Source organism: Danio aesculapii, chromosome 20 (genome assembly GCF_903798145.1).
Source record: "Danio aesculapii chromosome 20, fDanAes4.1, whole genome shotgun sequence".
Lineage (NCBI taxonomy): Eukaryota > Metazoa > Chordata > Actinopteri > Cypriniformes > Danionidae > Danio > Danio aesculapii.
Window position 1 is genome coordinate 11,092,241 of NC_079454.1, and position 144,179 is coordinate 11,236,419.

The window sequence follows — 144,179 nt, forward strand, 5'->3', positions numbered from 1 at the left end:
AAGCAAGACCTCGCGATGACGCATGATAATGTGTGCAGGTGCTATAGTGCTGTCCTCATTCTTAGGGCTACATTTTAAAGCCCTTCCCCTTCACCCTCGGTTCTAAGGGCCATGGGGAAGGGGTAGGGGTACAAAAATAGAATTGAGATTGGGCCAAAGTAGGAAGTAATTGACAAGGGGCAGAAAATTATTAGAAAATGCACACCTGAGGCGGTGATATGAACGCAGTGTGAAGCAGAGGGTGTGTATTATTTTCTAATAATTCAACAAACAGGAGTCAATTATTCCACAGTTACCGAAGCTTATTGGAAAGATCTTTGTAATTTGGTTATGCTGTAGGCCTTTTGGATAACATTCTGTTAGTTAAATATTCTGCTTAGTGTTATGGAACTAATAAACTGGAAACCTGGAAGTCTTGGATTTATTTTAGCTAAAATAAAAATATCCACTGAGAGCGAATCTCCAGCTAAAGATTCAATGATTCAAATAATCTCTTCAGATCAAGACTACAGTTAACAATTCACTTGTTCAAATAATTTGGTTAGAGCGAGCCTCCAGTTTGATTATCTCCATTAGGAACTCCAAAGTCAGTTCCTGAAGGGTCACACCTCTCCACAGTTTAGCTTCAAACTTAATAAAGCTGTGGTCACACTAGACCTTTTTTTGTGGACCTTTAGGAACACCCCTGAACAGGTAGTTTGAGTTAACGATTCACTAATTCAAATGATCCTGTCAGAGCAGGTCTTCAGTTAATGACTCTCTAGGTTAAATGACTTAACAAGAGCAAGTCTCCCCAGGTAAGTAAGTAATCTTAACAGATTACTGATTCAAATGATCTGGTCAGAGCAAATCTCCATTTAACAACATACTGGTTCAAGAGATCCTGTCAGAGCAAGCCTTCAGTTAATGACTCATTAGGTTAAATCCGGGGTGTCAAACTCCGCTGCCCTGCACAGTTTAGTTCCAACCCTGCTCCAACACACTTACCTGTAGTTTTCAAACAAGCCCAAAGGACTTAATTAGTTGGATTGTATTTAATCAGGGTTGGAACTAAAATGTGCAGAGCTGTGGCCCTCCAGGAGCTGAGTTTGACATCTGTGGGTTAAATGATTAAGTAAGGGCAAGTCCCCCTAGATTACTGATTCAAATTATTTGGTCAGAGCTAGTTTCTTGTTAACAGTTTACTAATTCAAATGATCTGGTCAGAGCAAATCTCCATTTAACAACGTCCTGGTTCAAATAAATCTGTTAGAGCAAAAAATAGATTGTAGGGCCAGCAATCTCAGCAGGGAGCAACAGATTTTCCTCTCTCCAGACTCTTCCTCCAGCTCCTCCAAGGGGATCCCAAGGCACTTCCATGCAAGCATGGACATATTCTCAACAGTGTGTTCTAGGTATTCCAAACGGCCTCCTCCTGGTCGGATATGGCTGAAACTCATAGGTAGTCATTCAATAGGTGTCTAAACATATGTCCAAGCCGCCTAAACTGGCTTTTCTTCATGTGGAGGAGCAGTGACTACTAAGGAAGAGTGAAGCATTTCAGCCATTTGCATCCGAAAGCTTGTTCTTTCGGTTATGAAAGACAAAAACCCTTATGGGGACAACAAAATTGAGGACCGTTATATTGTCTAAATTATTCCCCATATTACCTGACCAGGCTCAGCCTGAAGGAGCAACATAGAACCATCCTGTGGTAGCCATAAGGGACCAGTGCAATGCGAATTGGGCAGTGGTCAAAGGCTAGGGTCACAGCAACTGAATCTTTGGGCTCATCCCTATGCTCCAATTTTGTTAAAGGGTTTTGAAGGGATTGGGGCATAGGGAGAAGCCCTTCTTAATGGAATGCAGTGTGTGACACCAAACAAACAAATTCCCTGTGTAAAGGATCATGGGGGATCAAAGTGTCTATCAGTTGCACCCTCCTTTTTTTTTTCCAAAGGGGAATTCAAAGAGGCTAGTTTTGAGAAATTTGGTTTGGAACGACACATCAATATGGTGGATGTGATTGTTTGAACCCTGAAGTGCTCTTTGGAGGGTTATGTATTGCATTTAAATAAATGTTGAATTTCTTAGTCACTAATTCAAATGATCCAGTCAGATCAAGCTAACGATTCACTGATTCAAATGATTCAGTAAGAGCAAGTTTCCATAATGATTTACTGTATTGACAAGTTTAAAGTGAGCTAAGAAAAGGAGATCCTCCGAGCTTGAGTGTGCACAACTGACAGCAGGAAAGCTACAAATGGTGAATTTTAGGATTTACTTTTATGAATAAAAGTCATATTTAGGTCACGGCTGTCACTTAACTAAGTCTGCTATTATAGTATAAACTGTTTAAGCCACCAATATAAAATGCTTGAATGCTGTCATGCCACCTTTTGGTTATTTCTGTCTGAAACACACAACGCAATACATTTGATTGCTTACCATAACTCTTATGATGCTAACACACATTGTCCTCTTTGAGCTCTGTGTGTGTGTGTGTGTGTGTGTGTGTGTTTTTTTTTTTGTTCATTTTGATATGTTATATTAGCAGGGTTTACACGGGGTCTTAAAGTATTAAAAGTTGATAAATCACAATGAGAAAATTAAGGCCCTTAAAGGGTATTAAAAAGTCCTAATCAGGTTTTTACGAGGTCTTATATTTCGTTCAAGCGTTGTCCAAAGTGTTTGACTCCAAAGAAGCATAAATATATTTGTTTTCCTCCTAATATTAACAACGGCATGCTCGATCCACACAATTGGTTCAGCCCGGGGCGCATCCAGCCATGCTCCTCCGTCAGGGTGATGTCACGCAATTTGTGATTAAATGTGGAAAGGTGATGTAACGATCTCCACATGTACCGAAAACATAAAGCGAAACAGACGCAAAATGGGAAAATGTATGTTTGTGTACTCCTGGTTGGCGAGAGACGAGTTCAAACAAGTTTTGTTGTCAGTGAAAACAACTGCGCAATTTATTATTTCAAGCTTTGTTTCTTCCAAACTTATCTGACTTTTTTTGTATGGTTGTGCTCCATAAATTTAACTTCAACTGTTTATTAACAACTGTTTATCAAGTTAAAGGTTTGACAACGCAATCTTATGGCAATTCGAAACTTTGATTTAGTGGCTAATTCGTATGAATTTGTACGATCTAATTCGTACAATTTAGTATGATTTGCTCATCACCCAATGACGGTTGGGGTTAGGGGTGGGGTTAGATGTACGCCTCCTTTTTAAAATGGTACATTTTCATACGACTGAACTTGTACGAATTAGACACTAAAGTGACAAAAGGTAAAATACTTACGTTTCCTCGAGAGATCAGTATGGGTTTGATAGATTAGAACTTGAAGTGGCGATGAGGTCTAAAAATATTCTGAGAAGGTCTTTAAAAAGTCTTAAAAAGAAATTACCTTTAGGATTCCTGCATATACCCTGATTAGAGTGGATGAAAAACAAATTCACAAAAATTGTCAAAATATAAAATTGTCAAATACAGAAATCCACTGCAAATAGAGAGAAGCATCCATGGCTTGGAAAAGCATCATGGGGGCAAATGGTTGGTTAGAGAATTGTGTGTAGTTGTCTGTTTTGAAAACTGTGTTTTATGCAATTAAAAACTGACTTTAAGGCTGAGAAATAGCTTGTAGTTTTGGAGATCTGGAGTAAAGCTCTGGAAATTGTGTGACATGAAAAGATTTTGTGTAAGCAGTTGGAAAAAATATACATAAATTAAATCCAAGTTTATTTGCAAAGCAAAAAATTGTCGTTCCAAAGCAGCTTTACGAAAGGTTCACATTATTTCATGAAAATCACAGAGTTATGGTGTTAGTGTTATGTATAGGACAGTATATATCAACCCAGGCTCATTATAAAAACGTAGCCCTATATACATTTCTGAAGAGTGCCAAATACATCCCAGGAGGTACTTTTTTTGCGAATCCAATCAAATCGAAGGCCACTGTGTGCGCTTTTTGAGATCTCAAATTTCTCTCGAGTGCCATTTGTGCCTGCTCTTCTCACATAAATCCACCAGAGGTCGCTTTCGACTGATTGACCAACTGACCGATCCCCACACCTACCTCATTCCCTAAACCCAACCAATAGTGTTTTGAAAAGCAATCCAGAAAAAGAAAAGCCACCTGATTTTTTTTTTACTCCACATTTTCAGATTTTACCACATTCTCACCCTGTTATTTACTTTTTTATTTTATTTTTTGGCTTTTGTTTTTGTCTTACCTACTTTCCGGAACCGTTCTTTGCCAGACTCAATTCCTGTCATCGTGGTCAACTCCTCTTGCATCTCAAATCTGTCAACATATGTTGTGAGCCACTTTACAAACAGGTAACTGTGGGAAAGCCGTCCATACGTAGGTAAGTGGTCAGCTACTAGTGCGAAAAGAAACGGCATTATACCTAGCCCTAGTGTTCGTAAAGATGAAATGCAGCCATGCATACTTCTGGCTACATAATTCTTGATCTCCAGAAATGTGTAAATAGGGCTATGTTTTCAGAATGAACCTATGTTGGTGTATTAACCTGCAGTTATATAGTAAAACAATCCAATAATACAATGGAGACCTCAACTAAATTTGTCTGGGGACCCCAAACTTTTGAGGTCTTTGCTATTTGCAAGTCCTTTTCTAGATTTTGAACATCTTGCGACCATTGGAGGATGAGAGAGCTCAAGTTCATTCAAAAATATCTTAAACTGCATTCTGAAGAAGAACAAAGGTCTCAGAAAATTGGAATGACATGAGGGTGAGTAATTAATACCAGTAATAATTAATACCATTTTTGAGTGAGCTAATTCTTTATATTAGAATGTGCAAAGTGTTATAAACTACTCAGAAAAACTTCAAAAGCTAAATTATCTTGAATCAATCAAATAGCTTAAGTGTCTTTGTTTCACTTCAGTTGGACAGATTCATCAGAGAGCTGTTGCCTTAGGGAACAGTGCATGTCCTGTCACTGAATGACTCTCCCAGATCCCTTGACGTCCCGCGGCAAGCCTGACCCCTCCGCCTCATAACTCCCGCTTTGTTGAGCGGGACACGACCCCATGACCCGCCGCTGCTCCTCCAGTCGACTCTCTCAGGCTCATTTTCAGAGTCCGCCTGCCCTCCGAATTCCTGTATGAGGCTGAAACATGAGACTGACCCGCTGAGCTCATCGGCAGGCGTGGACTCACAAAATAACTGCGAAAACCAGGAGAGAGAGTGGAATGTAGAAACAAAAGACAGGTTAGTCGGCTCTCGAGGGGTTAAGTTTCACTCAGCCAAAACATAACGAAACACAAAGGTGCGTTGTGTTTATACGAGCCTCATTCTCAGGACAGACGGCGTGCATCTCAGCGGGAGCTTCATCTTTTTTTCTGACTTCAGGAGTTTCGTTCTACCCTGCTGGAGTCAGTGGAGAAAACATACGTAATTCCAGAAGGCTCCCGGTGCCCTTGTGACCCCCTGTGACCCAAGTAAAAAGTAAGTGGCTTTTCTTTAAATGTCTAAAAGTGGATTGACATTTTTTTTGATAGGTGTGGTAGTTTATCTTTTGCATTGGAAACTTTATCAGAACTAATTGCGGCAATTACAAAATATGTCAGACGGATGAAAAGTCAGCATGGAAATGGTTTTGACAGGAGTGGGTAATTCAGAGCGAGCTGGCGCTGTGAATGTGGACAGGCTTCTGAAAGTTTAATTCATTGTGGTATAATTGGATATACTTTTATGAATTATTTAGCCATCTTCGTGTCTTTTTTTTTCCAGAACATTGACTGTTGTATACCGTATCGCTTTCTACTAGTTGACACTTGTTTGTACATCACAGACAGATATGCGGACCTGCTTGAGTATAGATGCAAGGGGAAAAAAACCTGAAATTAAACACAATTATCAGAGTTAAATTTGACAGAAGTGTCTTTTTTTAACAAAAACATTATAATTAACAAAAGTGCAAGTATTTGTATGAATAAAAGATAGATGACAACAGGGAACGAGTTAAAACAAACTATTATGATGGCTTTCTCTCTGTTGCTGAATTTATATGATGAGTCATATGCTATTTGAAACCGTAGCAAAAATAGTGTAGTTTGAAATCAAGGTTATTGCTTGATATGATAAGTCAGACTGCAGGGATCTACATCTGTGTTCCTACAAGCTAATGTAGCTAATTACTAAAAAGTAAGTTTTTATAACAGTTGTATAAGCTGTTATACACAACATTAACTTCTGAACTCGATTTTGGTAACAATATCAATACATTTAACTTGTTTTAAGTGCTTCTTATTAATTAATCTATTGAGTATGGAGTTGCATCAATTTTACCCTTAAATATCAAATAAACCCATTCCATAGAACTTTTTTTTGTTTGTTTTGTTTTTACCGCTAGATATATTTATACCATATTCATATCTTTTAACAGATTAAATCTAAATCTTCGATTTTAACAGATTTGGAAAGATTCTAAACAATTTGACAACATAAAAATGGCTAATTAAATAAAATTAAAAGGTTACAAACATTTAATAATGAATTTCATCCTGATTCATTCTTGAGCGTAAGAGGGATAATACACTGTAAAACTCAAAAAGTTAAGGTAACTCAGCTCATTTGAGGAAAGCAACAAACCATTTAAGTTCAAAAACTAATCCTAATGAGTACAGTGTACTTAATCCACTTGGGTAAATGGAGAAATTTGAGCACAGTAAAACCCAATAAATGAAGAGAACTCAAACAAATTGAGTACTGTAAAACCCAATAAGTAAAGGCAACTCAAACTGTTTGAGGAAACCGATTGCAACAAACTATTTGAGTTAAAAAAAAACTAATCTATATGAGTACTGTGAACTTACTCCATTTAAGTTGAAGTAATAAGGTATTTAAATAACTCATTACCTTCAACACTGAGTTCAAAACTATTTTCAAATGAGTAGATTTAACTTTCAGTAGATTTAAGAGTTAACTACACTCATTTGAATAAAGTTGACTGTTGGGTTTTACAGTGTATTAATATTTGGCATTCTGAGCTAATTTTACTGTAGATTATTTTTGATTTCTTGAATTATATTTTTAATAAAGAAGGAAAGGAAAAAAAAGAAAGAAATTTGTATATGATTTTGATCTTATATTGGATACAGTCATAGTGGAAATTGTCGAACATTTATGTCACACTTATAAATGTATTCATAATTAATTCCATCTAAAACACAATGCCAAACCAGACACATGCAAAATGTCAATGTCTTTTAATTATCTGATTAAGGTTTTGGTAACACTTTATTTTGATGGTCCATTTGAGTATTAGTAGACTGTCTGCTTAATATCTGTTGATACTGCTCCATCAAGAGACTTTTAACTGACTATAAGAAACTTTGCAAGTACATGTCAACTGACACTAACCCTAACCTCAATCTAACAGTCTACTTAAAATGAGAATTAGTTGGCATTTAGATGCAATGAAACTTAAATTCAACAAACGTACCATCAAAATAAAGTGTGACTAGCTTTTCTTCTTGAGTTCACACGGGTTTACCTCAAGTGGTGATCATCACATTCACTACATGGTTTACTAGTGTTTTACAACCACACAATTTCACAATACTTAATCTTTATTCTAAACTAACCAGCACACATTTTATCATTTAAAAGCTTTGCATTGTCTTTTTTTATATATCAGTTCATACTATTTGGTAGTTATTAACTCTAACTCTCATTTTAGTAGAAAATAGCATTGAATAAATATGCTTACTCTCAGCGTTTTAGCCTAGTTTCATAATAATAATGACCCATATCCTTTTTTCCTTAAAAATACACACATATACATGTATCTCACATATTATTGTGGTATACAGTTTGTGCTAAACACAGTGGCGTCATACTTTAGTCATATGTACAAAGCTGAAGGCAAAATCACAAGCAAAATTGTAACTTTTTTTTTTTTTTTCAAATATTCCCTAAGTGCTGTTTAATGAAGAGGGTATTTTTTGGTCACACTATTGTGATGGTCCGTTTGTTGAATTCAAGTTACATTACATCTACATCCAGGGTTTGTGTAAGTTGACATGTACTTGCAAATTTTCGTATAGTCAGTTAAATGTCTGTTGAAGGAGCAGTATCAACAGATAAGCAGAGAGTCTACTAATACTCAAATGGACCATCAAAATAAAGTCTTACCCTATTATTTAAAAACAGTTTGTTTCTGGTAAATAAATGTATGTGATATGATGACAGTACGTAATAGGTCACTAGTTCTTTTCATTAAAGTGATATTTAAAGGCCTAATACGGTTAATTAGGTTAGTCAGCTTAATACGGGAAGGAATTTGATAATGGTTATTATGTAACCAATCAGCAAAAAAAAATAAGTTATTTCTTATTTCTTCTTTTTATTTCTTTATTAGGAAAAATAAGAAAAACTAATAAAACAAATTGCCTAACAAACAAGATGTAGGCATTCTGATTGTATATCAAATTTCCATTCATGTGGATTACATACTTTAACATAGCTGAACTAATAAACATTATGTGATTGATATTTGTTAGATTAACATAAATAAAAGAAATAAGAACACAATTTTGGTAATAATATCAATACATTTAATGTGCTGAGAATGGAGTTGTCAATTTTTCCCCTGAATATCAGGTAAACCAATTCCATAGAACTTATATATAACAATTTATATATATATATATATTCATTCATTTTCTTTTCAGCTTAGTCCCTTTATTAATCTGGGGTTGCCACAGCGGAATGAACTGCCAACTTATCCAGCACATGTTTTATGCAGCGGATGCCCTTCCAGCCGCAACCCATCTCTGGGAAACATCTATACACACTCATTCACAATCATACACTACGGACAATTTAGCCTTCCCAATTCACCTGTAGCGCATGTCTTTGGACTGTAGGGGAAATCGGAACACCCAGAGGAAACCCACGCAAACGCAGGGATAACGTGCAAACTCCACACAGAAACGCCAACTGACCGAACCGAGTGTGAGGCGACACACACCCACATATATATAATTTATATTTTGATTTCTATATCATATAACTTATGATATATTTACACCATAATCATATATTTTAACAGATTAAATCTAATAAAGACTTCTAAAGACTCATAACTAAAGACAACATACATTAAATAAATACTGACAAATAAAATAAAATAAAACAAACTTCATCGTGATTCATTTATTGAGTGTAAGAAGGCTAATATACAATTGATTTTAAAAACATTACATAAAATAAAACTAAAAGACAAAAAAATATATAGGAAATAGTGTGGCCACTGAAAAATCAATGAATGTGACCACACGCGGTGCTGCAGTGTTGCGCGGTACCACACAAAAACGTCTAACACATGAAAGACATGACCAGCAGGGGGCAGTTATGTAACATAATGAGCATACTGAACTGATATTGACCTGACTGAACTTCCGATTCAGTCGCCTATGGGAGAAATGACTAGGAATAATAATCGCCAGAAAATGGTCAAACTACTTGCTCTACAAACAAGTATTTGCATGACTATACAGACAAAGCAGAATAATATAATAAGAAAATAACAGTTTGCAACATCAAGCAGCAGAACAAGCTGTTTTTAACATCTTAAAATGAATGAAAGTGAATGAGACCGCAAGTCTTGAGCCAAAAAGATTCAAATGGCTGCACCCGCTCGTACGCGAAGAATAGGGTGAATAGCAGCGCACACAGGGAGAAGTGCAAAGGAAATTAAATAGGCTAAGCATGATTGTCTCATGAAAAGTTTTTTTCAATAATAGATTGTTCACTGAAAACGAATTTTTCAAAATGTTGTGGATCAACTAAAAATCACGATCTAAAAATGTAGCTCTGACTACTTGTCCAACTTGAATGCAACTTGAATGCTGCTATGGGGGTTTGAATGTTATTTCATTAGAAGCATAATAATAATTACTTTAATAAAAATATGATAAAAACAATTTTCACCTCGAGCAAATTAACTCCTGCAACTTTATTTTTCATAATTTTGTTTCAGTTCAGTTTTTCTGTATGTGTACATACACTCGGTGTATGTACACATACATTTGTACACGGTGGTACAAATAATGTTCCTTAAGGAACAGTTTTGTACCTTTTGTAAAAGTTGTGCCTTATATTGTACAGAAAATACCTCTTATGATGCTGTTCTGTACCTTTTATGGTACAATTGAAATTAAATTAATTGAATTGGTCTCAAAAAATGTACGTAAGCGTGGACACCTCTTACTTTATTACCATATCTGTGAAAATAAATATTACTCAAAAGGCAAAGTGATTTTATGAACAATTTCTATATTAAAACATGAATCATCATTTAAAAGCATATGCTTAAAGAACATTTATTATTAAGTTCTATAATACAAAGCAACTAGTAAAACAAAACTATAGGGTTGTAAACTAAACATTTAAGGCATTTTAATAAACATTTGGTAAGCATTTTCTGATGAATACATTTTCATTATTGATATCCACACCTTTTGGATTTCCACTACGCATGTGAGCTGGCAAAATTCCTGCATATGCAAAGTGTTCATGCAGACATTTTAGTATTGTAAAACTGATCAAACACTGTGAATATCTCCTTACAATAATTTTGCATAATTATATTTCTATTTAATTTTAATGTAATTAATTTAAATTAAATTCACTCTTAAATGATTACTAAGGTATTGAGTGAAAATTGGAGAGAAAAAAAATATTGTACATGGAATGTAGCTCTGTAAAATATTTGTGGAAAGTGTTGTGAAATGTTTAGCAAAAATAGAGTGTTTTTTATGTTAGAGGTGAATTTACACAAAAAGAAACTTAAAAAAAACATTGTTTAAAAATGCATTTGATGTTTTATATTTACTGAAAATAAATTGACACATTGTGGATACAGCAAAATGCCTTTAGTTCGTGAAGGAACACATTTGACACTGTTAAGGTACAAAGTGTTTTGTCACTGTAGTGGTACCTTCATGGATCGAATTTGATGAAGGCGCAATATTGTATCTGCAGGTACATTTTTGTTTCCCATGGTACAAATCATGTCCTTAAAGGTACAAACTACAATGGTACAAATTTGTTTCTTTGTTTTAAGGTACAATTCTGTTTTATAAAAAAGGTACTGTACCAGTGACAAGGGTTTGTACCTTCTTTGGTACAATTGAACCATTTTTTTTTTTCTGAGAGTTTATGTCTTTGTGTGTATGTTATATTTTACTTCATCACAATTGTCACAATAAAACACATGAACAGACAATGAAAATCACAAACTTTTATATATTTTAACCAGTGTAGTCCTAAAAAAAAAGGTGCTGTACTATCACCCACCCAACCGCCCATGCTGTTTTATAATTTTACCTGAACGTTTCAGCGAGACATCATTCAGTTAACTTCGAAAAACCCACTAAATTTTCTCACAGCTGCTGGGGTCATCAGAGGGCGGGGAATGGCACAAAATATAAACAAAAATGCACCAATTTCAACAAATTAGGATGAGAGTTAAAAAAATTTGGTATACAGTTAAAGGAGAAGTCTAATCAGCAAAACAAGTGAGTATACCGAGGGTATATGCAATTATTAATCCTCAGAAGTCGTAATACCCAAACAGCTATTGGAAAAAAGTAGGCATACTGAGTATACGTGCGTATAGCCCTGACTACACCCCTGATTTTAACCATAACTTATGTGTCCAAATACTTGTTTGAGCCCCAATGCGTTAGTTATGAGTATTTCTTTCTGTACACTATACATTATGATCAATAAGTCTAGACAACATGAGTTATGTTAATTTGACTTTTTAAAAAGTTGACACATGGCTAACCTATTCTAAGTAGTATGAGCAGTTTTGGTCAGTTTAATGTTATGCAAGTTTTCTTGTACGCTTAATTTGATTCAACTTACAATTCTAGACCACCAATATTTATGATATGATTTAAGCAGGTCAGTTTCAGCATTACAGCATGTGATATGACATTTCAGCAGTGAAGGCACAGTTCATGAATCAGAGGTTTTGTGAAGCAAGAACTGGACTCAAAAAAAAAAAAAAGCAAAAGTGCAGAGGCCGATGCCTTTTTGCAAAATGCCAGCACAAGCGCTCGACTGTTCTGAAGTCGCACCAGAAATAGCTTCTATTTCGTCCGAGTCCCCCTTCCCTTCAAATACAGCCTTCAGATCTGGAGATGACTGCTAGAAAAGAAAAAACAAACACGGCGGAGAGAGGGCTAATGTAATTAAGCTAAAGCGTGGGGTACGGCATTCATTTAATTAAGTCAGCTATGCTTGTTCCTCAACCACCATCAATCATTACAACTGACAGGTCATGCGGCGCTTGGTTTGTTATTCCTCTTAATGCTGAACTATCACAAAAAATGAGTCGTGTTTAACAATATGGAGCGTTTTGGCTGCGTTCTGTGGCGGTGAACGGGCACAGCTGTGTTTTTGAAAAGATGAAAGATTGTGATAAACACGAGAGGTGAATTTGCATATTCCGAATGATTACTGTAACACCACAGGAGAGAGATTAAAAACAAACTATCATTCATTACTGTTAAACTACAGAAAGTGTTTCTTTTCTTGTTACTCCAATCAAAATAATATAAAAAAGGGCATTCATATATATTACAGACTAAATTAATCATGGAAGGAGTTACATAAATACAACTCATGGCTTTTTTGTAGAAGATTAATTGTGACCTTGAAGGCGTTTCAATTTATATAATAACTTAAAACAAATTAAATTACTCCCATCATATGCTGATTGATCAAAAACAGTTCATGTTATATACTAATATTTGCTCTCAGTAATTGTGGTCTGTTGAGGAATGTTGTAACAGCATTGTAATATCATTGTAATAGCATTTTAATAACTGGTAGACTGCAAAGACAGCTGGCAAAAAATAAATATATTTTACAAAACATACTACGTCAGAGACAAAATTAAAATATTTTAAATCACTTATGTTTATTAACTGACCTAAATTAAATAGCATTTATTATTATTATTATTATTAATATTTGGAGGAGAAGAATGCCAACTAGTGAATCATTTTGTAGAATATGTGTGTTTGGCTGAATAAATCATTTGTATCATTAATAATACACATATAAGTACATAAATAAGTACGTACACACACAAATGAGCACACACACACAAATAAGAAAGTGCACACACAAGTAAGACAATAAGTACACACACAAATAAGTACACACAAAGAAGAAAGTAAATAAATACACACCAAAATAAGTACACACACAAATAAGTACGCACACAAATAAATACACACCATAATAAGTACACACACAAATAAGTACGCACACAAATAAATACACACAAATAAGTACACACACACACACACAAGTTCACACACAAATAAATGCACACACACGTACACACACAAATAAGTACATACATGAATAAGTACACACAAAAAAGTACACCCAAATAAGTACACACATATATAAGTACACACACAAATAAGTACACTCACAAATAAGAAAGTACACACAAATAAATAAATACACACCCAAATAAGTACACACATATATAAGTACACACACGAATAAGTACACACAAATAAATACACACACAAGTACATACACAAATAAGTACACTCACAAATAAGAAAGTACACACAAATAAATAAATACACACAAATAAGTACACAAGCAATTAAGTACACACACACACAAATAAGTACACACAAAAATAAGCACACAAACATATAAGTATGTAGGCATGCAAATAAGTATGTACATCCACAAATAAGTACACACAAAAATAAGTCCACACAAATAAGTAAGCACAAAAATAAGTATACACACACAAATAAATAAACACACACCCACAATTTAGTAAACACACACACACACACACATACAAATAAGTACACACAAAAATAAGTACACACACATACAAATAAGTACACACAAATAAGTACACACAAAAATAAGTACACACACATACAAATAAGTACACATAATTAAGTAAATAAACACACACACAAATAAGTAAATAAATAAAACACGCACACACAAATGGGTAAATACACACACACGCGTACACACACACACACACACACACACATAAGTAAATAAATAAACCCACACACACAAGTGAGTAAATACATAAACAAATACTCTGCTTAAGTGAGGTCTGTAGTAATAATGTGGTAGTAACACTGTATTAACTCCTGCACTGCAATGACTAAACTTACTATATTGGTGTAATTTTATGCAACTTGTACTTGCATTGTATACTTAGTCTCTCCACAGTGACAAACCCATATAAATAGCAAAAATAAAGAGGATTATTCCTGCATGAGAAACGTCATCAGAAGAGGGTTGGGGCATCAGTTTATCACTTTTATCCCTCAACATTCTTCTTAAGAACTGACTTTTCTTCTAAAATCTTGACAAGGTATTTGTTTCCTACTAGTCAGCAGGCATTGAGGAACATATGGGCCGAGTAAAACATTATAGAAGATTCTGGCACAACAACATAAATTGTCTTCCGTTTCAATCCCATGCTCAGTCTTAGCCTCGAACAATTGCTCTTTTCTCTCCCGTTCTTATTTATATCCCCTTTATTGCGTTCTGTATATCTCTTTTCCGGTCGCTCTGCCTTTAGAAAGAACGCCAAGGAGCCACTACATATAAAACGATGTCTGTTAGATCTGATGTGTATATTATGACATTCTGGATGAGTTCCAACTCAAGTCCCACGTCTGCGGCCCTCACCTGTGCACTTGGGGTTTCAATTGAACAGGCCAAATTACAATACCACACTCAGCTTTTGACCTGGAGCCACTCGAGTCCATGGGCAAGCCGATCCCTCACCCGCCCCCTGTGCCCTATGGAGCATTCGGGAAGGGAGAACTGGCAAGCTGCCCCGAATGGAGGGTTGGGATGTGGGCCACTGCTGTTCTTGGCAGCCTGTGTTCATGCTGACCAGCGGGAGAGTTGCTGAAAGCAGACAGACTTTCGTCCCAGACACAATGAAAAAAGCCTTTCTTTTAAGGCTTGCAAGTTCCGAGGAAGATTCAGGGTGAAGAGTGGGCATCTCTCCCACTTTTCACCTTCTAATTTTACACTGAAAAAAAAAAGTCAAACTTACAGTACGTTTACAGTAATCTGGAACCTAGGTTGTTTCTGGAGTGTACGATCACACTGGTGTGATTATTTAATATTGCACACTTAAAATAGCACATATTCAGTGCACTACACCCATTTGTAAATGTACATATTCACTGCACATATACATTTGTACATGTATGATATACATGTCTACATATCTACTTATAATACCTTTTTATAGCAAATAACAACCTGTATATTATGCTCATATCTATTTACATATTCCTGATTATTAATAGCAACCTGTACAGTATGTTCATCTACTTGTAAATCTCTGACTATAGTTGACACAACTTGTATAATATGTTCATAGCACTTTCATCTGTACATATTACCCATAGTTTTCTATAACTGCACATAACTTATACCTACAGTTGAAGTCAGAACTATAGATTTTTTTTTCTATTATAAATATTTTACAAATGATGCTTAACAGAGCAAGGAAATGTTCACAATATGTCATTATTATTATTATTATTATTATTATTAACATTTTCCAGAGAAAGTCTTATTTGTTTTATTTTGGCTAGAAAAAAAGTAGCTTTAAATAAAAAAAAACAATTTAAGGTCAAAATTATTAGTTCCTTTAAGATAATATTTTTTTTTTTCGATTGTCTACAGAATAAACCATCAATATACAATAACTTGCCTAATTACCCTAACAAGTTAACGCAATTAACCTAGAAAAGCCTTTAAATGTCACTTTAAGCTGAATACTACACTCTCAGAAAAAAGGCACACAGTGGTACAAATAATGTTCCTTAAGGAACAGTTTTGTACCTTTGTAAAAGTTGTAATTTAACTTTTGTATAATTATATTTATATTTTGAAGCAAAGTAAATTAACTTTTAACTGATTACAAAAGTTTTGTGTGGAAATTGGAGGAATAAAAAAGTTTTAAATTGTACATGGGAGAATGTATTTCTGTAACATTTTGTTAAATGTTAAAAGTGAAATTTATCTATCTATTAGCAAAAAATAGATACTTTGATTTATGTTTTTTATTCTTTATTGTAAATGGAAAAAGTGCATTTACACACACACAAAAAAAAACGTTTTTTAAACCATTGTTTAAAAATGTATTTGATGTCTTATATTTACTGAAAATAAATTGACGCATTGTCAAAAAAATAAATAAACAGGGGGGTAATAATTCTGACTTCAACTGTATATCCTGCACTTACTGCCATTGAACGCCTGGTTAGACCTAAACTGCAAACCGTTTACTTGTACTTGTACAAGTAGACGTGTAATGACAATAAAGCTAAATCTAATCTAATTGGACCATTCTGTGTGTTGTAATCAGCCGCTAAAATCACCAATAATGTTTATTTAAGGCTGAATCATATTTAAGACTGTGTCATATTAACACACATAAGTACATATATATATATATTAGGGGTGTAACGGTTCACAAAAATCATGGTTCGGTTCGATACGACACGGTTCAGTATGTTTTCGATACAGCAAATAAAGAAAAAAGCCAGAGGATTTCTCTGATTTTATTTTTTTAATGTATTAAAACTAACATCATAAAAGTATGATCTTGTTTTTTTTTCTTTTACTTTAAACGGTGATAGAGCTATACTACCGGGGTTTCTCTGTTTAGCAGCAAATAAAACAAATCCTTCTTTATACTCAAAATAATTAAGTTTTTAAATGGAACTCACTTTCAATCTATTTTAAGTTTTTTTTTTTTCTTTCAAAAAGATGAGTGTCCACCTTTTCTTCAGACAGCACAGATCTGCTTGATTTGACTGTCACCTGCCATTTTAGTGGATCTGAAAGCAGGAATTATCTAACTGAAATGGGTTTATGAAGGAATAATGTAACGGGGCTCTATTACATTTAACATTTTCTTAAAACCCGAAATTTCCACTACTGATACAGATCTCTCATATGCACAGCTATAAATGTACCGATCGCCTCACTGATTTGTTTTGCCCTGTTCGAATCTATAGGAATTGGCTGTCTGAATGCTGTTCCAGTTCCAGTTACTGATTCCGTGATGTCAGTGTAAATGAGTTGATATGCGCAAATATTACCGCTACAATAGCTTACTGTCATAGCAGATGTTGTTTTTTTCCACCACTCTTGGTGGCGGTGATGGTGACGTATCTGAAGAGCTGTGGAGGCGTGTGCATGCGATGTACCTGAGCGGGGGTGAGTTGTGCCCAACGTACCTGAAGAGCTGGGAGGGATGCGGTGGAGAGGGGTGTGCGACGTATTCAAGGACCGAGGGGGAGACGCGCGATTTACGGAAGATTATCATTTGTTTGCGGGCATTCGGCCGTCTCACAAAACTTTCGGGAGACTTGGGATATCTGGGATTACATTAACATTATTAGCCATTTTGCAAGCTAGTGTAGCGCATGTCTGACTGGAGTAGTGTTTGGAGGTGGGCGGGTGTGGTGATATGTGAACAGGTTATTGAGATTGGCTGTTTTGTGTCCAAGGTTGCTGGGGCAACGGGGGCGGAGCCAGCACGAGCAGGCTGACACAGAAGGCAGCAAGATTGCTAATGAGTGCATGCTTTAATAAAGTGATATTCTGAGTTCAAAAGCGATGCTCTACTGTTTAACATGACAGCGGGGAAGGCAGCATGTTGTCTGCCACGTCATTTGGGATGTTGAGCATTGTTGCACTAAAAACATGATAATTTGTACTTATTCTCTTTTATCTTTTTAGATGTTAGTCTGAATTGAATCATTCGGTTTGTAATGTGTACCGAACCAAAAGTCTCGTACCAAATGGTTCAATACGAATACGCGTATACACTTATTGTTACACCCTTAATATATATATATTTTTATATTTTTGGTTTTGTTCCCCCCTCTAGTGGGAACGGGCGCAGCGGCTAAAAAAATGGGGCAAGTCTGGCAGCGGGTCAACAAATGCTGAATATAAGCGGGAGAGGTCGGGTTCGGGCTAAAACCTGGCAGGAGCGGCATTCAAAATTTAGTCCTGCGCAGATCTCTAGCTGCCACTGACATTTGTTTCTTTTGTTTCATTCAATAATTATAAACTGATTTTGTTCAACCCATTGAATAGCAATAGCATAGTTTAGCACACGAATTAGCACAACTAATTCAAATCAGTGCTGCTTTAGCATGTTCTTAATTATCTCGAGAAAATGCATTCAGTGAAATAAATCTAACTCCAACTGTAATGTGCAAGACATTTATACATTTGATTTGATGAGAGAGACCATGTTCATCCCTGTGATACAGTAATACTGTTTGCTTAGTATTATCATCATCTCCATATGTTTTATTTGATGTGTGCATTCTATTTCTATCAACTCATATTAATAGACAAACGAAAGAAAGGATAAAAAGAAGAAAAAAAGTCAACTCTGATGCAGCCAAAGGGAGAATAAAGATTTTTTTTAAGCTAATAAACTAATATACTTACATTCCAGTCCATACTTTGAAAACATAAAGAAATTGAAACATAAATAAATCAGAAAAACATGTTAATTTAAATACAGGTCATAAAAAAAATAAGTACGTTTAAAATCTGTTCTAAAACACATTTGATTGCTTATTAAAGTCATTTTTTGTGCCACTTTTATGCCATTTTTTTGATACTTCTGTCCCTGCCCCACATGAGGTCTGTTTATCCCACTTTTATGCCACTTTACTGGACATTTAATGGACATTATCAGCATTTTTATTGTTATCATTATACATTTTTTAAAGTTTAAAAGGGAATTATTGTCTCGTCAATTTATTTTATTCACTAAATAAAATTATGAAAATCACTGTAAATTATTCATTCATTTTCCTTTGACTTCAGAGGTTGCCACAGCAGAATAAAGCGCCAACTATGTATTCCGGCATATGTTTTATGCAGTGAATGACCTTCCAGCTGCAAGTACTGGGAAACACTCACACGCTTTCGCATTCACACACACACACTCATACACTACGGCCAATTTAGTTAATTCTATTCACCTATAGCCCATGTATTTGGACTGTGGGGGAAACCGAAGCACTCAGAAGAAACCCACGCCAACACGGGGAGCACATACAAACTTCACACAGAAATGCCAACTGGCCCAGCTGAAACTCGAACCAGCGACCTTCTTGCTGCGAGGTGACAGTGCCAACCACTGAACCACCGTGTCACCCCTTCACTGTAAATCAATGAAGGCATTTTTTGGTTATTTTCAAGTTAAAATCGTATCCATTTCCATATTGCGGACACTTCATTTGCTCCATTATTTTTTTTCTTTCTTTCTTTCAACAACTGCTTCACAGCAAGGTTTTGAGGTGTAACAACACACCACACGTTTCTCCTGGAAAAGAAAAGAAAAAACGTAGCAGCTGTCAGAATAACAACCTCATCAAAGCATACGCTGTGTCAAAGGAGGGCTGTTAATATATTTTTGTTGTTAGTCAAATCCAAGAGCAATAAGCAAAGGCAAGGGAAGATCTAGCGATATTGTTTTGATGGAGGCTGAAGGAAAAGACAACCACACACCCGAGATGTTGTTCTCACATGGGCATATGGAGGACATTAAGGATTTTTTTGTATTTTTTTTTTTTTTTTTTTTTTGTGTAGATTGACATTGAAACCCTCGTGAAACACGAGTCAAGATGACAGCAGCTTTAGGCCAAGGTCTGTCTTCCCACACATTGCTTCTGATACACTTTATTTGTCTATCACCTAATAAAACACATGCACGCAGCTCTACGAGACCACATGTTGACCAGAATTGGCCAATATGAAACTTTAGTATGGTTTGAGTTCATAAAATCATCCGATTGAACCAAAACCCACTGGTACCAGTGGAGATATACTGTTGAAGAAAACCACATGGAAACTGAGTTAGACCCCTGGACTGTCCGAAGGTTTTTTTTTTCCTCATCGGTTGTGCATATTGGAGTTTTATGTTACATCTAATGTTGTTAGTGTTCACTGAATTACTTCAGTGATGTTGTTTGGTAGTTGAATGATACTAAGAATTATCAGTATAGTTTTTTGTTGTTGTTGTTAATCTTGTGGAAAATTATTAATGATGCTTTTTGGTTATTGTGTGAATTCTCTCATCACCACCTGATCTTGGTGAGGATTTTGTGTGTGTATTATAAAGGTAATGAAAATGAGTTATTACATTAGTACAGCATCTGTTTTTATTTTATTTTATTTTAAATATATAATATAAATTATATTTTTTCCTCAATTTCTACAATTTCAACACATTTCTAAACATAATAGTTTAAATAACTCATTTCTAATCACTGATTTATTTTATCTTTGCCATGATGACAGTAAATAATATTTAACTAGATATTTTTCAAGACACTTCAAACACAGCCTAAAGTGACATTTAAAGGCTTAACTAGGTTAATTAGGTTAACTAGAAAAGTTAGGGCAATTAGGCAATTTATTGTATAATGATGGTTTGCTCTGTAGACTATCGTGAAAAAAATAGCGTAAAGGGACTAATAATATTGTCCTTAAAATGGTTTTAAAAAATTCAAAACCCAGTTTAGAGCATCATTATGGGCATTTTACGTTATAACTAACGTGGTTCAAATGATGGATCTGCGACAAAGAAACTACGGGTTTTGGGAAACACTCGTCACTACATCGTTCTTTTTACAAAGGATGCATCGTACTATGCATTTACGTCGCAGTTACGTCGTTATTTGGTAAATGCACCCCAGTACAGCACTTCAGAGTAACACTGCTAGCGATCAGAGATTAATGTCAATTTGGCGAGCTGAACGCATTCTGTACTATACAGGAGACACGGCACGGAGATTGATTGACAGTGGTCTACAGCCAGTCAGGACGCAGATGCTCAAATCAGGACACAGAACACAATGCTCTGTAGAAAAAAAAGCATGTCAAAGTGCAGGAAAGAAACCGGCCGTGAACTGCGTTATAGCTAGGGACCAGTGGTATATATCAAGGATAATATCCTTCATGGAGTAGTCGTTCAATTTCTCCTTGTTTTTGATGTGTGGAAAGACTTATCAGTTTACAATCACATCTCTAGTGCCAAAAATGATTCCTCAAATTTGTACATAGAACAAAAATTATTGGTGTTTTTAAAGAAAATACTATTCCAAGCTGTCTATCACCTAATAAAACACATACGTGCAGCTCTACGAGAGCATGTGTTGGCCAGAATTTAGAAACTACGTATGTTTTGAGTTCATAAAATCATTTAATAGAACCAGAACCCACTTGTTTGGTACCGGCGGAGATGCAGAAGAAAACCACACGGAGATTGAATTACCCCTTCGGACCGTCACGTCCACCCTGTGTGCCCTGGTCTTGGGTTGAAGCTGTATTAGATTTAGTCTAGGTTTCCATTTGTGGTGCAGACGGCCCTTTTTTTTTCCAGCTTTATCCAGTTATGTCTGGGTTCAGCTCAGCATGACGAGGTGCCGTGGGTCTCAAATACACATCACTGATGCCACCTGCAGTTTGAACAGAACCCGCTGTCAGAACCTGCTCCACACCACCAACGGACACTAATTGGAAACAAATTCAGGTTTAAGCTCAGGCAGTTAACACTGCTTTGCAGGAACGTTCACACTGTGCTGACAGTCAAAAGTGTTGTTGCTTTGTTTTGTTATCCTGTTCTGTTGTTGTTAGTCTCACATGTGTCAGAGAAGGGGATGTCTAATGGTAGATTGGCTTAGTCAGTGGTCTTCAAAGTTGTCAGGTCAAGTACCATGGCTGATCAAATCAGAAAAAAGTCCCGTCATTGTGTTTTTAGCATTAAATGAGCTGCCAGTCACTGTCTGAGCTGACAGAGTTCAAGGACAGCCTGTGGGAATTGTAGTATTTTCCATATTAGTCACTTTATAATGTTTTTTTAGGAGGTGTGTGTCAATTTTGTAAATGAAGCAATGATTATTAGTATACATATATATTTTTTATAGTATGTTTTTGACCACGCTTGAGTTCAGAATTATTTTATTTCTCCAAATGGTAATGTTTAAATCTCTTGTTACTTCAGTTAGTGAGAAATATCCAATTGAAGTTGACAGACGATTAATGTACTATTGGTTGTATCCTAAATATTTTCCAGAAATTAATGAGAAAATGATAAATGGCATGCCTTCCAGAATGTCAAACCAGAGAAAGTTACATTCAGTGCTTTAAAGATTGTAATACTTTTTTAAAACTGGTGTAACAGAGTTGACCAGAAATTAGGGTCAGACACAATATGTGTGTGTATTATTTTTTTTATTATTATTATTAATGAAATTACAGATAACACAAATATTAGATGTTTAATGCAAATGTTTATTTAATTTAGTAGCATAAACACACCCACAAAAAAAAATAGACATGCTTTTTCTATCACTGCTTTAAAGATTCTTAAATACAACTGAGGTCAGAATTATTAGCCCCCTTAAATTATTAGCCTCCCTGTTTATTTTTTCCCCCAATTTCTGTTTAACAGAGAGATTTTTCAACACAATCATTTCTCAAGACACTTCTATACTAAAAGGGACATTTAAAGGCTTAACTAGGTTAACTAGGCAGGTTAGGGTAACTTTAGGGTAACTAGGCAAGTTATTGTATAATGATGGTTTGGTCTGTAGACTATCAAAAACAATATATAGCTTAAAGGGGCTAATCATTTTGACCTTAAAATGGTTTTTTAAAAACTGTTTTTATTCTAGCCGAAATAAAACAAATAAGACTTTCTCGAGAAGAAAAAATAATATCAGACATACTGTGAAAATGTCCTTGCTTTGTTAAACATCATTGGAGAAATATTTTAAAAAAAGAAAAAAAAAACTCAAAGGGGGGGCTAATAATTTAATAACTTCGATACAGGCACTTTTTTTACAGAAATGACAAATAAAGCAGATTGTATTTTTCATGCAAATGTGTATTTATCTTAGTAAACACACAAACAAGATGAACATAACACATGATTTTTTCTATCAGTGCTTTAAAGATTGTTATACCTTTTAATAGCTGATGTCACAGAGTTGACCAGAATTGAGGGACAGACACATTTGTAATTTTATTAATAAAAATCACATATTATTACAAAAAAAAATTTCATGCTATTTTTTATTTAACCTAGTTGCGTAAACACACACGCACACACACACACAAAAATTACATGCTTTTTCTATTTGTGCTTTAAATATTGTTTTACATTTGTATAACCGTTGTAACAGAGTTGACAAGAATTTAGGGATATACACAACATAGATTATAAAACGAGATTAGATTATTTTATGCAAATGTTTATTTAACTTAGTAAACACACGAACAAAAAGAAAATTTGGTATGACCTAGCAGTGCTGTTAAGTTAATTAAACCTTTCTATAACCAATGTGACAGAATTAACCAGAACTTAAGGACTGACACAAAGTGTATTTTTTTTATTTTTGAAATTACAAATAATACATAGGTTAGATGTTTCAAACAAATATTTGTACAAACTTAGTAGAGTAAACCTAATTATTTGATGATAATTGAAGCCGATTGTATGATTCTTAGGGCAGAGACAATAAAAAAAAAGTATAGTGGGAGATAATATAAAAAAGTTAATATTTTCAAGACAAAACATTTCTAAATACACAAGCATTATTTATTGAGATAATTTGATATCATTTGTGTTATTATTTAAACTTCTTTGATTTATTATTATTTTTATTATTTTAGAAATATAATCATCATATTTTTATCTATTTCTCAGTGAATATAGGCAATGTAATTTGGTGCATTTAAACAAAACAGATTTGCTAAACAGATAGGTTTGCTAAAATATTATTTTAATCACCAAACATGTTTAGAAACTGAAAGATAATACAAATAAATTCAAGCAAAATATTGCAAAAAAAATTACAAAACTACAAAATTTCAATAAAATGTTATATATTTTTTTGATTCTCTTTATTTTTTTTTCCTCTTTTTTTATTGTATGTAATTTTTTTTATAACAAACAAATTTGGCTGTACTAGTTTTTGGACCATTATCGTAAGTTCTTTTGTTCGAAGCTCCAGATTTGGCTTCGGTACTGACTAATCCGTTTGAAAAATGAACTACAATTTGCAATGATCTTTTATGTGAAGCTGCTTTGACACATATCTACATAGTAAAAGTGCTATCCTATTAAAGGTGAATTGAATTGAATTGATAATTGATTAATTGATTTAATTGAATTAATCCAATGTATATGCAAACAAATAATATAGCTTTCTATTAAAAATATGAATTTAAAAGATAGTACTTATACAGTATATGCTGAGCACTGCATATACTGTAAGAAATACTGGGTTCCACACAATCAATTTGTGTTGGGACAACATGAAGTACATGGGTTAACTTATAATTTTTTACAAATTTAGATGGATTGAACATAAATCAATTAAGTTGATTTATGCTTGATGATTTATCCCCCCCCCCCCCCCCCCCCCACACACACAAACACACACACACAGAAAAATTGTGGGGTTTTTTTCAGCTCATTTTAAATGAGTAAATAAAATGGTAAATAAAATTCTTTTTGAGTGTATGAGAAATATCACTTGCAATGTACGACAATATTAAAGCTGCATTACAATATCACTTCGAAAATATAAATAAAATATTTAAATGTATTTTTATAACACTCAAAAGCTGAAAAAAATCAAGAATGCTTATTTAGTGCCACTCGCATAGCTTTAGTCTTACTTGTCTAAAGTTCAAGAATCACATCGTCTACCACCTGTAGTGCGGATCGCTCCGCAGTTTGACATCTCTGGGCTGTTATTAAGCATATTTGGTTGTTGATGTGCCAAGATCACTATCCTCTACGGTGTGGTCTCTCATTTTTCTCCTGGGTTTGTTTGCTCGAGAACGAATCGTGCTGGGATGAAGCGTTGTGGCAGCATTTGTTCAGCTGGGCCGCGGAGAGATCATATAGCGTTGGCTGAGATCCTCCTCGGGATGGCATGAGCTCCTTTCTGGGTGCGTTCTTCAATTTCAGACCCTCAGCACATCGCCTAGCAATTGTTTCCTATTGCAATCTATTGTGGCAAAAAAAAAAAAAGAAAGATTCCATGAGCAGAGAGTCGGTTTGTTTTGGCGCTCTGTGATGCCGTTCAGTTTCAGACGGTGTGGAAACAGTTCAATCTCGTATTCAGTGTCGCAGTCAATCCTAAAAAGCTGTTACCACTTCTTCTCTTTTTTTTTTCTTCTTTTTTTACCCAAACATATCAGGATGACAACGGCAAAGAGCCCATCTTTTGTCTCTTGGGCATATAGGCTTACCAACACCATATTACTACAAGCTGCTTCAAAGCGCAGCACTGTTGCGGCGACCTAGGATGACATTGTTCTGTTAAACTGATTGTCCTGCATGTGGAAATGCTTGGATATCAGAGTTACATATAGTTTAGAGGAATGTTTTCCTGCTGTGCTTAGTATTCACAATGTGCTTTGTTTAACCCTTAAATGTGTAGCTTGGGTCTTTAGCATATTAGAACATCAGTTTTCACCACATTGACTTTGTAAAGTGAAACATCAGCGTTCTTAGCAAACTTGTAAACAATAACCAACCTAAAATGAAATGAAATAACACCAGTTCTGTCTGGTTCTCGAATCTGATTGGCTGATAGCCGTGCAATTATTTAGCAATAACAGCACTCATACAGTCTCTTCACTCATGTGTATTACTCCACCCACATAGAGTGATAGCAGATCAATAAGCTCACTACAGTTCGACAGTGTGTCACCTTCGAATTATAATGTTCTATCTGACATTTTTTTGTCAAAATTGAGTTATTCACATATTCTTATTAAATGACGACTTACTTACATTATGGGATGTTTTTTTTATATACAAGTTGTTAACATTTTAAGACTTTTTATTTAAAAAAAATGTTGCACACATACTATTTGCTATATGGAATGCAAAAACTTTGAAGCTCAATATCTCAAAATCATTCAGAACGCAGATAGAACCTTATAATTCCAAGGAGATGAAAAATTGCTGCTGTTGGACAACATAATGTATTTTTGAGGCTTTTTTTAGTTAGGAATGTAGTTATTTAAGGATCGTGCCTATTTTGTGTTCATTCATTCATTTTCTTTTCGGCTCAGTCCCTTTATTAATCCGGGGTTGCTTCAGCGGAATGAACCGCCAACTTATCCAGCACATGTTTTACACAGTGGATGCCCTTCCAGCCGTAACCCATCTCTGGGAAGCATCCATACACACTCATTCACACTCATACACTACGGACAATTTAGCCTACCCAATTCACCTGTACCGCATGTCTTTGCACTGTGAGGGAAACCGGAGAAACTGGAGGAAAGCCACGCGAACGCATGGAGAACATGCAAACTCCACACAGAAATGCCAACTGACCCAGCCGAGGCTCGAACCAGTGACCTTCTTGCTGTAAGGCGACAGCACTATCTACTGCACCACTGCGTCGCCTATTGTTTTTGCCTATTTTATATATTTAAAATTTTGGAGATTCTGTATCGGCGGCCATTAGCCCGTCGTATTGAGCAAAGCAAAGAAGGCTGACGTTCTGCCACAAGATGGCTACAGAGACCGCATAAGTCCTTAGTGGAAGAAAAACTCAGCGTAAATTTTTAAGTAGAGCTGATCAAATCATTATAAAAGATGTAAGTGACATTCTAAGTCAATCTCTCTTTTGTATGTTGTAGTGCTGTATTTGTAGCATAGTATTTTGGTATGTTTGCTTTGCTTTGGCTTTTCTGGGGTTAATTATAGTGATCTCCCGGTTGCAACAGAGAAATACTGGGAAATTTCTGTAGACTGATGGCATTTCATGCCGTTATTCCTTATAGTCTTAAAATGTGAGCAAAATAACCTGTTTTGTCATCACTTGAGATATTACGCTGGAGAATCATTGAAATACTAGCTCTAAAGTGACATTGGTGAAGTAGCAACACTTTCTGTTGTTCTGATCATCAGCTGCAGATGTGGATGAATGGCGGAAGAAGACTCCGTATTTGATTTTCTTATTTATATACATGATTATGTTGTCGAACTGTTGTATAAATGCAATATCACACAAGTAGCAGTGACATCAGCTGTATATCATCACTGGTGTGACACCAAGGCACCCGGCCTGCGGCTTTGAGCCAACGCACACCTCCCATCAGTGACGATATACAGCCATATATGGCAGAATGAACCACCAACTTTTACAGTATTTCCAACACAATCACACGGCAATTCGTAACTTTTTGATATAGTGGCTAATTCGTACGATCTAATTCATACAATTTAGTACGATTTTCTCATCCCCCAATGACGGTTGGGTTTAGGTGCCACGCCTCCTTTTTAAAATCGTACAATTTCGTACGACTGAACTTGTACGAATTCGTACGAATTAGCCACTGAACTGACAAAACATAAAATACTTACGTTTTCTCGTGAGATCAGGCTGGTATTTCAGAATATGTTTTATGCAGTGGATGCCCTACTAGCTGCAATCCAGTACTGGGAAACACCCATAAACTCTCGCATTCACATACACTCAAACACTATGGCCAATTTAGTTGATCCAATTCACTTATAGTGTATTTATCTAAGGCATAACCGGAGCACCCGGAGGAAACCCACGCAAACACAGGAACAACATGCAAACTCCACAGAGAAATGTTAAGTGGCCCAGCCTGGACTTGAACCAGTGACCTTCTTGCTGTGAGGTGACAATTTTATCATACAATCTACTTTTCTTTTTTTTTTTTCTTTTTCTATTAAACATATTGTTTACATAACTTAATACCTTAATAACCTTAAATAATAACTTTAATTATGTGACGTAAAAATGATTCAATTAACCTTCTTTTAATGCACAATTAACATCTAATTAAAAAAAATTATGTTTTTTCACATAGGAAAAAATTATAATCAAATATTTACAAAATTATGCACAACTACCAATTGGAGCATTATGCACTAAGAAGGTACCTCGCCATGAAGTAGAAAACGAATATAGTTTGTGACACAGTGCTTTTTTAGCATCAGTTTTCATGGTGACTCCAAATTTTTTCTTATTCTGAGTTGACTGAACTGGAAGCGACATACTGTACCTCGAGTACACAGGGTCTAAGTCCAGATTTCAGGGTTTAACAGATGGTAATTTGACTGTGCTTCCTGGAATACCCCAAATATGCTGATAACAATCAAATATTTAATTTTGAAGATTTTGGAAATTACACTTTTGAGAATAGAAACGCTGCATGTAGTGTATGGGGCAATGAGCTCTAATTAAGACAGCGGCGGTGAAATCAGCTGTTCATATTGTACACTTCCAAGTTTTGAAAGATAATCTTAATAATATTAGATTAATAATATACTATAATAATTTAAGAAAATAATATAATAATCGAAGCAGTTATTTGCAACATCTGTGCAATACTTAGCTCTAAAATAATAGTATATTTAGATCATAATCTAATCATGACCTGATCATTAACATCTAATAAACTTTTTAAAAAATAGTTTGAAGAGGTTTCTAAAACTGACATCTTCTCTTTGCATTCAAACACCCTTGAGAAGTTTTAGTTTTAGTCTTGACAAATAAGCTAGCACTGCTTCTTTATATGAAATCCGCATATCAAGTCTGCTTTTCTCCCATTCCTTCCTGTAAACAGTAGGCTTCAATTATGTGATTGGTTAGAAAAGCCAGGGTCATTGTGACATGATGGAGTCTGGCTGTTTTTTGCTCCAGACCTTTAGACCAACTGCCGATAACACAGACGGCATGACAAATTATAACTGCGAGGGTCAAGCTTTCTCCTCTTACACACACATAATGCTAAGTCAGTAATATGAAAACGAATCCTGCTCCCGAAGAAAACTGCAAGACAGCTCTTGTGCAATATAAGAATAAATGATCATTCTAAATGAAATATATTTAAATTCAAAGTATTACAAGTTTATGTATATGTTAATTAATTAATTAATTGCATAGTTTCTTTTCATTTTATTTATTTATTTATTTTTGTTTATTAATTTATTAGTTTGCTTGTTTGTTTATTATGTGTTATTTATTCATTACATTTTTATTAATTTTATTTATTATTTATATTATCATATGTTTATTTATTAGTTTGAGTTTGATTTATTATTATTATTATTATTATTATTATTATTATTATTATTATTAATAACAATTTATTATTATTATTATTATTATTATTATTATTATTATTATTATTATTATTATTAATAATAATAATGTATTCATTTATTTTATTTGTTTATACATTTTTTTGTTTATTAGTTTATTTTTTAGTTTATTGTTTGTTATTATGTGTGTTATATTTATTTATTTATTTATTTACTTATTATTTCATTTGTTTATTTATTAGTTTAGTAGTTTGTTTATTATTATTATTATTATTATTATTATTGCTGTGTTTTCTTTATTTGTTTATATTTGTTTATGAATTTATTCGTTTGCTTGTCTGTTTATTGTGTTATTATTAATTAATTGATTTCTTAATTTCATAATTTTTGTTATTTTTTTATATTTATTTATTATTTATTTTATCATCTGTTTATTTATTAGTTTATTAGTTTGATTATTTATTTATTTATTTATTTATTGATGTATTTATTTCAGTTTCCCTAACCAAAAATACACTCTCTTTTGCATATTCATAATTCATATGCAGTAATGTCAGTAGTTTTTGGCTTTGTTCAGACTTCTGGGAGAAAACAGAAACCAAAAAAGACAAAAGTTGTTGCAAAGCTCCCGGCTTGTGCAATTATACAGTATAAACAGACCAACAACAGATTTGACATGTAGATCAACATAACCGGATGTGTTCTTAAAATATACTATAATCACACACTCCAGTTCAAAGAAAAGATGCGAATGTGTGTTTTTGCTCATCTGTGTGGAAATGATGTCTAGTAACATAGCAACACGACAGACAAAGACAGAGTTTAGCAGCAAATTAAGCCACACATTTGCATTTTGGACTCTGAAAAGCAAGGCGCTTGACATTTTCCTTGAAATGAAGCAAACATTGCTGCACTACATGTTCTGTATCCCATTAAAAATATTAAATCTTGTATGTGTATGGAAGTGCCTTTTTGAAAAAATAAGCATCTGCCTCTTGTGTTTTCTCTCTCTTTTTTATTCGTGTGCAAATGTTTATGGACAATACAGATAAATGGTCATGAATTGCAAAAACAAAACAGTCATGAATTGCAATTGACCCTTCGCTAAGCCCTGCCCTCCTTAGTTACTGTTGCTACGCCTGTCAAGCTTTCGTGCTTGGCACGGTTTTTACAATGTGTATGCGTCTGTGTCAGACATTGCCAGGGATATAATGTAATTTTTGGCGAACAGGTGAGATATCCGAGAACGCCAGAAAAAAAAGCAGTGCAAAATGCATTACAGGGGTATATTCAAAACATATTAGGCAACTGATCAGAAAATAATTCAATCAAAATTGAAGCTAGCTTAGCCTAGCCACCTCATACGCTGACCATTCAACAGCTTAGCTAATGCTCAGCAGGAGAAGTGAAGTTAAAAAATAATCTAATAATAACAAATTAAAGCATGATTTCTCTATTTTTAGCGAAAAAGCCTGATAGACTAATTGTTGTGCAATGAAATATAGCATCACTAACCGACGAGGAAACACACATGGACCGAGCTTTTACATAGTTCATTCATAGAAAGAGCAGCCAGAAAGGGGAAATTGATGGATTTGTGCTAAATATTATAGCATCATTCACACGTAACAATGTACAGTAAGTTACCTATTACTGTCAGTATGTTTGTGTGCTCTTTCTAAAAAACAGCTGCTGGTAAAGTATATTGATCCCAAGTGCTCAGTTTGTGATCACATCTCTGTTTTGTTCTGTTGATTTGTAATTTCAAATATTGGTAGCTTGAAACAGATGGAAATATGAAGTTAGCAACAGATTTGCAGATTCGTATTTTCCAGGTCAATAACTCATTATGACTTATTCGTTATTAGTATGACTAACGTTACTATAGCAAAGGCTTAAACGGAGCATTGCTCATAATATTGAGCAAAAAAAAAAGACAGCTGTGAAACATTACCTGCTTTGTATTTTTGTAGGAAACTCAGTTTAGATCTGTTTAGGGTAAGAGGTGTGTGAAATATTGCCATCGGTCTATCATTAATGTTTCAGGAATATCAAAACAAAACCAACTTATCTCCCCTCACACAACTTGATCTACAGTACGCTGGCTTGGGTTTCTGGTTTTGAAAAGGGAAAAAATTCCACCATCCCGTCCAAACTTTTAGGATACCGGGTGTCAGATTTGCACAATCCATATGCACAACGCTTTGGCTTGTTTCCCTCGCTGGAAAGCTTGACAGACCCCTGCACGTAGCTATGGTTGCTAAGCCACGATTGGTGGGTGGCGGTTTTTGGGTGTGGCTTAGCGAAGGGTCAATTGTTTGTGTAATTCTTAAAATACAGTCATTAAGCAGATGCTTTTGTCCAAAGTGACTTACAATTGAGGAGACATTCAGTGATTCAACAAGAGGAGGGAATACACACAAGAAGTGCTATATTATGAAGTGCTATATTTATATTATGTGATATAAGTCTGAAAGTTAAAAATTCTGTATAAACTATATATACTATATATACTGTATATATATATATATATATATATATATATATATATATATATATATATATATATATATATATATATATTTTTTTTTTTTTTTTTTTTTTTTTTTTTTTTTTAATATAAATATTTATTTATTTTTTTTATTTAAATTTTTTTTTCATAGATATCAATAAGGAGAAATTTAGCATCAAATTAAATTTAATAACAATATATATAACCTTAAAAAATAAATGAATACATATTTATACCAGCCAAAATAATACAAACAAATATTATAGGAAATATTGTGAAAATGTTGCTGCTGTATTAAACCTTTTACCTGAAAAATGCTTGAAAATTTTATTTATAAATATTAATACATTTTTTAAAAAGTGAAATAAATAAATACATATTCATAGGAGGGCTTTACAAAAATAAGCTGTAATCACAATATTTAGATAGTATAATATCATTAGACAATAGTAATATTTTAAACCAGCGCAGATCTTGTTCATTTTCTTTCTTTCTTTCTTTCTTCATATATTTTTCCCCTCCTTCCGAGAGGGGTCTGGCTGCAGATTTGGTGCAGTGCAATCTGAGCTGCATGCAATGCTTTTTAATGGGGTCACCTAACCTCATTCCTTACCCTACCCGTCACAGTGATGTCACTAGCTCCATTGAGTGCATTGTGTCTGACATTGCATCGCTGAGAGATGCAATCACAGCTTGTATCATAAAGGCTGCATCCAGATACTATTGGTCCTTCCTTCTTTTTTTCTTAGCATAGTCTCATTCTGTGGTGATCATGAATTATGTAGCCAGAGGTACATATGGCTGCATTTCGACTTTAAAATGGACACTACAGGGCATATGATGTCGAAAAGGGTGTTCCTTTTTGCTCTTTCCAGCTGATCACTTATCTTCATATGGACGGCATTCCTGCTATTACCAGTTTGTCCAGTAGCTCGCCATTTACGTCGATGGACTTGATAGCAGAGATGAGTTAACCACGATGACGGAGTTTGAGTCCGGCAAAAACGGTTCCAGTAAGTGGGTAAGACAAAAACATAATCCAAAAAAATAAATGAATAAACAAGTAAAAACCCGGGCGAGAATGTGGTAAAATCTGAAAACATGGTAAACCCTGTTGGTTAGGTTTAGAAAAATGGATGGGTGGGTCACCCTGTGCTCTTGAAAACATTATTGGTTGGGTATAGGGAAGGATGAGGGTGGGTCAGTCGATCGGTCAGTCAGTCATTCAGTCATACAGTGACTTCTGGTGGATTTACATGAGAACAGTGAACAGGCGCCAATGGCACTCGTGAGAGTGCCACACTCGCACATAGTGGCCTCTGGTAGATTCACAAAGACAATAACTACAATAAAATTGTACCTCCTGGGACATACTTGGCACACTTTGGAAATGTAAATAGGGGTACGTTTTCAGAATGAGCCTGGTTTGTTTTTGTTTTTTTTTCTTATTTGTTATTTTGCTGTAAAAAAAAATACAAAATACTGTGACTGTATTGTGTATCCGTTTTCTCAGAAGTCTTAAGAACATCCAAAACACTTAAGAACATTCAAACATCTACAGTTAACTGTACTGTAAACTGTACAAAAAAAAAAAAAAAGCTTCCATCTGAATGACCTGAGGCTAAAAACACCTACACAAACACACAAACCGGGCTTGTGTATATTGAGCCTCTTGGCTGAAAAACACCCAAAAGCTGCAGGAAATAAAAAGATGGGGGAGGACATGAAATAGTAAAGGAAAAGTTTTGAAGGGACGGGCCAAAAATCGAGCCGCTCTGAGGGAATATCTCAGAGCTAATGTTTGCTAGGGAACACCGCTAGAAGAACTAATGTTTTTGTGCATGTCGTGAACTGGCCTTTTATAGCTCCGGTCTCTGCGCTGCCATCTTACTCATTAAATAAAGTGAAAAGAAAAGCTATGATAAAAAAAAAAAAAATATATATATATATATATATATATATATATATATATATATATATATATATATATATATATATATATATATATATATATATATATATTCATTTTTTTATCAAAGAGATTGAAGAAACCTAAAAAAAAAGGATGACTATACTATAGCTTTAAAAAATAAATAAATAAAAACGAGACCAGTTTTACGTCCAATCCCAATTCTAGTTTTGTACCCCTGCCCCTTCAAGTGTGAAGAGTATAGAATAAAAGAACATAGAATATATAGAATAATAACTTTTTACAATAGACATCCAATTAGATCCACTTATTTGGTAAACAAAGTAATACTAAAAGACAGATTTATTACTTAATAAAGAAAGAATATTACTGTGCAAACTGTATTGTAAATAAATCATATTAACATGTTCATATTAGTAAATGATAATAATACTGAAATAAAATAATAAAAAACTGAATAAATACAAATTTAAACATATTTGCAAAAGTAAATAAATAAACTCAATGATGGTTTTAAAATCAATGGAAATCTGCGGATTTCTGCATGTGCAGATTCCGTGTGTGCCTAGTTATAACATTGCTATTGTCTGAAAACATGGTATGTTTGTTGTAATTTTATGCAGTATAAGACATGTCATTAATAGTTACAAAATAAAAGCAAAATGATATGATGAAATATAATCCCTCAATATATTTTTTATTTTAATGTGATCTGAAAATATGGTTTATTCCAGCTAATATTGATTTTCAAAGGTTAAATAAATAAATAAATAATCTTGTCATATATTATAATAACTTTTTTTTGTTTAGGGGCAAAAACAACAACAACAATAATAATAATAATAATAATAATAATAATAATAATAATAATAATAATAATAATAATAATAATAATAATAATAATAATAATAATAATATTACTATAAGAAGAAGAAGATCTATCTATCTATCTATCTATCTATCTATCTATCTATCTACCTCTTCACTTACTTTCACTTACTTACAGAAAAGCAAGTTTTTCCTTTCTCTTTCTCTCAACAAGTGTTGTGTATACAGTTCTGTTAATACTCACAACAAACACATTTCATTTCTCTGTTCCAAGCAAACCATATCTTGTGTTCTATTACAACAACTAATACATTCATCTTTCAGCTCAAACGCACCGCAAAGATACCGCATTTTGCCCCCTGGGCCTGAATTAGTGCAATCTCACTCCGCCGTGAAGTATATCATGAGATTTACGATTTCCCGTCACACGCTTTTTCAAATGAAAGGATCTCAGCCTATTCAGAAGAAATATGCCGCGCAAGGCCTCAAATTGTGGCTGTTTTGCTGCCAATTCACCCACATATGTATAAACGCGCTCTAATTCATTTCAGGTTTATCCCTGCGTCTGCATTGTGCCTTAGTAACGCAACTGAAACAAACTGTTTCAAATGCTTATCAAATGTTTAAGCTGGGTTTTAAGGGCTTTGTTTGAAGGCGAGTGGGTGTTTGAGTGTCTGACAGACAGTGGGATTAACAGTCAAACACATCTCTGCTTTACTGAAGCTGAAGTCAAGGTGATTCAGTTAATTAGCAAACAGACACACACTTGTGTTGATTTCACAACAATTGAAGAAACATAATCTGAAGATTGAATGACCAATGTTTAGAGTAACATTAGCGAGAATTAAGCTTCTCTTTTGTGTTTGTGCAGTGTGGAATTGCAGTGGCATTTGCCAAATGTTGTTTGTTGGCTTTTCAATGTATATTCACTGTAACAACAATTTGAAAGATTGCCTTAAAGGGATGGTTCACCCAAATAAAATTGAAGTTATGTCATCATTTACTCATCCTTTATATCTCTCAAACCTTAGTTTCTTTCTTCTATTAAACCCTAGATAATGTTTTGAAGAAAGGTGAAAACCTGGAACCATTGACTTCCATAGTATTTGTTTATACTCCAATGTACTGTAAGTCAGTGGTTTGAAACTATACAAGTGTATGTAAATAGTAAATACATTTTAATTTGTGGGTGAATTATTCCTTTAAGTTGAATCAGATTATTCTTACAACTCATTTAAACATTACATTGTACATAACAAAAAAAAAGAGCTGATTCATTGATAACTTATTTTAATAAGTCAAGTTAACGTCAAGACATGTTGCCATAAGTTCTTGTCATATATATATTTATGCCATTTATATGGACACACCTTAATAAACTTATTGGGAATTTCACAATAAAAAACAATGGTGTGCTTGGTTTTATTCTTTCATGAGTTATTTACAAGCCCCCTCACATATACTAATGTGCCACAAACAACCACTCCCATTTTACTAAGATCTATCCATATAAATGTCCCACCCTGTGTATATACATGTATATATATATCTGTGTAATTTATATTTGATTATTAAAAATTCAAGATCCACAATTCATGTCTTTGTACTTATTAACAATAGAACTGTTAAATATATTTCATATTTTATTTGCACCTCTACCTTTATTCCGTTAGCAAAGTTTAGGTTTTAAAAAACACATTTTAAATATAATGATTTCAAAATTGTAATAAATGCTAAATTATTATTATTATTATTATAGTTATTTATTTATTCATTTTGTTTTCGGCTTAGTCCCTTTATTAATCCAGGGTCGCCACAGTGGAATGAACCGCCAACTTATCCACCACATGTTTATGCAGCGGATGCCCTCCCAGCCGCAACCCATCTCTGGGAAACATCCATACACACTCACTCACAATCATACACTACGGACAATTTAGCTTACCCAATTTTCCAGGTCTTTGGACTGTGGGGGAAACCGGAGCGCCTGGAGGAAAAGCCACATGAAAGCAGGGGGAACATGCAAACTCCACACAGAAATGCCAACTTACCGAGCCGAGGCTCAAACCAGCGACCTTCTTGCTGTGAGGCGACAACACTACCTACTGCGCCACTGCGTTGCCCCTTATTTATTTATTTTGTCTTTATATATAATTTTATTTATTTATTAAGTAATGCAAGGTGAAAAAACTGACCACAAATGTTGAATAGATAGTATAGGTATGTGCTGTACACAGCTTATTTTTTTATTATTAATCATGATTAATCATATTATTTTTTGCAATTATTTATGACCAATGCAACATCCAATAATGAATTCTAAAGCAGTGTTGTGCTCTTTTATTTTAAAAGTTGAGGTATATGGAAAAGGTGTAATACCACTTTAAACACTTGAGGTTTTTTTTTCTTTTTTTTTTTATAAAGCAGTATTCCCTTTACTCATTAACAGTTAAATTATCTTCTAAATCTTAACTTTAATGTAATTAAATACAATTTAAAACCTAATCTAAAAGTGGCTCTTAGTTGCTGTGTTCACGCCACACTGAATATAGGCAAATTCCAGGTGGGGTGGGGCAAACGAACGGAAACAAATGGAACGTGTTTGCCACAAATACATGGATTTCACCTCAATTGCGTTTTGCGTGATCATGCAAATTTGCTTTAAGGGTGTGTGTCCACCGAAGCGTTTTTGTGCTGCAGAAACATGAGCTGATTTTATTTATTTTTAAAATTATTTATTTATTTATTTATTTATTTTTGTTTTGTTTTCTGTTTTTGTCAAAGGAAGCACCACTTTTTAAAAAGCTTTCACCGTTGGAGAAGCTAAGCATTGAAAAAATTAAATAAATGATTAATCATATTTTTAAAAAAATCAATGAACACTTATCCTAAGTGAAAACCTTCCCTTGAGTAAACTACAGTGAGTGAATTTGATCTGACGAAATGTTCAAATTACAAATGTTCTCATTGGTTGAAACGTGGGATGACAACCATCCTAAACTAATGCTGATCAACATCCCAACATACTGTGACTCATTGTCTGTGTTTGCATTCAGAACCAGGGAACAATAGACTTAAACTTTAATTAAAACTGATAAAATTATTGTTAGAATATTTAATAATGCGTTAACAAGATGATAACACTTAAACTTACCCAATATGACTACTACTACTACCAGGGGCGTAGCGTACATTTTAAAAGTGGGGGGACGGCTGTATGAGCTCATATATTCATATAATTATTAATCACCTGTTTCTAAATGGTCTGTCTCTAAAAGTGAGGGGGACAGATACCCCCGTCCCCACGCCCCTGACTACTACTACTACTACTACTACTACTACTACTAATAATAATAATAATAATAATAATAATTTTGTTTGTGTTGTTGTTGTTTAATGCCTTGTCATTTGTCTAAAAAATAAAAATAGATCTAATGTTTTAGATCTGCAGCAAAACTCTTTGACCCAAGTAAAACATGATGTAGCATTTGATTAAATCTCTAACAGAGTATCCCATCACAGTTGCCACAGTCAAAATACACAAAACCCAGAATTTATTGTAATCCACAGATCACACCAGAGGAAGTGTAAAATGTAACACTAACCGCTGAACTATCGGAACAATCTGGTCAGCTCATAATGAGGAACAGATAGGCTGGAAATGTGTGGCTCTCGCTGATATTGTGCTATTAAAGCAATTATCAAGCGTCCGCTGGAGCGAGTCCTGCTCTGGCCGTCAGTGTGGTCCAGCAGGTCACCTCTGCTCGGTGACGAATGGAGCAATCGGCCTTTCTGCTGCATGAGTGGAAGTGCTGAGCTGTGCTGCGCAAACAACAAAAACGCCTGCACTGACAACACCAAAAGGACATAATTGCTGGAAAGCTGAGATGAGTTACCTGAAACTGCCCTGCTTGTCATTAACATTAGAACTGTCGGATTTATATAACTCATGGACAAAGTGGTCCTTCTGACTGTTTAGACTAATTAGGGTGTACTGAATGTCAGTTTTTGCCAGGTCGTATTTACATTTGAAACTTTCTTCGAGGCAAAAATGATTAGCTCTCCTGTGACATTTGTATTATTTTTCAAATATTTCCCATGCATGTGCTGTTTGACGGAGATAAGATGTTTTTTCCAACACATTTTTAAGCTTAATAGTTTTAATAACTAATTTATTTGTCTAAGAAAGATGACAGTATATATTTTAGTTTTTTTGCAAGATACTAGTATTCAGTGCCATTTAAAGGCTTAACTATGCTAACTAGGTAATTTAGGTTAGTCAAGTCATTGAATAAAAGTAGGGAAAAAGTGGTTAAAGTATTAAAAGAAATAGAACATTGACCTTATTTTTTGATATAAAAACTGTGTTTATTCCAGCCAAACTAAAATAATATATTGTTATATTAATATACAAAAAAATATATATTTATTCCCGAAAAAATCTATCATACATGTCTAACATGATTGAAAGAAGACACCCAATAAATCATTCATTCAGTCTAACTAACAAATTAATTTATTTGTTAACCCTCTACTGCACAGTGCCACTATATGGCAACATGATACTTATGTTATTTTACCTGCCACTGTTTCTTTAAGACCAACATTATTATTATTATTATTATTATTATTATTATTATTATTATTACTATTGTTGGAAAGAGAAGACCTTAGAGTAGCCAGTGATGTGCTTTGGATAAGTCACATGACATGCTGTGTTTTTCTGTAGCATGATTTCTGACAGACTAGCATTTATTGTGAGTAGTTGCTGAATGCAAATGTAAACGTCAATAAAACCAAAGGATCATATTATGTCAGATCCACAAAAAAATCTGAAACATCACCTCCAGTAAGTTATGATTACATATTCACAACTCAAATTAGTTTTAATCAAATTCGTTTTTTCTAAATCAATCAAATGTGTGTGTTGCCAAATGACAACACTGTGCAATAGTGGAACATGCAATAATGCAATGGGTTGGCTAGCTAGCAAGGTCAGCTGTGAACTTTTAAGTTGTAACAATAACAACATGAAAGCTAGTAATATAATGTTGATTAGTTGTATGTTAATGGGATTTGAATTATGGATAAAATCTAGTTTTAATGGAAATACTACTTTTGAATAGATATAAATTCAGAGAACAGCATATTAGAGAGCACCACCATGTTCTATGGTAAGTGAAAGAAGAAAAGGACAGAACTGGCTCTTCCTGCAGATGAAAGTGAGGATGAGATGGGTTTTACTGACCATGAGAATGATGCAGACTGGACATTTGATAGAGAGAGTTCAAGTAAGTTAGCTCAGAAGCAAATAAGACAGGTGTAGTATAGTATACAGTATAATATATAAATATTGTTAGCTAGTAGCTACATTATTCTGATGCATCTGTGTATATTAGACTTGTTATTTATTTGTTATAATATTTACCGGAGAAAATATTTATATTTACTGTATGTTATATACATGATAATACAATATTAGGTTTGTTTTTAATAATATTCAGCAAAAAAGAATGGAATAAATGAAAGCTGTTGGAATGAGTTGTTGGAAAGCATGTATAAGGTGTTATTTATAAGTTCTGTGTTAAAGCTGATAATACTGCAACACCAATTAAATAATTTCAAACAACAAAATTATGAATTAAGGAAAAATGCTTTTTTTATATATAGATTTATCATAATGCATGCGGTAGAGGGTTAAATGATTATTATTATTATTATTATTATTATTATTATATGTACGTAGATAATAATAAAAATAATAATAGACAGACAGACACCAGTCAAAAATTTCCCAATTTCTTTGGATTTACAATTTGTACAGTCACTTTGCATTATAATAGGTAAAATGTTCTTATTTTTCAGAGTCACTGTAACACAGTGGGTAGCATGATTGCCTCACAGCAAGGTCTCTGGTTCAAGCCCCAGCTGTGTCAGTTGTATGTATGGGTGTTTCCCATACATACAACTGGGTTGCGGCTGGAAGGGGATCTGCGGTGTAAAAATATGCTTGATAAGTTGGTGGTTCATTCCACTGTGATAACCCCTAATTAATAAAGGGACTAAGCCGAAAAGAAAATGAATGAAAATGTTCTTCTTCTTCTTCTACTTATATATATTATTATAACTTCTATTACATATATATATATATATATATATATATATCTTTTAGAAGGTTTGTGGCTTGCTTTTTGTCTGGTTATGGAGGAAGCAAAGTTTTTATTTATTTATTGATATATATATATATATATATATATATATATATATATATATATATATATATATATATATATATATATATATATATATATATATATATATATACAGTTGAGGTCAGAATTATTAGCCCCCTTTTTATTTATTTTTTTTATTTTTTTAATATTACCCAAATGATGTTTAACAGATCAAGGGAATTTTCACAGTATGTCTGATAATATTTTTTTTTCTCTGGAGAAAGTCTTATTTGTTTTAGAATAAAAGCAGTTTTAAATTTTTTACAAATTATTTTAAGGTCAAAATTATTAGCACCTTTAAGCTATTTTTTTTGACAGTCTACAGAACAAACCATCGTTATACAATAACTTGCCTAATTACCTTAACCTGCCTAGTTAACCTAATTAACCTAGTTAAGCCTTTAAATGTCACTTTAAGCTGTATAGAAGTGTCTTGAAAAATATCTAGTCAAATGTCATTTACTGTCATCATGGCAAAGAGAAAATAAATCAGTTATTAGAAATGAGTTATTAAAACTATTATGATTAGAAATTTGTTTAGAAAACAGAAAAATGTTAATAGAAAAATCTTCTCTCCGTTAAACAGAAATTGGGAAAAAAATAAACAAGGGGGCTAATAATCTGACTTCAACTGTTTATATATATATATATATATATGTATACACATACACATACACACACACACACACACACACACACACACACACACACACACATATATATATATATATATATATATATATATATATATATATATATATATATATATATATATATATATATATATATATATATATATTCAACAGGATTTAGCGTAAGAGATTAGACAGTTAAGAATACAGTGAACTGCTTTTTCCTCAACAAAGATAAACCCGAGATAAACAACTAAAGGTGAGGAACTGGTGATCGGGATTTGACTGGTCACTTTTTCATCTTTCACACCAGAGCAATAAAAAGAGAAATGAGTTTCATGGCTGTTGGAGGTAAAGCACTGCGTTTAGAGGCTGTGCTGGTGTCAGTGGTTCTGTTTGGCCTGCAGGGCTTAGAGTGTGAGAGTTTGTGTGTCTGCGTACGGGACGAATAAAGAGCCCCATTGATAAGAACAAGTTCTTCTTGTTAAGCTGTCAGTAGAGCTGGACTCAAGCCAGAGCAGACAGTCTCACTTCAGGCATGTTCTCACATTGAGAGCAGTTAAGGAAACTTTACACCAGCGTCCTGGTGGCCTAATATTACCTGAAGAGTGTCCGCATTATCCCAGCGTGTCAGCGTGACACTTGAAGGACAGGGTTTAATGGACCAGAAGAGCAAATTATTGAAGAAAGTGAATATAAGCAAAAACAAATACAAATCATTTTATTTTTTATTACCCAAACTACATTATAATAAAAGAGTAATAAATATTATAATACATTGTTGTTATAATAATTTTTTAAATCCTCCTAAATGCTAAAGTTACATAAAGTGTATACATACAGTGGGTACAGAAAGTATTTAGACCCCCTAAAATTATTTAAGTCATTTTTTTTCCTCATTGATGTACAATGATCCTCTCCAGTTCTGTCCGGTTGGATGGTAAACGATGGTTGACAGCCATTTTAGGTCTTTCCAGACATGTTCAATTGGGTTTAACTCAAGACTTCGGCTGGGCCATTTAAGAACAGTCACAGAGTTGTTGTGAAGCCACTCCGTTATTTTAGCTGTGTGCTTAGGGTCATTGTCTTGTTGGAAGGTAAACCTTCAGCCCAGTTTGAGGTCTCAAGCACTCTGGAAAAGGTTTTCATCCAGGATATCCCTCTACTTGGCTGCATTCATCTTTCACTCAAATGCAACCAGTCGTCCTGCCTCTACAGTTGAAAAATACCCACAGAGCATGACCACATCAGACCAGAGAACCAGATTCTTCACCTTCTTGAAGTCCTTCAGGTCTTTTTAGCAAACTCCATGTGGGCTTTCATATGTCGGGCCACTCTTCCATAAAGCTTCAACTGGTGGAGGGCTGCAGTGATGGTTGACTTTCTACAACTTTCTCCCATCTCCCGACTGCATCTCTGGAGCTCAGCCACAGTGAACTTAGAGTTCTTCTTTACCTCTCTCACCAAGACTCTTCTCCCCTGATAGCTCAGTTTGGCTGGGCGACCAGCTCTAGGAAGGGTTCTGGTCGTTCGAAACATCTTCCATTTTAAGGATTATGGAAGCCACTGTGCTCTTAGCAACCTTAAGTGCAGCGGAACTTTTTGTAACCTTGGCCAGATCTGTGCCTTGCCACAATTCTGTCTTTGAGCTCTTCAGGCAGTTCCTTTGACCTCATAATTCTCATTTACTCTGACATGCATTGTGAGCTGTAAGGTCTTATATAGACAGGTGTCTATACCTCATCAAGTCCATCCAGTATAATCAAACACAGCTAGACTAAAATGTAGGTGTAGACCCATCTCAAGGATGATCAGAAGAAATGGACAGCTTCTCATATATGAGTGTCATAAAAAAGGGTTTGAGTACTTAAGGCCATGTGATATTTCATTTTTTTTTGTTTTTTTTTTTTTTATCTGCAAAAAGATCAACAATTCTGTGTTATTCTGTCAATATGGGGTGCTGTGTGTACATTAGTAAGGCAAAAAAAAAATAGCAAAAGATTTTAGCAAATGGGTGCAATATAACAAAGACTGAAAATTTTAAGGGGGTCTGAATACTTTATGTACCCACTGTATTAATCATTATATCAACAATAATAAATATATCGTCAACATATAAATAAAACTGTCCTTGTGGAAAGGTAATACTCTTGGGGGAAAAAAGAAAGAAAAAAGCAGATAGCCCTGAGAATAAAGCTGAACTTATGATATCAAATGGTTTGAATGGGCAAGGAGATTTTTGTCATTCCCTGCATTGTGTTGCTTTTGTTGTCTGGTTTTCTCAAGGAAACACAGCAACATTTTCTTTCTATTGAACAAAATATTGATTTGACCAGGACAACAGATAAAATGCGACTGAAGCGTGAAAAAGAACAAAACCTGTCACTGAGCTGAGTGTTTGTGCACGTGTGTGTGTCTGAGGACAAATAAGTACAGAAAACTGACCAAATCTTGACAACTTATCCCAAAAACTTGCATTAGGGACATCCTTATTTTTTCAAATTGGTATAACAATTATGTAACCATTGATTATTTTTTAAATTGTTAAAATGCAGAACATTGTCTTGAGCAGTAGGTTTACACTGCGATGTGACATCGTGACACTTTAAAAGCTATCTTTTTTAAAAAGGTTAAAAGGAGTTTTTTCCTAACCATCCATGATAATCCACCCAAGACAACACACACCATTTTCATTTTAGAAAGAGTTTCTATGCAGCTGAACAACAGAATAAACTACAAGGATAAAAATATCCTCAGGTACTGATTATGTGCTTTATCCATTGTAAAATGCTACTAATGTGAGTTTGAAGCCCATTTTACATGACATAGCCATATTACTGAAAGCAGCAGCAGATCGTTGACCTCAGATCTTGAAAATAAAATAACTATCAAACGGTTTAAAATTGAAAGTCAGAACTGTGCAAACCAACAACATCAGTCACTCAGTAGCGTTCTGTATGTACATTTAATCATTTCAAATATATATCATATACATTAATTTGATTATAACATCTACAATTTCATTGAGAGTGCAGTGGCTGGTATTTAAACGAGTGAATCGTATTTAAATGTTTCTGTCATGAGTTGTGAGTTACAGTTAGGTGTAAGTATGTATATAAAGTTAACAGATGTGTGTGTTTGTGTATGTGTGTGCATGCATGTTTTTGTGACATATCAGAAAACAGGGAAGTAGAAAATTCATATGTACAGTATAAAAATAAAACAATATAAACATATAGGATGTTCCCACAATTCATCAACTTGTGTGTCTTTGCTCTGAGTATCTGTTTTTACTGCACCTGAAAGCAAGAGTGACAGCGAATTTTGACAGCACAGCATCATTTAAATCTCTCTCTGTAAACCAGATAATTAATCAAGTGATCTCTTCCTACTTCGGCCTCTCAATAGAGCTTTCATGCACATTTAAAAACCCTGCGATTCAGAGACTGAACACGTCACATTCACAATTCCCTTTATTAAATTCAACCCTTGTCACGCTTCAAATGCTTTTGTAAACAAGCTCATTTATTTATAAAGCAAATACTAAAGAGGATCAAGTAACATAAAAGGTGATGATAAGAATGAAAGCTTTAAGTCCGCATTGAGTAGTCAAACAGTGAACATTTGCAATCCCAATTCTGAAAACATGCAATGAAAAATACAATTTAAAGATCCCCTATTTTGCATTATAAAAGGTCATATTTTGGTTTTGAGGGTCTCCAACAAGAGGATGATATGCATGCAAGGTCAAAAAACACATTTATTGTCTTATAATATGCATTTATTATTACCTTATTATCCCAACGACATTTCAAAATAATAGTCCACTTGTCAATGTATTCACTAACATGAACAAACAATTAGTAATACATTTATTACATTATTTAAGTATCTTTGTTAGTGTTAATTATGTTTTGTTTCATTTAAAGGCCACCTATTTTACCTCTATGTAAGATGTAAGATGTAAGATAAGAATTTGGTGTCTCCAGAATGTATTTGTAAAGTCTCAGCTCAAAGACCCATCAGATTATTTATTATACAGAATCTCCCAATGTTGGTGTTTGAGGACTATAAAGCTGTTTTTGTAGCCTGTGGCTTTAAATCCAAATGATCTGCTTCTCTCCACCGCTTGAATGTGTGTGTCTGCTTCTCATGGGACACGTCAGATAAACAGTCGTCAGTAATAGAGACAGACATGGAGGAATCTGAAATACAGCTCATTAGTCAAAAATACCAAGTACGTTTATTTAATGTATTTGGTGGAGTCTATTCAAGCATTTCTGAAATGATGAGTCACACACAAATGCTGTTTGCAGTACACACAAACACATATGCGTGTTTACTGACATTATGCAGTCATGGTGATTATAGCAATTAAGAAGTACATGGGGGTTTTACTGTATTACAAATATGATGTTTTAAAAACATTTTAACTTATAAAAAAATTATTATTTAGAATTAGAGAGATATTTTAATCCCAGTTTCTTTGCAAAAACGTTCTGTGGACATGTGTATACATGTTATTATGAAGACATTGAACCTGTCAATTAATTAGGTGGGCAGGGAAACCGCACTCCTACGTCACAAAGCAGTTGGCCTCGAAATTACTGGGATTTGGGTCCTATTTTAACATCAGGGAATTTTTAAAAAGAGACTTAAAGAGATATAAAGGTGTCTTTATATCAATCCAATATGACAGTGGACTCAATATACAGACACACAGTTCTGCTCAAACAGATTACAAAGGATGATTGTCATCATAGGTGCCCTTTAAATAACCTTAGTTCATGTTAGTTGCTGTTTTTATTAACTAATGTTAACAAGCACACCGTTGGATTTACAAAATGCATTAGTTTGAACTGTGATTAATAAATGATTCACTGTATTATTCATATTAAGTTAATGTTAGAAAAATACATCAACTAATGGACCATTATTTTAAAGTGTTACCAATAGTACTTTTTCAGAAATGGGGTTGTAGTTTCATGCAGTATCTTTCAGCGTCATTAACATCATTCACATATGTTTGTTATTGGACTGAATATGAAGGAAATCTGAATGATTTACTGATGACTGATTTAAGTTTACCCAGGTCACCGTTCATAGCATTTTCTCCTCCATCAGCACTGGCAAGTACAAATACCCATAAAATGGTGTAATGTATTACTGTATTCCCATAACATTCAGAGGAAATCTGATGTGACAAAGCGATGCGTTTAACATTTCAGAAGTTCAAGAAAGCAACATGATAACAGGCTCCCTTTGGGAAAACTGCAAGATGGAAATTATCAAGACCAATACATCTATGCGAGCTCGAAATGAAGAAATCAGGCCTTTTGCCAAAGGCGTAAATGTTTTAGATCTTAAAGCAGATACGGAAACCCAACTCTATTGTGGAGATTGGTAGCATTCCACTTTGTAAGCCAATGCCTTTGGTAATTACATAAAGTTAGCAAGGAATGAAATGAATGGAGGTCTCCAGAGTTTTGAGACCAGGCCTGCTATGAGACTGCACAGGAATAGATCTTGGATGGATGGATGGATGGATGGACGGACGGACGGACGGACGGACGGACGGACGGACGGACGGACGGACGGACGGACGGATGTATGAATGGATGGATGGATGGATGGACTGACGGACGGATGGATGGATGGATGAACTTCCAAAATAATGTTCAAAGTTCTATGTTGGAAAAATTTGTCACTGAATAAATTCATGCCACTGACTTGAGACATCCTCAACATCATTATGTTGCCAGATATAGTTACCAGGTCTTTTTAAGTGCTACATCATTGGATCTATTTTCAATGCTTAAAAGGGACAGATGACCGAGAAATTAAAATTCTGTCATCATTTACTCACCCTTTACCTGTTTTAAACTGCTATGAGTTTCTTTTGATCACATGAGAAGATACTTTGAAGACAGCGAAAAAGCAGTCTTTGTTTTCTGATGTTATGAAGAAAGCTGAAAACCATTGACTTCTGCAAGATAAATATTATGGAAGTCAATAGTTTTCAGCTTTCTTCATAACATCAGAAAACAAAGAATTTCTATCCCTTTACTTTGCAGTGTAAATTAATAATAAGGAAAGATGAAGGTTGTGGTCAGCAAGTCTATATTCTATTTTTAAAATACTATATATAATAAATTAATTCTTTCTTCGATGCACCAATATGCAAATGCGAACAATTCGGTATCGGTTCAGTAATAATCATAACCAGCTACCTAAAAAAGATAACTGTGGACAATTCACTGCTTGTGAGCTTGCTGGACAGTCTTTCACTGACAGGGAAGTACATCAGAACCCAGCTGGGAAAAAATGATAGCTGTAAACTCTCGGCTGTTACAACAATAACGTTGTGAATCCAGACATGAGCGTGACTGCAGAGCGAGTTTCCTCCACTGCGTCGCTGTCTATAATGGATCAGCTGATTGCTGTGGACGTTTAACATCAGTGTCCGTGTCACTGTTTGCTGAACAGCGCCAGAGCCACGCTGACCGTTAAAAATCGCAACCTTTTCTGTTGAGCGAGTGATCAATCATAGGCGTTTAAGAACTCACTCAACAATAAAAAAAAAAGCAAGCAGGATAATATTTACATGAGTTTATTTGCTTTAAATGCTCATTTTATTCTGTGCTTGTACTTGAGTATTGTTTGATACGTTCAAAAAGAGTGCTTTCTTTGAGGAGGTCAAATTAAAAGTACAGTTCATTTATCTGACTGCTATATTTATGAACTATAAATTTTAATACAAGAATTATTGTGTTGCCAAGTAAAATATCAAATTGTTTATGGAGAGCATCGTCAATGCACTGTGATGCACAGAGATATCAAACTAAACCGAATCGATAGCATGATAATCGTAACTGAACCGAATCGTGAGACCAGTGTAGGTTCACACCCCTAAAATAAAAGCTTATTTTGGTGCAGTTTAGAAAGGGATACTTTTGTTTTTGGAAGCAATATCTGGCAACACTGCATCACTGACATTTAAGCTAAAGACTATAGACTATACACAAAGAGGTTGCACTGAGTGCAACACTCAGTAAGGGGACGTTCACATAATACTTTTGTGCACTCAAGTTCATTATTTCAAATGGAGATGCTTTGAAAGCTTTCACAAATAGAGAGTGAGGTGCATGCGATTACTACACATACTTTTTCCAGTTGTACGTATAACACAGCGAATTGAAAAATGAAAAATCTCAACTTTTCAGAATGACATGTGACAATAACCAGCCAATAAGTTTCACACTTGGGTTAGGTTTATGATAGTATTTTCTTGTTTGAGATTAATTGTTTTTGATAATTGCTTTTATTACGATATATGGTATTATCGCCATATTGACTTAAGTTGCAAAAAAAAAAAAAGGTTTCTTTAACAGGTATAACAAAACAATTTTGTAGTGTATTGCTTTATTATACAGGGTAATTCAAAAAGAATACCACAACTTTGAAAATCTGTATTTAATCAAAGAAACATGATGGAACCTTGGGTAATTAATTAATGTGAAGAGTACTTAACAAATATCAGAGCTTCCTTGAATTAACAACAGAAAGAGCTTAGCTCTCCTTTTCTTCTTTGCAGAGTTCTCGATTTTCTAAGTTGTGGTATTCTTTTTGAATCACCCTGTATATACTGTACAAGCTCAGAGTAAACAAATGTTTCAAAACAAATTCAATTGATATATAAAACATAAATAAATATATATATAATAATAAATATATAAAGGTTTATTAAAATGATAATAACTTAAAATTACCACTATAATTATAACCCATTATTAAGCATTCACTAAGAAATTAGCATCACCTAAGATACCCTTCCAGCTTCAACCCAGTACTGGGAAACACCCATACACTCATTCACTACGGCCATTTTAGTTCATCCAATTCACATACACTGCATGTCTTTGGACTGTGGGGAAAACCACAGCACCCGAAGGAAACCCGCATGATACAGGGAGAACATGCAAACTCCACACAGATATGCCAACTGTCCCTGCTGGGACTTAAACTAGTGACCTTCTAGGTGTGAGGCACTGTGTTATTCTTCTTTCACAATACTGCTAAGCATATATTTTGACAAGTTGATTTGTTATAGTTTATAACAGAAAGTCCTCATTTGGCAATCTTATCTTTTTTGACCAGTAGGCATGTTAATGTCATGTCCATGTGATGTGATTTATGCTCAGTTTGACCACGGATCAGCTGAAATGACACCCGAATCTGCGGCTTCATACTAATCATCCATCCACCCGCACATATAGTTTTATCTGATATACGTATCCGCACCCGACCCGCACCCGATCGTCATTTTAATCATTTAATTCTTTGTTTTAGGCATGATGATAGGTCACCGTGGTTATTAACAGCAGATTCAGTGAACTAATCTGCGCATCTCTGATAGTAAAATAATATGTTAATCTTAAACGTTTTTAAATGAATATTTATTTATAAAAACAAAAGTTTGTCTTTAGACAACATTTTCTTCATTTTCAAATAGATACAGACAGTAAAAATAAGATTCTCCTCGCAAGGCGATGCAGTCGTGGAAATAAGCGATCTTGTTTCTCCCAGAACTCCCAGCAGATTTCCCTCTGATGACTCTTCTAACTAAAACTTTGAACAGTAGGCTACTCTTGCACTTCATCCATTAGCCTATTATTGGGTGTCTTATATCTTCCCATACTGCAAAGCCCACTCTCTGCTTTTTCGCTGGTCCACTGCCATGTCCCGCTACATCTACTCGCAACCGACCCGCAATTCATCATAATGTATTTTTTTATTACCCGACCCGCCCGACCCGCGGATTATCCGCAGCGCCCGCGGATATAACCACCATCCGCGCATCACTAAGCTCTATATTAGTTTATGTTGTTTACATGGCAGATCTTCCATCTCTCTCTGTCTCTCTCTCTCTCTCTCTCTCTCTCTCTTTCTGTTTTATATGATATTTAAGGTTTGGGACTCAAGAGTTTACATCAGGGGCGTTGCTAGACATAAAGCTCTACTGGGGCACGTACCTCCTTCCCCCCATATTGCTTAAATATATATATATATATATATATATATATATATATATATATATATATATATATATATATATATATATATATATATATATATATTATAAATAAAATGATTCTTATTATTATACAATTATTCTTCTAAATAATCTTAAATGTAACTGGAAAACAATGTTAAGACAACTGGAGTGATGCTAAGATCATTTAAGAAATCTTTTGCATAAATATTTATTTAATTTGAATGAAATTCTATAGACAATTCAATAAAATACAAAAAAAAGATGTGTTATAGAATTATCCGTTGTAGACTTGACACATGGCAGCTATTTAGGCAGCTAATTAGCTAATTAATAAGTCTTACCTCTCTGACTCGTCATCCCTCCATTTTGCATCATACAAAAAAATCTATCAGGAGGCATGATTAGTAAGATCACCTTCATATTGTTTAAACTTTAGTTTTGTCGATTTGCAAAACAAAAAAGGCTGTTACACTGGTTTTACAACACATGAGCGGCGCGTGAGCAGCAAGTAGCCTGCTTTTTTGGCGTGCATGTTAACTACCGAGACTCGCACCAGCAGAAGAGCAGCGCGAGCGAGAGGCGCCCGCGTTCTCTGCGCACATGCGGAGATGCATCAGTTTGCTTTTTGATTAAACACATTGCTTTCACCAGCGTTGGTGCGGTTGCACATTTTGAATAACATCTTTATTTAGTAATTACCATTCTTAATAAAAACACTTATAAAGTAAATCATATCTCAATGCATTTACTGAGGCACTGGAGATTTTTACTGGGGCACAAGCCCCAGTGATTTGGGTCTAGCGACGCCCCTGGTTTACATCATTAATTTTTAACGGTGTGTGACTCGCATCCACATAAGAACAATATCTGATCTTTTTTTTTTCTGTCTACACATTCGTGGGCCATGTCCGATCTGTGCCACATGGGAGAAAAAAAAAATTGCAATTGGGTCACTTGCAGTGAGAAATGCAGCCAAAATGGCCACCAAGTGAACATAATTTCCTTGAAAGACACTTTGCATAAACTGACAGGCAGCAAATGAAAAAAGGAGCATACTGACTATTTATTCCTGAGGAGAACACATTTGGTAAGATAAACACAATCGTCATTATGATATTATCTGTATGAAATTGTGACAAATGTCATCAAAACTAGCATTATAACCGACGATGAACAGTACTGCACACTCAAAATGACTTCTGTTCCTTGTTCAAACTATTTATTTTAAATAGTTGAAAACACAATTATTCAGGTGTGTTTTTGTTTGTTTGTTTGTTTGTTTTTTGAGAACAACTTAATTGTTTTATGTTCAATCCACTTAAATTAGTACAAATGATTACATTGACTTGGTACCCAGCATTTTTTATAGTGTACACTATAAAGACAATGTTAGGTCCCACACACAAAAAAAACTGCATATATATATATATATATATAAAACCATCGCTGTAAACAAACAAGATAAAAATCATGGTATTTGTGTTGAGACGACATTAAGTTAATATATAGTTTTTACAAATTTAAGTGGATTGAACATAAAACAATTCAGTTGCCCCCACAAAAAAATCAAGAATTGTTTTTCAGCTAATTATAAATAAGTAGTTAAAAAAAAAAACACGAAACATGTTTTTTGTTTGTTTGTTTGTTTGTTTGTTTTTTGTGTGTAGAACATCAAAAATTAAAACACTGGTCAATTCATAAACATCCATTCATATTGAGCATATAGAGCAGAGTTCTTATGTATTAATCATATTGCAATTCTTATAAACATGAATACAGCAAAAAGTAAGTATAATGAGTTGCACCTGTAGCCATTATTATAGCACAATTCAACCCCCAGAGCTCATTAATTTTCAAGTCACAACCATGGCAATGACCCAGATGTTGGTCTAGTCATATCATTGAGTCATGACCTCAACTACATCACAAAATAATAAACGCATGCACCCTGTCCGTTTGGTTAGAGAATAAATGCAAATCATTCATATGTTTCTGCAGTGCCAGGAAATGTCTCGCAAACTTCTGATTGCCAAAATGATAGTTAACGTTCAAATATGAAACTTCAAGGCAGAGAGCTGTCAAGCTTGGTTTTATCATAAGTCGGTGATTTGTAATTATGGTCTGGTAGGGAAAATGAAGAGGAAACTGGTTTCATCTGAAGAAATCAGGTTACATTAGGATTATTTGTTCTACTGTGTAAATAATGAATATTTCATCAGCCTCATAGTTTTCTTCCCAATATTTTGATTTAATTTGAACCTTATTTAACTTGATAACATTTCCTAGAGCCCAAGAATTATTAGACACACTTAAAAATGCAATAAATAGAAAAATATGAGTATGTTAGTGAAGTTAAAACTTTTTTTATTAATATAAAAAACATCTATCTATCTATCTATCTATCTATCTATCTATCTATCTATCTATCTATCTATCTATCTATCTATCTATCTATCTATCTATCTATCTATCTATCTATCTATCTATCTATCTAAGGGAGGGATTGGGATTTTTTTCCAAATTCATTTCAGAATACATAGAATGTGTTCATGTCAATTACTATCAATTAGGGCTGGGCGATTAGTAATCTAAAGTAATCGAAATCAACATTCAGAACCTATACTTGATCTATTTTTTTTTCTGTTAAGTTTATTTATACTTCTGTGGTCACTTTGCAGCCACATCTGATCTCTGGTCAAGTAGGACAATGGACTACATTGCACTATATTGATGATGATTGGAAGTTGCGCCAGATATATATATATATATATATATATATATATATATATATATATATATATATATATATATATATATATATATATATATATATATATTTATTATTTTTTTTTTACGTTAAAATAATATGTACAGGATATGCAAGAGTTTTTATTTAGGAGAGATACTGCTTGTTTTCTACTTTTAATAAGAAAAACATTGAAAACGTGACTGTTTGTTTTAGGCAACGTGTGTTTTTATTTCAGTTGTTCAACGTTGAAGTTCAATAAATAATCATAGATAGTAGAGAGTGCGTGTTTTCTTCAATTATTTTAAACTCAGGTAATGCACCCTTCATTCAACAATCTCTCACTTGTAATATGTGAGCATATTTACTGTACACTCTCAGAAATAAAGGTACACGAGCTGTCACTGGGGTGGTACCTTTGAAGGGTCCATTTTGGTACCTCAAAAGTATATATTAGTACCTAATATGTACTAATATGTACCCTTGAGGTTTTAATATGGACCTTTTAGGTACAAATTTGTACCTCTTGAAAAGGTACCACCTCAGTGACAGCTCATGTACCTTTATTTCTGAGAGTGTACAAACCCTGTCAGTGAACTGAGAGGGCAAAAACAACAATAACATTAAGAAATAAAATAATCGTTCATAAATCATAATCAAGTTAAAATGTTCAATTAATAGCTATTTTGATTGTAGTCCAAATCGCCCAGCCCTACTATCAATGTGTATGTGTGTATATTGTATTTAATGCCACTTTTGATTGATTTATTGTGTACTGTATGTGCTAAAAAAATGCATGCAATTCCTTAAAATTTAAACAAAACTAAAACTGATTTAGTTTATGCATTTGTTTATTCATTTATTTCACAATTAATTAGATTTTAGATTTCTGTTTAATTAATAGATTTTTATTAGGCTTTACTAAATTGATTGGATGACTGTCCTTCTTCTTCTTCTTCTTCTTAGTATCATTATTTTTATTATTATTATTATTATTATTAATATGTTGATTATTATTAATATGTTGATTCTATTTATTCATTTAATTAATTCAAATTGAAAATTTTATTTAACTTTAAAGGAAAGTGAAAACTATGGTCTTAACAACTTAAGTTTATAACTTAACTTAACTATAATTTTTGTTTGTGTCAAGCAAAAGAAATGAATAATAGCTGAAGGCGGATTTGCCCTGCTTTGACTGAACTTGCAATTTCTGATTCATTTGATTCTAATGATCTGAGTGATCTGTTAGGTTTGGATTCAGTGAGCATATCTGTAATGTTTCGAGGTCCTAGGCCAAGACAAGTAATAATACTTTAACATCTATTCTGATTATAACTGGGAGCCAGTGTAAAGACCTGAGGACAGGTGTGATGCGCTCTGATTTTTTGGTTCTGGTCAGAATTCTGGCTGCAGTGTTCTGGATGAGCTACAACTGTCTGACTGTCTTTCTGGAAAGGCCAGGAAGGAGTGCATTACAGTAATCCATCCTGCTGGTGATAAAAGCATGATAATGTACCATTATCATGTTCAAACTCACATTGTCCTTATGTACAATTAAATAAATAAACTAATAAGAAAATTAAAACATCGCTAAAACATGTCAACGCTACCTAAAGTTAACTACGAGAACAGCTGATTATTATTCCTATTATTTAATTTCTTTTGACTGCATTAAAACCCACTAAGCATGTGGTTGAAATGCACCTTTGTGCCATCGAAGATCTAGTTATATGTGTGCAGTGTACGTGTGAAGTTGTAATGTATAAATCCAGTCCTCCAGCAGAGCAATAATAAAGCCTGACCCTCAGGTTTCACTCAGGTGTTGCTACCTGGCCTGCTCCGCTTCTCTGAATAATGAACGCGGGTTGTGATCTCTTCCTCTTGAGTCACGGTGACTTGAGGACACGAGCACTGCAGTCCGGCACAATTTATCGGAGGTGCCACTGAGCGCAAGAGAAAGAGAGAGAGAGAGAGAGAGAGAGAGAGAGAAAAAGAGTTAAATGGAGAACGCAAGACGTGAATTATACAAAGGGCCCAGACACACACTGACCTTGAGTCGGTTTAATTTGTTTCTTGTTTGCTTCTTTTCTTGCTTTAAAGGGATCAACAGATGCAAAATTCACTTATTGTTTGAACTGACATGTGTCTTGGAAGTGTGTGTGTGTGTGCGTGCGTGCGTGCATGCATGTGCGTGTGTGAATGCGTGTGTGTGTGCGTGTGTGCAGACAACTGTCATTTCAATCAAAATTCACATTGTAAAAAGTGATTTGTTCCTAAACAGTTTAAAGTTTAAAAACAGGCAATCAATAAGTTGTCTCTACTTAAAAAGAGTGATTAAAACCATTATAAATTGGGACAGTTAAAAAGTCACGAAACACCTAAACACATTTTTTGAGATGTTGACAGTCATATATGTGTCCCATGCTGCTAAAAACACCATTAGAACACATATATTTCACTTAAATGTAAAAATTGGTGGTTTGTGCATCATTTTCAGCAAACTCGTTCTTATGGTTTGAAAAAAATTTTTTGCGCCATGCGTCATGGCGATTAGATACTTGCGTGTAATCCAGCGTGGAGAGCGGATGTCTCTACCTGCGAGTACATTGTGACGTTTCTGAGTGTGCAGCATTAATTCATGAGTAAGACTTGGTTTAACCCAATCAGCGCACTCTATTGTGAATGAGGTGCAACTTAGTTAATATGCATGATAGCTTCAAAGAAAGTTTTTACCTGTTACAGTGTTCAGACGACAGAGAGACGCCATGTTGTGTTGCCAAAACAAGTGGAAGAACACGAATTTCGTAGGTCATTTCATAGGTCGTCAGTGTTATGTTTATGAATGTAAATGTGCTGCAACGAAGGTTTTGTTTTCATTTCCCTGCTATGAAAGCGCAGCAGGACTCACGTGTGGATTACAATGCATGCCACACAGGACAGAAATATGTTTGTAGGGAACATTTTTTTTACCCGAGAGCTTTTAGCATCTGGAAATGGTGAAATCCAGAATTTCCGCTCGTCTCCTTCTAAAACTGACACGACTCCAGTTGGTGTTGATTGTCCTGTATCTGCAGACTTGGTAAGTATGTCTGATTTGGTGTTCCTTGTTTGTTTATTCAGATGGCAAAGTTAGTTAGTATCATCAGCAGTACTCTTTCAGTTTTTGAAGACATACGTTAGTCAAAATGATTTAGTTACTAAGTTTACAGTACGTTGAAATCACTGCAATATTATAGTACAATATTATGCACAGATAGATCTGTGAATGCTGCTCTCCGAATGTAAACACCTTAATCAAACTATTACCAACATGTAGGAATTTCGCTGTATTTTGTGACAGGGTTGTCTATACACACACGGCTTTCTGAATCTACCTACCAAGTGCATCTAAGTAACCGAGAAATGCGAAGATTTTTCTCCTATTCGCCGCCCGGTATCAAACATTCCATTGAAAATTACACTTTTCCAGCAGTTCCTTGCATACAATATCTTATTTGTCACGTAGGGGGCTTGTATAAAATGTTTCTGAATGAAAGAGACCGCATGTCGTAGGGGAGAAAAAAAAAAAACTCTGCATTTCTCTAAAGAGGCAGAGACATGGTATGTGTAGAGAATAGCATCAAACAGACTTTCTGGCTTAAGGCTGATTTATACTTCTTCGTGGTGTGACCCACGACGCCTGCCTTGTGCACAGTGGTGCATGTATACTTCTCTGTGCTGTTTGTGTTGGTCTGCAATAACACTTCCGAAATACTAGTTGGCAGTAGGCTTTTTATGTTTCTCTGTGTCGAGTTTCTCCGCGAGTGTTTCATTATTTCTGAACGCTACAAGTAGCTAAAACTCGCTGATTCAGAGGCGTGAACCTGCTGACGTGCAACAACTGTAATCATAAGGTGAACACAAAACAAAAGTGTCTGGACTCTGGAGCTCCTTCACGCGACTCAACACTTGAAGAGTTCAGATGCAAAACCTTCTAAATCCACCAGACCTCTTTTCTTGTAAATGAGAATTTTCTATCAGGCTCCTATAATTAGGTTTTATACATTTCATTTTATATGCAATGATAAGGTTATTAGCTAGTAAACAAAATACCTTTTTTTCAAAAATGTCACTTTAGACAATTCTTTAGTTTTTAACAAGGTAAAAATCTTTTGCGTCACAACCAGCTAAATCCACTTGTGCTTTTTTTGCAAAAACCTCTTAATTCACCTATTGGGACAAGACAGTGTACTTAGTTGAAAATCACTAAAGATGCAATTAGAAATTATTTTACCAAACATAAAACACATTAAACAAACCACCTGAAATTAAAAATACATAAATCTGTCAAGTAAGTGGCGGTTTATTCCGCTGTGATAAACCAGGGACAGAGCAGAAGGAAAATGAATGAATGAAATCTGTCAAGTAAGTGCATTAATCAACTATCTGTTGTCATTTCTAATATTTGAGATTTAGATTTAATATAAGTAGAGCATTGTAAACATTGAAAACATTGTAACCTAGGCTTGGTAGATTCAAATAATGTAGCGTAAAAACATTGTGAAAGATCAATATCTTTGCATTGTCCATTAATATAAAATGTTTGTCAGACATACAGGCTAACAGTCATTTAAACTATATAGTATAAGATAACACACCCAGCTGTCTAAAGAATGCTGCTTTTCACACCACTTACATGCTCTGGCTGCCACAGTATATCAGTCCAGTATGCTCACTGTTACATAAATGCCCCCTGCTGGCCATGTAATTCTTGTGTTAGACCATGTTCTGCTTTACTGCGGAGACGTACAAGATTTGTTTAAATCACTCGCGCATTCTCAGTAGCCATATCTGTAGGTATTATGAAGTAATACAAATAATGTATGGTTTTATAGATTATATTTGTAATATTTTTTTTTTTAAAATAGCTTAAATTATCCAATAAAACACAAGGTAGGCCTACAGGGCAAAAAGGGGATGCCTCTCAGACAATTTTAGAAGCTGTCTTTCATTCATTCTTACCATACTTAAGGTCTTGGTCTCTTGTTTATCTTGATAGTATCAATAAGGGGTAAAAGAAAGGCATCTTAACTTCTTCTTTCATGAAACGCAATTGCCGTTTAATGTATAGTAAATCGGACTCATTCAAAGTAGCATCGCTGTGCAAAAGAGCGCTGAGTGCATGCACAGCTTTTGCTGTCAAAGGCAAGTGGCGTTTAGCGGCTTTTGCCAACAAACTGTTATTTCTAAACGCTGATGCTGGGATTTGGATGATCAGAAGCAAATCTATTTGTTTATGGTGTACTACATTCCTAAAGGTGTCACTCAATGTCATTATCTCATTTCTGGCGGAAGTGGCGTTTAGCGGCTATTGCATCTGGACTCTTCACTTGTAAACAAACGCTACATCGGGCTCGCAGCTCTCAGCACCACCCACGCCCATCACCACTACCAAGCTGACCAATCACAGAGCTTGTGCTAAACGTCGTTGCAACATGTGGTTACATTTTAGGAGAGGTGGAGCCACGGCGAGCCACGTTCATTTGACGTGGAAGTATAAATCAATATGCTATGCTTCATACTACCATCCTAATCAGTGTTGAATAAATTAGCTCAAACATGACCATGATTTCTGCAGAAGTCAAGTAGAACGCCACAAAGATGACAACTCCCACTATTCCACACTCAATCATCAAAATATGCATTTGTTTGTTGTGAATATGCGCCCTCTTGTGGAGGAAATGACACTGTGCCTTCAAGACCCTAAAAAAGTCACATCAACTAGTGGGAAATAGGCATCCGATGAGCCCTTTAAGAAAGAACAGAGGTCGTTTGGGTTTCTCCAGAGTGGAGGACGATTAGCAGTATATGTCATTTGTATTTTCATGCCTCAGTTGTTCTGAGTGGAATGGTGGGCACCGGGGCTTGTACTAAAAAAAGACTGAGAAAGAGGAAAAAATGAGGGAAGAAAGAGTTTGTCAGAGGACCAACATGCCTCTGAGGTGCTGTGCCGCAGGAGAGGCCGATCGATGGCGTAAATCAATAAACTTTACATCATAGCTCGCTGCGGCCCCCTCGGTGCAGTGAGGATCATAACATAACACACTTCCCAGTCACACCGAGTGTGTTCCTAACACCACTATTAACATATCCCAGCATTCCTACCGCGTCTCGCTGGGTGTTATCTGAGACTCCTCTTTAAAAGTGCGTGGAACAGAAGAGAAGCAAACTGTTTTCCGCTAAACCGCAGGGAGCAGATGGAGGTACAGATTGGGATGAAGGGGGTTTTTGCCTGAGCAAAGCCATATGAGGGAAAAAATGTTATTTGAGGATCGTTCTTACTTTTTTGCAGATGAGGGAAGCGATAGCGGCGGATCGCAAACAAACCATCCCACAAGCTTGAGAAGACACGCAGCAAAACAACCACCTCGGAAAACCAGAACTTAATCTTGAGCGAATCAGATTTGTCTGGAGGCAAGGGAAGCATCTTGGCAATTTGTGAAATGTAAACAACAAAACTAAAGTCTGAAAAAAAAGAGTCAGTCTGACTGGATCAAGCTGTATAAACAATCTCACGTTCACACCCTTGTTGAGACACTTTCATTCACTGTAAACAATGGCAGCGCAAACACAAAACAATTACCATAAAATGGGAACGTAACTCTGCAGCACATAAATCACTAACTTGGAGGACGGGAGTGTCTGAAGCAATAAAGCCCAATCAGACATGGCTTTCAGGTGTGAAATTGAATTCTTAAAGATGTAATCTGAGATTAACAGAATTATTAAACTGCCAGGGAGAATTTCAGTGTGGATGGTTATCAGAAGGGGCAAGTGGCAGTTAGTAATCTTGTTCTTAAGGGCTTAAAAACAATTATTTCATCTTGAGAGCGTCACATCAAAGCCATTACCACGCTATAAGAAATAAACACTTAAATAAGCTAAACCATGTGCTTTATACTAGGCAGTAATGAGCTGGAATCCATTCAATGCAACAGCTACGTTCTCTAAAGTGGCCATTACAGAATAACATCTAAAGCGTTGGTCTTTGTGGAATGACAAATGTAAATATCTAAAAACACATTTTTTAATGTCCACACTTTTGGGGTAGGACTAAACACTACTGATGTCTGATTAAGCACATTGGGTGTCACCCCAAAATGTAATTAAATACTTTTAAATACGTTTCACTTTTCATTTCATGCTATGGAAAGAAGCACTCATTTTAGTCTTCAAATCTTTTTTGTGAGGGGCATTGCACTTCTCATGACACTCGATGCAGTATACATCATCTGAAATGATACACTGTCAGTGTTGGGTGTATTTAGTAACAAAGTAGCTAATTACTTTGTTCAAATTGCATTTCCACTGGGAAAAAAATAAAGTAAGGGATTACTTTTCAGTTGTATGTCATTTTAATTACAGTTATTTATAATATATTTGTCTTAAGTATTGTAAATACATTCATCAGCTATGAATTATCATTATAATATGTCATTTATCAATTATTAATTCGGTTATCAATATCAATTCAGAGAAGTAGAGAAAGTATTTAAATTTTTTTTTTTCTTCAAATCTCTATCGCTGGATACTATGCCAATTATATTAAACGAAAGTAGGTTAGATTTGTTTAACAATTACCATGCTTAAGACATAAGTTAAGTGGTAATAAGGTAACATAATAAGAGAAAATGAAGGTAATAAAGGTAATGAGCTAATTAGAAATAAGGTAAGACATTTATGACAATACCTGTACATTATTTTTTGTTTTGTTTGTTTAACTCTTTAATTGCCCCACCATAAAAAAAAGGATTCCATTTCTTTACTTCCAATGTTGCTAGTTCACACACTCAGTGCATTTTTTTCAACACATCCCATAATTTTTAAAATATCAGCCTCTACCAAATGGTTGATATGGTAAAAGTACTGGAATTAATACATATACTATGAAAATCTGAAAATATGAAAAATATATGACCAATTTATTTTTGAAAGAATTATCAAAATAAAACAATTTTAAATACTAATTCATCTTTATTTTTTGAAGCATGCCTTCAAATATTTTAGATTCTCATTTAACACGTTTTCTTTGTTTTTTTTAATTAATTTATTTATTTTTTTCACAATAAAACCAAAATCAAGTGTAGTAGTGCAAGTCATTGGATTTATTCATTATTTGTAATGCCAGGTTAGGGAAAAGACAAATTTTCTGTAATTGTCTGTAGACACCCCCCTCTGCCACCCCATGAATAAAAGTTTATTTCCCCTATTGGAGATGCTACAAAAGACCATGTTCACCTTGGTCTACATTGCCTGCTTTCCAAAAGCCACATGCTCCTCACTCTGGATGTGACAAAACAACAATTGCAGATCATTTGGACTTTGTGTCAGTACATCATTAATAGAAATGAAGGCATTGGTTGAATGATTCAGCTCAGTTAATAATTTAATGACCCACTCACAAAGTTAGACCCCTGTTTTGAGAGTACTATAGTTAAGCTTTGGTTCAGCTAGTGAATCAGGAGGAAAAATGGAAGAAGTGAAACCAGGCGAGCAACAAAGTCAGAACAGAATGCATTTCTCTGTCAACATATTTCTCATTAAACATTTTATTATAAAGAATTTGCACAAGCAAATCCCTCTGTGGTTAGCAACAAAGTGCTTTGAAAGCGGCACACAAACGCTACTTTGTTTACAGGTTGTACTATCCCTTTTTTGGAATGAAAATACAGAGTACTGCCACCTTCAGGTACGGAAAGTATATTTGCTAACAAGGCACAGAATGCGTGTTCTAATTTGCAGTCTGCTGTCCTTTCAGCTGTTTGATGTGTTCAAGCACAGCTTTCAGCTTTTTGCTGCTAGATTTTGGTGTGTTTTAAATGTAAAATGCATCTTCACTGATTTTCTTATCCAACATCTCAAATTCACACACTACCGGCTCTATGTTTTAGATCTAAGCAAATAGTTTAAAGTTCATTGTGCAGGTGTACTTACAGTAGGTCATGTTCAAATGCACTTTTGCCATATTAAGAATGAGAAAAATGGTTGACGCATCTTGTATGAGGGCCGGTACACACCAAGCCGACACTAAACAACTTGTACTGTGTTGTCTCCTTGCGACGGCTTGCATCAGGTTCCATCCAAGACCGTTATCCCCTTCAGACCCAAATTATGTTCGAACATTCAGAAAAATGTAAAAGTCTGTTTTCAACACTTATAATTATTATTCACCAATTATTCATTATAATAATAAAAATTCAACACCCTTTAAGTATACATAGTTTTGTCCATTTCAATGGACATCAGGTCAGAACAATTGTGCTTCCCGAATATTTTACCAACTTAAAAAAAAATAATAAAAAATAAAAAACATACACGATTGCTGGTATAATCTTGAAATTTATTTTCAAAGTCACAAATATTAACATTGTAACATGTTTATTTTAATTTTGAGGTTTTTGTTTTATAGATTGCATCTAGTTTATAACAAATATTATCTTCATCTTCCTCATCACTCCACATTTTGTGCACATCTGAGATATTTCCATCTGCTATATGCTCAAGAACTTCAAGATCTGTATATTCGGCATATGAAATAGTTTCAGCGATGGATTAGTACATCAGTATAGCTTTTTATATATGAAAAGGTTCATTCAGCATTACTGGAGATTTAATTTCAGTAACAGATCATGAACCCATTGTACATCCCCTAATGGACAGACATATTTGAAAAAATCCTGATCTAAAGCTTGCAAAGTTACAAAGGATTTGAAACTTTAATTAGTAAGTGCAATCCCTCGTTTTTTACATGCAATCTATGAAATATATGCCGAGCCTTACTGCCATTTGATTGGATGACAATGGTCCACTTTCATGGACTGCAGGCTTTAAATTAGATGAAATGCTCAGGAACCACAAAAACATGGGCTGACATGTGAAGTCCACTGTAATGGACACAGTTGTTGCAAAACTTCAACATGCAGCTTCCCCATTTTTGCCGTTTATTATAACCTGAATAGCTGCACAGTGCTCACTATTGAAGTACTGATATAGTTGTAATCATCCTGATTTAAAATCCTACATGTTTGAAAAGATGAAGGTGGTCATGACGTGTCCCACAGCAGATTGGGTCTGTAATAATTACCAGATAATCTGCACCGAACATCAGAATTGACCAAAAATAATTGTATTCTCTCATATTTTTGGGAGGAGTAAATTGGGAATAAATTGACCTAAAACTTCTGGAGTGAATTAAATGACTTTCCTCGTAAAGTCACTTATTACCACCTAGTGGTGGTAAAAACACAATTCACATAGAAAGAACTGGCCATAAACACAGTGAAATGTAGTACTGTACTGTTTGATAGTATAAGCTCTCTTTGAATGTGGCTAAGCCAATCAAACGGCAATTACAACCAGATGAACTTCAAATCAAAGTCTCAAGTCTACATGAAATGTTTCTCAAAGTCTCTAAATATTCACTTTATGTTTGTTTATAGTTTCTTTTTTGGATTGATTATTACAAAGACCCATCAAAAAATGAATGCATTTCTTGAAGAAAGCGCTGTCAGCCTGTGGATTGACAGAAGCTCAAGCTGACATGTGTGGCAGTGACTGACTCCTCTCTGACTCTGCCTGTCAGTCTAACTGAAACCGATTATGTCACAATGGCTTACACTCTCGCCAAATGACTGTTGGCATGTAGTCTGTGAAGTTCTGAGATTTTTCACGATGCCCTCTAGTATATAAATACATTTCCATCTGCACACCAAACTAAACACCAGCTTACACGCAAGCACCTCTGCATTTTGACACATTGTTGTCTTTGTAGGTTTCTAAGGGGAATATGCTGACAAAGTCCTGAGTGTGAATAAACTGTCTCTCTCTTTCATTTTCACTCCATCATAGTAGGCTGAGCACTGGAGGGTTGTTTTCACAACAAGACTGACTATACGTGTGTGTTTGAGAGAGAAAGAGAGGGAGAGTATACAGTATGTGCCTCATTTACAACAAAGCCGATTCACCCATTGACTGAATGCTCATTAACTGTTCACAAGACTTGGTTTTGCATTTATTAAACCTCAAAATATCTCTCCAGGGGTCATTTCTTAAGACATAAGCAGATACACTTATGTGTGAAGAATTACCCATGGGAAATCAGATACTTGTCTGAGCCAATCACAAATAATAGCCCAGACACGCAAACACCCTGAAGCTACTGCACCTGAGACCTCATAGTAAGTAAGGTCAGAGCATACAAAGTAGGTCAGAAACACGAGTGCTAACCAATGAGCAGATCAATTATGTCAATAAAATCATAAGTAATTATTCATTCGGTATATTCATTACCTGTACTTTTAGTTCATGTCAAATTTAGTTTCTAACCAAACCAATTGGTTCACACTTTACAACGAGGTTTCATTATTACTGTATACGCTACTGTTGCAGCATTTATTATTAACAATGTAATTTTTTTTTAAACAAGGACTAATAATTGATGACCATATTTTCATTCTGATTTGTCATTTGCAACATTCCAAGGTATGTTATTTCCAGATAACAACCGCTGAATAACACAGATTAATCTGGGAATTAGGACTTGCAAAAACATACAAAACAACGCTCTGAACCATAACAGTTTCTTAATTCTTTAATTAAACTCAAAGCTGACAGAAATGGAAACAGCTGAAAGGAGCATATGCTAATTTATATATTATTCAGTCCCAAGATGGCATCAATCTTTCAAAAAAAGCAGGCACAAGCATATGTATTGGGACATGAATGTATTCACTGACAGTCAAGTTTATTCGAAGTACCGGAATGAGCCTTTATTATTTTGAGAAGATTGTAAGTTTCAGAAGTTATCTCGGAATAAAATACCTTGGAATGCTGTAACTGTTCAACCAGAATCAAGTATTCCAGAGAGCCTTGTAATAACTAGTTGTTAACAAATATGAATAAATGCTGTAATGTTTATTGTTTGTTCATGTTAGTAAATAAATTAAGTAGCATTAACTAATGCAACGGCATTATAAAGTGTTATGTATAATTGTAATAACAATCAATTAATCGCTCAATAATTATTCATTTCTAAACATATAGTTGAAGTCAGAATTATTAGCCCCCCTGAATTATTAGCCCACCTGTTCATTTCCCCCCAACTTCTGTTTAACAGAGAGAAAAAATTCAACATATTTGTAAACATAATAGTTTTAATAACTCATTTCTAATAACTGATTTATTTTATCTTTGCCATGATGACAGTAAATAATATTTGACTAGATATTTTTCAAGACACTTCTATACAGCTTAAAGTGACATTTAAAGGCTTAACTGGGTTAATTAGGTTAACTAGGCAGGTTAGGGTAATTAGGCAAGTTATTGTATAACAGTGGTTTGTTCTGTAGACTATCGAAAAAAATATTTATAGCTTAAAGCGGCTAATAATTTTGACATTAAAATGTTTTTTTTAAATTAAAAACCGCTTTTACTCTAGCTGAAATAAAACAAATAAGACTTTCTCTAGAAAAAAAATATTATCAGACATACTGTGAAAATTTCCTTGCTTAGTTAACCATCATTTAGGAAATATTTAAAAAATAAAAAAAATAAATAAATCAATGGGGGGCTAATAATTCTGACTGTATGGGGGGTCATGCAATGCATTAACTAAATATACTATATTCATTCATTCATTCATTTTCTTGTCGGCTTAGTCCCTTTATTAATCCACCACAGCGGAATGAACCGCCAACTCATCCAGCATTTGTTTTACGCAGCGGATGCCCTTCCAGCCGCAACCCACACATTCACATACACTACGGACAATTTAGCCTACCCAATTGACCTGTACTGCATGTCTTTGGACTGTGGGGGAAACTGGAGCACCCGGAGGAAACCCACGCGAATGCAGGGAGAACATGCAAACTCCACAAAGAAACGCCAACTGAGCCGAGCGACCTTCTTGCTGTGAGGCGACAGCACTACCTACTGCGCCACTGCTCTGCCCCCTAAATATACTATATATATTTGTTTATTTTTCTTAGATTAACTGTTTACCTGTAGAATCTACAGTAGTTCACCAGTTACTTACTGTGAATCAATTACAGTAATAATACTTTATTTACATTTATAACACCATTTATCTTGCTGTTTATTTATTTACTGCATAGTAGCTTTACAGTAAAAGATACAGTAATATCTACAATACAAATTCAAAAACAGTAGCACAAATAAAAATTATGCTACAGTAAAATTTATTTCATATTACAGTTCAGTTTGCCAGTAACTTACTGTATATCAGTTACAGCTAAAATATCATATTTACATTTACAGCACCATTTATCTTGATGCATATTTATTTACAGTATTGTATATATTTACAGTAAAAGATAGTCATTTTTGCAGTGCAACCTTTTCAAATACAGTAACATAATGCATAACTATCCTGCAGTAATATTCAGTTCATGATACAGTTCAGTTCACCAGCAACTTACTATAAATCAGTTACAGCTAAAATACAATATTTACATTTACAGCACCTATTACCTTGCTGTGTATTTACAGTATTGTATATGTTTACTGCAAAATATACTGTGATTTTTACAATACAACCTTTTAAAATACGGAACACACAACATAACTATCCTACAGTAAAATTCAGTTCATATTACAGTTCAGTTTGCCAGTAGCTTAATGTAAACCAATTACAGCAAAAATATCATATTTACATTTAAAGCATTATTTATTTTGTTGTATATTTATTTACAGTATTGTATATCTTTACAGTAAAACATGTAGTAATTTTTTACAATGTAAATTCAAAGTACAGTAACATACAGCATAACTGTCCAACAGTAAAATTCAGTTCATGATACAGTTCGGTTCACCAGTAAGTTACTGTAAATCAGTTACAGCTAAAATACCAAAATTTACATATACAGCACCATTTATCTTGCTGTGAATGTATTTACAGTATTGTATATCTTTACAGTAAAAAACAGTAATTTGTACAATATAAATTTAAAATACAGTAACATACAGCATAACTATCCAACAGTAAAATTCAGTTCATGATACAGTAGCTTACTGTAAATCAGTTACAGCTGAAATACCATATTTACATTTACAGCACCATTTACCTTGCTGTGTATTTATTTACAGTATTGTATATCTTTACTGTAAAATATACAGTAATTTTCACAATGCAACTTTACAACACAGTAACATACAGCATGATTGTCCTACAGTAAATTTCATTTCATATTAGTTAAATCCTGTGTAATTTACAAAAATCGTACATCTACATGCAACATGGTTTGCTGTAAAATAAAATGTTACCATATACTGTAATAGAATCATAGCCACAACGCTGTTATGCTAAACATCTGACTCTAGACCAGCACTTCCTCTGAGAACAATAAAACACTGAGCCGTGTGAATACAGGTCCAGTGCAGGTGACCCAGGATGAGGGTTAGTGATCTCAGCAGCACCAGGGGAAACTGGCCCCCCTCAGACTTAAGATTTCCTCCTGCCTGAGCTTGGCGGAGGGAAATCTGCAGCAGATGTGACTTCAAACGCCAGAGCTCCCGGCAGGATTAGGGCACTGGATAAGACCCATCCTCCGGCTGCCTCGCTGACCTCTGTCTCACTGTCTTTCTCCGCCAAGTCGGCAGGAAAAAACAAGGCCTCGCTTGTTGCGAGAGCCTGTTTTTACAGCTTGCCGAAGCTGTCTCGCTTAGTCGAGTGAAACATTGCATACTTTGACTGTCCTCTTGTGAAAGAGGTTGGGGGCTCATTGAACACTTGCTCTTTGACCATCTTGGAAAGGTGTTTGTAAGCGCAAAGGAAATGAGGAGCTGAGAAAGATTCAAGACGCTGATATGCTTCAAGGGAAACTGAAGAACAAACTTAGTGTGACGTCACTTGTATGTAATCAGGCAAAAACAGGGCTTGTTTCTGAAGTTTGAAACAGCTTGGCAGAAGTAATTTTTCTGGAAAACTCTTCAAACCACCATTGGTCTGTGGTCATTACTTGACTCTTTGACAAGAAAGCTGCTTTACAGTAGAAACAGTTGAAAAGTTATGATGCCATTTTGAACAAATATGTTGCCAAAACAAAACTTGCTATAGACTGTGTTAGGAACGTTCTAAATTTTCTCATATAGTTTGGTCCAACTGATTTACAATCCCATCTTTGAAGTACTATTGGTCTAAAGTGATTACGTTTAAGGTAGCTGCTGCTCAGAGGCTCTATATTCTTTGATTAGGAGATTGTCTGCAGTTCATGTACAATATTCTGTTCTGTTTGTCAAGGTCAGACGTGATTGAAAATGGCAACACAAGTTCATTGGAAATACGTTCCTTAGCTTACTTTATTGTGAAACCGTAAATGTGTACTTCAACATATGTACTGCAATTTCTAGGTAAAATGAATGTCATGGGGCAGTATGACAAAAACAACTTTTCTTCCTTTTCACACTAATGATATTTAAAGGAATATGTTATCAAAGAATAAAGTTTTTTTTTTATTCAGTTCTTTGCACATCACTAAATAAATACCATAAAAAACATTTAATAATGACCATAATTAGTATTTAAATATATTTGCCTCACCTTTTTTTGCCTCACCACTTTTTTAAAGGGACACATTTTTATAACATAGTTTGGCCCAATCCCAATTCTACCCCTCAGCCCAGGGATCGGGAACCTTTTTTCAGCAAAGAGCCATTTCTGATATTTTTGGCAAATGCATTTTTTAATTGGGGGTATACATACACATATATGCATCCCAATATATAATACTACTATAAATAATACAGGTTTAAACAAAACCTTTATTTAGGTTCATGCACATAAATCTCAAAAAATAATCAAATATGAAGCATCACATGTTGAGCAAGTCTATTAATGAAGAAAGGACCATTTATTTAAATTCTGGTAAATAAACTCTTTTTTCTTCTTTAAAATAAGCTATAATTATTTTACTATTATAGAAAATTACACAGTTTAATTCAAATAATTCAAAATAAAGTATGCGGAAATCATTTTTGCTAGTTTTAAAGAACATCTATTATTGTTATTATATGAATTGTCAGTTTTGAAGAACAAAAATTATATTTTGCTATTATTGAGAAAATAAAGGGCAAAACAACTTGTATTTCTATGATAACCATCACGATTCCATTTTACCCACAGCACCGCACACGTTGGTCGAAACATCCTTTTATTGTAGACTGAGTTTATTTATTTTGCTGTAAAAAATACAAAATTGTAATTGTAGTTTCAATAAGAAACTGATTTCTAGTGATGGTTATAATTTTTTAAACTGTAAAATATTATTAAAGGGAGACATATTTTTGGTTGAAGGTTCCCTACCACTGCCTTAGACCTTCTCCTTTTGTCCCAATTCTCTTTAGCTTCAAGGAGTAGGGCTAAGGGGAAGGGGTAGATAGCCCATTGAACAGAGATTTTTCAGGTCCACACTCGAAACCAAGGGGTAAGAAAATTTCCCAGAATACACCAGCTACAATGCCAGTATAACTGCACCCGAAAGAACGGAGATCCACAAATTAGTATTTTTTGTCATTATTACAATTTTTTACAACAAACAAGCACATGTTTTAATATATTCATAAACACGTTCGTGTTTTATCGTCATGCTTAAAAACACTAAAATAAAAACCGTTAAATTTCGCTATCTATAATCCCTAATAATAACTGTATAGCAGTCCCACAACATTCTGACACTCGATGACACTCGAATACCCTGTCAGAAAAGTCTAGTGGTGGGAATGACCCTTTTACAGTGTCTGATATAATGTTAATGTTGTTTTTTGTGTGTTTACTTAGCTGAATATTGCCACTATGTAAATGCACAGTACAGTTACGATCTTATTGCCACATTGTACCGTTATATATATAAAAAATAACTCAACTGGAATAACTACAGCAGTCACGATAGTCGATCTTATATGAAGCAAGAGATCATGACATATGATGATGTGTGCAGGTTCTGTAGTGGTGTCCCATTTCTTAGGGGTAAAATTTGAAGCCCTTCCCCTTCACACTCGGTTTTAAGGGTCAAGGGGAAGGGTTGGGGTGCAAAAATAGAATTTTCAAAATTTTGGGCCTTAGTTTATTCAGTAGCTCACTTTGTTTTAATTGTGATGCAGAGCTCTAAGGTTTGAGTCAGGTAAAGTATGGGTGCGAAAAAGACATAAAAGCAATGTAAAATCAAGGTAAAACTATGTGTTCACAGTTCACTTTTGGGTTTAGAGAAGGGTTCAAGTCAGTGGTTCGCTGGTCTAGGTGATCTGTACAACAAGCCCCCAGTGTTGCCAACTTTTTTTCGAAGAAAAGGTGCTGAGGTCTGCCTGAAAATTCACTAAATGTCACTAGATTGTCATACGTTAATTCAAATCACTTTTATCAAATCAAATCAAATCACTTTTATAATTTGCATATTACTGACGTCATAACGTCCAACCGTTTCTATTTGTTTAACAGCCTATGGTTAATAAAGGAGTATTTATATTTGCACTACGCTTTATATATGCATTTCAATTTAACCAAATTTATTGTTGTTTGAATACAGTATATTAGTATAGATGTGTAGTGAATTTGCATGTGTAGTGAAGTTCCAAAATTGTCAAATTAAATATTTTAAATAAAACAGTCAAATTAAATTGTTAAGTACAAAACAATGAAGAAGAAGATGAGTTTGACTGTACAAAGAAATTACCTCACACTTGTGGTGCTAAATAATTTGCCATTACCATGCAGAGGGGTGATCTGCTTTTAGGCTGCAGTTAGGAGAGACTGCTGCCTGCCTGCAAGTGCTCTGAGATGGAGAGGGGCCTACGGCATCACCTGCAGCACGTAGAGAAGAGTAGGAACGGTACAGTACAGACACGTGAGAGTCTATAACATTCTCCAAGAACACCCAAAAATTCGCTAGATTTGTCGCTAGTCGCTTTTTTGAAAATTTGTCATTAGAAATGTGTGAAAAGTCACTAAATATAGCAACAAAGTTGCTAAGTTGGCAACACTCCAAGCCCCACCATCTTGTGAATGTGTACAAGCATGTGTTAGAAACATAACATAAAGTACGCTGAGTAATGTATTTCTGATTTGCAAAAATGTACACAGTGCCCTCTAGTGGATTTTTTATCTGAAACCTGCCACAATGTATTTTAAAGAAAAAAAAATGTTGCCAGTATTTTCAATAAGCCTAAATTGGAAAAGGAACACACCGGTGAACAAAATAAAAAATGTTTCTGGAAAAGTTTACTCAAGCTGGAAAACACCTTTGAACTACTGTTACTCCATGCAGACGTGTGGCTCCAAGGCTCTGCTTTCTCTGACATGGAAAAATTCTTACATTGATTTCTTCAATGTAGCCTGTCAAGGTCAGAGAATGTAATAACGTGAAATGGAGAGCTGTGTTTAAATAGATGTAGCTGAATAGTTATACAGTCACTTCATTTTAGCTAAATCAGGCCAAAACAAAGTTATTCCGAGTTTGATTCAAGAGTTCAAAACAGCAGAGCAGATATTATAGAAAAGTTTGCTTTGACTAGCATAGCTAATTTTCTAATTGTTTCTGGACTTTAAAACAACTTGAAATTTCCCAGAAAAGCTCACTATTGCTGGAGAGCACCTTTGAATTAATAATAGGTGCTTGTGTCTTTTGGGATGTTGTGCCCACATCTTACACAGATTGGAATTTGATGCATGCATGTACTGCAAAAACAAAAATCCTCCTGAGATCTATTTTTTTCACATCTGATCTGAGCTGTTTCCAAAAAATGGTTTTAATTCAGATAATTATCCAACATCCGACCGAAAACTAAATGTGTATATTTGATTCTCCACGTAATAAATTATTAATTTGTTTTACCAATGATTTGTACAGAACATTACAGTTTAACAGGACATGCCTTTCTCTTTGGTCTGTAGGCAAGGGGTTTCACATTAGGTGAAGCCTATCAGATATGTACTTGAACAGTGGAAAAAAATAGAAGTAGGTTTAGAGAGTTTGAAAAAAAAATTATTTATCAAATCAAAAATTACAAAATGTTTGTTTCAGCTGATAAATAAATACCTTAAGAAGTAATACATGTGTGGCTCTAAGGCTTTACCTTTTTTTTTTTTTTTTTTAATATAAAGCTGAATAGGTTGAGTATATTCAACCTGATCTCATGAGGAAACATAACTAGTCACACTTTTCTCTTGTCTTGTTTGCTTTTAAAACACTATCGGTTGGGTTTAGTTAAGGGTTTAAGTTTTTGGTCAGTGGTTTGCTGATCTAGGTAATTTGTAAAACAAGCCCCACATTCTTGTGGATGTGTATAAGGACATGTTTCAGGAACACATAACAAAATGTATGCTGAGTAATGTATTCATTCATTCATTTTCTTTTTGGCTTAGTCCCTATGTTAATCTTGGGTCGCCACAGCAGAATGAACCGCTAGTATTGTATTTCCGATTTGCAAAAATGTTCACAGTGCCCTCTAGTAGATTTTTCAACTGAAACATGCAGCAAAATGTACCGGCCACATTTTTTTTTTTTTATGTTTCGCAAAAAACGTAACGAGGAAACGTATCTATTTTATGTTTTGTCAGTTTAGTGGCTAATTCCTATGAATTCGTACGATTTCAGCTGTACAAAAATGTACGATTTTAGAAAGGAGGCCTGACACTCAACCCCGCCCCTAAAACTAACCATCATCGGGGGATAAGCAAATTGTACTTAATTGTATGAATGAGATTGTATACTCATAGTAATTAGCCGCCTAATCAAAAAGTTACAAATTACCGTGAGATAACATTGGTATATCACAGTTTTAGTCTTAGTAATGATAAACTTCTAAACATTTAAAAAATCTAAAACTAAAAACCAACTTGAATGTTGTTATACAATAGTCGTTTTGCTTTCTGACATCTTGGTGACCAGAGTTGGGTGTAACACATTCCACAGTAACTTGTTACTGTATTTTAATTACATTTTTGGGGAACGCAATAATGTAACGAATTACATTTTAAATTTGTGTAAATTGATTACAGTTACTAAAGTCAGTGTACTTGTGTTACTTTGTTGCAAATAATGTTTTTAGAAGAAAAAAATGCTTCTTTTAAGTCACGTTTTCCGCTGCAATGTCCGTTAATTAGCATGTGCTTTTAAACTGACAAGAACTAAGCGATCAGCTTCATACTTTGTATGGAATATACCCGTTTCAGTAGACTAATTACAAACAACAGAACACCCTAACACTGCAGTGTTTTTTCATACAGTGGATGCCAATGGTTACAGGTATCTAGTTTTCTTTATGTGCTCTTTTGTGAACAAGTGAATGATGAGAGAATTTTAATTGTTGACGAACTCTTTAAGTCTTTCGAAGCTGCTGTGATCAACCCATTGTAAAGTATTTTAATAGGTTTTATATGTTTGAAAAGTACTATACTTTGAAAGTAAAGTAATTAGTAATCTGATTACTTTTTACTTTAAGAATTTAGTAATGTAATCAGATTACAATTGTCCAGTAGTAGTCAGTTATTTGTAATTTCTATATATATATATTTATTTATTTATTTTTTTTTAAGTAACTTACTTAAAAGTGTTGGTGACTTTAAATAGACCCTCGGAAATCAGTTTCAACTCAATAACATGCAAATCTACTAAAGCACATATGCTATAGAAGTGCAACGCATGTCGGCCAGGGGAGTGAGTGGGCATCTTTCTCTCTCCCTCTGTGCTGCTTGGATTGTGGATTGGGTCCAGAGGGGTCAGCGAGCGAGGGCTTTGATCCAGATTTTAAGCTTTGCCTCCCAGACACCCACTGAGTGCTCAACCAGCAGAATAAATGTGACCTGAAACCTATTTCCAGTCAAATCTATCAGCAGTGGAACTTTTTTTTTTCTTCTTCACATGATGTTACATGAGTCAAAAAATATATATTTACGTAAGACTGGCTGGTTTAAAAATAGAGATGATATCAGCGACAATGTTAATGTTTGCTCACAGCTAATGTACAGTTTATTATTATGGTGTGTAAATACTTAAGCATGTCAGTTAAAATTCAATACTAAAAGGATGTGAAAGCTAATATGATAGTTAAACAAGCTTTATTTGTGTTAGAACTGCAAACGATTTTCATATATATTGCATTTTCATGGGAGAAAGAAAAAAAAGAGAGTTTCACTGGATTTAAAAATTATAAATATTGTGTTTTAGTAAAAATTAAATGTTGTTTTTTTAACTGCTGGCGACATTGGCTTATAAATGTAAAATAATAATAAAAAGTCATTTATAGCATAAAATTAATATAATTTTAATAAAATAAAAATGTTTTCAAAGAAGCTTATATTAATTTTTAAACAACACAGATTTTGGTCGAATAATCCAGATTTTTAATCAATTGTCAAGAAAAATAAATATCTAAATGACAAACAGCCAAAGATAACAATAATAACCTTTGCTTCTTCAATGTTACTCTTAAAAAAATGCATTTCTGAGACGCAGAGCATGGCTTTCCGGTTTGAACTGAACAATTAAGTTGTGGATACGGAAATAAAGCAGTAAAGATCAGCTCAAATGTTACTATATTATATCATGATGTAGGTGGTCTTAAGAAAAAAGGATCTGTCGGCTTTCACAGGGTGTTGGGGAATATAAAGTGCATGAGTTTTCTTAGCAGCCCTTTGAACACTTCAGACCAGTAAAACTTATACGCGCAATCGATCTGCATTTGTTTATTTGAGTAGCTGGCTGCTGAAGGGCCATGTGGTTCATTAAAAGCAATAAGAAAATACAAGAAAATCCTGCACTTGCATAAAAAGGAGCTGTGAATTGTGTCTCTGCCACTGCTGCGTTTAGAATACCGAAAGGCATGCCTGAATACTCGGAAAAACCTTTTGCAGGGTATTACTATCAAACTCATAAGCCGATTGAGACACACCAGGGCAGCATTTTTCAGTAAAAGTGATTCCATGTAAAATATGGCAGCCTATCATTTTACTTCTGCATATTTTTAGGTTGAGTACATAATTCATTGTCTGTGTGGCAGACAGATTTATGTCGAAATAAAATTTTGTGGACTGAGAAGGACGATGCAGTCAATCACTGATGTTTAGAAGATAAAAAATAAATATAAAAGACATCTGGAAAGTCACTAAAAGGGCTCTTCGCAATGCGATACGGTGGATCTCGCATACTAGGATCAATTTATTTTCAATAAAGCAGGAGACACTCTCATTTCTCAGTGTTCGCCGATTATAATTCTCTGCCCTTCCTTGTCATTTAATCTAACGATCGCAAATTGATTGGCAAATCATCCGGGTCCTAATAAGTGTGTTGGAGTTTTCCCTCCCACTGGATATAGGCCGACGTCTAGCTGTCCCTTCACTGTTAGCCAAGCACTATTTAAATATCATGTCGCGTTTACTGTAATCTGGCCCTAATTAAAATGTATAGTCTGACAGAGTGCAGTATCGGCACATTCTGTGCGTCTCGCACGGCAGAGAGCGAATAGTTAATGAATGTTACGCTGAATTGAGCTTTGGAGAGAGGGAGAGAGGAGAAGCTGTGGCCGAAAAAATGTGGATGGAAAATTCTGCCTTAGCAGGCGATATGTGGATATATGAACTTTTCTTACCAAATAAATAAATATAAAACTTTTTAACCAATATTTAAAGAAAATAATGTCAAATAAATATCATAACAATAGTTTATGTACCAAATAGCCTTTTTAAAAACACTTGATGGCATATTAACTAGATTTAAGAATCACAGTACAGCCACAAATACATGATATGGGTCAAATTATTGATTTTATCTTATGCCAGAAAACATTATAATATTAAGCCAAGATTATGTTCCATGAAGACATTTCCTACTCTAAATATATCACTTACACAGCACTTAATTTGGACAACTTGCTATTTTTATTTTTTATTTTATTACAGTTTAATGAAATGTATAAACCCTCACATTTCTTATATAAAATAGTCTACCTCAGACAAAAATATTGTGCTATCCTAACAAAGTATACATCATTGTAAAGCTTACTTATGCAGCTTTCAGGTGATGTATATGTTGTTTTTTTGTTCCAGGCTCACAATCGCCATTTAAAATCTTTAAACTTTGCAATTATGCTGTAAACCTCTAGATTGCACGCATTTTTTAGTATCTGAAGTCTTTAATTATTTGAAATGTAATGATATCTGTTGTTTCATTTTCACATATACAGTATATGTTAAGCTGAATGACAATAAAACCTAATTTCTTTTTTATATTTTATTTTCACTCTCACACACAACATTAATTTCACTCCTTATTTAATACACTTTCTGTTTTTTATACACTTTATATACACTTAATTTGATACATACCACAAAATTGTAAGTCTCATCGTTGACCCGTTTTCATTCATTTCGACTTGTAACAAATAAGCGGCTTAAACATCTGCTTGAAAATCTCTAAAGCTTTCTTGAATTTGTTGTACATTATTCGACATGACGTTATTGGAAAACTGTCTCAAAGTAGTTACCTTAGAAAGTGCTTTCATAAAAAACACAGCGAATGTTAAGACACAGGGAAGAAAGGCAGCTGTCTTTGGTTTTCAAATACAGGATGAAAAATAAAGCGAGGTTCCCTAAAGTTTGCCTCACCCACCTCAACTGACAATAGAGAACATCTGTATGAATTAGTTATAACTTTGTGTGTGTGCGCGTGTGTGTGTGTGTGTGTGTGTGTGTGCGTGTGTGTGTGCGTGTGTGAAATTATAATAAGGAAAATAAGCACAGTTTAAAATGAATTAATAGATGTGCATGTGGGATAAAGTCTTGAATTCATTAGATCTGGTTCAATTATTTATTTTAAGACATCACTTCTACTAACACTCTAGAATAGGTTTGATAAATTAATAAACAAATCACAGTTTAAAATCGAGGTTCCTTAATGCCATAAAACTTTTTGTCGTCACTGAATATTTACATTCCAAAAAAATTTGTATTTTTAGTGGATTAATAATAATAATAATAATAATAATAATAATAATTTGTTTCATTTTATTCATTTTTTGCAAAACTTTCCATTCAACAAAATGCTACAATGGCATAAAATGTGATTATTGCAATAATTAATGTACACTTCTTCTTTCAATGGAATACTAAATATACTCACTTCTCGGAAATCAAGTAGGCGAATCTTTGTTCTTCAGAACATAGTTCTTCAGTAGAAGATGAAAGTGACCCTAGACTATCCACAGGAAGGGTATTATCATGGCTTTGCCTGCTATATTTATTTTTATTATTAATCACAAGGAACAAAGTTTAAGCTAAAATCTATTTTAAAGGGATAGCTCAAGCAAAACATTCTGTCATCATTTACTCATATTTTACTCCACTTATTCCAAACCTGTTTGAGTTTCTTTCTTCTGTTGAACACAAAGGGAGATCTACTAAAGAATCTTAAAAAAGAAAAAAGAGAAATGCCATTGACTTCCATAGACAAAATTCATAAAGATTTTGAACCACATATTAAAATTTTCATTTTTAATTGGACAATCTCTTTAATGTTCTATAGTTTGGTCTAATGGTGAGTAAATCAGCAAATCATAATAATATTTTGTGCATTATCCATTTAAGACAGGCTCAAAGTGGACCTTTTTGCAGTTATTCGCATCATTTTCTATTCAATTTAGCATTTTAGTGAGATATTAAGAACTAGTTTTTGCTGGATACTAGTCTTTGCTTTGGTCAGATGGCGATCATAACCACACTTTTTTGAGGCACCAAAAATATTTCCTACAATGTTTTCAAAGTGCTTACCATACTATTTTACTACAAAGTTTTTATTTACAAATTTGGATTTAAACTAAGTTAATCCATTTTTATAAATATTGATATGAGATTAGAATAAAAAAAAATTAAAATAAATAAATATGAAAAAAAAAATATTTCTTTTTAAATACAAATTTTAAAAAAAGGAATCTGGTAAAACTTGTTTTAAAATAAAAACTGTAGCCTATAGGCAAATAACAAACTGGCCAGCTCATTCAACTTTTCTCAGTCAGAATTTGGCCACTTGAATAATTAAAAAAATATATTTGTCTTAAAGCCTTCTTCTATCTATAATTTGTACAATTTATGATGGCATAGAAGTCAAAAATAGGATGAATGGGCTCATTTAGGAGTCATTTTCTGGACTTTGTCAGTCGGGTTGGGTCTTTTGCCACCCCACAAAGCTGAATTTATATTCATTTATATTAGGCTTGACTACACCCAATGAAAAAAGTGTTACATACAGTGACTCTGAATAAATAAAATATTTTACATAAATAAATTTATTTATTTATTTATTGTTAAATTCCAATGAATTCCATTGTTGCATAATCCATAGTGTTGTATAGGATTCATACAAGCACCGAGGGTAAATAACAATAACTGAAAACAGCCTATACAGTATCGACACGAAAAGCAAGCTCATCCTTAAAAGAGAAGGGGAAGTTAAAATGTAAGTGTCATTCCATCCCAGCCTGTAATCTCTTTACTCAGGACAGTGTGGGAGGACCGAGCGACCCACCGACACAAACAGAGAGAGGGAGGGAGAGAGAGCGAGAGAGAGAGAGAACGGAGGTGTGCAGTGAACAGATCATTACCAGCGCAGTTTTCCTCTGTCAACATCTCTCGGAGATAAATGGGCGAACTCTTGTGTTTCGCTTCCACCAAGTATGATGATATGATACGCGGCAACGTGGATGTATTTTTTATGGTGCTTTTCTGCGAGTTTTCCGACTGTTGGAAAAAAGTGGATTTTGCAAATGTGAATTTGATGTCAATTTAACGTCGAAACGAGGGTTCCGCTGTGGAAAGGGGAGCAGAGAGAGTTGCTACGGCAAAAAAGTAGAGAGCGGGGACACTGGGCTCTCCACACGGGAGTCAGCATGCTGTCCGCGGGCGGAGAGGAGCTCGGAACCGACTCTGTTGAACAGTGTGCTGTGGGAATGCCGTTGGATTTACACGTTCCGTTCTATTCGCCGAGCGCTTGAAGAACACGGAGAGGTGCATAAGTGTTCAATGGGATTACATTATACGGATAAAATCATGTTTAATAAGGTAGGCTGATTTTGAGGGTTTTTTTTTTCTTGTGGACGAGCTTCCCGTCAGAATTTAATAGTAGCCTATTCATATCTAAAAGGTAAAAGTGTTGCGCACCGTTGTCAAGCTGAAAGTTCCATTGCTCTTTTGCAGTTTTCAGTCATTTTATCTAAAACTATTCAGCTGTTACTGTGGGCTTTTAGTTGTTTTGCCCCCACAAACTGCTGCGTTCGACTATAGAGCTTGTCAGCGTTTCAGCATCTCAAAGAACATATTTAGTGTAAATAGTAGCCTCGATAACTGAAGCGGTTTATCTGGTTAAACATCACTGCGTGTCACAGCACCGTTTCTCATTTACTCGGCTCTCACTTACCAGTGATTATTCATTCACAACAGCTTCGCTGCTCTCTCAAGTTTACCTGATCCGACTCGAAATGTTCCCTACGTTACAAACTTCTGTTGAAATACTGTATATTTCAAACTTCACTCGTTTATTTCGTCTGTGAAATGGGTTTTTGTGGATACACGCTGTAAAAACAGCTCATTTTAGATATCCTGGTGAGACTTTCTCCGTAAAAATATGGTGACGTTTTTCAGCCGTAAGGAGCTCATATTAGCGCCTGCAAATTTCACCGTTTTTAACAGTATATTTGCGTACCTTAAAAATAGTAGCTAGCCGACACAACAAAATGTACTGTATACGACACATAAGCCTGCTGAACGTGATAAAATAGAAGACCAGAATGAGCAAAAGTCAGTAAATGTAAGCTAGCCAGTAGTCTACAGTAGGCACAGTACAGACCCTTAAATCTTACATGAGTGCAATGAACATTATATATATATATATATATATATATATATATATATATATATATATATATATATATATATATATATGTGTGTGTGTGTGTGTGTGTATATGTATATGTGTGCGCGTGTGTGTGAGTGCGTGTGTGATGCATTAGTTTTGGTAATACATTTTAAGCCTATTTCTTTTTACTGTAAATTACCAGAGGTGACTCCTATGAAATGTACTTACAAGTGCATTTTTTTTTTGACAAATCAAATATAGGAATTTAAGGTAAAAATGCATCTATTATTAGGTAAATCATACACTTAAAATAAAAAAAAATGCCCAAATGTGAGTAGACACCCACCCAATGGTTGGGCTTGTCCATTTTTAGCCAAATTTGGTAATTTTCACTGTATGTCTGATAATATTTTTTTCTTCTAAAGAAAGTCTAATTTGTTTTATTTCAGCTAGAATAAAAGCAGTTTTTAATTTTTTAAAAAACATTTTAAGGTCATAATTATTAGCCCATTTAAACTATTTTTTTTCGATAGCGATCAGAACAAACCATCATTATACAATGAATTGCCTAATTACCCTAGCCTCCCTAGTTAACCTAATTAACCTAGTAAAGCCTTTAAATGTCACTTTAAGCGTTATAGAAGTGTCTTGAAAAATATCTAGTCAAATATTATTTACTGTCATCATGGCAAAGATAAAATAAATCAGTTAGTAGAAATGAGTTATTAAAACCATTATGTTTAGAAATGTGAAAGAAATCTCTCTGTTAAACAGAAATTGGGGAAAAAATAAACGGGGCTAATAATTCAGGAGGGCTAATAATTCTGACTTTAACTGTGTGTGTGTGTGTGTGTGTATATATATATATATATATATATATATATATATATATATATATATATATATATATATATATATATATACAAATATACACACACATACACATTACTTTTTACATTTTAAGTATTTTGCTGTATACTCTATTGTTCTGTTTCTTATGAAGTTTAATATGATTTTACACATTTTGGTCTATCTAACTAATATATATATATATATATATATATATATATATATATATATATATATATATATATATATATATATATTATTTACATATTAAAAAAAAAAAAAAATATATATATATATATATATATATATATATATATATATATATATTTAATTTTAATTTATTTATTAATTTATTTTTTGCTAATGCATTCTTTTTAAGAGATTTAAATTACAACTGTCACATTTTGTTTCTTTGTACAAATAAATGTTCTCTTGCCAGGCATTGATTGGCTTAACTCTATTAACAAAGCAGATGGTACAGGCCACAAAAACAAAAATCCAGTGCAATGATGTTTACTGATGGCACAAGATATCAAGACGTTTATTAATTTGAGGGAAATACATAAATACAAACATTACATATTTGAACATAAATCATTTGTTGGATTATTCAGCTACAACGTCAATGTTATCATATTTCACAAAATGTAAAAGTCACAAAAATAAAAGAAAGGTAGAAAAAAATTACCCCTTAGCCATTTTTTTCCATCCAATGTTTGTTAAAGGGCAGCAGCAGTAAATTACAGAAGTTATATTGAATAAAACAATGCAAGTTCAGCTTACTTTAATTTTTAAGCTTAACTCAAGTCACTCAGAAATATGAGTATTGCAGTTTGACCATTAGAATGTAGTTTTGATATCTTGATCTTGCTCAAAAGAAAAAAAAAAACAATATTGATCAGGTATTGCAGGTAGAGAGGCTAAATTATAACCAATCCCATTTAATTTGACAGCCAGCATTTATCACTCTGAGCATTGTAAGACACCCCCACCCCCAACTTTTTCGAGTGTTTTTTTTTCAGTTATGTTTTTATTTTATTTATTACCTTAAGCTACATTCAAAGAAATATTCAATGACCCACAATTAGTATACATTATTGTAGATACATTTCATAAGCAGTAGCCTTGTACAGTTCTTGAGCAGACTATTAACACAAACATTATACAGTACGAAACCATGTACACCTTTCACATGTTTTATTAATTCATTTTCCACCTTTTTTTCCACTTTCCACCAAGTTTTTAGGAGGTGGGGGAATGTGTTTCATATTTCAAGTTATGCTTTTGAGAGTTATTGATTGACAATGCCTTTAAGTTTTATGGACTTTTTTTTTTCACAAAGTCTGTACAAATCAGGAATGTATAAGATTTTTGGCCAAATGTGATTTTGTTGTGAAACCACACTTGCATGCATTTTAATTTTTTCCTTATTTTGAACAGATCTCTGGAACCAAATGTCACGTCTCCTGGAAACAGCTTGGGCTGGGGCCCATCAACACTTGACAGGAGGCCGGGAGGTGGACGATGTGGCTCAGTGCTTCAGCACCATCTCAGTCACACCCTGCTTGGGCCCAAGTGAAAGCAGTCCTGCAATGATCTGACTCCTCAGCATGGATGGCTTAAGTGAGAGAACCTATGTGCTTTAATGACACCACCTTGTCTAGAGAAGGACTAGAAAAATATCAAGGGATTACTCCTCGGCTTGAATTCTTACATTTATCTTCAAACTGCACATTAGAATAGTCTTTTAAGGGACATTTTGCCGGCTTTGTTACATTTCCATTTTACTCCCTCCAACCACTAATTTTGCCTTGCCATTTCCTTTCCCTTTTTTCCATTATGGAGTTTCAAACTGGATTTTGGAATAACGATTGGACTTCATTTCTTCGCTTTTGGTTGACAGTTTTGTTGAGCTTGCATGTGCAGTTCAGCCCCGTCTCCTCCTGTCCCGATGAGTGCCGCTGTGATAGAACATTTGTTTACTGTAATGAGAGGAGCCTAACGTCTGTGCCTCTGGGAGTGCAAGAGGGATACAAGACCCTCTTCCTCCACAACAATCAGATCAACAATGCCGGCTTTCCATTGGAGCTACACAATGTTGCCTCTGTAGAAACTGTTTACCTGTATGGAAATCAGCTGGATGAATTTCCCCTTAACCTTCCGAAGAATGTCCGAGTGTTGCATCTCCAGGAAAACAACATCCAGACTATCTCCAGGGCAGCACTTGCCCAGCTACACATGCTGGAGGAACTCCACCTGGATGACAACTCCATCTCAACTGTAGGGGTAGAGGAGGGGGCTTTCAGGGAGGCTCTCAGTCTCAAACTACTTTTCCTCACCAAAAACCACCTAAGCAGTATCCCTATCGGATTACCTGCAGATCTCAAGGAGCTGCGTTTGGATGAGAATCGAATTGCAGACATTGACGAGGATGCCTTTCAGAATGTCACCACCCTGCAGCGACTGTTACTGGATGGAAACTTGCTTGAGGATGAGGCCATTGCTCCTGGTACCTTCCAGGATTTGGTCAATCTCAAAGAATTGTCCCTGGCACGCAACTCCCTCACCGCTCCACCACCATTGCTCCCTAGCGTATCCCTAACCAAGCTCAACTTACAGGAAAACCAGATAGACACTATTGAAGTGACAGCCTTTGCTGGACTTAGTAAACTAGAAAAGCTAGATATCTCCAGCAACCAGCTTCAGATCCTTCCACCGGGTGTCTTTGATGGCTTGAGAAGTCTGAGAATCCTTAATGCTAGAAACAACCTCTGGCGCTGTGATTGTAGCATTAAGTGGGTCATTGCATGGCTCAGGTCTCTGCCTTCTGCGATAAATGTCCGTGGGTTTACGTGCCAGAGTCCAGAAAGGGTGCGTGGCATGGTTATACGAGAACTCACCTTAGATGCCATTGATTGCCCCGCAGGCACTGTTCTTCATCCCTGGCCAACCCATACATATCCTTCTACATTACCTCCCCGCAGAACCAGCACCATCACCAAAACCACCTCCAAAACCTCCCACATCACTACCATTTCACCCACTGCTTTTTACCCAGCCTCCACCAACCCCACACCCCCAGTGCAGCATTTCCCTCCCGGTCCCCTCCCACCCTACGAAGATCCCTTGAAAATCTCTTTTCATGTTGTTAACTCCACCTGCATTGATGTGAGCTGGGAGTCTTACTTCACTGTGACATCTTACAAGGTGACTTGGGTTAAGATGGGCCAAAGTTTGATGAGTGACATCACTCGAGAAAGAACAGTCCCAGGATACCAACGAAGGCTTAGTTTGTCAAATTTGGAGCCTAGATCTGTCTACCGTATCTGCGTGTATGTTCTGGATACTCTTAACACTTACAGACCAGGCGAGGATACTATCTGTTCTGAGGCTAAGACCAAATCCACGTCCACATTCTCTGAATCGGAGCAGGCTGCTCAGCAAGACAACACCTCCACACTTTTATTGGCCGGAGTGATAGGTGGGGCAGTGTTGGTGGTCTTAGTGACGCTTCTAAGCTTGTTTTGCTGGCACATGCACAAGAAAAGCAGATCGCCGTCGTCCAAATGGAAATACAATCGTGGCAGAAGAAAAGATGACTACTGTGAGGCCGGCACCAAAAAGGATAACTCCATCCTGGAAATGACTGAAACCAGCTTTCAGATAGTGTCGCTAAACAATGAGCAGCTTTTAAAAGGGGACTTCAGAATTCAGCCCATCTACACACCTAATGGAGGAATTGGCCTCCGAGACTGTCACCTTAGTAACAATAGCATAGCTTACTGCAAGAGCAGTAACGTTCCCAGTGTGGACTTCCTCCACACATGATGCTTTTCAATGGATGCTACAACCATTTGTTCAAAGAACATGTAGTTCAATATACTGTACAATACACGTATACATATAAATATATAAATATATATTTCCAGGTGCAGTCAACATGGTAATTTATACTGTGGACAAGTATGTGGAATTCTGCTATATTTTCTATTCTTAGTAAATATGAAATGGTTTTGTAATTTGTGAGGCTCAAAAGTGGCTTCGCTCAAGGATGCCGCAGATGTTTTGTAAAATCAAAGCACGTTGGCTACCTGCTGCAAGCGCAGGCCATTGGTTTTGGCTCTCAACCAGTTGAAGATGTTGCTAACCACACAACCAAAATATGCCCTTTTTGCTGAAATACAGCTACCCCTTCACACAACAGTAGTTAAGATAACACAGTGGTCAGGAAACCAAAACACCGCTGATTAAGCTGCAGTAGAAAAAAAAGGAGCAGAGGTTTTTTTTTTCAGAATTGAAGTGCACTTTCTTAATGCAGCAGAGAGCATGAGCAGTCATTCAGGAAATGAGCTTTTGTGGAAATCACATTTGAAGGGAAAAGGGACCACTCTACAAAACCATGCAGTTCCACTATGAGAGGTCTGTGAATGCGGTAGGGAGATGGCCTGAAAGGTTCCTGTGCAAGCATTTTCCAGGGCATATTTATGTTTTATTTTGCCCACAAGAGGGCAGCTTGTTTCAGTCCATACAAGAGGATAACAGCTTAAATGGAATACAAACACTCTAGTGTGTTAAATCCATGACTTTTATGGGAATAGCTTTTGTGCTTGAGCCTTATTTTCAAGCAATTAGCAGCCCAAACATAAAATGAGGTAATGTAAGAGCTAAACCGCTGAGGTAAACTATTAATATCCTGTGGGAGCTCTGTAAGCTCCTTCATGTTTGTTCTAATTATTAATCACTGAACATTAGAATACAACAGAAATCTCAAACTTAAAATCTGTAATTCACTTCTGTATACTCAAATTGGCCTTTCTGAACATGCTCTGTGATTTACAAATTAAGCCGGGGCTTTACACCCAGGTTCTCCTCTCTGAATATTTATGGTTTATCACACGAATGTGATCAGGGACATTTTACAGCGACATCCACATCATTGTCTAGCTTTTTCCTTTACTGACCAAAACCCCTTTGTAATCATGCATCTCATCAGGTGGGATGATGAATGGCCGTTTAAACAAAAGCCTTCTTTTTAGAGAGAAGAACTGGCACATGCCGGATTCAGTCTTTGAAAGAGTTTCAGATCCCTGCATGACTGCAATTAGGACTATTTTTTTAATGGTGCACCAGTATTCCAGGATAGAGCCAAGTTTGGAATGCAGGCTTGCTGTGGAGAAGCATTTATCATGCGCTGTTACTCATAGACTTCAATTGCTTCGACAAGATTTCATTTTGAGAGCCGAGATCAAACCCCCACTGCATAATCCCGGGTCCAGGAAAGGGGAAAGAAAAGCAGGGGTTATTTTCACTTGGCAGGAGAGTTCTGGATTAGGGAGGGGGTTTGTAGTTCTAATGGTGGTCCTAATTGCCTGAGTTAACCCTTCATCTTGACATTAAGGGGACGTTTACACAACAAAGTTTTCAGCCAAAAACAGGACATTTTTAAAAACGTTTTTCTGTTCGTTTACACTATAACATTGTTTAAAACATAAATTGAAAACTGTTTCAAAGTGGAAGTTTTTCGATATGCTGCTGTTGTCTTGACCATTTTAAACACATGAAAATGAAAGCCTTTGCCCTGCAAAAAATTTTGTGTTTAATAGATGTCTAATAGACATCTAACAGTAGACAGCTTGCCTAAAACAAGGCTAAACTTAGGCTGTCAGTGAAAATCTAATAGACATCTAAAAATAGCCCAAAACTAGACTAGTCATCAAATAGATTCTTTATATGTGTAGTCATTCATTGATGTTTATTTGATGACTGGTCTAGTTTTGGCCTATTCTTAGATCAGATTTTCACTGACAGCCTACATTTAGCCTTGTTATAGCCAAGATGACTATGTTTAGATGTCCATTAGACATCTTTTAAAAACAAAAAAATGCTTGCTGGGTGAAAGCAATGACGTCACACGCATGCATAGTATGTGTTTAGGAGAAAGTAAATTAAAGTATAGTGCAAACAAACATACACAATAATGAATTAGTATGTGGTAGGATTGTTTGCTTGTACACTCTCAGAAATAAAGGTATGGGAACTGTCACTGGGGCAGTACCTTTCAAAAAATACATATTTGTAACCAAAGAGTCCACAGTGGTACCTCAAAGGTACATAATAGTATCTAATTGTACCTAAAAAAGTACACTTGAGGTACCATTATGAACACTTTAGGTACAAATATGTATCTTTTGAAAAGGTACTGCCCCAATGACAGTGTAATGAGTGATAGTTTATTGTTGTTCCCTAATGCTGTATTAGCAAAGTGTGGCTTTATTTTGAATTACAACCTAAAGTGATACACATGGCAAACTATACATAAGCTATGTTTCCATCTACTGTTTTTATATGCATTTCGAAAAATTGCTTTAAAATGCTAGATGGAAGTGCCAATGTGCAAAAGATGTGCATAAAAACTTTTGAGCAGGATAAACAATTAAGTAGGGTAAACATTTTATCAGATGAAAAACTGCATAAACTGTGAAGGAAACCCATTTACCTAGTAAATTCTAATATGCTCATCAAAAAGTTATGTGATTTTTGTTATGACGTTTGGTATCAAAAATGTGCACAATTAACAGAAAGTTAATGGAAAACCCATGAACCGACCACATTGCTCAACATCTGAAATGTTGCTTGGTCATTCTAACATCCCTTAGCCAATGTCTGTCATCAAATTGATTCAGTATTATTACCTTCTAGAGCTGTCTTGAGTGACTGTGCTCTCAAAGAAATTTCTCGCGCCTCCAAAAGCCTCTGCACAGTCATTGTGTTTTGTCATTGTCTTCTGTGCACAGGCCTGTAGCCTGCCTATTAAAGGGCGTGGTTCTTTTTTATTAAAAGGTGGACCTTTTTGCAGTTATTATTCTCAAATTGGGAGTTTCAAATACTGTTAGTGACATTTTAAGCACTAATTTGTGCTTTATTAGCTCGTCGGATGGTTATCATTACCACACAGTTTGATGCAACAAAAATACTTCCCCTTCTATGTCAAAGTGCTTATCATACTATTTTTCGTTTACAAAAAAATATGTTTATTTACAAATGTGCATTTATACTGTAAGTTATTACAGTTTTACATACATTGTAATGATATTAGAATTTTAGAAAACTTTATTATATAATACTAATTTATTATCATCCGTTATAAAAACACAACAAACAAACAAAACAATTGGGAATCTGTTAAAACTAGTTTTAAATTAAAAACTGTAGCCGATAGGCAAATAAAAAACTGGCCAGCTCATTTCCTCCATCACAATTTGTCCATTTAAACAATAAAATACTTATTTTATAGGTTATTGTATTGGTTATTCTTCTTAAAACCTTCTATTGTTTTTTTTTTCACAATGGAATGCTGTCAAAAAAGGGAGAAATTAGCTTATATAGGGGCCGAATTCTGCACTTTGTCAGAAGGAGTGGGTATTTCGAACTATCTGAACCCTCAACCAGATCATTTTGAAAATGTAGATGTGAAGCTTTTTCAAAGCCCAAAGGTAAAACTTTTTCATCTTTTTTGAGAAAGTCCTCGCTGCAGCCCGCAGCTTGATGACGTACTGGACCAGGTCCACTACGTAATGGATGATTGTCTACACCTCCTCCAACCCTAAACCTAACCATCACAGTAACATGGGCGTTACCTAATTACAAGGTCCACTACATATTGAACCAGGTCCGCTGCATCATTGTGGTACAGACTGCAGTGAGGACATCTTGTTTTTTTGGCAACATCTTTGTCATGTAAACGTAAACCAAGGCTCAGACTACATTGCTGGATTCTTGTTTACATCAGATTGCTTTGGAATTAGCCTACTCGCAATCAAACGGAATTCTTTGACTTACAGTTGGAGCTTGCACAGGTTAACTACCAACCAAGGTTTATCTCAGTGGCACAAAATGCTCTCTAAAAGAAAAAAGGGCTACTGCACTTCTATGGTTTTAAAAGTATTTCTCCTTAGCATCCCAGCAGGCTACTTCGACCGTACATCCCTACTTTCCTGGAACATCCCTGTGCTCCATTTCTCATTTAAAGGGTTTTAACTGATGTGTATACTATTAACAATTCATTTCAAATCCTGTGGCCACCCGTAACTCTTTTTAACAGACTTCCTCCACACAAGTCCGGTGCGGTTGTCAGGCTAAGGTTCCCCGAGAGGAGGCGGTTGTGGTGGCGTGGACCCAAATGAATCGCTGCAAAGTTAACCCGTTAGTGAGATAAATCTATCCCAAGCCTCTCTCTCTGACATAATTTCACATTGAGAAAACTAATGGCTGGCTAAGCAGAAGAACTTATTTGTGCCACTATCCAGTACATCAGTCGTAGTCCTAGCTAGCGTGGAGGGTTTTTGCTGGGTCATTACCAAAACCAGAAATGTTTCATCCTAAACACTAACGGTTTTATCTATTGCCTTACCGTAACCCAGCAGTATGTCTTAATGTGGTTCATTTGACATTCATTTTGTGGATTACAGCGGAGAGTCGCACGTTTTGAAGGCAGGACTGAATGGGAAGCACACATTTTGAAGGGCAATTGCAAAAAGCATCCTGACAGACATCCGTACATGACATTGCTAACAAGCCAAGGTCTATCTTCCAGACAAGAATGGCGTGCTATGATTCAGAGTGACTCATTGCTTCGCTCGTGTGGCGTACATTGTTCTTTATTTTCTGTGGACGAGCTGGAAATCACAGTAGTGGCCCTGTAGCTGAATGGATGTATTACACAATAGGGACTGTGAGCAATGCCTTGCGTCCGTAATCCAACCCAACAGTCAATCGGTCTCTTGAAAAAGCACATTGATTTGGTTTGGAATAATTACTCTAAATGACTGTGAGGTCAGTCTGAACAAAGCACTACCACAAATGTGGCTGAATTCGTCTGTGATCTTTGTGTGTCCCATGCATTCTTTTATTTTTATTTAAAGTGATACATTTTTCGCTATGTTTTGTACGTTTTCATCTATGTCGTTTGGTCAATATATATACTAATGCAGTGGTTCCCAATTCTAGTCGTCGGGTCTCTTATTTGATGCACAAAGATTAGTTCATGTCTGTTAACAAGTTGATCTGAATAAGAAGTGTTAAGTACGCAAAAAAATATATGTTTTTTTATTTAAACTACTTATTTAAAATGAGCCGAATCAACACAATTCTTGATTTTGTTAAGGGGGACAACTTAATTGTTTTATGTTCAATCCACTTAACCTACTTTCTCCATGTTGCTCCAACACAAATCGATTGTATGGAGCCCACTATTGTTTTACAGTGTAAGGAAAATATACAAAATGTGCAGTGTGAGGGGTACTGATGACTGGGATTGGAAACCACTGCACTAACACAATGTTTTCACATTGGTTGACAGTGGTTTTACATTAGGATTAAGCAAAATATAGCTGATTTGTGAATGAATCAATTACAGAATGACTTTTACTAATGGCAACCAGAAAGCCATGACAGGTTGAGCAACAACCATAAAGTGTGTCTGTGTATGTGTGCGTTTTTTAGCATTTTGGGTCTTTTATTTCTTCACTTTGAGGATGGGGAGTGATTCTGCTACTTTCGAAACAATCTCATGTTAAAGATATGGTGATTTGTTTGGTCTGCAATCTTTTTGCAAGTAGAACCCATCGGGAACCAAAGTAACTTTTGATTGCTAAGTACATTTAGTTTGTTTTCTTTATTTCCACTACTATACTGTTGTTGTCGTCCCATGTATGTGCCTTCAAATGAACTTACAATGTAAAGTCCTTGAAACCTTTAAATGTTTTTGCACAAGTTGTAAATAGACAAACCAAGCTTTTTTTTTTTTTTTGAAAATAAAGGAGCCATCAAAAATGACCTGTGATGAATTTGTCCATTTTAACAAAATCACACTTTTTTCATGCTTTATGTTTTTGTCATAAACATAAACAACACATTGCACCCACAGATGCTCAGTTAGGGCTGGGCGATATGGCAAAAATGCAATCTCGATAACTATTTTCCATATTGAATGATAGCGATATATATATTTCGATTAAAGTTGTTAATGCTTCTATATTTAAAAGAGTATCCCAGTAATGACTGAAGCCGCAAAAATAAGTACATCTCTGATATCAACACACTTTTAGGCCCAATCCCAATTTTACCCTGTAGCCCTTCCCCTTACTCCTACTCCTCGTTTTTGCGCATTCACGTAAAGGGGTAGGGGTGTCCCAATTCTCTTTAGCTTGAAGGCGCAGGGCTAAGGAGAAGGGCTAGATAGCCCTCGAAACAAAGATTTTTTTTAGGACCACACTCGAAACCCAGGGGTAAGAAAATTTCACAGAATACACCATCTACAATGGCAAAAAAGCTTCACACGGAAGTAAGGAGATGCACAAATTAGTATTTTTTGTCATTATTACACATTTTTACAACAAACAAGCACATGTTTTAATACATTCATAACCGCGTTCACAAAAATAAAAACTTTCGCTATCTATAATCCCTAATAATAACTCCTGTATAGTCATCCCACAACATTCTGACACTCAATGACACTCGAATACCCTTCAGAAAATTCTAGTTTCTGGGAATTACATAACTGTCTGGTATAATGTTAATGTTGTTTTTGTGTTTACATAGATGAATATGGCCACGATAAATGCACAGTATTATTATGAAAACATGATATCATTGCCTTCAGTGATTTCCTGAAGACAAATACCAAAAAATAACGCATCTGGAATAACAGCAGTCATGATCATCGATCTCATATGAAGCAAGAGATCACAAGGACATATGATGACGTGTGCAGGTGCTGTAGTGCTGTCCCAATTCTTAAGGGTAAATTTTGAAGCCCTTCCCATTCACACTCTGCTTCAAGGGCCAAGGAAGGGGCAGAGGTAGGGGTACAAAAATAAAATTGGGATTGGGCCTTAGATTCCCATTATTGCACATTTCTGCTGTGATTGACTCGATATAGAGTAAAAAAGTCCAGAGCTTATCATTGTCATTGACATCAATTTTATCGCGATTCGATATAATATGGTTTATCAGCCCAGCCCTATGCTCAAAATCTGTTTGCAGAGAACGTAAAAAAGCCCCCCTGTTTATTTTTTTCCCCAGTTTGTGTTTAACGAAGAGAAGTTTCTGTGTGGAGTCTGCATGTTCTCCCTACGTTGGTGTGGTTTTCCACCGGGTTCTCCGGTTTCCCCCACATTCCAAAGACATGCGACATGGGTGAATTGGGTAGGCTAAATTGTCCTTAGTGAATGAGTGTGTGGATCTTTCCCAGAGATGTGTTGCAGCTGGAAGGGCATCCGCTGCGTAAAACGTGCTGGATAAGTTGGCGGTTCATTAGGCTGTGGAGACCCCAGATTAATAAAGGGACTAAGCAGAAAAGAAAATGAATATATATATATATATATATATATATATATATATATATATATATATATATATATATATAAATACACAATAAAAAACAATAGTTTTGTCTGGTTCTCGAATCTGATTGGCTGATAGTCACGCAATATTCTGCAACAGCACTCCAACAGCCTCCTCACCCTCCTGTACTACTCTGCTCACATAGAGAGAATATTGCTGCTGTTGGACAACATGATATACTTTTGAGGCTTTATAGGTCAGAATGTACTTGTTTAGATTGCAACTCTGTAGTTTATTCATAAGGACAGTGCCTATTTTAAATATTTATAATTTTGGTATAAAGCGTGTCTGCAGCCATCACCTGTCATTGGGCAGAGCAAAGACGGTTGACGTTGTCCATCCACAAGATGGCAACAGAGACCGCATAATAAGTCCTTAGAGGACAAAAACTTGGATTTTCAAACTACAGCTGATCAAATCATTATAAATCTGGTAAGTGGCATTCTAAGTCGATCTCCCTCTTTTGTATGTTGTAGTGCTGTATTTATACCACAGTAATTTTAGTGTATAGAGTGTGAGATGGGACTCGCATATCAGGAATGTATATATTTTTTGTTGGCCACTCTTTGTATAACCCTGAGTTACTTTTTGGTTGGTCCTCTGTTTGTTTTTAGTTTCCTGTTTTCGTTACTGTAGACTAGTTCCGTAAAACAAAAGAAAAGAAATGCCTGCATGTGTTTAGCGGTTTTCCTTATTGCAAACACAACAGTAATCTGGTTGTGTTTGTTTTGGCTTTTTCGGGGTTAATTTTTGTGATTATTGTGAATTTTTTTTAAATGTGTGTAATAATGGAACGACACAAAGAGAAAGTCCTATACTACTACTGCAATGTATAACTTCATATACATGGCTTTTTTCATTATGACAGCTTCTAGATGCCTCATGGCGAGTCTCATGCTTTGCTAAGGTGTGATTTATTTTTTTCTCATACTTCGACAGAGTCTTCAAATCTTGAGTATATATTTAGTAAAATATAAAATATGTAAAATGTAATAGATTCACAGAAACTGTAATGTTTCACACATGTAAACATTTCCATTTAAAATGCTGTCAGTGTTTATTTGTACGCTTGAGTGCCTTGTATGTCAAAATGTATGTTGAAATGCATGTGTAAATACCTACAGCCACTAATGAGACTGGGCAACAGCATAAATGGTAAGTGAAACTGACAAGTTATCTTCTTTACATTAGAATGATAACAGCTGCTAAGTTTAGACCATTTATATGTAAGAACCCACAATGCAAAAAGTTGCAGCTTAAAAAAAAAAAAAAAAAAAAAAAAAAAAATATATATATATATATATATATATATATATATATATATATATATATATATATATATATATATATATGTATATATATATATGTGTGCTGCCAGATGAATGTGTGTCTTTGGCCACTGAACTAGTCAAGTTACTTACAGTCGAGATATTGAGAGCCCCGCTCTGTTCATACTGATGCTATCAAGCATTTTGTTTTCCCTAATGCAAGCAATTAAGCAACTAAGACTCTTGTGGTCAACTGAAGCTGTAAACAGGGTTAGGTCTGGTCAGTGCCTGGATGGTAGACTTCCTGACAAAACGGTATGTTTCTGTGGGCTAAGGTGTTATTGAGGTCAACAGGAGGTGTTCAGCCTGTGGTCTCTTTGGGTCTATGACGCCACAGTATAGTGATGAGGACACTATAGTCTTAAAAATCGCTTCTATCTATCTATCTATCTATCTATCTATCTATCTATCTGTCTGTCTGTCTGTCTGTCTGTCTGTCTGTCTGTCTGTCTGTCTGTCTGTCTGTCTGTTTGTCTGTCTTCAATAGCAAGCTGGAAGAGAATAATGAATACACCATTTGTTTATGAATGATTTAATATTTTACATTAGTGATGCCCAAACTAGGGCCCGCGGGAAAAAGTTGGGCCAAGGTAACCTTTGATTTGGCCCACCATCACATCTGAGATAAGAGGAAGAATGATGGGGATGGTTCGAGATTCTCAATTCAAATTTAATGTAACCTTTCATTTGTTTTATTGTTAAAAGCTAACTGAAATGTAATGTTTAAATTAATTGGCATAAATTAATCTGATTTTGTTTAAATGTACATACTGTCATCCGACAATGCCAAGACTTTGGTGAGCAAAGGCAGATTCTGTTTGACTAGTGTATTCAGCATTGAACTCCACTGTTATAAATGTGATTGTTTTTATTGCAGTAAGTTCTCTTTTAAAAAGTTGTACTGCATTAGTTAAAATGATTTAAAGTAATGTTTTCTATTTTTAAATAAATATTTTGAAATTAATTAGGAAACGATCCATGGTAACTTTAATGTAAAATAGTTTGTTATATTCATACGAAAAAGGTTGGGGACAACTGTTTTACACTAATATTATTATTTATAAACTTAAACATATACATATGTACTTTGTTTCTCTTATACAAAAATCCTATTTCATTGTATATATGTCAAAAGTATTAATCCCAGTTTTAAGAGCAACACATAATAACTTTACTTCTAGTTGATCATTTGGAAAAGTGGCAGAAGGTAGATTTTTCCAATTAATCATGTTGAACTGTATCTCGATCATCACACATACTGCAGAAGACCTATTGGAACCCGCATGGACACAAGATTCTCACAGAAATCAGTTTTGTAAAAGACAAATCATAGTTTAGCATTACATTCAGTATGGGGGTGTGCAAGAGATCTGCAGAGTAGATGGCAACATCAACAGCCTGAGGTATCAAGACATTTGTGCTGCCCATTACATTACAAAACACAGGAGAAGGCAAATTCTTCGGCACCTTCTCATACTTCAGCCTCCACATCAAAGTTTCTAAAAGCGCAGAAGGTCAAGGTGCTCCAGGATTGGCCAACCAGTCACCAGACATGAATGTTATTGAGCATGTCTAGGGTAAGATGGAGAAGGCATTGAAGATGAATCAAAAGACTCTTGATGAACTCTGGGAGTCCTGCAAGAATGTTTTCTTTGCCATTCCAGATGACTTTATTAATAATTTATTTGAGTCATTGCAGAGATGTATGGATGCAGTCCAAGCTCATGGAAGTCAGACACAATTATTTTTCCACTACACCATGACTCTATATTCCATACTGAACATAATTTCTGTGAAGTGACAAGACTGGCTAAGTCAGTTAAGGTGTCAGACCTTACTGTCCTAATTAAATCATTAAAAATCAAGGCATGATCATATTATATTTTGGTAAAATAAGCGTAATCTAGAGGCCTTTGCCTTTCATATAAGCCACTTCTGATACCAAATGATCAACTAGAAGTCAAGTTATTATTTGTTGTTCCTAAAAGTTGAATAGGTGACAAGACTTCTGTCAGTTATGAATTTCCTTCTTCCATTTTTTTAATATATTCATTAACATAGATAATAGATTCATGAATTCCAAATTCTAAGTTTTGCAGATATTTTGAATTAACTCTCTCAAACCTGTTGCAAGGTACATTGTTTTAAAACTTTTAAAAAGGATAGTTCATAAAAAAAAAAAAATTCACTTGTTCAAAACCTATTCGACTTTTTTTTGTTCTATCCCTGGTATACTGGTTGCAGTGTGCCATTGACTCAGTATTTGCTATAGAAGTCGATCCTCAGCAACCAGTATTCTTCAAAGTCTCTTTTGCTTTCAACAAAGCAAAGAACCCCATTAGGATTTAAATAAGAGAGAGTAAATAATGAGGTAATTTTCAGTTTTGAGTCAACTATCCCTAAACGGTTGGCAACACTCTGTCACACTTACGTTAATAATAATAATAATATTAATAATAACAACACTGAGATGAATCCAATAAGCAAGTGTATTTATTTATTGACCGGTGGTTAAAAACAACAGAGTAGAAAGAGTTGAAAAATTGTGAAAACAAGAGTTCAGAAGACGTGGCAAAATGTGAGCCAAAAGTGTTCATAGGTCAGCCAACAACCAGGCAAACAGTCCAGAATTCCAGAGACAGATTACAGAGAATCCTGACGAGACATAGAGTAAAATGATCAACACTAACAAACTGACAATGGGCCCATCTCAGAAAGGAGGTTAAGTGAAAACTCAGAGTATTTAAACCCTGAAATGAGAGAAACTCTGGGTTCTCCTTTTCAAAATCGCAGGTTTGTTAAACTTGAGAAGTGAAGTTTCATAAACTAATTTCGAGAGGAGCATGTGATATGATTGAGCACGTCTGGCCACTCATCTGTAATCAGTAATAATCGAATCAGAGTGATCCTAGTCTACTATAAATGGATCATTTTCTCCCTACTCTTTCTATCTTCGTTTGGAAGAATGCTTCCCGCTACAAACGCTCCAGCATTTAACCTACGCTTCAGGATTGTTTAACCTTTCAACGTGGAAGAATAAACAAACAAACAAACAAACAAACAACAGCAGCAACAACAACAACTTCAGCCAGAACCCCGCTCTCCCCAAAACTTCAGCCCGCGCCTCGCCAGCTATCAAGCCTGAATTACAGCAAGACGCCGGCCCACCAGCTCTTCCAACTTCTACTCCGACTGCCCCACACAACGCAAGCCACATCTTCGATTAAACTCAAGACGCCGGCGATCCAAGCCATTTCTATGAAGCCTGACTCTCACTGATATCCTAGAGGTCCAATTTCGGTAACGTACATGCTTTAAGCGGAAGCCTCGCTACATAACTACACTCTAACAAAGACTAAACATTTTATAAAAGTTTTGAAAGACAAGACCAGCGTGACTCAAATGATTTCAATAAAGAACTCACCTCTCAACCTCCCGCCTGTCCACAGATCCATAACTTTCTGACTGTTGAAGTAGTTCGATTGCAACTGACCAAGCAATCTATTCCACAAACATTAGTCCACAACATATTCATATGTTGATAAACGTCCATGGAAGGATGCACTGTTTTCAGTCAAACCAGCTGCTGGAGCGCGTGCAGCAGAATAGTCTTTCAGGCACAAACACTATAGCGATTTTACTTGACAAAATGGCCGCCGACCTTTTGCACTCTGATGGATACTCCAAGGAGCCAATAGCTGAAAGGAGAAGTGTCACCATCCAATGAGCTTTCCAAACTTTATATGGTCCCGCCTTCTCTCTTGACAGTTTCATGAATGGACTGAGTGCTAAGACTTTGTGAATGAATCGGGCCAGATACGCTCGAGATTTTTCAATCACGTTAAGATTCCAAACATAATGATATTTATCATGGATTTAGTAAAAGCCCATGATAAACAGTACATTCACATAGTTCCTACTGGCAGTTGATATTTACATTTATTAAAAAAAAAAAAAAAAAAATATATATATATATATATATATATATATATATATATATATATATATATATATATATATATAATAAATAAAATAACCCCTCTGCCACATCTAATCTGATAGCCATGGAACCAACAAAAAGAGTATTACCCAGCCAGTGAAAAACATTCAACACATAAAGCATTGAAGCTCTTTGCAACATGCCAATAGCTACTCTTATATCAATACACATGAGTGCCATAGTCATGTTTATAATGGCAAGTCAGTGGGATGTGAAACAGCAAAGAAACTACTTCCTGCCTGACTGCTACGAACAAAGAGGACATTTCTGGCAGTAGAGTAACGTTTCATTCACTGACTCTGTTAGATACAGTTTGCTTTTAAACAAACTACTATATCACTAAGGGGTTAAACTCCACTTCACCATACTATCATCTCACCTGCTCTTCAAGAGGTACTTCCAGGACCGTCAGCCAAGACACACCCCATATCCTCAGCTCTCCATCCATCTGCCACCCTGCAGGGGGACGAATCTCCACTTCTACAACCCTTGCATATTGTGACATCAAAGCTATTGTAACATGTATTAACAAAGGCGCTTCCATTTACAGTTGCCCACGCTCTTAGGAAGACACCTTGCATGAATATCAGCTAAAACATTTAATTATGTCTGCTGTACATGTACCATGTCGTGACCATTTAATCTCCAATTCTTTCTTGTTTTCTCATTTTAGAGGTCATGGCTACCGGCTCCAGAAACTGCCCTTATTCAACCCATCACACTCTACATCCATTCCAAATGTATTCACACTCTTCGCAAAGATGCATTTCCCCTCATACAGCCCACACACTTGAGGCCATATTCACACTAGCCCGTTTTGGTTTTTGAGAAGTCTGAATTTTCAATAATTTCAATCCCACATTCCATCCCATCATAGCTGATCTAACTGGGCAGAAGGAAGAAGCTCTGCCTTTCTTTATTAATAAGCAAACGGATCATTTACCCCCAACCCCCCCCCCCCCCCCCCCACACACACACACACACACACACATACACCCATTTCAAACATTATTAGCTTTCTTACACCTCAAGAGAACAATACCACATCAGGAAAGCCCAGCTGATCCTCTCCAACCGACCTCCACCCACATGCATTTCTAGGCCTCTTCCCCTCTTTTCTTCCTTTAATTTCCCTCCAAACTCAAACTATCCCATACTTCCATTTACTCTATTTCACCACAGCTCTGACCCATTTAGAGGTCACCCAAGTTTCAATTGATGTAGCAGCAATGCTCCTAACAAGTCATATACACTTACACTTCAAATACCACTATCATCACACTCCCAACCTCCCCCCCCCCCATGAATACAGCAGTAGATGCTTCTGCAGGAGCACATATTGCCTCCATACTGACCCACCGCACCTCTGCAGCAGCAGAGATGCTCAGCTGAGCTACACCCCCCCCCCCCTATAGCGCAACTGCAGTGACATTCTAGCCGACACCTTATTCACTCACCTCTACATATCACTAACAACAGCATTTTTCATTCTTACGGGAACATGCATAACCATCCAATACTGACTACCACTGCATCTCGGCAACTGCAGAGACACTCCACCCAGTTACATTCACCAATAGCACCATGGCACTGGCACTCTAGCTAAGCCCCTCTTTTACTTCATCTCTACATATCACTACTGACTCTCACCTCACCTCTACATATCACTAATAACAGTATTTTTATTCTTAGAGGAACATGCATAACTATACAATACTGACTACCACTGCACCTTTGCAACAGCAGAGATGCTTCAAGTTACATTCACCCATAGCACCACTGCACTGGCACTCTTGCTAAGCCCCTGTTTTACTTCATCTCTACATATCACTACTGACTCTCACCTCTACATATCACTAATGACAGTATTTTTATTCTTACAGGAACATGCATAACTATACAATACTGACTACCACTGCACCTTTGCAACAGCAGAGATGCTTCAAGTTACATTCACCCATAGCACCACTGCACTGGCACTCTTGCTAAGCCCCTCTTTTACTTCATCTCTACATATCGTTACTGGCAATATTTAGCACTCGTAATGCTCCAATGCTGACTACCACTGCACCTCTGCAACAGCAGAGACGCTCCGCCGAGCCTTATTCTCCCTCTGCCTTCCCCCTGCCTCCTTCCCTCTCCCCCTCCCCATTTATAGTTGACAATCGCCCAGTAACACTATTCCGATTTTAGAGATGATTCATAGCATTCTCCGCCTCTCAGGCTCCCACTCACTCTCCAGTCACCCTTTCACAGGGCGTCTGCGAGGGTGTTAAGGAGTTAAGTCAATATAGAAAAGTTTGAGGACATTAAAAGTTTTAGATAGTCTTAGATTCCTGCACATGTACTAAATTTTATCAATTTCATATAAGGTATCATTGTAAGCTAAAATTTGACTGTATTAAATTCGTGAATATCAGGATGTTATGTAGTTACGAAATCAGTAAAATCCTACTAGATTTGACAGCTTGTTGCTTGTTTACCACAGTTACCAAGGCAACGCCATTATTTCTGCAGCTCTATGGGAACATGTTGAATCGGCTAGATTTTATATTTCTATATTCCATATATGAATGTTTTAGCTTGGATTAATTTCTTTCATTTGAATATTTAGTAAATATATTGTAAGATAAATCTCGCCAGTATTTCTGGTTGAAAAGTGGTTATAGGTCATTAAATGTATTGAAAGAGTCTTAAAGGTATTTAAAGGTGTTGAATTACACTTTCTGATTCTTGTATATACTCTGTTTCAGAATATGAGCAGCCACCACAGAAGCACAAAGGGCTTTACAACAACAAATCCAGACCCTGGGAAGGTGGTCATCCAATGCCTTAAAGACATACATACGTCTTCGCCAAAGGCACCTCAAAGAAGCCCAGATGACTCTCGCCAGCCATCAACCCACATCTATTCAAGGGCGAGGGCATGACCCAGCCACCTTCCCTCCTCCTTTCCCTTACTTCTAAACTGAGTAACACTCAACTTTCTCCCCCAGTCACATAGTAAATCGAAGGTGCATACAAGCCCCCTCGTCACCCCGCCACCCCCGGCCATTTCTGCAGGAGTCTTCATAGCCCCCTCCCATTTCCCGACTCCTGCCAGACCCTGCCCCCCCCTAAGGCTCTGACTCCTGCAGGAGTGTTACCCCGAGCTTCGACTCCCGCAGGAGTCATCTCACTGCCCCTCCCAGGCCTTAGCAACCTATTATTATATATTTATATATCTATAAACGCAAGTACATAAATATATATTTATATATAGCGCTGTCACTCCCCGCTCCATCTCCTCACGGAGTGTTCCTCGAGGACCTAACTCATCCCGTCACCCTCTAACAGGAGTCTTCACCGTCCAAATCATCTTTTCCCAGACTCCTGTCAGAGTCGGCCAGCTTGCCCTGTTCCCCGGGCGCCCCCCTCCCAACGCCCCCCTCCCAAGGCCACTGAAACTCATTATATATATATATAAATATATAAATATATATATATATATATATATATATATATATATATATATATATATATATATATATATATATATATATATATATGGATTTTTCATTCATAGATATATGTTTATATAGAGCGCTGTCACTCCCTGCTCTATCTCCAGTAGGAGTGTTCCTCGAGCATCGACTCCTACAGGAGTCTCGCCAAACTTGCCACTCACCCTCTAGCAGAAATCTCCACCACCCAAATCCCACTTCACGACTTCTGCTGGAGATGGCAAATAATAAGAATTGCTGCCCCCAACTCCCGCAGCGCCTATTCTGACTCACAGAAGTCCAGGCCTTCGATTACCCCATTTTATATATATATATATATATATATATATATATATATATATATATATATATATTTATATACTCTCATATATACATATATATTTATATACTCTCATATATACATATATATTTATATATAGCGCTGCCACTTCCCAGCTCTATCTCCGTCAGGAGTGTTCCTCGAGCATATTTTGTTTTGACTCGTAAGGAGTCAACCCTAGCCACCCCTTTTTTGGCCCCCCTCCACTAGTCACCCTCCCCCCACCCCCCTGCTCAGGCTCCAACAGGCTCCCCCCTGCTCAGGCTCCCTAGCCTCTTTCCCTTTCTATAACCTCTATATCCAGCAGCCGGATATAGCAAAACCTTTCTAGCTTTTGGGGGGAAATTCTTCGAAAAACACGGCTGCTGTCCCGAGTTGATAGCATTTTGGGGAGCTCTCGAGACCTACCTGATCTCCGATCTCCTGATATGCTTATCGACCGGGCGGGAGCCCTGGGCTCAAATATCTCTGAGCTCAGGGTTCTCTCCCGGGACAGCATGCCAAACCTGCTTTATATGCCAAGCATATCTAAGTGGGAACTCTTGAAGTGAAGTTTCATAAACTAATTTCGAGAGGAGCACGTGATATGATTGAGCACGTCTGGCCACTCATCTGTAATCAGTAATAATCCAATCAGAGTGATCCTAGTCTACTATAAATGGATCATTTTCTCCCTACTCTTTCTATCTTCGTTTGGAAGAATCCCCCCTTCCACCCCATCTCCTTCTTTTCCTCCCTTTTCTAAAGGGGGAGCTCTCGAGACCTACCTGATCTCGGATCTCCTGATATGCTTATCGACCGGGCGGGAGCCCTGGGCTCAAATATCTCTGAGCTTAGGGTTCTCTCCCGGGACAGCGTGCCAAACCTGCTTTATACGCCAAGCATATCTACGTGGGAACTCTTGAAAGCAGGGTAAGTCAAGCCTGTTTCTGAAAGAGAGGTAACTTTAACTCAGAGTCAGTTACCGTGGCAACTTATTCTGTAAACCTAACCTGGTCAGGAGCAGGTTTTATTCTCTAGTTTCTGTCGGTCTCCTCCCCTTTTTTAAAGACAAAGCGGTATTTCTCACCTTAGCCTTACGTTTTCACCCACCTATTTTAATGCTCATTTTGGAGATGCGCATAAAAATGATTGATGGAAACGTCATGATGCATATAACTTTTGCTCGTTCGAATAAATGTCTACAGTAAAGCTGTAACGTTACAGGTCATTCACATATCATATGAGCAGCTCTTCTCACAAAACAGACACTTTTTACACATAAATACTTGTGTATAAATATTTATTACTAACTTTTTTATGAACATAGTTTGATTACAACTGCAGTTTAATGACAGTGCGAAATAGCCTACTGTAACGTCTGCAGTTATATAAACTAAATAAATAAATGCAACATATATGAACATACAGATCCTTACAGTCTCCGATATGTTACCAATTACAGATAAAATACACACAGCAGACATTAGTCCTTATTTGAGTTCAAAAACACACGCATTATAGCCCACAGTCAGTGCAAACCTCTCATCTGTGTCTGTAATCTTCAGCAGCACATGTAACCTCTGTTAGAGAGTAATTCTGTCATTCCCAGTTCATAATAGTCCAAAAGGCGATGATAAACATGGCAGTATGTTTGTGATTCAGTTTGCCGAAACAATTTTGATCCTGTGTTTTGTCTGGCTTCTCCTTTTTTTCGAGCTTCACTCTCGCGTTTGTCCTTTTCTTTCTGAATGAATCTGATGACGGAGACACTTCAATAATCACACACACACGTTATTATCTTCAGCTCAAGAAGTTCATTATATCAAATATGGACGCGATCGCGAGCTCCCGGAAGAAAGCAAAAACCACTCGCACCTTTACGTTAGACGGCCTTGTAAAGCAACAACAGGACACGGCATATTTTTTCTTAGCTTTGTGGCTAGGTTCATCCATGGTTCGTTATTATATGCATATAGAATTTCCGAGTAATGTCTCGGCTGTGTATTAGAACATAGCGGTTCCTTTGTTTTCATTCTGTCTAGCTCTACGTGACGTATCTCTGTAACCAATCAGCGTTCAGCTGCACGTGTAGCTCCACCTTTTGGTAACCTTTTTCGTGTTTAGTACCCTTTCAAAAGGGTGCCGAAAAAGTGGTACGGTACGGGTTTGGTTCGGTACGCTTTTTGACAGTGGAAACGGCCATAAAAGCGTACCGAACCGTATCACTCAGTGGAAACGGGCCATAATACTCAGATGGACCATCAAAATAAAGTGTTACTGATTTCCTACACTTCCCTTCAAAGCTGCTCCTCCTGGAAGGAAAGGTTTAGTTTGACACCTACACTAAAACTATTTTAGATATTGCCAAGTTTTATAACAGTGAGTCTGATTCCCCTTTGCAGCAAAAAAATCACTTCTCAGTTCCCTGTTTTCCCTCGAAGCAAAAAAGCAGCAAGAGTGATGTTTCCATCTCTTCTGCTTTCATACTGAGAGGATTCAGAAATATGGTGTTTAAAGGTGGTCTATTTTCTGTCAATCGCTCTTTCCTTATTCTCAGTGTGGAGCTCAAGGCTGAAGTGAGTCCTCCAGGTCGCTGGTCTTCTGACGGTCAGTGGTCTTTTGTCCGGTTTGACTTTATTGAACTGAGTCACAATTATTACACAGAGCAGAAGCCAGCGCTGTCCGTGCATGATTGTGGGGGTTTAGTAGGAAGACCTCAGAGGATGCAATTTTATCAGGAGATGATTTTTTATCTATTCTGGTCAATATATCTACAGTATGCCAGGGTAAGGCAGGTTCAGTCCTTGAGAGCCTCAGTCTTCTTAAGGAGGTTTGATCTGGCCTTGATAAAAAAATTACCTGCTTAAGTGTCTTTCTATTAACATTTAGACCTTGAACTGAACCTGGCCATTCCTGGACTATAGACCAACTTATTAGTTCTAACTTATTTTGCTAAATCAAACAACACATGTGCACCCATATATAGACTATTTTTAGACCTTTTTCTTTTCATCACTTTGGGAGGATGCTTCAAACTTCTGGCTTGGAGTTTAATGCAGTTAGCTTGGTAAAATGTTGTTATTTGGACAGAAAAAAAAAGGTTGTAATATTATTTAGTTTTTAATGTTCACGTTAATGTTAACGTTCAATGTCCAAGCAGTTGCAACACATTGCAATTACAAAACAAGATTCATTCATTTTTATCCAGCTTAGTCCCTTTATTCATCAGGGGTCGCCACAGTGGAAAAACCGCCAACTTATCCAGCATATGTTTCCCATGGTGTAAAGTAACAAATTACAAAAACTTGAATTACTGTAATTGAGTAGTTTTTCTCAGGAATAGTTCTTCACGAAGTAGTTTTGAAAATGTGTACTTTTACTTGGCCTTGAGTAAAGTTTTAGTGCTGTATCGGTACTTTTACCCCATTATTTTTCATTCAACCTGCAGTCACTACTTTATTTTATAAATTATTTTTTATTATTATTTTCTTTATTATTTTATCACACATTGAAGGTAAATCACATCATTATGAACTACCTCAAGACATGGGCGATTTATAATTGCAGCAAACTGTTTGGAAGCATTAAAAGCATCCAAGAAGATGTCCAAAATCTTTACACGCATTGATCCAGAGACTGTTTAGTTGCATGTCAGTGATGAGAAGATGACGGATGTTTACTGTATGATGACCGAAATGGCCTTAAACCCCCAGCATGCACAAGACGTGAACATGATGTGAGATTGGCGTTTTACCCCAGCGTTGTGGGGATGTTGCGTTTTCTTTGGAAATAAAAATCGAGTTGACGTCAGAACTCAACGTCAGGCCAACGTCAGTGTGCAACATCCAACCTAAAACCAACCAAATAACAACATCTAATGATGTTACAGCTTGACATTGTGTGGACATAACCACTATGACGTCTATCAGATGTTGTATTTTGGTTGCCAAACCTGACGAATAATTGTCAGTATTTGACGTCAATATGACGTTGGATTTTGGTCACTTATATAGAAAATATCAAAGTAATTTGACGTCATTATTGGACATCTAAATAACATTGTCCTTAGACGCTGGCTAGACATTGAATTTTGGTCACCTGATGTCACAACCTAAATCTAACCTATTATTAACGTCTTATGACGTTGTGTGCCTGCTGTGCAATAACAAGGTGCACTACAGAATGTTACGTTTACACACATGCACAAATTACATGTAAACCCATCAGCTTTTCACAGAGTAATACTCGCTACTCTTGAGTACTTTTGAAAGGTCTACTTTTTACTCACTTTTGAGTAATATATACAACAGATACTTTTACTCTATTTGTACTAAAATTTTAGGCAAGTAATTGTACTTTTACTTGAGTATGATTTTTCTGTACTCTTTCCACCACTGTATGTTTTACACAGTCGATGCCCTCCCTGCTGCTACCCAGTATCATTCATACACGCTCATTCACACACATAGACTGCAGCCAATTTAGTTTATTTCATTCACTTATAGTGCATGTCTTTGGACTGTGGGGGAAACCGGAGCACCTGGAGGAAACTCACGCCAATACGGTGAGAACATGCAAACTCCACACAGAAATGGCAACTGACCCAGTGACCTTCTTGCTGTGATGTGACAGTGCTAACCACTGCGTCAATGTGTTGCCCTTAAACAAAGTTTATCATTAAAATGATTAAAAATTGTAATTGTTTAAAAAAATTTAAAAGTGCACCTATTTTACCCCCTTTTTAAGCTTTACGATAAGTCTTTCGTGTCTCCAAAATGTGTCTTTAAAGTTTCGAAAATACCCATCAGATTCTTTGTTATACCTTTTTAAATCTGGGAAAGTCGAGCTGTTGGGACATTGTAGCTGTTTTTGTTGCCTGTGCCTTTAATGTAAATAAGCTAGTTCTCCCCGCCCACCGTTCCCAGGTGTGTGTCAGAGCCAGATATCTGTCTGTATTGTTCTGATGCGTGTAGTCTTCAGGTAGATAAACAGCACAATGACAGATAAAAATGAAGCAGATCTTTTCCAACTGTTATTTGATATATTTGTACAAGATAATTCAAGCCTTTCTGCAATGATGAGTCACACACAATGTGGTTCTAAAGTTTGCACACACACACACACACACACACACACACATTTAGCTTTGCACTGTTTTGCATGACAAATGTGACAGGACTAGGGCTGTGCAATTAATCGAAAATCCGATTTCGATTTTGGCTTTTAACGATTATGAAAAAACATTAATCGAGATAAACGATTATTGCATCATGTACCGCCCACTTTCCAGTTGTACACATTTGTTGCTTTGTAAAGCTCAGTTCCACGAGTAAATGACTAAAAACATGTACTGTAATGTAATGTTTGCAGCACGGGATGCACATCATTCATGTTTTTTTTAAAGCGCGAAAGAGCGCAGGCTGTTGTGTGTGCGCTTAGCCTCGGAAACAAGCAGAGCACACACATCTAACGCCATCTTAATGTGAGCGATTTAATGGTCAAATACATGCACATTTTTGTCAGAGCACTGTGTTTAGTGATTATTCATATTAACCCTCATTTGTGTAATAAACAAACAAGTTGAAAATCAAAAGACATGTGAAAGAGAAACCATATCAGAGCCGCACTTTTCTTAAAGTGACGGCGCAATATTCCTGCTTCCGCCTGTTTTTATTATTAATCAAACAACAAATGGAGAAAATCACTCACTGCTCTTGACTAAAGGACTTTTGTAGAATTTTTTTCTTACAGTGAAAATGCTTAAAGCACAGTTTGTTTCATATTTTTATTCTATTGTATTTATTTCCCTTTCCTTATTTACAGGGAGGAAAATAACTGCATAAATACAGTTAAAGTCAGAATTATTAGCCCTCATGAATTATTAGCAACCCTTTCCCCCAATTTCTGTTTAATGGAAAGATTTATTTTCAACCTATTTTTAAACATAACAGATTTAATAACTCATTTCTAATAACTGATTTCTTTTATCTTTGCTATGATTACAGTACATTATATTTTACTAGATATTTTTCAAGATACTAGTATTCAGCCTAAAGTGACATTCAAAGGCTTAATTAGTGTAATTAGGCAAGTCATTGTATAACAGTAGTTTCTTCTGCAGACAATCAAAAATATATATTGCTTAAGGGGGCTAATGATATTGAGTTTTTAAAATGGGTTTCAAAATATTTAAACCTGCTTTTATTCTAGCCGAAAAAAAAAAAGCCTTTCTCCAAAAGAAAAAATACAGGAAATGCTGTGAAAAATTCGTCTGTTAAACATAATTTGGGAAATATTTTTATAAAAAAAAAAATTCACAGGAGGGCGAATAATTTTGACTTCAGCTGATAATCGTTTTGAATAATCGTGATTACAATTATGACCAAAATAATCGTGATTATGATTTTCCCATAATCGAGCAGCCCTAGACAGGATGCGCGTTATTATTCACTGCTTTATGGATATCCTCTATGTTATTGTACAAAATAAACCTGATTTAACGTCCACAAACCAGGATTGAAGGGTCTTCTTTTAAAATTGTACTGACACTATGTGGCTGTGGTGATGAATTACAGCGATATTACTGTAATTTTTACAAACATACACTGTTTTAAAAACATTATTGAGGTGGTGCTGATTACAGCAAGTTGAACAGATCTTTTAATCACAGTTGCTTTGCACACGTCCTGTCTTGTGGATATGATTATATACGTTACTATGGTCATATGTTTATGCTTATCTGTCAATCAATTCAGTGGGCGGGCAAACCGCACTCCTATGTCACGTTGTGTTGGGCCTCAAAATAGAAGGGATTTGGATCCTATTTTAACGTCAGACAATTTAATAAAAGAGACTTATTGTGTTTCTCTCACTCTAGTATGACTGTGGACACACTATACCTACACACAGTTCTGTCCAAACAGCTTACAAAAGATGATTTTCATCATAGGTGCCCTTTAAAGCATCCGGTATGCCAGCCTTCATGGAAAGAAAAACATCTTGATATGTAAGGAACAATTGAAAGCTGGATCAATTTGTCCTCTAATACAGTGATTTCTGTTTTGATCTTGCATTTATTCATGTCATTCCCCATTATGTTAGCGTTCTCCAGTTTCCTTAGTTACCTATATTAGTTGCCATGGTTGTTTATCGTCTTCACCCCCTTGTTCCTAATTTGCTTGTTATCCTATTGTCTGCATCACTTTATATGCCCTCTTGTTTTAGCCTCTTGTTTTCTGTAGTTTGTCACCCCTGTGATATTTGAGCATCCCTTGGCTTGCCTTTGCTTTCTTTATTTATATATCTAGACTGTTTAAATATATTCATGTTACGCTGAATTCTGAGCCATTGTTCAGATTTTGCATTTCAAGGCATTTGTCAGGCATTAGTTATTTTTCCTCAAGGAGCTCCTGTGTGTAGTACTAAGCTGCATCTGAAAGTGTTTGCTACTCATGTACAGTAGGTGTACTACATTTTATATAAGTATGTCCTATATGATATGAGTGCAAGTCATTTGAATGGAATGCAGATGTACTACATCATATGACCTACCATGTTAGTTGCGTTGCTTCACTCTGATTTATTCTTAACATACAAACACATATCCTATGCCTTGATTGCACCTTTTCATTGGTTATTTGTTTTTGTACAGATATAAAAAAGCAAGCTTGGTTGCGATTTTAGAAGTTCAGAAGCCCCTGAATATCTTGATTTTGTTTTCACCTCACAAACATGCTGCATCTTTTTCCTTTTCTTTTACTTGAGTACACAAATGCATTATACTAGATTATGCCAAACATGTACAAACTGTTTTACAAGTTGTATGACAAGATCAAGCATGCCTATTTTATGGTGATTGATATTTCCATGTTGTCTTAACCTTTTCACGCATACAATCACACCAGTGTGATTAGCCTTTCCTGGTCCCTAAAGCCTACCATCACACTGGTGTGATTAGAACATTTCAGACATTCAAATGCACACAAGTACAAGCAAAACATACGATTTAAGGCTTGTAAAATACACATAGATGTTTATTTTTTCAACTAAGATACACACTGCTTATGTTACTAGAATGTTTTCTCTATTCCTAATAAACAGTTGCTTACCTTCATGTATTTAGGAAAAAGATAAACATGACGTAAGCAGCTCGGATCTCTCCTGCGGTTGTTGCTAGAAGGGATACACTTGAGATCGGAAGTTAACAAAAAGTATTTATTTTATTTATTAAATTACATATTAATTGTATTTTATTAGTATCTACCCCCACCTAAACCCTAAACCCAACCCTCACAGTAATGTCATTTGTTGTATAGTGTCACAAAAATGATGTCACTATATTGACGTGAATATCCTCAGCTGTATCCCGTCTAGACTTCACCCTGTCCTGCAGCGTAGTAAGGTCTAGATGGGATACAGGATAAATCATTATTAAGCTCTTTAAAAGACAAGATATATGTTCACATATATCTTCACATATCACATATTTGAGAATTGAAGTATCAGAAATTTCACAATATAGTTTGAACATTTGTCAATATTTACAGAAAAGGGCAAAAAGATGCGAAATATGATATATGCAAAGATCATTGGGGGTGGTGGGTCACGTGGTACAGATTGCCATGGAAACTTTATAACGCAATGGATTCTAAAGAATAGTCACAAAAAAAAAACATGCAGGAGGGTCAGCTGGAGTATTTAAAACTCACGTGTGAAAAGATTTAAACAAGACTACAAATGTACATGAACTACACAATATTAGGTTTTCAAACACATGCTCAAATTGCATTCATTATATCAGTCCTGCAGAATGATTCGGTAGTCCTTGCCAGTGATGTGCCTATTTAACAAAAGCATTGAGCCTAGGTAATATCATGATTTTGCAGCTTAAACCATCACTTATCCACCCCCATGCTTCACTCTGAGCATGCAACAGTCACTTTTTTGGGGCTTCTCCACACCGTAACTCTCCCGGATATTATAAAAGTCCATATAACTTTGAGCTAAGATCCTATAAAGCTTACAGGAAGATTTTTATTCAAAACATTGCAAAAACCTTGTCAGAACCTTATCCAAAGTTCTGGGAAGTTTACTGTTATCTGCATGTTTGCAGGATGGAAATCAGCCGGGTGACTTCAGATTCTGAAGAAGTCTCATTCTCATCAGCAAGCCTGAATAAACAAGTTTCTTGACAAATACCTGAGTTGCATTGCACATTTAAATGCAAACTTAGCCTCTTCCCATTTCCATATTGTCATTTTTTAAAATTGTATTAATAACTTGCAATGTTTGTGTGTGTTTCCACACTTTATGACAGTGTGTTGCTCCTCGAAATGGTGTTGATATGTGGTTTTATTTTGTACACCCCTGATAAACAAGCTTTGAGCAACATTTTCTCCCCTGTCCTCTTCTTCATGCATAAACACATTCTTGTTTTTTTTCTTTTCCATTCTTTTCCCCCTCAAAATGAGTGTCAACAAAATCAATGTTTATGCATTTCTACTACATGTCATAACACATCTTTTAGACTTTTAAAGGTCTAAAAACCGGCTGTGCCATAACAGTAACTGATTGTCTGTTAGTCTGGGTCATATTTCAGAGCTAGGAAGACTGGAAAAAAAATCAATATATCAACATAAAATACCAAGTTATATATAAATAAATAAATAAATTCAGAACGACCCTCATGTCGTTTGTCTGAGACCTCCACTTGTCTTCAGAACACAAATTAACATATTTTAGATGAAATCCAAGAGCTCTCCTTCATAGACAGCAAGAGAAGTTCAAAGTCCAGAAAATGAACCAAAAACATTGTCAAAACATCCCGTAAGACGTCAGTCGTTCAACTGTAATCATATGAAGCTTGAAGAAAACTTTTGTGTTGTAAAACAAAATTTGTAAATTGCAAAATTGTAAATAAATTGTAAGTTCTTTGTTACTAGTTAAATTTAATTGGCAACTAATAAAGTTATGGCAACTAATAACTTATCTTTTCTGATCTTTATTGTAATACAATAATGTGCAAGTTTTGTAAAGCTGCTTTGAAAAAAAACAACAACCCAGGCTCTTTCTGATTACGTACCCCTGCATACGTTTCTGGCGAGCGCAAAATACATCCCAGGAGCTACGTTTTTTTTTTTTTTTGCAGTTTTTGATTTTGCGAATCCACCAGAGGCATGGTGTATGCTTTTTAAAATTTCAAATTTCTCTGGTCAGTGCGATTCGCGCCTGCTGTTCTCAAGTAAATCCACCAAATGCCGCTGTCAACTGTCTGACTGACCGACCGACCGACCAACTGTCACACCACCCCTTAGCATTTGTTTGAAAGATGAAATGCAGCCATATGTACCTCTGGTTACAAAATTTGTGCTCTACATAAAAGTTTATGGGAGTATGTTTTCACAATGAGCCTGTGTTAAAAAAAAACACTTGCCACTTTTTTTTAAATGACTTGTAAAATCATTACAGAAATTTTCTGGATATTTACTGGTATCACTGTGTGAAAGGGGCTAATGTCAAGACGTACAATTTCACAGTTCAGTAATGACTTTGGAAAATGCACATTGCATTTCACATTCAGTATTGCATAATTACACATTTCAAACAGAGATGGCAATGGTGAGGCAAAGTTTGCAAATCGAAAACTGCAACATATTGTACAGGTATATTTTTTGGGATTTTCTCACAAATAATTTGAATAGAGAAATTATTATTATGTTATAAACCTAGGTAAAGTATATCAGACAAAAACCTAAATATATTCACTTACATGAGTTTTAACTACTACTCAAATACAGTTGAATTGTCTCTATGTAATATCTGCTGCAGTAATATGACTGAACAATGGGACTTAAAAAAATAGTTTAAGTAGATGAAAAATCAAATAACGGTATATAACACCAATTTATATAAGCGAAGACAAATCTCAAAGCGGATTTTATAGTGATCTTTTTGTTGCTGATAATAAATTAAGCAAGAAAGGTTAATCCCCTCTCGTGATTGTCCTAATGGTACATACATAAGGAGTTAATCAAGAATCATCATGGACAATTAACGCAGCACGGATCATTTCAAGTGATTTAATTCCACCCTGTAGAATAGTGCGTTTTACCTCTAATGAGCTGCTCCTTGTAAACCTGCTAGTCGACTTTCTTCTTCGCCAGACTGATTAAACAGGAAATAACTAACTCTCTCAACGTGCACTGGATCTCCGGGTGCTGCAATTAAAATAGCTGATGCCGGTTTCAACTTTTCAATTGGGGAAGGTGAAAAAGTGTCTGTTGTCAAAATGTGTTAATGAAAGTATAATTAGGATACGGTCTAACATGCTAACTTGGAAAAAAAGAAAGAGTGAAGGCAGGTGGTCCTTTCTAAAATATTCCCTCCCAACCTTTAGCTGATAAAACATATTCGATAATTAACTGTGATAATAACAATTTAGAAATACATTTACTGTTCACTTTTTTCTTTGCATACAATTCCATTTGTGTCTCCTTCCATGTATAGACGTTAAACACAGCTTGTTCTGCTGCTTGATGTTGCAAACTAATATTTTCTTATTATATTATTTTGCTTTGTCTGTAAAGTCATGCAACCACTTGTTTGTAGAGCAAGTAGTTTGAACATTTTCTGCAGTTTATTACTCCTAGTCATTTCTCCCATTGGCAAATGATCCGGAAGTTCTAAAACAATCGCAAAAACAAGTGCACTTCCGCATTGCAGAATAAGGTCAATACATGTGCAGTTTTTAAAGGAATATAGTTCATCTAAATAATAAAATGTACTCACTATCTACTCACACTGAAGTGGTTTATGAGTTTTATTTTTTCTGTTGACCACAAATGAAGCTATTTTGGAAAAATCTATAAACGAATTACCGGTTTGTAAACATTCAAGATGTGCACAAAAAAAAAAAGGGAGCGCTAGCATTTACAGTGAGAGAATGACATCAGATGCAGTACAGAGTTTGTTGTTATATTAGAGATAAGTTATATTGATTACATATTATATATATATTATTTACATAATGCTTTCAGTGTATTATAACAGCTTGTCACCCAGTGATAAGCAAAGTTATTCGGCAAAATTAACATTAAAGTGAGCAGCGTTTGTTTGACAGGTCCATTTGCGATAGCATCCTTCTAATGAATATTGGATAAGACTAAATGGCCAAGTATCCAGCCCGAAATATACAACTATCTCATTGAAACTCCAAGTGATTTTACAAGAGAGAGGTTAAAGGCCTACAAGTCTTTGGATGCCAAAAGTTTTGTTCTGTGTGGTCATGTGCAAGAAATAATGTTTCATAATTACCAGATTCAAAGCTTTGTAGTGCTAAAAACCTTGTTTCTGCCTAGCCAAAGACAAGGAAAGAAGACGGAACTATAAAAGGCCTGGGTAAGCATCAACAAGCAAAACAACTGTATTCTGACAGCGAATTGCACCTGTACAGCAGGGTATGTGAACTTACATGTTTACATTTCATTCTTAGCATTCAGTAATAAAAATAAAACTTAAAAAAAATATATGTTTAAGTATAGTTTTCAAAATGTATATATATATATATATATATATATATATATATATATATATATATATATATATATATATATATTTATATATATATATATATATACACTACCTGACAAGTCTTGCCTCCTATCCAAGTTTTAGGAACAACAAATAATAACTTGACTTCTAGTTGACCATTTGGTATCTGAAGTGGCTTATATGAAAGGCAAAAGCCTCTAGATTACACTTATTTTACCAAAATAAAATATGATCATGCCTTGATTTTTAATGATTTAATTAGGACAGTAAGGTCTGACTTTGCTTAGACAAAAATCTTTTTACTTAACGTAAATAATGTGCAGTAAAGAATAATAAGTCATGGTGCAGTGGAGAAAGAATTAATATTGTGTCTGACTCCCATGAGCTTGGACGACTGCATCCATACGTCTCTGCAATGACTCAAATAACTTAATAAAGTCATCTGGAATGGCAAAGGAAGTGGAGGCTGAATTATGAGAAGGAGTGCGATCCTGCTGAAGAACTTGTCCTCTCTAGTGATTTGTAATGTAATGGGGAGCACAAATGTCTTGATACCTCAGGCTGTTGATGTTGCCATCTACTCTGCAGATCTCTCGAACAGCTCCATACTGAATTTAACACCAAACCATGGTTTTTCCTTTACCAAACTTGATGACAAGACTTGTCAGGTTAGATAGATAGATAGATAGATAGATAGATAGATAGATAGATAGATAGATAGATAGATAGATAGATAGATAGATAGATAGATAGATAGATATTAATTTCTCAACCACAAGCTAATTAATAAATAAACTAAAATAAAGCAAAAAAAGTGAAATACATCAGTTTAAGATATCTAAATGTTCTTGTCTGTTTTATTCAACTTATTGTTAACAAGTTTAAACACGTAACAAATTAAATGCACATAAATTATGCTTATTCCAGTTTATTCATGATTAAATAAATACTTTTATACAATTATACTTAAACAATTGGCACTATTTAAATAAAATGAAAAGCTATTCTGCCATGCAAAGAATAATATATCAGAGGCTCCATTATGAAGTTAACAGAGTACAATTTAGCTTCACAACAATTACACATTTATAGTTTTGTTGTCTCACTTCACTTTGCTCTAATGAAAAAGTCATTGCCAGTTTAACGTGATGTGACAAACCATTTAAATCATTAACACGCCAGCTGTCAGGGCCCATTGGCGCACGGCAATACAAATTTAACTTCGTTCCTCTGCACAATACACTCGGAATCTACAAACCTCCATATGCGTGAGCGGCAACAGTGTCAGAGGAGTTGCTGCTCAGGTGGATCCGCCAGATGTAACCTTCACTCAATGTGAGCTAAACCCATGATGCTCCAAAGCTCTGATGAAAAGACGAGGTTAAAGTTCCTTGCGCTCGAGTCAGAGAAACTGCAGTTACATTTACGGGCTTGCTGGTGCATGCTTCAGTCATCCTTGCTTGTGTAATCAGAGAGAGAGAGAGAGAGAGAAAAAAAACATTTTTCTTTCTTTCATTCTTTTTTTCTATGGGAAAAGTGCTGTTATTACATTTACGCTGACAAACAATTTCCATTTAGAAAGTGCTTGAGATGAAACACTTGTTAAGGTAGAGCTTGGTCATTCTGTGCTTTCTTTTCATAGAAATTCTCTTCACGAAAAAATGTTTGTGTGACGATTTGTTTGTATGTCCTAAGAAAAGACATTTGTGCTCTGAGAAGATGTATTGTTACCGAAGGAAAATATTGTGTGAGTGGCCATTATCGTAATAGCAAGCAAACAATTCAAGTACTTCTAAAAGCAGAAATGAGAAAAAATCAGACGAAGATGGATGGAGCTAATTTTGGCTACAAGTTCTAAAAACTGACATATATGCTCTGAGAAGATGCATTCTTACCTATGCACTATAGAATTATACATAAGCCGCCGGCAGCTAGCTCTCTGCAATTTTCACATGGTCGCCCACTGAAGCTAAGCAGGCCTGCGCCTAGGAGACTACATGGGAAAGCTAGGTTGCTACCGGAAGTGGTGTTAGTGAGGCCAGCAGGGTCCAACCTGCGGTCTGTGTGGGTCCTAACGCCCCAGTGTAGTGAAGGGAACTCCTATACTGCTCTGTGAGCGCCGTCTTTCAGATGAGATGTTAAAGAAACGTCCTGACTCTCTGTGGTCGTTAAAAATCCCAGGAAAAGAGTAGGGGTTTAACCCTGGCATCCTGGCCAAATTTGCCCAGTGGCCTTCATCATCATGGCCTCCTAATCATCCCCATATCATAATTGGTTTCATCACTCTGTCTCCTCTCCACTAATCAGCTGGTGTGCGGTCTGGTGCAATATGGCTGCCGTCGCGTCATCCAGGTGGATGCTGCACACTGGTGGTGGATGTATAAAGCGCTTTGAGTGTCTAGAAAAGTGCTTTATAAATCCACACTGCGAGGCTTAGTGCTCAAATCAGATTTTTTCTCAGATCTGATTTTTTTGCATTTCTGTTCACAGATCCTGTGATCCTGAACAGATCCTGGTCCTAAACTGACCCGCATGTGCAAAAGTACCAATACGAACAGCACAAAGTTTCTAATTATGCACACAATGTGTACACTGTATGAAGTAAGCACGTTATCAGATCATGCTTATGATTATTACTCTTTTCACACACAACCGTGGTGTATTTCATGAACTGTAAAGGGTTGTTCTGCTACTACTAATGTGTATTTCGGCATTTGAGACCTAAAATAAGTCTCTTGTGATTGAAAACACTGATCAAGGGTTAATGAGCTGCCACAGACTGAACTGTGAAGGCGGAGTTGGTTTATCTCCGTTTGCAGAGTTATTTAACTTTACTTCGTTATAAACAGCAGACACGTGCAGAAGGGGGGTTTGGGTGCTCGAGCACCTGCCTTTTTTTCTCTCGGAAAGTTCCCCCTCCTTTGCACATGGATCCCCTATCCGCAACACCCACGACGCTCTTTAGCTTCGCGATCAACCGTGCCTCAATCGTTAACCAGATTAGTTAACAATCACCAGTTTTGCTTTCAAAATCTTTTTTAACATGAACAACCAACTTTTTGTGGTACAGTAATCGCCCTGTGTGCCAGTCTACTAAGCTGCTGAAGAATAGATGATGTTTGCAGCACAAAATGATGACGCATGTCACTCGAAGATTATGTTAAAGTCACATGAAATCAGACATAACCGTTCACACAGCGGTTGCATTGCAAAACATCAGATCTGTGTCTGATTTAATGCTACATATGAAAGTAGCACAGATCTGACCTGTAAAGATCAGATTCCATGCGGTTTGGGCTGTTCACACTGTCATTAGCTGAGTCACATGAGGGGGGAAAAATCTGATTCGAGCCACATTTGCCTGCAGTGTGAACGTAGCCTACATGTAAGGAATTATTATTATTATTATTATTATTATTATTATTATTAGAGAGTCCCTATTATGCTTTATAATTGGAAATACACTAAGGGCATACTCACACTGTTTACAGTCACTTTCACCCGCGACTCACCAACCCTCTCCACTTTTGTGCGCGACACCTGTACATCCCTGGGTAACATGCCGGATCCGTTACCCCGATCTGTTCCAGAACCTCGCAATTCACAAATTAAGCACTGCCGAAAAGACTTCTAGTTCTGTGAATGTGTAATGGAGGTGTTTTGAAATATCTGCATTTGAATAAAATATTTGGCGAATACAATGATAATATTTGTCAAATCGTGTTCCTGCACGAACATTGCAAACGAGCCTGAGCACGCCTACGTCATCGATTATGCGACTGTTCAGTTTAATGGAAGAAAACACTCTCGCTCTGTACAGTGGGCATTGCTTTAGATATATCGTTTTGTATTATTTTTAGTCATTTGGGATGCAGTGACACACAGTCAAATATTTTGCTCAAACAGGGTTTTCACCTTTATTGGATAGGACAGTAGAGAGTATTGACAGGAAAGCATGGGGAGCAGAGAGAGGGGAAGAATCGGCATAGGACAGTGAGGTGGGAATCGAACTCGGGTCACTATGAGCACCGGAGCAGCTTGTGTTCATTGAAAAGTAAGAATGATTAATAATCCATATGAAATAGTTTCGGGCTCAAGCACGCTTGGCACTCACACTACAAGCATACCACACCAAAGCCCAACCGAACCACGCTCTGGCACACCCCTTTCAAATGGACCAGGGCCGGCCAAATAAACCACAGCTGGGCCGCTTCAGAGCACTCACATTTGTCAAACAAACCAGGAAATCCGCGTGGGCACGGTTCAGATAGCATAGTGTGAGTGCACCCTGAGGAAAAAAATATGGTTCATTGCAAATCATTGCAAACAATTTATATAAGCTGAATTTAAATATCATAAATAAATTTGATCATTAATAAATTTAATTTGTTTAAATTCAGCCCATATAAATTGTTTATAACCACTCACCTTAAAAAATAGTAAATTCAAGGAATCAGTGTCGTTTGGTTTTTAGATTCTCCTTCAACAGACCGATAAGCATGTCTTTTTTTTTCCGTATTGCTACATTTTTCTAGCGATATGTGAATAGTTCCATAGCTGGTTAACCAGATAAATACAGTACAAGCTGCACGGAGTGATCAAAACACACAATTAAATACATACTTTGCAAGCTACGAAAAACAAGGAGGCAACCATTTTAATCACATTTACAGGTTGTGATTAACAGAAAAAAATGGTCCATATAAACTTTGTACTGACTAAACTTTGTTCCTGTCAAGTTCTGATAATTTTAGCATAGGCTCATTCTGAAAGCGTAGCCCTATATACATTTCTGGAGATCATGAATTATGTAGCCAGAAGTAAGCATGACTGCATTTCATCTTTAAAACGAATGCTAAAGTGCGGTATGATGCTGTTCCTTTTCGCACTTATTAGCTTACCGTTTACCTCTGTATGGACAGCTTTCCTGCTGTTACCAGTTTGTTCACTTAGCTCACCATGTACGTTGGCCGACTTGAGACGCAGAAAGGAGTTGACCACTACAACGGGGTCCGAGTCCAGCAAAGAACGGTTCCATAAATCAGGTAAGACAAAAAACAGAAGCCACAAAATAAAATAAACAAGAAAATAACGGTGAAAATGTGGTAAGATTTAAAAACGTGGTAAAAATTAGGCGAGGGCTTTTTTAAAATTGTATTGCTTTTTAAAACTGTCAGTTAGTTTGAGAAGTGGATGTGCGGGTCAATCGGTGCTTTTGAAAACACTATTAGTTGGGCTTAGGGAAGGAGGAGAGTGGGTCAGTTGATTGGTCAGTCATTCAGTCAGTTGAAAGCGGCCTCTAGTGAATTTACGCGAGACTAGCAGGTGTGAATGGCACTCGTGAGAGTAATTTAACATCTGAAAAAGCATACACTGTGACCTCTGATGCATTTGCAAAAACAAAAGCTGCAAAAAAACGTAGCTTCTGGAACATATTTGGTGCTCTCCAGAAATGTATATAGTGGTACGTATTTAGAATAAGCCTGGTTTGGATAATTTTGCATACAGATATACTCTGTGGTGCTAATCCTTTATTTAAAAACCAATGGCTGGCAAATCCTATGTTGTTTGGTAGCTTATTTATTGCGGATCATCTTCTCATCATGCCATCCCATCCTTCGCAACACTTGGGCAGGGCAATGTTTCGTCCAGGTGTCATAATGAAATGGCTAAAGATCCGATTGTGTGGTAAATCATTCAACGGGTCTTTTTTTTTTTTGAGTTTTATACATGGTTCACTTTCAGATTTAAACCTCAGCTGGATGTTTATAATTTTCCAAAACCCATAATATGAGCTCTTTAAATAAAATTGCAAACATTGTATAAAAGGACACCTCTTATGAAGAATATTTTTTTCTTGTATGCTTTAAAAGTAATAGTAACAGATCTAAGATGTACACTACTGATAGTGTGTCAAAACTGTCAACATAAACAAGGGAGAGTGAGACAAGAACCAGCTTTGGCTGAAAACATAGTCCCATGAGAAATGTGTGTGGTATGTTACAGCAGTCGGGGTCAGAAAAAAAAAAAACACATTCACTTTAATGCTCAAGTGGGGAGTCTGTACAGTCAGCCAACACATACTTGAGCTGCACAGAGCATGAAAAAAAAAACGAAGCTTGAAGTTTCAGTGGTGTGACACTGGCTGGAAATCACTTAGTGCTAATTTGATAGATGGATGGATGGATGGATGGATAGATAGATAGATAGCAACAAAATAATATCTAAACTAAGCAATAAAGAAACAATATACAGAAGGAAAAGTGAATGATAGAGCTTTATAGATAAATAGATAGAATGACAGATATACTACATAACCATTGATATAATGATTAATATAGTTAGCAGTTGAGAGAACAGTATAATGAAAGACACAGTGATAGACCTAGTGTTAGTACTAGTAAACAAATATGAATATTTGCAAATGACAGAATAAGGATAAACAGAACTAACAAGAAATAGATAGAACTAATAAGAGATTGAATGAAAGTTAAGAAAATGCAAATGCGTGCCTCTGCCTACATTTCTGAGAAAGGTCAAAATTGTTGCTCCAGGTACATTTCGTTGCACTTTTCAAATAACAAACCCACTAGAGGGCATTGAATATTTTGACGAATTGTTGAATCTGAAAAGATTCAGATACACATATTTCAGTCCCACTTTTTATTAAGTATCCTTAACTACTATGTACTTACACAGAAACGAATAATTCGTTACAATGTACTTGTGTAAATACATGTATTTACTGTGTACTTATGCTTGACTAAATACCTGTATGTAAATCCATCTGTAATTACATTTGTAAATACACTGTTGACCATCCGTTACACCTTAACCCACCCTTAAACCTACCCATACGACCAAACCTGTCCATAACCCTACCCTTATCCCAACTCAAGAGCACCACAAGTGTTCTCAAATACATTATGAACACAGTAAGTACATGTATTTATTTTTGATGCAATTACATAGTAGTTAAGGACACTTAATCTAAAGTGGGACCCATATTTCTTGTACATGTCCATGAGAAGGTGGGGATTGTTGTACAAATCGCCAGCGAGCCACTGACCTAAACCATTTCCTAAACTCAACCTACAGTATTTTCAAAAGCTAACATAAGTGAAAAGTGCATCATGGACACATATATTTACCTTTATTTTACATTACTTTTATCTGTTAAATAAGCTTTTACATTACTTTTATATTTTTGTCGCTTAAAATGAGATACCAATCAAACACACCATGCTAGAAAAGTTATCCATATGGAGATAGATAAGTGAAGCAAATATATTCGATTACAAAACATAGACATCGTTATGTTGTTTTGTGATATTTATTTGGTGCTATAAACTGCATGGAAATAATCCCTTATTTGTCTATGATATGTCACTGGAAATATCATTAGTGTGAAAAGGAACAAAATTCGTTGGAGTCATCCTGATCATAGTGTTCATTTTTCCTAGAAACTGGAGGTGTGCGTTGAAGTCCATGCAGTATCACACAAAAAAAAAAATGAAGCATGTATTTCCAATGAGCCTGTGTTAGAAAAATGACAACTAATGATTGCGCTAACAGATAGATATTCTAATATTCTAATAGATAGAATGAAAAATGGAATGAAGGATCGATAAGAAGAATTACAAAGCTTTCAATAGATAAATTATTAGATTGGTGGATGGATGTTTGGTTGGCCGGCTCTCTAAATATTTAAATACCTCTGAACATTAATCTGTCTTTTTTTGACAGCTTTGTATTAAGCAGTCCAGAATTTGTGAAGTTTATTTTTTGACTTTCTTCTTTCTATGAATGGTAGACATAGTGGCACCAAGATATTGAGCCCTATCATACACCCGGCGCAATGTGGCGCAAGGCGCGACGCAATTGTTGTTTGCTAGTTTCAGCTTGGCGCAAGAGTCGTTTTGACAAATGCATTTGCGCTCATATGTGCGCCGATAGGCGTTCTGATCTAAAAAAGGAGGCATGTTGTGGCACATTTCTGGTGCGTTGCTATTTTGAGAAACTTTAATAGACTGTTCTATAGACCAGAACAAAGCCGGTCTATTGTCCAGCGCAGAGCACAATAGTTATGCGCCTCGCTTACACATTGCTTAATACAAACAGAATGTACAGCAATATGCAAAGATCTTTACATATGAAAGACAATTAAAATATTAAGGATATAATGAGATATTTAGGATATAAATATAAAGGATTAAAATATTACAAAACATATTATTTTCTAGCCTGCATAAATATAAAAATGCCTTTTTCATCTCGTGGGGGCTTTTTCAGTTTATTCATAACAATATGCTTTTGTATAATGTTATCATTATTAGCAGTATTATTTATTATATGCATATTTATATTTGTTTTATTAAAAACAAGCTTAGATTTGCCCACCTGTCAGGTTTTAGAGCATATGGGGCACAGCATGTGTATTTGGATATAACTCAGTTTTTTTGAGCACACTTCGTTATTATTGTTCATTTATTCGTTTGCTGGTAATAAGAACTGAATTTAGAAATAGTTTTGAAACAAATCTTTTCGCTTAACAAACAAAATTAATTATTTATAGGCTAATGGATGTCTGTTCATACAAGAAGTTTCCCTATCCACGAGAGTGAAAGGGAAAGTAAACAATGAGGAGGCTTGTCTCTCATTCTCGCGCTGAAGATGCTCTGTTTAACTGTTTTCTCTCTAGTGAAGGGTTCAGTTTTTCCACTTACAAAGTCTGTCATCATGTGAAAATCAAACGAGCTGTGGCGCGACGCAACTGACTCTTAAAGGGAATGTGAGATGAGACTGTGATTGGTTTATTCTCAAAACACACCTATAACTCATTAAGAAAGTAAGCTCAACCCTTTTAGAGGGTCCTTAAAGTGGATTCTGACACGCCCTTAATGCATTTGCGCCTGGCGCTTTGCACTTTGCGCATGGATCGTCAAAATACAGCCCATTGTATTAAATAGTGTATATGTTACCAGCAATGTGCGAAATGCCTGGGAATGGTATATAATGCCCAAAATAGAACGTTGAAAGTATGAAATGATTGCTACTTTATACATTGTTGCCATGCGGCAAAGTATGTAACTGGCCTACCCCCACCATTTTTCCCACCACTGATGTTGGTGGTGGCGCTTGGGTTGTTGTTTGATCATGGCGATCGAAGCACGTAAGCACTGAACATTATTGTAAGACAGCGTGATGCCAGTACAAGGTTCCACTACCATATCAGACACAATTTCAAGAGTTCATACTTAGATATTGCTTGATAATAATAGAAGGTTTGCCATGCTGTCCCGGGAGAGAACCTTGAGCTCGGAGATAATTGAGCCCAGGGCTTCCGCCTGGTTGGTGAGCATGTAAGCACATAGAAGATCAGGTAGTTCTCCCTCTAGTAAAGGGGTGGATGGGGAGGGCGGTTCTTCAAAAAAATGAAGGGAGTAATACTAGACAGGTTATTTATAGTGCGTTTGGATTAATCTGATTGCCTTACTAATGTTAACTGATGGAAGACCAGCCGCGATCAATCATATCACATGCTCCTCTCGAAATTAGTTTGTGAAACTTCACATTGTAACAAATACTTCAATCTCAGTTCTGCTGTCATTGATTTTTCTGGTAAGAACATCACATGCTTTATTTCGTAATCTTTCCGCTTTAAAATATGTAATGATCAATAAAAGCTTTTGTTGTGCTCTTCTGACACTTTGCCTAAATGATACTCGTCATTCTATATAATGCCTAGGAATTGTATAGAAAGCCTAGGAAAAGTATGCAAGATCTTTACAATAAACTGATATTTCAAGAGCTCGCCCTTAGCTGATGATTGATTATAAAACATGTTTGACATGCTGTCCCAGAAGAGAGCCCAGAGCTCATGAGATCCTCGAGCCCAGGGCTCCCTCCCGTTGCAGGGCGAAAGGGGAGTTTGAGCTCAGGTAGGTTTTGAGAACTCCCCTACTTAATAATGGTGAATGTAGATTAGGAATAGCTATGGAGAGTATGCTGAATTAAACGCTTGTCTATGATGTCGATTTGGTTTATCCAATTTACTTATGTTACATGTTTTTAGTCTGTAGGAGGAAACACGGGGAGAACAAGCAAACTCTGCACAGAAATGCCGACTTGGCCAGGTAGAGATCTGAGCCAGTGACATTCTTGCTGTGAGGCAATGATGCTAATCATTGAGCCTCTGTGCTGCCCTGACAAGGAAAGGAGAGTAGTAGGGGTTGAAGGGGGGTTTCTTCAAGATGAAGATGGCTAAGGTAAGATACTCTGATTTAGGAATCGTCTGATTGGTAGATCATGCATTAGCCAATGCAGGTCCAGCTGCTGTCAATCATAAACACATGCTCCTCTCAAAATTAGTTTATAAACTTCACTTCATACTTTGCCTAAAACCATTAGTTCCTAGGTGTTCTATACAATGCCAGGATTTCACACACTGTGCATTAAATGTCACATTATGAGGTTTGGATGAGTTTGCAATGTACCAGTTAATTGTAGACGAAAGTTAATTGTAAATAGTATATTACTAATAAAAATGTTAATAAAAGTCACCTTTTCAATTCAAAAGCATCAATAAACTGGGGATGTATGAATAACTAAATAAATAGATAAAAACATGAACAGAAAATATGGAAAAGGTTTGGATTTACCAGCTGATGGGAAAAAATGAAAGTTAATTGGAAGAGATTTGTTCTTGTTTAAAAAGTGAAAAAAGAGTCTCTGGATTTGTTCAGAAATGTTTGTCAGGGACTTAAATTATGCCTTCTGATACTTGAAGGACGTTGGGATATTTTACATGTAACTCAGATGGAAACAGTTAGGTAATTACATTTTCTTTAGCAGTGATTTTTCTACATAAGCTTGCCAAAACTGTGCAGAAAGGCTAGAAGGAACATTTTCAACTAAAGCAGGATTACAAATTCTAATAAAATTAAATCTTAGTTTTTATTGGAATATGCAGGGAGCAGCTGTAAATACTGTGACAATAAAATATGGCATGGCACATTGAGTTGAATAGATTTGTTTACATTTGTTCATTTTGAGACATTTTCTCCTTACAGTTGTTTTTTTCTTATTTATTTATTTATTTATTTATTCATTTTTATTTATACTGTTTATTAGGACCAGGATTAGCATTTGTGTTTTTTACTGTGGGTCATGATCTTAATAGATTTATTTAATTCAGTTGTGTTGTATTCTTATGTTGTATTGTATTATATTGTATTTATTTATTTAATATTGACTTTAAACAGTTGTACAAGATTAATTAGTGTAGTATTTCATGAGCCAGTTAAAACTACTACTATTATTACTAGTACTATTACTACAACGGCAGCTACTATCATGATTTATGACTACAGTTACTAGTTTTAGCTATTAATGTTAGTAGTAGTTCCTTTACCAATATTTAAGCGGTAATACTAAAAGTGTGACCTAAGAACGACAGAAAATGAAAAGTTGCTGTTTCTGCTCTATATGGCTAGGAACTATACTGGCATTCCTGGTGTAATAATCAAGAAACTTAAAACAAAAATTACAGTAGTTCCTAGCCATATTGAACTTGAAAATAGCAACTTTTAATTTTCGATTTGCCTTAGTAAACTATTATAAAACTATAAAAGTGTCAAGCTTTAAATAGCAGAATTTACAAAACTCTTTTTATTTATTTATTTATTTTTTTTTTTTTTTGAGCAAGATCCTAAGGGTCTAATCTGATTCAATGATTTATGCTAAGGTAAAAGTACTCCTGCCAGAGCCGAAGATCGGCTGAATGGGATAAAAAAAAGAGGATAAAATTCAACTGTTTAACTCAAGGTGACTTGTAAATGTGGTGTTCTTTATACATATATATTTTTTACAACAGTTCTGTCTGGTTCTTGAATCTGATTGGCTGATAGCCGTGCAATATTCTGCAATAACAGTATCCGTACAGCCTTCTCACCCTTCTGTATTACTCCGCCCACATAGTGACAGCAGATCAATAAGAAAAGTGTCTCCCTTAGAGAAGAAAAACTCATATTTTCAAACAACAGCTGATCAAATCATTATAAAACTGGTGAGTGACATTCTAAATCAATCTCTATGTTTTGTATGTTGTAGTGCTGTATTTATGCCGTAGTAATTTAGTGTATTGCATTTGAGATGGAACTCACAAATGAGGAATGTATGTATTTTGTGTTGGCCACTCTTTGTATAACCATGAGTTACTTTTTGGTTGGCCATCTGTTTGTTTCTAATGGGTTTCCTGTTTTCGATACTGCAGACTAGTTCAGTAAAAAGAAAAAAAGAAGAAATGCCTGCATGTGTTCAGCATTTTTCCTTATGGCAAACACAACAGTAATCTAGTAGTGATTGCGTTGCTTTGGCTTTTTTGAAGGTTATTTATTGTGATCTTCCAATTGCAACAGAAAATACTGGGAAATCTCTATAGACTGATGGCATTTCATGCCGTTTAGCCTTATAATCTTAAAACGAGAGCAGAATCACCTGTTTTGTAATCATTTTAGACATTACGCTAGAGAATCATTCAAATACTAGCTCTAAAGTGACGTTGGAGAAGTAGCAACAGTTTCTGCTGTTCTGATGTCAGCTGCAGATGTGAATGAGTGTCGGAAGAAAGTGGTTCCTCATACAAAAGGATTTTTAAAGTTAGATTTTTTTTCATATACACGATTATGCCGTCGAAATGTTGTATAAACCCAACAGTCAACTTTATCAAATGAAATGAGTGTAGTTAACTCAAAATGTACTGAAAGTTAATTCTACTCATTTAAAAAGAGTTTTGAATTTAGTGTTGAAGGTAATGAGTTAATTACCCTAACTTGCCTAGTTAACCTTGTTAAGCCTTTAAATGTCACTTTAAGCTGAATACTTGTGTCTTGAAAAATATCTAGTCAAATATTATTTACTGTCATCATGGAAAAGATAAAATAAATCAGTTACAAGAAATGAGTTGTTAAAACTATTATGTTTAGAAACGTGTTGAAAAAATCTTTTCTACGTTAAACAGAAATTGGGAAAAAAATAAACAGGGGAGCAAAAATAAACAGGGGAATAATTCTGACTTCAACTGTATTTGAGCAATATCACACGAGTAGTAGTGCGATATGGCTGTATATCGCCACTATAGTGGGACACTATGGCACCAATGCACGCCTCGCATCACTGCTGACATACAGCCACATTGCACTGCTACTCGTGTGGCTTAACTAGGTTAACTAGGCAAGTTAGGGTATTTAGGCAAGTTATTGTATAGCAATGGTTTGCTCTGTAGACTATCGAAAAAAAAAAAGTTAGCTTTAAGGGGCTAACATTTTTTTAATTAAAATGGTTTTTAAAAAATTAAACAGCTTTTCATTCTAGCCGAAATAAAACAAAGACTTTCTCCAGAAGAAAAAACATTATCAGACATACTGTGAAATTTTCCTTGCTCTGTTAAACATCCTTTAGGGAATATTTATAAAAGAAAAAAAAAAATTCAAAGGGGGGGATAATAATTTTGACTTCAACTGTGTGTGTGTGTGTGTGTGTGTATATATATATATATATATATATATATATATATATATATATATATATATATATATATATATATATATATATATATAGAGAGAGAGAGAGAGAGAGAGAGAGAGAGAGAGAGAGAGAGAGAGAGATTATTGATATTGGATTAATCATGATATGTAAGCACTAATATATAAGTAATTAAGTGAATAAATGATTATAGTTAGAATAATTAATATATAGTTTTGTTGCAGTATACAAAACTTGCCTCTACACTCATGTGAATTAAGTCTGGATAAATGCATTAATAATTTTCAAAACTCAAGCCCACAGGACATGTTAATGACTTGGAATGTGAACTACTGAGCAGAGGCCCAAACTGCCTATCAAGCATATGCCGTGTTCACCAGAGCTCTGATACAAGCATCTGACAGCACTGGAGCCTGCCGAACACATCAGACTCACCCAGAGAGACATGGAGCAGCTCCAGTTGTGACTCAATTTACCACCACGTCCCCTGAGAACACAAAAGCCAAATAAACATAAAGGGTCTGTCTGAAAGCTCACTGTCTACATAAAGTGCAAACTGAAAATGAAACCCAATAAGCTACTGAACTGAGATGCCCTTCACACAGAAAGTGACTTCTTTAAAAATGTATATTGTATAACGCTCCTCTTAACATGCACGAGAGGTTCACCTCAAGCCAGACAGGCACTGATTTTTCTTTCCATCCATCTCAAATCGGAGTGTGTGCCACATATCGCATTGACATGCTAATATCAACAATTTTAAACTGTTACAGCGAAAATCTTTCACAGGCCCTGAAAATTATCTCTGATGGCAAAACCATAGTACAGATAATACAGTCTGATCAACAGTGAGATGCAAAAGCAAACGCGCTTGAAGATGAAATGTCTGTTCAGATTATAAATGAAAGCAAATAAGGTATTGGAAAATTGTGCACTTTAATGCAAAATACAATTTGCAATAGAGATGTCATTTGTTCTTTAAAGAAAAAACACTGCATTTTAAAAGTAAGCTAGAAGCAAAAAAAAAAAAAAAAAAAAAAAAAAAATATATATATATATATATATATATATATATATATATATATATATATATATATATATATATATATATATATATTTCCAGTTCCTGAAACACCATCACCTGAGCCACCAGAATGGCCACCGCCACCTGAGTTGCCAGAGCTGCTGCCACCACCAGAGCTGTTACTGCCAGAGCTGCCACCTCCAGAGCTGCCAGATCCTCCAGAGTTGCCAGATCCTCAGTCACTGCCAGAGCTGCCAGATCCTCAGTCATTGCCAGAGTTGCCAAATCCTCCAGACCTGCCAGATCCTCAGTCACCTCCAGAGCTGACAGATCCTCAGTCACCGCCAGAGCTGCCAGAGCCATTGCCGCCAGAGCTGCCAGAGCCACTGCCGCCGCCAGAGCCAATGCTGCCAGTACTGCCAGAGCCGCTGCCACTGCCGCCTGAGCTTCCTAAATGGCCGCCGCCGCCTCCTGAGCTTCCTGAATGGCCGCTGCCGCCTGAGCTTCCTGAATGGCCGCTGCCGCCTGAGCTTCCTGAATGGCCGCCACCGCCGCCTGAGCTTCCTGAATAGCCGCCACCGCCGCCTGAGCTTCCTGAATGGCCGCCACCACCGCCTGAGTTTTCTGAATGGCCGCCGCCACCTGAGCTTCCTGAATGGCTGCCGCCGCCTCCTGAGCTTCCTGAATGGCCTCCGCCTGAGCTTCCTGAATGGCCGCCACCGCCGCCTGAGCTTCCTGTATGGCTGACGCCTGAGCTTCCTGAATGGCCGCCGCCTGAGCTTCCTGAATGGCCGCCACCGCCGCCTGAGCTTCCTGAATGGCCGCCACCGCCTCCTGAGCTTCCTGAATGGCAGGCGCCAGATCCCCTTGAGTCCCACGAATGGCCAGAGCAGTCACCTGAGTTCCACGAAAGGCCCGAACCGCTACCTGAGTCCCACGAAAGGTCAGAGCCGCAGTCTGAGTTCCACGAATGGCTGCCAAGGCTGCAGGACTTCACAGAACTGCCAAAGCTGTATAATCCATCAGGTCCATATGCCGATGCCTGCTGAACCTAAGCCCCCAGACGTACTGCAGCTCTACACCCCAGGCCCTCCACAGCTCCACGCCCCAGGCCCTCCGCAGCTCCACGCCCAAGGCCCTCCACAGCTCCACACCCCAGGCCCTCCGCAGTTCCACGCTCCAGGCCCACCGCAGCTCTACGCTCTAGGCCTTCCACAACTCCATGCCCCAGGTACACCTCCGCTGCATGGTCCTGGCCCTCCATCCCTCCCCCTGTTCCGCCTCTGCTCCACCTCCTGCCTGATCAGTATTAAAAGTGTCTGGAAGCCACTCCTTAGAGGGGAGGCTCTGTCATGATTACCAGCGATCTCTAACCACCAGAGGTTGCTGGAAAGAACTCACTTTCACATGGACTACATCTTATGAACTACATATTTAGTCATGCCACACACACACACACCTGCTCCAAGTCTCCACTGATTGGACTTCCACAGCTGATGCTGCTTCTGGAGTAATCACACACACTACTTTAGCAGCACACACACTCACTCCCTGGCCGAGTCTTGTTTACCTGTAAAGTGACAATTCAACACGTTTTCCTTAGTCTTGTTTCCTCGTGTTTTGACCCTTGCCAAGTTTGTCTGTTTGTCCATGTTCACTGCCTGCCTTCCGACCTCTCGTGTGTTATAGTGACTACAATTCTGGATTTGCCTTTATTCATCTGTTTGCACCTGTGTTGACCCTTGCTTGCCTGACTACCGAATAAACCTGCCCTTGGATCCTAGCGTTGTCTCTGTCACCTCACTTGTTACAAATATGCTGGTGTTTAACTGCATTGCTTTATTGCAATCCTGCAGTAGGCTCTGTAGCTACTATAGCCATGGTGGGAATTTCTTTCTGTCTTATGCTGAACCCAGTCGACCAATTACAATAGACTGGGTCATCGGTCCAATCAGCGCAGATTAGCTTCACGCTAAGGAGGGGTTTGGGAACAAATGAATCGCTGAACAATTCATATGGGAGTCGCTGGGATTATTAGGTAAAAATAAATAAGACAATGAAGGTGTTTTTTAACCTTGCACACATATCAGCATGTTGTTGGACACCCCAAAACCAAAATATGATCTTTTTTTATGTAAAATAGGAGCTCATCATCATGGAAATAAAGCTGATGCGTTTTGCCAAGGGCCGTTGTGGATAGATGGTTAGGGAGTTGGACTTTTATTCCAGGTTTGATTTCCTGTTCCAGCAGGAATATGGGAGAACTGAATGAACCATATTCTCTTCCATCTTCCATACCCAGCTGAGGTACATTTGAGCAAGGCATCTAACCCCTAATTTTCCCAGCCGCTGGAAGCAATAGCTGCCTACTGCTCTGAGTGTGTGCTCACAGAATGTGTTTGTGTGTGCTATCACTTGACAATATCACTTTATTGTCAATGTCTGAAATTGACAAAAAAATGGAAATATCTTAGTGTTGGTAAAAAGATACTTCAGGTCCTGCAAAAAAAAATAAAAATAAAATAAAATAAATAAATAAATACCTCAATAATAGCTATCACCCTTTAGGAAACACTATCCTGATGAACCCTTAACACTGGAACTATCAGAATTCTTTAAGTACTAGAATTACTATACCATTCTCATACAAGATATCATGCCATATTTATATTCAAAGCTTCTATTGAGCTTCTATATGTTGCAATTAAACTTTAATTGTCTGTCATCATATATGATAATACAGCCTATAAATGTATAGTTATGCTACCTGCAAATGTCTGTTACTCACTTTCATTTTTACTTTCTCAAACAGGGTAGAAGGCTATTTCGCGGCACTGAATATGCTGTTTTGATAGTGATATCTGAAGTAATTTTTTTCCCAACAGAAAATTATGTTTTGACAGCAGGAAGTTGCTAGGCAAAAGAGGCACACATACAATTTAACGTCCACATGACCCGGAAGCTGCGACCGATTTTTTTTTTTTTTTTTTTTTTTTTTGTGTTGTGATGCAGTTCCTAGAGAAACTAAATATTAAATGAGGAAACAGTGGGTGGGCGTGGCTTCTTTTTTACAGCGAGCTGAATGGATGTAGTAAGCATTTCATTCAGAAAGGTAGGGAAATGAGTTTTAGAAGAGTTATTACAATGTAACAGACACCTCCTTCTCAACATTTCAGTTTTTGTTTTTTTTTGTCAAAACTGATAGTTGGAGGGGGTGTGGTTAAGTATGTTAGCCCCACCCAATAACTAAGACATACATAATCTGTGAATTTAACTGAAAAAAAAAACATGTAGTGCATTTGGTAACACTTTATTTTGATGGTTCATTTGAGTATTAGTAGTGTCTGCTTAATATCTGTTGATACTGCTCCTTCAACTGACATTTACCTGACTAACATTAAACTTTGCAAGAACATGTCAACTTACACTAACCCTAACCCCAACCCAACCCCCAAACTAACAGTTTGCTTATAATCTAATCAGAATTAGATAATTATTTTTATAATTACCTAATAATATTAATATAATTATTGCACAGACGAATCATTCACCACAAAACTAGCAATGTGAGCCAACAAAATCATATGGTTAGTTTTGATTTTATTTGTACTTTAAAGGATTAATAAACTCTCGAGTCCTTTTTTGAAGCTTTTAACAGATCTGTGTGTGTTTAGCATCAATTAAAGCAAAGTCAGCATGTGTTAGCTTTAATTGTGGGGAAAACTGGATAAGTTTGAGCTTTTGTCAGCTAACTTATTCTTCCTGGTTTAAAATCTTTATTGGGGCGGGATCAAAATCAGTGATGTAGCGCTATCTGCCTGCCCAGTGATGATGCGTCGGTATCTCATTATTTGTCATAGTTTGTCATAGTTTTATTATCTCATGAGAAGATGCTGCTGCTTATTTATTCATGACAGCATGTGCTTTCCGATGACAGGCCTATATGGACAGACCTGCCAAGCAGTGAGACAGCGCATGGCACGCACTGTTTAGGTTGTTGTGAAGGGTCGTATGTTGGCTTGGGGCGGTAATACGGTAGTATGGTATACCGCGGGATCTATAAATAGCATTGGTATCAGTTTCAGTACCTTTATACCATCATAAAAACAATGCAGGAATCAAGTATCAAATATTAAATATTATTTATTTAATGCCAAAACTGCGCATACATGATTGTCATCATGGGAGAGAGAGAGAGGTGAGGTAAGATGGCAAGTCGCGTACCAAGTGACCTGGTCTCGAAAAAGAGCACAACCTCTGCTATTTGGCAGTATTTTGGGTTTCGACCAAACGAGAAGGGAGACGTGGTAAAAACGAACTAGAGGTCTGCTCTCCTGCTCCTGTACTACTGAAGACACGGGACCTGACCTGATTTCTTGCGGTGCAGGAATACATTTCCGAATAAAGCGCAGGAGCAATCGGTAACTCTGGTCTAATTTGAATATACAATACAATTTAATACAATATCGCTCGAGCGAGCGAGCACATGCACATTCGCGTGGATGCTGTTTATGTGTGTGTGTGAATGAGAGAGAGAGCGTGATGCTGTGCGTTGGTGGCTTGGTACTGTCTGTGTGGGTGTATATATGTGTGAATGAGAGAGAGCTTCCCGCGCAGATCTCTAATATGAACAAGACAAACAGGTAACTGCGAACCTAAGGTCAAATATACGGTATTCAGTTTCTGAATGGTTTAGGCACAAGCCAAGTTTGGTGACGCTCTCTGAGCCTAACATAATTTTTTTTTATTATGCACAGTAATACCGTATACCGAGGTAAAATAGGGAGAAGGTTTGACAGTATCAAAATTTGGAAACCATCCAAGCCTAGTCTTATGTTTGTTTCCATGATCATTGGGGTTTTTTGCAAGGCTTTCCCCACGATGCTGTCAAATAGATACAGCCAACTTGTTTGTGTACAGCAAGGATATTTGTCAGGAGAGCTGTACGAGAGTTTGAGGATGGCGGACTTTGTCTTTTATCAGTTGAGTTTGTTACCATTCAGACACATCACGTATCCATGCTGAGGTGTTCACCCATGTTTAAAATTGTCCAAATATGAAAGTTGAAATAGATAGGGCAAGAGACCTGCTGTACTGCTATGACTTTTGAAAAAAATTCTGAGGTAGACTTGTACTGAAAGAGGGGGGTTTCCTGACCCTTTAAAGCTGCGGGGTAAACTAGCAGACAACTGAAATGCATGCAATCATTTTGACTGCTCTGGCAGGTAGAAATAATCAGACTTCTTTTGTGTTTTGTAATTTTAATAACATAACAACTTTAGAAGGAAATGTACACATATTTAGTAAGGGTCAGGGAATTACATATATAAATAAATGTTTTACTTCAACAAAATTATTAAAATGCAACCATTAAAAACGGTCAAAATGACCACCTTGTAGTAATGTCAAAATGACGACCTTATGTTAAGAACAATGGGTGACTGTTCTTAACAACCACCCATCCGTCTTTCGGATGAGACATTAAACCGAGGTCCGGACTCTCTGTGGTCATTTAAAAATCCCATGGCACTTCTCATAAAGAGTAGGGGTTTTACCCCGGTGTCCTAAGCAAAGTGGCTGCCATTGCATCATCCAAGTGGATGTTGCACACTAGTGGTGGTGTGGAGAGACCCCCCTCATGATTGTGAAGCGTTTTGGGTGTATGGCCATACACAATAAATGCGCTATATAAATACACATTACATTACATTTATTTTACACAAAAAATCAACCCAAGCTCATTCTAATTATGTACACCAATATATACATTTCTGGAGACTGCCAAATACGTTTTATTTTTTGCAGTTTTTTTTGTCACGAATCCACCAATACAACACAACACCAACACAATAGTGTTTTTAAAAGCACCGGTTAACTAGCACCCACCCACTTCCCTAAACACAACCAAAAGTGTTTTGAAAAGCAACCAAGATATAAAAAAAAACACCCTCACGGCAGCCTGATTTTTACCACATTTTCAGATTTTACCACATTCTCAGCCTGTTATTTACTTTTTTTTTTTGTTTTTTTTTTGGCTTTTGACTTCCCAGTTTTCTTGAACCGTTCTTCGCCAGACTCGTACTTCATCGTCGTGGTCGTACTGTCCAGTCATACTGCCCCATAGCAATCCTTTTAAAGACGAAATGCAGCCATATATGGTCATCAGGCTACATAATTCGCAATCTCCAGAAATGTATATAGGGCTACGTTTTCAGAATAAGCCTATGTTGCAATAAACATTTATTTCTTTATTTTATTGATTACATTCATGTTTGTATGTATTTTAACCTGGTTTCTGAAACCGTCCTGCTCTGTGTCCCAAATCTGACTCCGTACAGTATAAGTCAAGCTACCAAACAAACTGCTAACATCGGAAAAGCCATCTATTTGGAGTTAATTGGTCAAAGGTAGCGCAAAAAGAACAGAAGTTGTCATTTTACACACATAATGCAGCCAAACATAGACCTGGGCACATATTTTACAGTTCCAAAAAATGAAGCCCTGGGCTCATACTCCCAATGAGCCTGTGTTGCCTTTAATATAGCCTTTAAATATAGCCTTTAATTTTGTCAAAAACGAGTGTTGGCCACTGATTATTTATTGATGAAATATCCACACTGATGAGGGAAAACCAAGACATTCAAAGAATATGTGATAAAGATGATGATGTAATGTTTCTTCATGCAAGATTGATTTGAGGATTGAAATTAAATTTAGAAGCTTTATTTTTGAGGTTTAGTGAAATGGGTCAATTTTGGATACACAATGTATACACAATTCTAAGACAACAGACGGGTTGATCTCCAATACAAGCACTCACATCCACAAGCAAACTTTTATTCTCTACATGTTCCTAAAATATCAGACAAAAGCTTCTCTCATCATGAAACACAGAGGCAGTGAGTTGTTTACCAAGACTTTTTGATTCATCTTTTCCTCCTAATGTGAACTTGATACCGCCAGCATAGTTTTTCCACATTCCGCCAACACATGTTGAGCAGAGGTGGCCAAACCGCACACAGCAACAGACAAGCCGTCTTCACCCGAGACAGAAGCTCCTGCCAGAAGCAGTTCGTTCTGCATCCTCATGACCTTGGTGTGATTGCCTCAGAAACACTTTAATTTAATCGCCTCTTCCCTGCTGGAGCTTCTCATTGTGCGAAGAAGTAGTTACACACTCTCCTCTATGCTGAAAGGACGAGGTCGGCGATGGCGCTCTGCTCCAGAGAACGCATTCACACCAGCACACAAAAGTCTGGGCGGTTCACTTCAGCAACTGTTCCTCACTGTTCATCTTCTAATCAATCACTATTAAATCCAGTCTACATTAATAGTCCACAGGAAGCCTCTTAGACAATCTGGAGCCCAGAAGAACAGCCAGATGTTCTGGTTTGGAGCAGATATGACAGATTATTTTAGCTGGAACATATGCATTTGTAATTGTTTAAAGTAATTATAATGATTTGTCTAATTATATTTGTAACAACAATGTGTTAAGTGCTTGATTCAGATTGGCTAATCAGCATTGTGAGATGTACTCAAACCACTTGTTGTTTAAAATCTATTAAAACAACAAAATTGGGGTCAACTTAATTAATTTTCATTCAGTCTACTTCAATTTGTAAAATCTATAGGTGGGCATAGTTTTTTTAAAATCTAGATCTAGGAAACTGTAATCTTGGAATTAATCTAGATTAAAATGGCTCCGTTAAATTCTGCCGAAGCATTCAGAATATGTGTGCTACCCAAATAATGACTACAAGTAAGTCTTTGAGAACGGGTTTCTCAAGCCAGGTGGCGCATTAGAGCAGGGGCTCATCTCCTGTTTCCAAAATGCATGAGAAACTGAATGCAAAATGCAAACTGCTTGAGAAACTGTTCTACTATGATAATTGGTTTTGAAAAATAAATTATGTTCAATAAGATGTACTTGTGTTTACTAGCTGTTTATTCAGTTAAACATGAATTTTAAACTGTAGGCCTACATAAGCTTGAAACAGGTTTTTATAAATATTTTTTATTACCTTAATCTGACTAAAGTCACAACTGAACTAAGCAGAAATGGAATAAAGATGTGGAGTATGCATATATTAGTGGCATTATTAAAGTAAACACCGCAATCAAACTATTACCATGTAGGACTTTTCGCCATATTTCCGACAAGATCCACACATGCGGTTGTCAGTAAAGGACCGCACACACACACACACATCGCGAAATGCTGCAGTTTTTTCTTTCCATTCGGCATGCGTTATTAAATTCCATAACACGCTTCCACCAGTCCTTACTCCTTATTTGCGTCTAATACCCCAGTTTGTCATGGGGGCATGAATGAAATGTTCATGAGTAAAAGTGAAACTGCCACAGTTAAAGTCACTAAAGTCATTACAGGAAACTCTTACATGAAAGCACTTTATGTAAACACCTTAATTATATTATTGTCTATTAACGCAAATAACTACATTACAGGTGTCCATGTAAGCGTAGTCAGTAGTGTCTTCGAAGTAAGTGAACGATCCAGAAAGGCATTCTGCTGATTTGATTCAGAAGGGCATTTTTTTGTCAGATGGCTCACCGGTGTACTTTCTAAGCACCCGGTCCAATTTATTTGTATATGAACGCATAAACTCTACAGGTGCTGGATAGTTAGATGTGTTGCTAACATTAACAGATTCAAGGGTGTAGGTTTGCACTTGACATTGGTGGGGACCGGTGAATCAAACAACCCCCCCTCATCACCCAAGAATGAATATCATTATATATATATATATATATATATATATATATATATATATATATATATATATATATATATATATATATATATATATATATATATATATATTTGCAATTATTTATTTAACTGCCATTAAATTATATTAATAATTAATCCTCTCTTTATACAGTTTATTGTTTTAGGCCTGTAGCCTGTTCGGGTGGTTTGAAAGTTGGATTATTATTATTATTATTTTTTAATTTTTCTTATTATTCAAACGGCCAAATTCTGACCGAGGAAAGTTGAATGTTCTGGCCAGTTTGTTATTTGCCTGTAGGCTTCAGTTTTTAATTTAAAACAAGTTTTAACAGATTTCTAATAAAGAAAAATGTAATGCTAGATCATAATAAATTTGTATTTTAGAAATAAGTATCTTTTCGTATTTTGTATTAAAAATGTTAATTATTTATATAACTGTAATATAAAACTTACAGTTTAAATGCACATTTGTAAATTATTAACTGATAAAGAGAGAGTTTAATAAAGACTACTGTTTATTTTAGCTATAGTGCAAATGAAACATGTCTCATATATCAGTATTATGGCAATACACAGGCTATATTTGTTTCAACTGAAATTGGACATGCTACTCTGAGAGATTAGGAGAACTGACGGGGATCTTATACTGTACTTTAGCTGTTTTTTCTGCAGTTAGTTTTCAGGGCATATTATTCAGACTATATCAGTCTGCTATAACGACAGACTGTGCATTAAAGCTGAGGAAAACACAAGCATTAACGCCGTTGGACTCATTCAGTGGCGAACTTGTGTTTATGTGACTTACACTTTCATTGAAAAAAGTATCTTATGTCCACCTTTTTTGCTGCCGTCATTCTCGCTTGTGTGTCACCCAACACACTTTATTCCTGCACGGGAAAAAAAAAAAACAATCCACTGCTTTTGGTCTCTAGTGAGCACCACTTGGGGGCTTTTGGCGCTGCTTGTATCTGAAGGCAGCCACAGCCTCTCACATGATAGCAGAGAAAGGCACAGCCAATAAAAATGTCCATATGCGTTTTGGGGGCGGGAGGACTCGAGGTAAAAACGTCATTTAACCTGTGTTTCTAGGTTAATGTTGACAGCGCAATTTTATTGTATTTATTTATTTATTTTTAAGTGGATTAAATTATTGGTGGGGACATTTCTATGGTAGGTGGATATTGTTGGGGACGCGTCACCTCCGTCCACCCTAAACCTACGCCCCTGATCAGATTCACTCTAGTGAATTGCATCCATGTTAGCACGTCACGTTTTATGTGGTAATTTCACAGTAGGAATACACACAATTCGAAGACTCGTTCTCGCCCCCCTACAGTGCAATTCGGCCAGGTATACATCCGCGCTAAAATATCAAGGTGAAAGACCCAGCACCCAACCCAACGTTGAGAATAGATTAAAGGTGATATTTTTTTAATCGCCAAATAAGAGTCTCACGTCAACGCAGCACGTTAATGCATATAACGACCCATTAATAGTAAAAACTCAAGTTAACTTAATTGATATGTATTCGGAATTCTGTGGTTCCCCTTCATATGGGAACTTCAACGTGTGTCTGTTATTAAACAGACTTTTGGGAGTGCTTTAGACGACCAATCACATCTGAAGATAAGAAAACGGGCCAATGAAATGCCAATTGAATTGGCGGAGCTTAGCTCCACAGCTGAAACTGATGAGCCAATTAGGGCTATATCAGTCGGCTGCTGGAGCCAGCTCATCAGAATTGTTGCTTCAGACCCGATCTGAGACTGAAGAACCCTTCTGCTGAGCTGACTTCCAACATTGAAGAAAGCATTATTCTCACCAGTGCGAGGGAAGACGTTCTAGCGGCGGTCGAGCTGGGTTTCCCGTCCCCTTGGCGTTTCGCTGGTGACCTGAAAGAGCAGTTTTTTAAAAGAGCAGAATTCCCTAAGAGAGCACACGGTCGTGCAGCGCGTCTTTTTAAAGATGTCGTTTCGACCGTGCGTTTCTGGATGCGGTGGTTTCCTCTCCCCGGATGACAGGCACGAGTACTGCGTCACATGCTTGGGGGTCCAACATGTTGATGCGGTGCTCGCGGACAGTTCTTGCCCGCATTGCGATGGCTTGACTGTTGCGCAACTGAGGTCGCGGCGAGCTCTTTTATTAGGGCAAGTCACCCCTGCTGCTCCCCGCCAAGCGGTTAGCACTCGGGCAGGCCTGAGGGTTACAGTGGGGGCTAATCCGTCGCCTTCGGGCCCGCGGACCCCTCGCTCCTCGTCAGTGCGCTCTGTTTCTGCTTCGAGTGTTAGCGCTGGTCCATCCTCTGGGTTGGCCGCGCTCTCATTAGATGACACCGGGGACGTGATGTCCATCGCTGCATCGGAGGGCGGGCTGACATGCTCTGATGAAGATCCGGACCCCCTGCCACCCTCCGGGGTTATCAGTGAGGTTTCGGATCTGGAGTCGGACATGTTAGCCGTGTTATTCCGGGCTGCTTTGGCCGTGGGACTGGAGATGGCTTGTCCCCCAGAACCGCGGCCGGACCGCTTAGATGGGTGTTACGTGGGGGTGAAGAAGGCGAAGCCTTTTAGACCCCCCGTCCCCTTCTTCCCGGAGGTACACAGAGAGCTCACGCAGGCATGGAGGGCACCTTTTTCTGCCCGGTCCTCGTGCGCTCCCGCTCTCACCTCCCTCGATGACGGAGCGGCCAGGGGTTATGAGGCGATTCCCCAGGCGGAGCGTGCTCTGTCCGCAGAGCTGCTCCACTCGGAGAGGTCCGCCCTCACTCCCTTCCAAAGCGTGCAGGTTATCTGAGTCTCTCACGGCCAGAGCCTGCACTGCTGCGGGCCAGGCCACCTCCGCTCTGCACGCTATGGCCACCTATCAACGCTACCAAGCCGAGAAGCTGGCCAAGATGCAGGAGGGCGGTTCTCCCCCAGGCTTGCTGCATGAGCTCCGCACGGCAACCGATTATGCTCTCATGACTATTAAATCGGCTGCTCGTGCCCTGGGGAAGACGATGGCCACATTAGTGGTCCAGGAATGCCACCCCTGGCTGAGCTTGGCTATATGAGAGACGTTGACAAAGCTTGCTTTCTTAACGCTCCCGTATCCCAGGCTGGCCTTTTCGGCGACACCGTCGGGGAGTTCACCCAGGAATTCTCCGCGGTGAAAAGCAGTCCAAGGCGAGGGGTGAGGTCATCTATCAGCGGGCTCGAAAAACTGCTCCTCCCGCTGCCCCTTCCGCTGCGGTTGCTCTTCGCCGAGGGCGTCCACCCGCGGCTTCATCTGCTCCGCTTTCGCTGCCCGCTCCGGCCAGGCGGCAATGCCGAGCCTCCCGCGGGACTGCAAAGCCCCCGCCCCAGGGCGCCGCTAAGTCCAGTAAACGGACCGCGAAGCGTTCCTGGGACGGGCCATTCGGAAAGGAGGGGACCTGCTCTTTCCTCGGTGGGGGGCCGAGGATTATTAAATCAGTCCACAACGACATTAAACTCCTCGCTGCCGGCCCCTGGGCTGGCGGCAACCAAATTTCCAAAAGAGCAGTTTCCTCTCTCTCCGGATGCGCGAGCCCGAGTACTGCCAGTCTGGGACGCTCCACCTTTCAGCTCGCAGCACCGGGACCCTTCGCCTCAGGCCCTCAGAGTGCAGCAGGACGGACTCCTTTCTCTCACTCTGGCCTCACCGCGGGATCCAGGGAGGAAGGTAAGAGAAATTCTCTTATTTTCAGCTCTTCCCCGGGACGCACCGCTTCCCGGGATGAGCACTCCCATCCCGAGCTGCCCCTCCGCTGGCACGTCAGTGATCGCTCCGATGGTGCCATTAGCGCGCGCTCTGCCAGCCTGGTTAGCACTGCCCAGCGCATCGAGGTGGCTCATACGGACGGTCAGACTCGGCTATGCGATTCAGTTCGCTATTCGCCCTCCCAAGTTCACGGGTGTCCTTTTCACGAGGGTGATCCCCGTGAGCGCCCCTGTCTTGCGAGAGGAGATTGCGGTCCTCCTGGCGAAGGACGCAATCGAGCAGGTCCCTCCAGCCGAGATGGAGTCCGGGTTCTACAGCCCGTATTTCATCGTGCCCAAAAAAGATCTGGCTTTTCTACGGGCCGGAGTGCCCCTAGGGCTAGTATCCAGGCATGTTGTCGTAATGACACATGCCTCCAGCACGGGCTGGGGGGCCGTGTGCAACGAGCATGCAGCCGCGGGTTCGTGGTCCGGACCCCGCCTGCATTGGCATATCAACTGCCTGGAGCTGTTGGCAGTGTATCTGGCTCTCCGCCGCTTTTTTCCGGTGTTGGAGCAGAAACACATGCTGGTCAGGACGGACAGCATGGCGGCGGTGGCTTATATCAACCATATGGAGGGTATGCGCTCTCGCCGCATGCCTCAGCTCGCTCGCCGTCTGCTCCTTTGGAGTCACACGCGGCTGAAATCACTGTGTACCATTTACATCCCGGGCGAGCTCAACCGTGCAGCCGATGCGCTCTCACGGCAGCTAGTGTCCCGAGGAGAGTGGAGACTCCACCCCGATTCGGTCCAGCTGATATGGGCGCGCTTTGGGGAAGCCCAGATCGATCTGTTGCTTCCACCGAGAACGCACATTGCCAGCTGTTTTATTCCCTGACCGAGGCCCCCCTCGGCACGGATGCACTGGCTCACAGCTGGCCATCGGGCACGCGCAAATATGCGTTTCCCCCAGTGAGCCTAATCGCACAAACTTTGTGCAAAGCATGATCTAATCATCCGATTCCTCAGAGGCGCGCGGCGATTAAATCCATCCCGCCCCCCTCTCATGCCCTCTTGGATCTCTCCTTAGTCCTGGTGGCTGCAGAGAGATCTGTTTTAGCCACTCGATTCTGTATTCTGTCATTATGACAGCTCTGCTGATCGCATTGGCGCCATTCAAGAGAGTTGGGGATCTGGAGGCATTTTCGGTCAGCGAATCGTGCCTTGAATGCGGGCCGGGTTACTCTCACGTTGTCCTGAGACCCCGACCTGGCTATGTGCCCAAGGTTCCTACCACCCCATTTATAGATCAGGTGGTGAACCTGCAAGCGCTGCCTGCGGAGGAGGCAGGCTCAGCCCACTCACTGCTTTGTCCCGTTCGCGCTTTTCGCCTTTACGTGGAACGAACGCAAAATGTAAGATCATGTAAACAGCTCTTTATCTGTTATGGTGACCGGCAGAAGGGAAGTGCCGTGTCAAAACAGAGGTTGGCCACTGGTTAGTTGATGCCATCGCCCTCGCTTATCAAGGCCAGGGCGAGCCGCGCCCTCCTAACATGAGAGCGCACTCCACTAGAGGTGTCGCTTCCTCATTGGCGTTAGCACGCGGCGCCTCTCTCACAGATATCTGCAGAGCTGCGGGTTGGGCGACACCTAACACATTTGCGAGGTTTTATAACCTCCGAGTGGAGCAGTTTTCTCCCGGTTATTGGGAAATCCCAATCAATCGGGGGAGAATTAAGCTCGGTGTCACAAACGCTTGCTGCGCCAGGCTCCCTAAACCGGAGATGCGTGCGCTTTTTCCTATTCTACTAGTAAGTTTCCCTTCCCAGGCGAACCCTAGAGAATTCCTCCGAGGCCCCCAGCATCGACTCAGCGGAGGAGTCGAGTGCATGGCTCAGTGTGCGGTTGGTATGCCCATTAGGTCTACACGCATATTGAGGATCGGTGCCAGCTATGTGCATCCCCATTTGGTGATGTCATATGCATTATTACCACGGTGTGTTCCCCCTTATTAGGCGGTCCCGTGTCTTCCCTAAACCGCTAACCAGCTTATCATATGTAGCACTCCCCCTCATTAGGGCTAGTCCATATGTCTTCTTACCATCAGGTCTCCCCTTTTAGGGTAGCAGGTGGTCTCCGCTGCGTCCTCCCCCTTCGGGGACTGGCACGCTTTCCCAACGTACTGTCGTATTCCAAAATCCCTAGTCTATATTAGCTAGGTAAAAGCACACTTACGACCCCTGATTTAAAACTTTTATTCCCATGTAATGGTAATATGTTGGGCCTAGGGGACGTTGGAAGGTTGCGCTCTTGGTGATGTCAGTGCGCTCACGCTTTGGCTTGGCAAACTACACATCAGGGACGCGACAGGCTTAGCTGCTGTGGCGCTTTCCATACAGTCTCCCAAAAGTCTGTTTAATAACAGACACACGTTGAAGTTCCCATATGAAGGGGAACGTCCTGGTTACGTACGTAACCCACGTTCCCCGAATAGGGAACGGAGACGTGTGTCTCCACTGCCACAGCACCTGAGTCTCCAGCTGGGAGCTGAGCGATCGGCTCTTCAGCAGGCAAATTCTGATGAGCTGGCTCCAGCAGCCGACTGATATAGCCCTAATTGGCTCATCAGTTTCAGCTGTGGAGCTAAGCTCCGCCAATTCAATTGGCATTTCATTGGCCCGTTTTCTTATCTTCAGATGTGATTGGTCGTCTAAAGCACTCCCAAAAGTCTGTTTAATAACAGACACACGTCTCCGTTCCCTATTCGGGGAACGTGGGTTACGTACATAACCAGGACGATCCCTGCAATGTGTGCAATTATTTTCCAATAAAAGTATGGCTGACGTAGTTCCAGACAGGTCTTGAATGAATTACATTTCCATACTATATACTCTATATATTAGTGATGTATATGTGTGTACATTTTATGTCGATGAATGAGTGTATGTTTTTTTTTTTTTATGTATTCAAAACAGAGAGTGTCTGTATGTCCTGGATGTTGTGTGCGTAGAATGAATGAGTGAGTAGGGTTAGAATACTGGAATGTTTCTAGAAGAATGCTTCATGATTGTTGAAATACTGATCTGACGAGTGTACAATGTACACTCACCAGCCAGTTTATTAGGTTCACTTTACTAGTACAGGGTTGAACCCCCTTTTGCCTTCA

The 144,179-nt window shown here is 36.6% G+C and overlaps 1 protein-coding gene across 2 annotated transcripts; it reads left to right on the forward strand.

Annotated features, from left to right (window-relative positions):
* Positions 1-5,018: 5,018 nt before the first annotated feature.
* Positions 5,019-90,733, forward strand: flrt2 (fibronectin leucine rich transmembrane protein 2). 2 transcript variants are annotated; one of them, XM_056480805.1, is made up of 2 exons: positions 5,019-5,465; positions 82,340-90,733. In XM_056480805.1, exon 2 carries the CDS (start codon positions 82,739-82,741, stop codon positions 84,725-84,727), a length of 1,989 nt encoding a protein of 662 aa, XP_056336780.1. In that variant the 5' UTR covers positions 5,019-5,465; positions 82,340-82,738; the 3' UTR covers positions 84,728-90,733. The 2 variants fall into 2 exon arrangements, with proteins under 2 accessions (XP_056336780.1, XP_056336779.1); XM_056480804.1 differs by lacking the exon at positions 5,019-5,465 and adding an exon at positions 78,780-79,257.
* Positions 90,734-144,179: the final 53,446 nt, after the last annotated feature.

Excerpts from the sequence above, each read along its gene's own strand:
- flrt2 (XM_056480805.1), top strand. The coding sequence starts at position 82,739 with ATGGAGTTTCAAACTGGATTTTGGAATAACGATTGGACTTCATTTCTT.